Source organism: Simochromis diagramma, unplaced genomic scaffold, assembly GCF_900408965.1.
Source record: "Simochromis diagramma unplaced genomic scaffold, fSimDia1.1 OVJJ01000343.1, whole genome shotgun sequence".
In the NCBI taxonomy this organism is placed as follows: Eukaryota; Metazoa; Chordata; class Actinopteri; order Cichliformes; family Cichlidae; genus Simochromis; species Simochromis diagramma.
Genome location: NW_024386831.1, coordinates 3425396 through 3543095, shown reverse-complemented (window position 1 = coordinate 3543095; position 117700 = coordinate 3425396). Strand labels below are relative to the sequence as shown.

The following is a 117700-nucleotide window of genomic DNA, read 5'->3' as shown; positions in this document are numbered from 1 at the left end:
TTAATAATCAGTTTTCATATTTATTTATTTTTTTCAACACAAGATAACCATATAGCGGAAGCTGATTATAGGTTTACACAAAGTGTGTGTACAAAAAGATGAATGTAGACTCTAGATTTTGTTTTCCAACACTAAAAAAAACTGCATTCTCTTTGATGACCAGCAGGGGGCAGCGAGGTGCAAAAGAATTTAATTGCATGATTTCACAGATATACTTGCTTCTGATTTATGAACTCGGTGAACAATTTCCAGATGATTTTAGTTCTACAACATAATGTTATTTTTGAAAATCATGTTCCAGAGCAAAGAGACACTGAAGCAGGCTTTGCGTTAAGGCAGAGCTGCCTTGTGACTGACAGGTTGCTACCCCGTGAGAATGCAGTTTCCTCAGTTTCTCAGGTAGAGTTGAGCCACTCTTGTCATGTTCTAATTCAAAAACAAACATAGGCTCAAAATGATACTCCACAAACCCAGATATCCAGTTTTTATTCATATGTGAATGAGCATTCTGTTTTACATATTCTTTATGTTTAATGTATTTTTACATCTGTTAAAGTTATTTTTAAGTAAACATTAAAAGAAATGAGACAGGAAAGGCTAAGATAGTAATGTGTCCTTGCAGGTTCCTCCAGACATCTTCATCTAGTCAGAGTCACTGCTGCAGGAGCTGCTGGAGTCCTGGAGAAGAGACAGATAATATTTGGTGAATTCCTCATGCTGATTCTAAATTCTAAACTCTTTTTGACTCAGTGGTTAGGATGAGGGGTTTATTTTTCACTTATGACCTCAAATTATCCTTAAAATTGGCTTAAAGTGTATATTTGCTGACCTGCTATATGGTGATAACCTTTCAAACATATATTATAAATAACAGAGAATTTCAGTGATATTTTTCAGGATGTATTACACAAACATGTCACGCTTCACTTGCAGCTGAATAACATCTACTTCCTGTTGTGGATAAAATATTTACTGCTGCAGTATTCAGACTTACCCATGATATTCCCTCCCCTTCTTGTGGCAGAACAGGTGCCCGTGTCCTCCCCTGTGTCTGCACCTACGCTTCTAACATCCAGGACGATGGTGTCCATGGTGTCCATGGTATCCATGGTGCCCATAGTGTCCATGGTGTCCATGGAGCCCGTGGTACCCATGTCCCCAATATCCATTACCATATCCCCCACAGCCATTACCATATCCCATATAGCCACCACCAAATACCCCATGGTGACCACCAAATCCGGGAGGCCTGAGGCCGGGGTTGAGAAGTCCACTAAGAAAGCCACTACCATGTCCGTGGTGACCATGGTGCCCATGGGGGCCGTGGTGGCCGTGGTGACCATGGTGGCCATGTCCATGATGTCCGTGCCCTGGAATTAGTCATAAATTAAATCTTTAGGATATAAATTCTAAAAGAAAAATCAAATCTGCAAAGCACACATGATGAGCGCTGTGTATTTACCAAACATTTCAAAACTGCAAAATTCAGATCCTTGAGTTCACCAAAATCTGTTCAGAAAATAAAACACAATATATTCAAACATAAAAAAATTACATATATACATATTATCACGAGCAGAGATTCAGTGTTAAACTTACTGTTCACCGGAAAGTTGATCCACTGACTCGCCTGTCACCTGCCACTCTTTATATGTAAAGCCACACCTCAACCTAAATCATACTGAACACCCATTACACACGTGAGCCCACAGTTCAATGTAACACAAAACTACGCTTAGATTTGATGTTTAGTTACTTAGTGAACAGTGTGATTAACAGGGCTCTTTGTTCCTGCATTTTTCTCGTGCCAAACAGGTGTGATGATACCAGGAACAAAAACCCAGATCTGTTCAGAGAAAAGGAACTTCATAGAAAACTTTGTTTTTTTTCTTAGAGTTGTTTGTTTTGTTGATATGGCTACACAAACAAAACTGTTTTAAAGGCATTGCATCCATAAATAAAGGGACCTGGTCTAGCTGTTAACATTTTATGGTTGAAATTATGATGATTAGCCATTTTTGTTTGTCAATTCTTTCATTTACATTTGTGATGGAGAGCTCTACTATGAACGGTGTTAAACATCCCCTCGGTATTTTTCCATTATCTAGATTCACTTACTCTAATATTGTCAGCTGGGATACCCCAGTTGACCCCCTATATGTTCACATGATCATATGACTCTTCTTCCACAGAAAATGATCCCTATGAGTGTCACCATCTCGAGTCAAAGACGTCGTCAGATGATGGTGATTAAATGGAGATTTAAAAAATATATAAATATCACAAAAATATAAGAGTAAAATGCATTTAAAGGGTTTGAGGGTAAAGATTACATTCACAAACCAGAACTCGAACATGGACTTAGTCTACATTCATAATTCAGCAAATCAGTGTAGATGTCCTGTTTCAGGATCATATATAAATGCTTATAAAACACTAAGAACAAATAAAAAATACAGTTGCATCATTATTTATGACTGATGTTCATCAGTAATAAACACAAAGACCTGACACTCCTACTGTCCTCATAGAGGTCTGAGGTAGCTTCCAGGAATGATGATGCTGTTTCTGGAGAACTGATTGAACCTGCTCACTGAACAGATTAGGTTCTCATGTTACTAGGGTGATGCACCTTTTAGTACAGAAATCCCAGGTTAAACCTGAAGTTACCTGGGTAAGATGAATTCATGCTACCTGGTGCAGGCTTCAGGTTAGTTTTCACATATCAACAGATAAGAAATCACCACATGCAGAAGTCACAACAGTGACGCTATTGTCCGAGGATCTGATTGGTCAATCAGATCCTCGGACAATAGCGTCACTGTTCCTGGAAGACACCTGCTGGCACACAGAGCATACACCGAAATACAGTTTAATAAATCTAAAGTTTAAATGGATCCAGTTTAAAGTTTCAGAGCGCTAATGAGCAGCTGTCACCTTAGAAATAAACAGCTGCACTGAGAGCGCACTCAGAGGTAAAAGAAGTAACCTGAATTAAAACTTTCATTCTACTGTTTTATGTGCTGAATCACCATATTAGTAACTTTAATCTCTCATCTTATTTCTATAAATGTTTTACTGATATATTTTTATGTTCTTTATACATTTCGAATCACCATTTGCTTCCAAGAACGCTCTTTTTTAAAAAGCAGCACCCACTAAGCTACAGAGTCACAATACAAGGCTTTCAATTGTGCATTATGCGCCCAGTTATTAAAACACATTAATAAAACAAAACATTCGTCATGACCACACCAGCTACTGGACTGCAGCCTGAAAAAAACATGCACATAATGGAATAACAGGAATGGTTTTAATGACATGAGCTATGTGCTGTATTAGGTGAGGCAGGGCGTTGCTGCAGAAAGCAGTCGAACTCGTTGACTGTGACTGTGAATAAAGGATAAAACATCACGGGACGTCCGTGTCATGGTGGCTGTGCTTCATGTTACTGAGTCAAATTGTTAAAAACCAAAAACAAACATTTGGCCTTATCCGAGTAAGCAATGAGGAAAAATTGTTTATTTTAAAGTTCTCTGGTGGTGGTGTAATAACTGTAGGCTCATTTAGATTATGCTGGACATCCTCTGCTCTCTGCAAGAGTAGCTTTGTATAATTCAGAATTCAGAATAATCCTCATTTATCTTATACAGGGTCCTTGTACCACCCCTCAGTGTGTACCCAACGTTTTTTTTTTAGTTCCTCCCCCCTTGAGAAATCATTCTTCTGATTGGTTGCCTCTCATACACAGAAGCTTTCAACTGCTGGGTTTTCAGCCTGAACTGTGTGCTGACACAACTATATAACAGTATGCCCTATCTGTGACATCATACAGAGCCAAGAGAATATAAAAACTTGTACATACTGCCCTCCTGGTTTGATCCTTTTGGCATGCTCAGTGAACACCCACCACTTTAACAGGATGTATTTGACAGAAAATGAGTAAAAACCATAAAAAACTGTAAATTTTAATTGACTTCTGAATGAAAAACGACTGTATCCCTGAAGGTACAGTCTGAGTGCAAAGAGATGTTGCTGCTTAGTTTCTCTAAAAAAAAATTTATACAAAAGTGTCAGATGTCTATGGGCACGTCGCACCATAGTTTCTAGCCTGTTGTCTCACATTTGTCTGGATGAACACTTTTTAATCCAACACAAGGAAAGATCCGTGGTTTCTGTCAAAGGAAGCTCCTATAGCTCGAAGTGTGCTATGTATTCTATTCTATTCATTTCTGCTTTTTGCCATCCTGTCAACTTGTTTAGCATTACTCAGTTTCTCAGTGTAGTTCTGTTATCTTTGGGTCGCTTCCTGTTTTAGAATTGTTTCTTCTGTCTTCTCTTCTTCTTTTACTTCCTGCTTTTTGCCATCCATTGTGTTTTTCTTCCCAAAACGTATTAGTCTGTCCTGTGTTTGAGCACATCTTGTATTTTGTTTATTCATGCACTTTTCACCTGCAGAAATAAAAGAGTAGTTGCCATGGCCAGTCTTATCTTTGTCCTCCACCACACATCCTTACATTTCAAAAGGCAGAGGAGACTAGTGTGCAGGTTACCTGCAAGCATTTTTAATTGTAACTAAGTGTGAATCACCATAAAAGTTAAGGTGTCCAGATTTCAGCATGGACTTTTTGTCACGTTTTTAGTTTGCTGGGATCCTGAAACCCTCCTCACTTGATAGAACCTGTATAGAACCTGTTAATAAACAATCTCTCTCCCCTACTTTTTCTTCCTCCTCAACCTCATCTACAGATGTTTTGTCTACTTATAGGAAGAACCAAACTCTGTACTTCTTTTTTAATTATTAAAATTAAATGAAGAGTAAATGCATCAGGGTGTGGTTGGTGGCTCGACTGCAGGGGAGGAGTGGACCAGTGAGTTCAAAATGTTGGTTTGCTGGTTTTGCACAGCTGTTGAGCATTTTCTAATCATGCCTTCCCTATTTCAGTAGCGGCCGGGGCGGGAGAGGAAGCTGGTGCTGGAGGAGAGCACCGGAGCCAGGGCAGCGCACACTGGAATGTGCCCAAAAAGTGAAAAAGCAGATTGTGTGATGACAATACAAAATGCAAACCACAGCTACAGAGTCGTGTACGGTCCCTTTGAGATCACAGTAAACTACAAGTAAAAGGTGATATAAGGCAACATGGACAGTTTGTTTTTTGAGGATCAGACAGAGACAGCATTTTAAGCAGGAAATCTGCTGAAGTAACATCATTATGTAGATGGAAATTGCACTAAAGATGGCTCAAAGCACTAAAACAGTACTTCTGAAAACCTCAGCAGCTAGATCTATTTACAGAAAACACGACACAAGTACAAGAAGATGTACTCCAGCCCCTCTCTCAGAGTTGACCTGAATGCGTGCTCAAGATATTTTCAGAAAAACACAGTTTGATTTTATACTTATTTTGTTAGATTGGCTTAAGTTTAGTTCAAGCCGTACTAATACTTTGGACAATTACAGAAGAATCTCACACTGTGGACACATTTGCTGCACTAGGTTTACGAGAGGGAGCTAAAAGGGCAGCAAAGATGGCTAATGTAGCCTGTAATGTAGCTAATGTAATGTCCAGCCTTATGTTTCCTGTCACCTGGTTGTCTGTCAAGTGATGTGCACAAGACTTCACGTAAGAGATAAAAGAGAAAGACAGAGACGGCACATAGTAACAGTGTAAAACAAACATTTCACAACATGTTCTGCATCCTCATTTTCAATGGAAAATAAGGCGGTCTTTGACTTTTTCCTTTGCTACTTGAAAGGTTGTTGCCACATTTCAGTACGCAATGGAAAAAGGTTTCACTCTCCAAATGTCATGTTTATATTTAGTGCCTCCCTTTTTCATATCTATGTATTTACAGCTTGAGTCACTCAGACATTCCCAGCAGCAGCAAGGAACTCCTCCTCACATGAACCTTTGAAATCAATGGGTTTTTTTTACACAAAGAACATGTTTTTTTCAGTAAGATGTTTGCAACACACTCACCCAACACACCACAGAGGGGCTGAGCAGCTCCAGGAGACATTCACCTCTCTTAGTTTCATATATGGTAAATCCACTGTGCCTGGGTTTCTCATGCTCAGCAGCTATAAAAACAGAAAAATGATGAAGGGATGAAGAAGAAGATGATGAGGGGCTGGGTGTTCAGTTCAGTTTGCACTCTAATTGCTTTTAATTGGAAAAGGCAGCAAGAAGCCTTAGATATTCTCAATTTTTCAGAATGATCCACGTTTATTCCAATTACGTTTATTTCAAAGTGCTATACATAAAATATGACAGGCATTAGGGTCAATGGCATGGCCTGCATTTGTATAGCGCTTTACTCAGTCCCTAAGGACCCCAAAGCGCTTTACACTACATTCAGTCATTCACCCATTCACACACACATTCACACACTGGCGATGGCAAGCTACATTGTAGCCACAGCTGCCCTGGGGCGCACTGACAGAGGCGACGTAAGAAACTATTCAAAATTATAGTCCAGTTTAAGAGCTGAGTATTTATGGAAGTTAGGAAGAGGGAAGGAATTTTGTATAATTTAACTTTAGTCTCATTCTAACCACTGATGACTCTGTTGAATAAACTGGAAACCAGTCGTTAACCTGGAAAACCTTTTAAAACACAGGCCCACCTGTACAGCAGGTAACTCCTGATCACAATTATTCTGTATTTTTACTAACGCTGATATATTTACTAACATTATCATTATTAGTTAAATCGTCATTAAGAGCAAAGATGATCAGGTTTAAATACAGTAACAACAGGAGGTTCACTGTCTGTGAGTGGTTTTGTGCTGAACTTTAAGATGATGTCACGTCCACATACAGCCAGGTGAGGTAAGCCACAGCTGGGATGCAAAGTACAGCACTGAATATGTTTGGTCGTACTGTGTTAGAACATGGCGGCCTCTTGTGGTACAAGGCGGACTGCACACCTGTCTGAGGCTGAGAACCATGGCATCTTCCTCTGCAGTCAGTTGACGGTGTAACAGTAGCTCATCGGGAGGAAGACCTGCCGACAGTGACACACAGGGTGGAGGGGTGGGCGGGCTGTCGTGTTTTGTGTTAGTCTTTGTGTCTCAACTACTAACAACTTAAACCACCAAACCGAAACAAAAAGGGAACTAAATTAAAAAAGAATGACCAAAGAAGGAGAAACTGAAATATTGAGCTCAGCAGGACTGTTTTTTTTTTTCTTTTCCTGATGCTATCTTATTATTATTGTTATTGTTGAAATCTTGTTTTATTTTGACTTGTCAAAATAATAACCATTGTCGCTCATTTCCTGCCTCCAGACATTTAATTTCACATTCACCTCAGTTCCTATCCGGTTGTTCAGTCTGACGTCACTAGCCGTGTCTGGGCCTAAACTCCGCTGCAGGTCCATATATCAAATGATCGCTATGGCATTACTGAGAGTTGAAAAACTGTCTAAAGTCTTTCATCTTTAATAAAATGATCAGCGTTCTGCTCTACCAGGTGTAACAATTGAGTTTAACATCCAGGCATCCATGAAAACGGAATTTATGACATTTAACGGAGTTAGAAGTTAGCAGGGAGTTAGCTCGCTAGCTACTATCTAAATACAATATAGCATGTCCTGACTGCGGGGTTTTGGAAACAAATTAAAACGTACAGCTCTGCTATCACTTCCAGCATAAATGAAGACAGGAAACTAAAAAGCAGTGACGTTTGTAGGGTTACTGAAGTTGGGCTAGCTGGTATATAATGATGTGCTACGTGACCGCTAGCGACACAGCTATGTTAGCATAATATAAACAAGCTAACTTTTTTTCCACTCGATAAAAGTTAACGTGAGTGTTCTCGGTGGTCAGGAACAAATGTAATCGCATGGCAGGATGCTGTAAAAGGATCAAACTTCAGCCAGGAGAACAACTGAGATAATCCATCCACAATACGAGGTTAGTCATTCATATACTGCTGCATGGGCTGGGCTGTAGTTACATCCTAAGGTTTTAAAAACTGAGCTTAAATAAATGATTAGTGGTAATAAAAGCCGAGGGAGGTCAACAGTGATCACTGACTGTTTTAGGAGCTTTTTGAGATCAAATAGAAGAAAATACATAACATTAAACATGTTAACAACACAAAAGCCATATTAAACGCAGACTACTTTAGGCCCGGAAGTAGGATTCGTCGCGTCATCACTGAACAACCGGATTCTAATCCTCTCAAACCAGGCAACTAGTCTATACTTTTAGGTTGTCTTATTAGAGTCATGAGTTACACACAAGTAAGCCCATAGTCTGAGGGTGAAGTGCTCTAATGGAATGATACAGTACTATGAGGTTTTTAAGATAAGATGGGTACTGAGTATTCAGGAGCCCCCGTCAGTACTCCTGCTACAGGCTTCTGTATCACCATCAATGATGGCTCTGCTCACCCGTTACCTGTTAATATGAGAGAATAGTTTAACTAAAAGGAAAGATTCACTGTGAATAAGACAAAAAGTTTATTTGAATGTTTTTAAACAGGTCAAAATACCCTGCCTTTCGCCGTACCACAGCTGACAGCCTCCACCCGCTCCGCGACCCTCAAAAAGGATAAGCGGAAGCAAATGGATAAATGGACAATGTATACAAAAATATAAAAACATAAGAAAGCCACACCACAGTGTAATTACTATAAACTACTCATCAACTTCCTGTGTATTTTTTTCTCTATAACGGTGGAAAGTCCACACTGGTGACTGTGTAAACAGGTTTATGTCCATAAAACTAAAAAATAGCATGGACACATCGATACACACAGATTTCATAAAATACTTAACAAATAATTACCATGTCACTACTAATAAATCATGGTCTTTGTGTTTGTGATGTGTTATTATTGCTATGTCCAGTGTTGTTGCATAGACTATATGTAAAACATAGAGATAGTTTCCTGGTGCGCTGATGTAAAACTGTCTCAAACCTGCATTCTTTTCATGGCCAAAAAAAGTTTGGCTCTGTAGAAGGACTTTGGCACAAAAAAAATGACACAGACCAGAGAAGATTAATCAGTTTACATATTTATTATTTCAGAATTTTATTGGCACATTTTCAAAAATATACCTGCTTCTGACAAATGATCTCAATAAACACTTTCCAGGTGTCTTTATGGTGACTTTAGTTCTAAAACATATAGTTATTTTTGAAAATTATGTTCCAATTAAAAGCAAAAGTGACACTGAAGCAGGCTTTGCTTTAAGGCGCAGCTTTTCTAAATATGTGAATCAGCCTTCTGTTTTACACATTATTTATATTTAACTTATTTTTTCTTATATTTGTCAAACGATTTTTAAGTAAAGGATAAGATACTAATGTTTCCATGCAGGTCCCTCCAGAAATGTTCATCTAGTCAGAGTCACTGCTGCAGGAGCTGCTGAAGTCCTGGAGAAGAGACAGATGATACTTGGTGAATTCCTCACACTGATTCTAAATTCAGTTTTTTAACTCTTTTTGGCTCAGTGGTTAGGATGGGGGGTTTATTTTTCCACCTTTGACCTCAAAATATCCTTAAAATTGGCTTAAAGTTTGTATTTGCTGTCCTGCTACCTGCTGAATAACCTTTTGAAAACATCTTATGAATAACAGTATTTCAGTGATCTTTTTCAGGATGTATTATACAAACATGTCACACTTCACTTGCACCTGAATACTGAATATTTCCTGTTTTGGATAAAATCTGCACATTAGTAATATTCAGTCTCACCCCGTAACCATCCTTCCCTTCTTGTGGCATCTGATGTGCTTGTGTGTGCGCTTATACTCATGCTCACATTTCTTTTTATTTCCACCGCTGCCAACACCTTGTCCACCGCTGCCAACACCTTGTCCACAGCTGCCAACACCTTGTCCACCGCTGCCAACACCTTGTCCACAGCTGCCAACACCTTGTCCACCGCTACCAACACCTTCTCTGCCAAATCCACAATCGGCAAGGCTAATAGTGCAGCCAAATTCATGGCTGCTGTCACCACCTTTTCCGCCAAGGCCAGTACTGCAGCTAAAGTCACTGCCACCACCTTGTCCGCCACAGCCTTTTCCTTGCCCCCTTGAAGATGGTCCTCCTATAATTTGAGGTAGATAGACTGACTTTTCTGGGGGTATATAGGAAATATTAAAAAAAAAAAAGACAAATGATGGGAGCTGTGATATTTACCTTTTCCCTTATCAGCCATTTCCAAACTTTAAACCTCACACACTGTAAGTTCAGTGAAACCTGTTTAGAAAATAAAACACAACATATTCATACTATATCTGAACATACACATTTACGATCATCAGCAGAGATTAAGTGTTGAACTTACTGCGTGCTGGCAATTTGATCCACTGACTCACCTGTCACCTGCCACTTTTTATATGTAAAGCCACACCTCAACCTGAAGTATGCTGAACGCCCATTTAAAGGTCAAATATAGTGTTATAGTCTGCAACTGACCATGCACATACTGACAAAACCAGAATTACATGTTGATGTAAGAGCACACGGGTCAGAGTAACACACAAATGCACTTCAATTTCATGCTTAAGTACTTTGTGAGTGAACAGTGTGATTGACAGGGCTGTTTGTTCCTGCATTTTTCTCATGCAAAACAGGTGTGATTATATATGTTATATCATATCTGTACAGCCTTAGAAACAGGAACTTCAGAGAAAGTTTTTTTTATAATTTATTTTTTATAATAGTTGTTTGTTTCGTTTGCAGGGCTACATACTCAAGTCAAGACTGTTTTAAAGGTGTTGCATTCATAAGTTCAATCCTAACATTGGCAGTTGGAATTAAAGTGGTTATCACCTCACTAAGTTAATTTAGGTTTTTCCCCATGTGTTGACATGATCATATGATTATGATCCCTATGCGTGTCACCATCTCCAGTCAGACACATTGTCAGATGACGATGATGAAATGGTAATTAAAAATGTAGAAAGGCCATAAAAATATGACAGTGAAATGCTAAATATTCCCAGGTGAGTAAAGCAAACCATTCATCTCATTATTTGCACATTAAAATAAACATTTTAATTCCAGTTAATTATTTTATCACTGAGGTGATAAAATGGAGCCGGATGTTCTCTCAGCTGCAGACTTGGTGCTGTTTAAGGGTTTGACAGTAAACATTATGTTTAAACTTCAGAATTCAAGCATGCAAATTAGAGGTTGGAGGTTGGCACAGATTGGATGTCCAGTTTCAGGATCATATATAAATGCTAAAATGATTAAAATTGTAGCAAAAAATCTTATATTTTATGCTCATCAGAGAAACACACACTTGACGCTCCTACTCTCCTCGCAGAGGTCTGAAGCATCTTTCAGAAACAGTAATGCTATTTTAGGAGAATTGATTCAGGAGCCTGGTAAGAAGTGAACCACCTCTGTACATAAAGCCCGGGGTTACCCTGACGTTTCCTGGATAAGCTGAATTCATGTTACCTGGTTTGGGCTTCAGGTTAGTTTCCAGATTAGAGATCAGAAGGTATGAAATCACCATCTACTCAGATCATCAGAAAATACATCAGTACAGGCGTTAAATACCTCTAATGGAACACAGAGCATGCACCAAGAAGCGTGCACAGATCCTGAGGCAGAAACTTGATATATAAAGTTGATAACCATCATCAGAGTGGGTTTTTATCTTTGGCTTGTTTCAGCTGATTAATTATTACACAAAAATTATTTTTGAATTCACCAACTTGGCTTTTAGAGGATTTTTCACATTGTTATAAATACCTCCAAATATACTTGGTCCGTCCTTTCAGGTAACAAACAAAGGTTAACCTGAAACCTCGTTTGGCACTGATATTATATTTTTTACAGAGTTGAAGAAGATGCAGTGAAACCTGCTTTCTTAGCATGTTGTCACGCCTCCGACTCTGAACAAATATCAGAATACTTTATTAATCCCGAAGGAAATTAGGGAGTGTGATCAAGATGGATCACACTGGATTAACCAGTTGTGAAGCTTTGTTATGTTTGTTTCCAAGTGCACTTTTTTTTCCCCAAAAGTGACACTCCCACTAAGCCACCAAGCCACAACACAAGGCTTTTTTTTGTACACTTGACACACAGTTCTTCTAATAAATTAACTCTTTACCACACAAGCTGCTGGACTTCAGCCTAGAAAACATAATGGTAGGATTGGTATCAATAACCTCGGCTATGTGCTGCAGTAGGGGATGCAGGCGTTGTTGCAGAAAACAGTTGACTGTGAGCGTAAATAAATGTTAAAACATCATGAGATGTGATGGTGGCAGTGCTTTGTGTTACTGAGTTTTGCTGGGATCATGAAACCCTCCTGACTGCATAGAACCTGTTAATGAAAAATCTCATTTTTTCCTCTACAGTCTTTCCTCTACTGTTTCTTCCTCATCACCCTCGTCTGCCAATATGTTTTGTGTACTTCAGGAAGAGATGACGAAGCCAAACTCTGTATTTCTTTTTTAATTATTAAGATCAAATAAAAATTAAACTACAAGTAAAAGGGGATGTAAGGCAACATGGACAGGAGTCTGTTTTGTGTACATGAATGTTTAAGATCAGACTGAGAAAGGATTTTAAGGAGGAGCTCTGGCTGCGTGGACAGGAAGTAATTCAAAGAATGAAACGTGTTTGCAGCTGAAACACATCAATGGTGCATGTTCATTGAGTCATTTCAGGTGTGACTTAAAAACAGAGATTATGTGTTCCAGTAAATGTTGTTTTTCTATTTTTTGTTGGAGACATTGATGTTTTTTGGCATGCAGTCTGTTCAGAGCTTGACCTTCCCGGCCAGCCCACTGGTGGGATAAAGTCGTGAGAAGCGGCCGAGGGTCCAGATCGGGAAGACGTTTCTGTATGAGGTGTAGCTGATGGCACAGCTTTTATTGAACACACCTGCAATATTCTCCTGAAAAGGAAGAAGAAAAACAACACATTAACAATCCTGTTGTATTTCACATGGTCATCAATGCAGGGATTAAAGGGACACATGTCCAGTTTTGGAAATATCTGCTGTAGTAACGTCGTCATATAGATGGCACTCGCTGTGTTGGGCCAATAGCACTAAAACAATGCTTTTGAAAAACTAAGCAGCTAAGTCTCTTTACAGAGTGAAGACATTTGTGTTTGATTTTTAGGGTGCGCTGTCCCTTTAAAGGCAGAAAGTCACCTGTGGCCAGTCTCCGTTGGGCAACTGCTTGTCAATCAGCATCTGTACTCCCCTCTCAATGGACTTCCTGTCAGGATGCCTGGTTATGCAGACACACAACATGCATTACATAAACTAAACAACCCGATTAACACAATGCTCACATCACATCTTTATTCGGACTCTTTCTGATTGGTCAGTAGCCCAAAGGTGAGTTGCTCTTTATTACCTGACAGCCATCAGCCCTAACAGAGCCCAGCAGGTGTTGTGTATCTGAGCGGAGCCACTCTGGATGTAGCGACGCTGCTCACATGACTCAAAGTCCTCCCCCCACCCTCCCTCTGGCATCTGCCGGTCCAGCAGGAACTGACAGGCTTTCTGCACCTCTTCGCACACATGTCTGCTCACAAAGAATGTGACACAAAAAGAAATATGTAGGCTAGAGGTTTTGGAGAACAATGGGCGGTTTATACGTAGGAGAATGTGTATAAAAGTCAGTGATTACATCTTACCCGTTCTCGTACACGTGACCCATGCAAACAAAAGCTTCCAGGCCAAACCACATCCCATACGTGAAGCAGACTCCCCAGGAACTAAGCAATGAGACAGGAATGTAAAAGTCATCTTCACAGTATAGTTGGGGCTTTCCTTGCACACCTTTATATCATTTTACTTCCTGCCTTTGTCTGTTTTAACTTCATGTTCTACTCATCAGTTTCACCTGTTGTTCACAAGCATTAGCTGCACCGTTCTGTCACCTGATCAGCTTTGAAAGTTGGTGTAATAGTTTTTCTTTCACATTTCAATTAGGATTAGCCTGCTGCAGAAACAAAAATTATAAAGAATTCCTCAATTGTCAGAATTCCCCTTTTCAATTTTTTTTTTAAAAAAGTAAATTAAATGCACTTGCACCTGCATGCTACTGATTCATGTTAGTTGTTCATCATTTTCTCTTAGGAATATCAGGAAAGTCTGTGGCATCCGTCTGTCCAGGAGAATAAAGAGTTACATTAGTAACATTTTAGGCCCCTTTTCTATGGAACCAGCTTTCACTTTGGATTCGGGAGACATGCACTATCTCTACTTCTAAGATTAGGCTTAAAGGTTTCCTTTTTTGCTAAATCATATAGTTAGGGCTGGATCAGGTGACACTGAATCCTCCGTTGGTTATGCTGCAATAGGTGTAGGCTGCTGGGGGATTCCCATGATGCAATGAAAGTTTCTTCTTCAGTCGCCTTACTCAATATGTGTTAGTAGACCTCTCTACATTGAATCATACTTGTTATTAATCTCTGGCTCTCTTCCACAGCATGTCTTTTATCCTGTCTTCTTTCTCTCACCTCAACTGGTCACTGGAGATGGCCGCCGCTCCCTAAGCCTGGTTCTGCTAGAGGTTTCTTCCTGTTAAAAGGGAGTTCTTCCTTCCTACTGTCACCAAAGTGCTTTCTCATAGGGGCTCATATGATTGTAGGGTTTTTCTCTGTATGTATTATTGCAGGGTCTACCTTACAATATAAAGCACCTTGAGGTGTTGTTGTGATTTGGCGCTGTTTAAATAAAATTGTTGTCTTTCAGTGTACTTGGTGATTACTTGATGTGTTTTTAATTTTTTCTGTAACAATAGCACTGAAACTTTTTCTCTTCCAAAGTGTAATTTCTCAGTTCAATGCACGGTTACACCGAATAAATAAATCTCAGGTGATCTAATTCCTTTGTGGTTTTGAAGAACCACATAAATGACTTGAGCTTAGCTGATTTTACTAAACCTGACAAACTTCAATGTCTATGTTATTATTTCGTTTTTTTGTTTGTTTGTTTTTTTACAAATTTGTCTCTAATGTTCTGGATTTGGGTGCTCTCATATATAAAATCTACCAAGGAGATCCAGTAATAAATCTCTCATTTTGGCCTCACCCTTCCCAAGATCCATCAGGTCTCTGAACTTTCCTGCAGTACTCCAGCCCCTCTCTCAGAGTCGACCTGAAGAAGACACAGCAAACTCAGAGGATCCTCCTGAACTTAAGCGACAACTGAGAAAACACATATGCTCAAGATATTTTCAGAAAAAGACAGTTTGGTTTTATACTCATTTTATTAGGTCAGCTTTAGTTTAAGCCCTGCTAATACTTTGGACAATTACAGAAGAATCTCACACTATGGACACATTTGCTCCAATGGGTTTATGAGAGGGAGCAGAAAAGATGGCAGTAAGTGTAGCTAATGTCCAGCCTTTGCTGTCACCTGCCCGTCTGTCGAGTCATGTGCACAAGGGTTCAGGATTGCAGTGCATGTGTGAAAACAGTTTTAGGAGATAGTATACCTCTAAACAACGTGTTTATACCTTATCTCCTCGGCACGGTGATCAGGGTAGACCTTCTGGAAATGCCTCAGAGCCTGCATAACTGCTGAGGTGCACTCCACATATGTGTAATCAATCATGATGTCACCTGTTTGCGTATGAACGTAAGAGATAAAAGAAAAAGACAGACATGGCACAAAGTAACAGTGCATCCTCATTTTCAATGGAAAATAAGGCAGTCTTTGACTTTCTGCCCTTTGCTACTGGAAAGGTCATTGCCACATTTTGAGTACGCAATGGAAACAAAGGTTTCCACTCTCCAAATGTCATGTTTATATTTATTGCCTCCTTTTTTCATATCTACATATTTACAGTTTAAGGGACTCAGACATTCCCAGCAACAGCCGGGAACTCCTCCTCACATGACTCTTTGAAATCAAAGTTTCTTTTAGACAGAGACATTTTTTTCAGTAAGATGTTGGGAACACACTCACCGAAAACCTCAGAGGGGTTGAGCAGCTCCAGGAGTCTCCCTCCTCTCTTAGTTTCATATGTGGCAAATCCACCATCTGTGTTTTTCATGCTCAGCAGCTACAAAAACAGAAACATGGTGAAAAGATGAAGAAGAGGATGACGAGGGGCTGGGTCTTCAGTTCAGTTTGCACTCCAATCGCCTTTAAAATGAAAAGGCAGCAAGATTTCACAGGAAGCCTTAGATATTCTCAATTTTTCACAACGCTCCACATTTATTTCAACAATGTTTATTTTAGTTAGTGCTGTACATAAAATACGATAGGCATTAGGGGTCAAATGTGCAACATAAGGTAATATTAGAGTGTTAAACCTAGAAAATCAATTAGAAATTACAGTCAAGTTTAAGAGCTGAGTATTTATTTGGTTCATTTAAAATACGAGCAGAAGCCTGCTGCAGCAGACCTGCAGATCTCTGGGATGTGTGGGGCATAAAACACAAACAAGATGTGGAGAGTATGAACTGTAAAAAAAAAAAAAAAAAGGCTTAAGGCTCCTTTTTTTGTACTCACCACGTTGACGGCATCACACAGACGCTCAGAGGGGACGGGCTGCCTGATGGAGGGGCAGAGCTCCTGCAGCAGCATCAGTGACTTCAGGCCTTCTGCAGTGCAGTCGGCCACAATCCAACCACAGTCACGGGTACTGAAGGGAAAACCTCCCTGAAACAAATGCAGTGCATGCTTTACTTATGCACATAAGCTAAATTTAAGACGGTTTATGTTTCGTCAAAGCACATCCGAGTGATTTATTTAACAATGATAAATAAACTGGTTAAAAGCGACTGCAGGGTGATAATATCTGTACCTTATTCATCTGTCTGTAGTACTTCTGATATTGAGGAGGATTCTCCGGGATCTGTAAGAGCGAAAAACTGGTCATCCATTTAAAATAAACATTTTTTTAAAGTGTCAAAATAAAACCCATCGTGATGAAGTCTTGAAACTTGGGGCCATCTTAGAAGCTCATGCAGCATGTTTTTGGCCCGTTATCTTAAAACATACAATTACATTTCAATGGTCATCAGGACACAGAAACTGCATGTTTAAATCATCAGTCAAATCGGATTAAAATCACTTATCTGCAAACGTTTCTCCAAATAAAGTTTTAAAAAAACATTTTTCACTAAAAGGTATTACTTCTATCATCATCATTGCTGTTAGGGAATTCACCCATAGATTATAATTCAGGATTCTTTGATTTCTGGAAGAAAAACTAAAATATACTACTAAAACAATGTGTACTACTTTCTGGTTTCCAACTTTAATGTTTAGGTGAATTATCCCAATCAGAAGCTAGTTTTTCAGATTATTCAGACACCACATAAATATGCAAAGAACACAAAAAAATTTGTTTTCATTATGAAAGCCATTCGGTGGATAAAGTGCATCTCCTTGCTGTACCTGTGTGATAGTGAGAAACTGATGGGCGTCTCGAAGGCATTCAGCTAGTTTTGGGTCGTCCTGAGCTCCTGCCTGAAAAAAACAAAACAAAACTGCAACACACAGAAGTAGTTTTCCTGATGTGTTTTTATGTCAAACACAGCACTAAAACAGTTCTTGTCAAGGTCGTCTTGATCTCGGACTAAATTACACAGGTAACATTTCTGTTACCAGATAATATTTATTGACAAAGTTGATTGTGACGTCCCGTTTAGGACTATGTGTTGGCTTAGTGTTTGACTAGTTCGACTCTCATCAAAATTTACTCACTGATTTCATATGTGGAGTTTCTCAGGGCCCAATTCTGGGTACACAGCTGTGTCTGAGTACAATAACGTGCATTTTACCTAAATTTAGAAGCAAAAAGTTATCCAGGTCATCCAGGTTATATCTTTAAGACATTGCTGTCTGTTTTCTGGTTTCATGGATAGATAGAGCTGGGTGTCATCTGCATAGCAGTGAAAATGTATGCTGTGCCTTCTAATGATACTGGCTGAGGGAAGCATGTATAATGTAAACAGAATTGGTCCTAGCACTGAACCCTGTGGAACTCCATAACTAACCTTAGTGAGTGAAGAGGACTCTCCATTTACATTAACAAATTGGAGTCTAGTAGATAGATATGATAAAAACCACTGCAGTACCTGTAATACCTACAGTATGTTCTAATCGCTATAATAAGATATTATGGTCGACAGTATCGAACGCTGCACTGAGGTCTAACAGGACAAGCATAGAGACGAGTCCACTGTCAGAGGCCATAAGAAGATCATTTGTAACCTTCACTAAAGCTGTTTCTGTGCTGTGATGAGCTCTGAAACCTGACAGAAGCTCTTCAAATAAGCCATTCCTCTGCAGATGATCTGTTAGCTGTTTGACAACTACTCTTTCAAGGATTTGAATTCCATATGAAATTAAGGTTGGAGATTGGCCTATAATTAGCGAAGACATCTCGGTCAAGGGATGGATGATTAAGTAATGATTTAACTACTGCCAGCTTGAAGGCCTGTGGAACAGAGCTAATTATTAGAGATAGGCTGCTCATATTTAAGATTGAAACATTAATTAATGGCAGCACTTCTTTAAGCAGTCTTGTCAAATACAGATGGAGGGGTGTTGGAGGGGTTTTACATACGAGCATGAATGTGCTTTGGTTAAAATTACTGTAAGCATTAGAGGTCATCTTTGTCTTACCTCGAGGTAAGCCTGCACAGCAAAGCAGGTGTCCCAGAGCTGAGATCCATTCGTCCCCTGTGTCAGAGAAGAGATTGGATTAATCCCAAAGCAAGAAACAAACAAGTAAACTAAAATAATGTGTTTAGAAGGCAATAAGTTTATGTATTCAAGTAGATTTTGGGCTATTCTTTGGATTAATGCACCACCTGAACTTTAGCTGTCGCCGAAACTGATTCTATGGATTCTTCTTTCTACATCGGTGATGCACCATTCTCCTCTATATCTCACACTTAATGACATCTTTCTGCTGTGAGAATAATATGGATTTAATAAAGGCTCAGTAAAGAGTTTCTTCTTTCTTCTTTTGCAAGCTGGAGGTGCAGAGATCCTCACAAACACACCTTCAAATGTTAAAGAGGTAAAACAAAGACAGAACAAATTCTCACCTGCATTTTCATTCCATCCAGTCCCAACCTGGTACACAGAGAACTTACAGTAAGTTTATCAGTTTTACACCTTTTGTAAATGATTTTTTTCTGTATGTTGCATAGTTGAAGTTGTTCTTGAAGCTGGAGTTTGGTTTGTTTTATTACTGAACAAGATCGGCTGACTGACCAGAGGTAGTCCGGGATCCTGGACACGTGCTCCTGAAAGGCTGCAGAGGAGGGACCATCGACATACCAGCGAACCAGCATGTTGATAGTCTTGGAGATCTGAGGAGAACCATCAGCAGATATCTAACTGCACGTTGCTCTTTTTATTTTACACTGTTGGTTCAAAACATACTTAGAAAACAGGAAATACTTTGTATCAATAGGTAACTTCACATCTGAGCAGACAAGTATTACATGTGGAGTTCCCCAAGGTTCCATGTTGGGACCCCTTCTGTTTAACATTTACATGCTCCCACTGGCACAGATTATAAAGAACAACAAAATTAACTACCACAGCTATGCAGATGACACACAAATATATATCACAATGTCACCAGGAGCCCAAGGCCCTGTACAGGCTCTTGGTAAATGCATTGAGGAAATTAATGACTGGTTGTGCCACAATTTTCTCCAGCTAAACAAAAACAAAACTGAAGTAATAGTCTTTGGTGCCAAAGAACTTCAATCTATACACCTAAAAACCACCAACCAGGCGAGACATTTGGGTGTAGTGATGGATGCAGACCTAAACTTAGAAAAACACATTAAGACAATAACAAAGTCAGCTTACTATCACCTCAAGAATATATCAAGGATAAAAGATCTGATGTCTCAACAGGACCTGGAAAAACTAGTCCATGCATTCATCTTTAGTAGGCTTGACTACTGTAACAGCATCTTTACAGGTCTACCTTAAAAAAATCAGTCAGACAACTACAGCTCATTCAGAACTCTGCTGCTCGAGTCCTCACTAAGACCAAAAAAGTGGACCACATCAGTCCAGCTCTGAGGTCTTTACACTGGCTGCCTGTCCGTCAGAGGATAGACTTTAAAGTTCTGATGCTGGTCTATAAAGCTCTGAATGGTTTAGGACCAAAATAGATCAGTGACCTCCTGACCCAGTATGAACCTTCCAGATCCCTCAGGTCATCTGGATCCGGTTTTTTATCAGTTCCCAGAGTCAGAAGAACCAGACACGGAGAAGCTGCATTCAGCTTTTATGCTCCTTATATCTGGGACAAACTCCCAGAAAGCCTCAGATCAGCTGAAACACTCAGTTTATTTAAATCCAGGTTGAAGACTCACCTGTTCTCAGCTGCATTTGAATAAAGCACCAAATCCACACTTTTAAGCTTAAATTTCCAAACTTACATTTTAACTACTGATTTTATCTACTGTTCTGATTTTATATACTGTTTTTTTTTTGTTTTTTTAAACAATTTTAAATCATGCTTTTTATTTGTTTTTGTTTTTAATGTCTCTGTAAAGCACTTTGAATCACCTTGTTGTTGAATTGTGCTATATAAATAAACTTGCCTTGCATAAATAAGATGATTTAAATAAATTTTGCACCTAGAAACTCAAACTCCACAAATCTGTGTTCTTTGCTTCGAGTATCTGTGTATTAGTTACCGGGCCAATGCTGATGCATTTCGTGAAGCGATCGTCGGCCTCGATGTGATCATACAGCTCTTTGACTGCTTTTCCTCTCAGCGTGGTACTGTGGTGGGCTTCGTATACATTTAACACCACTGCAGGCCAGAAGGAACAAAGTCACAGGGTTAGAGAAGAGAGTGGAGGGGAATACCCACTGAAAACACTTATTACCATGCTCACTGTGTAAAACACCCTCCAGACAAAACTTTTCTATTAAAGTGAATTGTTAAATGTTGTCATTTTTATTCTTACCATCTCTACATTGTTTTAAACTGTGTGATCAAAGACATTCCTTTGTCTCTGACCACTTCTCCAGCCAATTTGGTGCTGGGGGAGGCTGACGTGGGTTTTATTAGGCACATCTTATCTGAAAGATCTGTACGACACACACACGTTCTTGCACATGCAAGCACATGCATACACGTGCACACACGTACACATAGTGCCTTGTCTTTTAGAACCATTGGGGGGTTTTACGGTGGGAGGTGCTTGTGTTGTGATGTGTATTGTAACAGTTTGTCAATAAATAGCTGTGAGGAGAGCTGCTCTTTGAAGGACTTGGTTTGGAGACAGGTGAGGAGCGTTTAGCTCCACAGCCTGGCTCTGACCAAGCCCTCCCTTATTAGCGAGTAAAAGACCGGTTGAAGATGTTCTGTCTTGTTTTCGTTCTCCATGAGGAATAAGTCTCTAAATTAGCGGAGCCTGTGGAAACACAGACTCAACAGTTTCTCTTTCCTTCATGTCTGCTGCTGAAAGCTTTGCTGTTGTGCAAAACATCTGTTAGTCCATTTTTTCTTAGCAGTCATTACAACCCAACTGTTTTAAATGTGCAGCTCTGGAGGCAGGTATTCACAGGTCAGACTTACTGTAAGCGACTGTGAGGAGTGTGCTGTGAGGTGTGTACATGTCACATGCTGCCACGTTGTTCCTCTGCGCCGGCCAGTTTATAAAAGCATAGTCCTGCACGTAAAGCTCCTATAGCACAAAGAACAAGGCCCATGTTATTGATATACATACAGACTACAGAGGAAGAGAACAATTAAAGGCAAAACACAGGCACAGGAACACACTCTATTCACATAATTCTCCTAGACTCCAACCTCAGCCTAAACAATAAGAACAAGGAAGAGACAGACAGACAGGTAGATATAAAAAAAAAAAAGGAAGAAAACAAACATAAAAAGCGAGAGCGAAACGAAAATAAGAAAAGGAAAGAAGGACTGAGAGGCAGGGCTCTAGAGTGCGACCAATTTGGTCGCAAATGCAACCAAATTTTTCAGTGATGCGACTAAAAAAAATATATATATATATCTTTGGTCACACCAGTGCGACCAACTGTTTGGGTAACAAAAAAAAAAAAAATCTCGTGTGGTCAACAACAGACACACATTATGCCCCTATCGTGGACTAAACCAATCAGAGATAGTCAGGGGCGGGACCTCTCTGATCGGCCGTGGTCCAGTTGAAAGTGCAGGTGGAAGAGGGAGGTGAGTAGCTTGAATAAAGCGATATCGACTCATTAAATCCTGAATTGACTTTTAAATATAACTGTGTTTTGCCAGAAATGCCAAATTCTCAGATTAAAGCTCACAAAACTATTTCAACAACCACCAAACAGCAAATGAGAGCAGGTACACGGATTCCACACAAAGACGTAAACACAGAACGGACCCGACGCATCAGAATCAGCTTTGTCTTTCTTGGCTTTCTCACCCGACGGTAGACGGACACGCCGTCGGAGCTCAGCGATTCTGATGCGTCTGGTCTGCTCTGTGTTTACATCTTTTTGCGTCGATTCTGAGCTGCAGGTTTAGTCTCTCTCCAACCAAAATTCACCGAGCCAGCAGCAAAAGAAGCAGCAAACTACGCTTCACATTTGATAAACATCGTCATGAATTCCCTCTGAGTTTTGCTGTTTTGCTTCCACCACAATAAAAATCACACTTCCTGCACAGCTCTCTCTCTCTCTCTCTCTCTGTACTTCAGGAACAGTTTCCCGTCTCAAATCTCTGTTTTCTGCATTATTCATTCGCTTATTACCCACCAGTCTACCGTTGTTTACAGCGCTGTCTTTTTCTTTTTTTCAGTTAAAGGACCTCGGACAAGAAAGCCTAATTTCTGCTGTTCAATACTGAAGAAATTAAAACTTTTTAAAATTATGCAAAATTACAGAATATTGCAGAATATTTTTTAAGGTTATCTGCTATAAAAAGCCGGGCCAGAAAAATCTCCTTCATGTTTTTCTGTTTTATTCTCAGTTACTTTCACACAAAAGGCATCTGCTGTGATGTTCACAATTCTGATGAAGTCTCACATGTATCAGTACTGATAAATGATCAGAATTATAATATTTCTGACTGTCTGAGGATAAATTGAATCAACCTAGAAAACCTTTTAAAACACAGGCCTACCTGTACAGCAGGTAACTCCACAGATGCTCACAGTCATTCTCTATTTTTACTAACGCTGATATATTTACTAATATTATCATTATTTTAATTATCATTAATGGCAAAGAGGATCAGGTTTAATTACAGTAACAGCAGGAATGTTTTTGTGCTGAACTTTAAGAGGATGTCATGTCCACATGACATCACCAGGTAAGCCACAGCTGGGATGCAAAGCACAACACTGAATATGTTTGGCCGTACTGTGTTGGAGCATGGCGCCCCCATGTGGAACACGGTGGACTGCACACCTGTCTGAGGCTGAGAACCAGGGGATCTTCGTCTGCGGCCAGTCTGACGGCATAACAGTAACTCATCGGGAGGTAGACCTGCCGACAGTGACACCACAGGGTGGAGGGGTGGGCCGGCATCCAGGTGGGGAAGAGCCTGGAAGAGACAGAAACACATCAGGAATCCTGGAACATTTATATTTGAGGGAAAATGATCAGTCTGACTTCCATTCTACTTAGAAACACCACAAGTCAGGGTCAGAGTCATGACCAACAACGCCGCAAAGGGTTAAACTCTTGTTTCATGTAACACACCTGTGAGAGGCCACAGAGCTGCACACGAGCCTGGAAATCATCTCTCACTCACCACATCTCAGGCAGGAGCGTGTTCATTCCCTCCCAGCTGTAGACGTTCAAAATGGCCAACCAGAATTTACCCCACGAGGGAATCCCAACTGCTCCACCTGTACCAGGTAAACACAGAGCGCTATGGTACACTGCAGCTCAAAACATGACACCATGGAGAAAAACGCACACTGAACATGACAGACCTTTGCTGTGCAGGTTGTTCCTGGCACGAACCATGTCTGGATCATCGGGATCCACTCCCAGGATCCGAAGTGAGGTGTAACTCAGCGCTGTGCCAAAGACGGTGGACTTGTCTTCAACATGTCTGCAGAAGTGACACACGCATGCTCACTGCTGCTGTGATCAGCGCTTGAGGGGTTGACTTTGGAAACGTGCTGTCCTGGGATCATTTTAGAGCAGTTTAGCAGCACTAAACTTGCCTCTCTGTTATATGTGCTGTTAAATGTGTTTGTTGTCTTTCTACTTCTCCTGCCATCGTGTTTTGTGTTAGTCTTTGTGTCTCAGTGCTTCTTATTCGTTTGTTTGTCTCTGTATTTGGTTCTTATTTAAATCTGGTAAGAGTTTTGATGTAATAACAGGTTGGAATCCAAGTTATTACTGATATCAGTTCCACATGAGTGATAAGGTTGGTATGGTGATATGAACATTAAAAGAATATTTAAAAAAAAAAAAAACATGTGTTGACTTACAGACCCCAGCCTCCATCAGGGAGCTGGACTGAGCGCAGGTACCTCACCATCTCCTTCTTCCAGGCCTCAGGCAGGGAGATCTTAGCTACATGGCAGGTGATCAGGAGACCTGTGGAAGCACCCGAACTAAGACATGAAATCCCTCACACCCTGTTTTATTTATATAGCATCAATTCACAACAACAGCCACCTCAAGCCGTTTTATATTTTAAATTGAAGACCCTAATACAGAGAAAACACCAACAATCAAAACAAAGGACAAACTCCATTTGAACAGGTAACCTGCAGAACCAGTCTCAGGGAGGGACAGTCATCTGTGTGAACGAGGAGGGAGATGGACAAAAGACAAACTATGGCACAGAGAGCCAGCGTTTAATAACTGCTAAAGATTCAGTGCTATAGTGGTGCATAAAGAGGTGAAGAAGAAACACTCAGTGCATCATAGGAATCCCCCAGCAGCTTTGGACCATTGCAGCGTAACTAAGGATGGATTCAGGGTTAACTGATCCAGCCTGAAGCATAAGCTTTATCATAAAGGAAAGTTTAAGCCTAATCTTAAATCTGAAAAGCAGAGTGGCTGTCTGTCTCCTGAATCCACAGAAGAGGGGCCTGAAAGCTGAAGGCTCTGCCTCCCATTCTACTCTTAACCATCCCAGGAACCACAAGTGAGCCCGCAGTCTGAGAGCTATGAGGTTTTTAAGATAAGATGGGTCCTGACTGTTCAGGGTCTTGTATGTAAAGAGCAGGATTTTAAACTAAATTCTGAATATAAGAGGGAGTCAATGGAGAGAAACCAATACAAGTGATGCTCTTTTTCTAGTCCCTGTCAGTACTCCTGCTGATTCATTCTGCATCACCGTCACTGATGGTGCAAAGGTTAAAACTGTTGCCTCACACACACACACACACACACACACAAAAATAAATAAATGGTGGGTTCAAACCTTCCTGGGTTTCACAATTAGTCTGCCATAAATACATTAATGTGTACTGAATTTTTATACCATTTCATTCAGAACTGGAGGTTGAAGACAAGACTCTGTTCCCTGTAAAGGCAGTGCTTTAAAGGGAACATCTCCAATGATGCAATGAGAAGCTTCACTTTATTTTGTGCGGTCACTACAGACATCAGGATAAGGAGGATGACTAGACTCACCTGGCAACAGGAAGAGAGGCCCTCCATAGTCTCCTGCCCAGTGACCATCCTCGGCCTGCAATTGACTGTAGAAGTGCATGCCTTTCACTGCGGCGTCCACAGCAGTGTGGGCGGCTGGAGAGTCGAACACAAACTTACTCTGTGGAGAGAATCAGTGATCTTACCACCCACCGCTGTCATCCACAAAGTTTAAAGATATTCAAGTTTACTGTGTCGCTCTGAGAAATCCAGTTTCCAGTAAGAGCCAAACAGTCAACTCAAAAGCTGTAAAAGATGGGAAACAACTGAGAGGAGCCCACCGTGTCCAAGCCGAGTGAATGGGCCTCCAGCATGCTCTGCTCTCTGTCTGCGGTCTCCTGATCTTCCAGGTACCGCCACGTCTGCCGGCCCTCCACATTGGTCAGCCTCCAGCGGCTTAGGTCTGTGGCTGGCTCCGTCTTATACGGCCCCCCTCGCCTCCGCAGGTGCCTGGCAGAAAGAGTATTTGAAGAAGGAAACACTTCTGTAGATTGCCTTTTACAGATGTGACTGAAGTGCAGACTTCCAGCTTGATTTCAAGAGATTTAACGAAATATTATTGTTTCATTTTTATAAATTAGAGCAATTTTACATACAGACCCCATTTTCAGATGCTCAAAGGTTATTAAACACTTGACTGTCAACCTGTTTCATGAGCAGGTAAGACCTGGCTCCGACCTCTCGCATCCCATCCCCAAATTTTAGCTTTCTAAAAACTCTTTATAATTCCTGAGCTCATTAACAAGTACATTTCACTAATGTTTTCTTAAACATTTCTTAGAGTTACGACAAAAACGTGCACTATGAATGATTTATTTATTATTATCGTCCTATTTATTCAGGTAAAATTCTCACTGAAATTAAAATCTCATAGTTGTTAAATGAAAGAAGCCAAAAACTCACGTTCCCTCAGTCATAGCTGCTGTCAGATCAGTCAAACCCTCCGCTCAAATACGTGAATGAATCTCATCTCAAGAGCTCCCGAAGCTCCGCCCCTTCCAGTGTTTCCACGGGAACTGTAGTCCTGAGAGGGCAGCGAGTGCAGCGAGTTTAGTACATCTTAGACTCCACTTCCCAGGAGGCCATGCGAGGCCCGTCCGAGGAGTTCTCCACATGGAGAGACATGAGCAGAGACTCTGCTTTCCAATCACAAACCGAGTGGGAGGGGAAATGGGCGGAGTTTACAGTGAGGTCGTGGAATCATAGAGCTGCTCAGATAAACATACACATGTGGCTCACAGCTGGACAGTGATAAAGCAATGATAACAATGACAAACGGTTTTACAAGAAAAATATTCCACTTTTATTCAACAATTATATATTCAATAATAATGTGGGATTAAAGGAGTTCAATCCCCAGCGTTTAATGTGCTAGTTACACAGAGACACTCTTAATAAACAACAATAAATCCGGAGTCAGTGTTACAAAGTTAATCCAGTGCTAAAAATATACATTTTCATGTTTAAAATAACAACAACAACAACAACAACAACAACAACAACAACAACAAAAAAACAAAAAAAAACCCACACTCCTATTTGTAGTCCGTGGACCCGACCACACTGAGATGAAAAGGTGATGATCATGTCACAGACAGGTATGTAGATGCAAACACTTCTGTTTTCTTCAAGTGCTGTCAGTCATCGACGATGCTCAGCATGCCGCTCAGCTTTAGCCTGCAGGCCAGTTCTTCCTCTTGGCTTGCCAAAATCTGGCGTTCCAGCTCCTTCAGTCGCCACGTCAAAGATTCAGGAGCAGTCTTACGCCGGGTCACTTTTTCCAAAGGATCATCAGGCTCCTGGAAAGATAAAATATTTTCTTTATCTGTAGCAGCTTAAACAGCGAACCTATTTCAGTGCCGGGAAACAGTCGTACCTGTGTGAAAGATGCCTCTCGAGTCCTGGCTGTGGGGGTGTGCCTTATGGTGGTGGGCATGGACAGAAGGGTGGAGGATGGGAGGAAGAGCGGGGTGGTCAATTGCTCCAAAGGGTCGCCATCCACCCAGCACTGAAGCTGCTCCATGCTCCTGCAGAAAGGCAGAGAGGGTGTGTTTACTGTCGGACTCCCCAGTCAATCAAACTTCAATTTAAAAATCACAATTTTGACTTGTGATGATTATGAGTTCATTCTGATTACAATGCTTTTGTTTCTTTCTTTCAGGCCCAAATTCAGTCGCTCTCAAGTTTAGCTCCACTAGAGATGGCTAAAAACAATCTTCAGTCAACAAGAACCTTTTGAACCTGCGCAAGGGTTTCAGGGACTTCTTAATTAATATTGAATCAAAAATGAAACGAACGCAGCAGAAAATGAATCAGCGTGTAATGGTTTGCTCCTGGATACCCAGCAGATGAAAAATTGCTCATAGGGGACACAAAAGAAGTGGAAAATTCTCATTATAATAAAATTGGGATGATTTTGCAAACTGCCATGAGGTTCACTGAGGTTCACTTGAACTGGTGGGTGTGGGATGGCCTTATGGTCATAAAAATCTAATCTGGGGCTAAAACTCCCTACCTGTGTGAGCCCCACCACCCTAATCCATGACCATCACATTTAAAAGCAGTGATGTAGGTATACCTCTTGCTTTCAGCTTTCTCCTCCTCTAAGCTCTGCAGGACTTTGTGGGCCAGCAGCTCCGGTGGCGTGGGCGTGTGGGTGATGTCCAGCGGGGCTGACGTAGCCTCGACGGGCTCCACCAGACTGTGGAACAACCTCTGCCTGAGGGTCGCCGTGGTGGGTGTGGCATAAGCAGCTGCACTCACCCTGAGGAGGGAGAAAACCGGAGGAATTAGGAACAAAGGAAGAGCAAAGGAGGCGCTCCAAGGATGCCACCATGACGCCGGCTTTAGAGCATTTAAGTAGGACTGTTTTTGGGGAGTCTGAGTTTTTGCTTCATGCACTGCACAATAGTGTTGCACATTCAGGTGCTGTCAGATTAAAAGAAAGATGCGCATGTCTCAGAGGCATTGACAACCTGTGGGGTTTTCCCGGGCCTCCTTACCCCTCCTTCTCTTGCTGCTTCTCTCTGTGAGTTTGCCTCATGGCCTCCGTCCACTCCTCGGGCGGCTGGAAGCCCTTCAGTGAGTATTTGGGGAAATAAACCAGGATCTCTCCATCCTCTGTCACAGCATCTTAAAACAAACAATAAATAGGAATTATGGGTCAAAAACATCAATAGCAAAGTGGAAAATAGGCATTTTTTTAAGATGATCTTCCACAGAAAATTAGACCAAACTGACAAAGACTAAAACTTAAGACATTGTCTTTACATTTTTATTGTATTTGGCAACTTTATTAAGTGCTCTATATGGTTTTAGTTAGTCTCAAATTTAGTTTTAATTAATTACAGCAGCATGGTCCTCACCTTGGCAGACAGGTGGTTTAGGTATCTGCCAGTCCTTCAGCTTGTGGTCAATGCAGATCACCAGCACGTCATCCCAAGGAATCAAACTGAAGTCCACACATACATCGTCTTCTCCAGCGTATCCAGGGGTTCGGGTGCGCCGACTCTTTAACTTGACTCTTTCCAGAAGGTTTTCGAGTCGAGACATGAGGAGGGGTTGATTGCGACGCGAGACCGGGATCTTAGCGGCGTAGCGAAAGATGGAGGAGCACAGCTCAGACCACGAGTCTAAAGAGAGAAATAAGATGATTAAATATATAAAATAGGATTATTAACCTCTGAATATCTTTGTGGAAAATAAATCTCTTTCTGTGTGAAACTGACCTGTTGCGGACAGCTGCTCCCACTCTGGCAGCTGCAGGCTGAGGATGATTTCCCGCAGCCAGGCCAGGTGCTGGTAGGAGTTCCAGGCCAGATGAGGCACAAAATCCCTCATGTCAGGCAGACAGAATTCGCCCGGAGGCCATGAGAGCCCGCAGAGCTCCTGAGATGCCGCTTTATCAGCAACGTGAGTCAGGACTGCGTTGTAAAGCTGAACGACAGGAGCTGGATCCTGGGATGGAAGATGTGCGGTAGCTCGCTCCAACCGGTGGGAGTAAACTCTGGGACTGAATTCATGACTTAAGGTGGACTCAATGAGCTCCACTAGGGTCTTACAGGTTAGACTGAAAGGTGGCAGAGTACGGAGAGCCAGCCAGCGCACGGCCTGGTTTATCTGAAGACAAACAACAGGACAGGACGGAGAGAAGATGGAGAAGGTCAGTAAAGGAAAAAAAGCAAGACCAAAAAAAAAACCTCCATGATGGCAAAGGAGCAAATGCGTACCTGTTTGGATCCCTGCAGATCATTAGTGGTCTCTGGTATGAAGAAGAACGTATACTCCGATATCAGGCCGTCCATCACCAGTGTGTGCAGCTTCAGAGCTAGAAGAGATGAAGCTTTTTTAAAAACACTCATTTACCAACTACTACAGAAATCTCTTCGTGCTGTCTTCACTACCATTTCTCACCTTCAACAAGTTTCTGTGTATCAGCAGCGCCCCCGTCTAGCCCTGGCACCAGGATGACGAGCGGCAGTGGGCAGTGCCAGGCGCTGGCTTGCTGTAGCTGTTTGAGCTGAAGCAAGGCGGACAACAGCGGGACGTCCTGCTCGTCCTGATCAGGCTCCACGGTGGGCAGGGCGGGCAGCAGCATGATGAGGGCGCTCGTCCCCTGGAGCTCACAACTCTCCTCCATTTTTGACAGGCCGTCTTCGTTTAGCGGACCTCGAGACACCTGCGGGGTGGGGAAAGAAATATTAAAATATAATTCCTAACCGTTTTGTTTTTCTGATCATTAACGGACTTCTGGTACTTTTAATCTCAGCAAAACATGATTTATGTCCCTGAAAAAGCTGCTTCTTCTTTACCCTTTAAGCCTATTCTAGTTATTTTTCTTCACACAAGCCTTTCAGCTTCAGCCTTAAAACATTTAACCTAACGTGAAGCTCCTGTCTATTGTGATTCTAGCACAGCTCTGCTCTGAATAATCATATTTCTATTTCTGCATGCCCTGCGTGATCTGACCTTGATGCTAATGTGGACTTTGTGAGTGCGCTGTCCGCTCTCCTGCAGCGTGTTGGTGACAGTCAGTGTCTGCAGGGTGCCCTCTGGCTGCTCCTCCCTGCCCTCTGACTCCTTATGCCCACCGAGCTTCACCTCCAGCCAGTCAGAGAGGATCCTGAAATCACAACAGACAGGACACAATCAGTGAAATGTTCATAGAAAACCGGGCCTAGAATATCTTTAGGGCATTAGAGCACCTGTCTGCCAGGCTGGCAACGCTCTCATGGTTGCTGGGTAAAAGAACGACGGCCTTCCAGAAGATTCGCTCGGGTGCGTTGGGGATGCTTTCCGTCACCAGCGCCGGCAGGTCGAGAGGCGCCCAAACTGTTTCGCTGAGGGCGACGCCAGAAACAGGTCAAAATGACACTTTGTGACACGGACTGCTGACTGAACAAACACAGGAACAGGACTTACTCAAGCAGCTGCTGAAAGTAGTAGTGTACTCTCATCTGGTGGATTGCTCCTCGTTTCATATTGTACAACCTGGACAGACAGAAAACATGTTACAGCAAAGGAACTGTGCTCATCGTCCAACACTGACAGGAGACAGGAGAGGACAGGAGATACACACACCTGGTGCTGGAGAGCGCCAACATGCCAGCATTTCCCAGATTGACCAAACCACGAGCCAGATCTGCTATGGAGGGCTGAGCAGGGGCGCTGGGAGCCAGAGCTTTCAGTTTGAAGCGAGGGTCAACGCAGCAAGGGGCTGCAGGAAAGCCTCGCATCTGTCGCTTCAGCTGACGGCGAACAGCCACCACGTCACGCCACCTGGTAGATGAGGAAGAGGAATATTTAAAAACTGCAGAAAGACGTTTCTGGGATTCTTGGTGCCGTTTTGTTTTGCTCGTGCGCCTTCATTATCCAGGTTTTTACCTTTTGATGTACTTGTGGATACGCTGCAGCTCTGCTTCAAGCAGGTTTTCAACCAACACAGCGATGTCTGCATTCAGAGTCTCCTCAACTAGACTCACACACACCTGCTCTGTGCATTTAGCCACCCGCTCTGCTTTCTCATTCAATGCCTCTCTGAAAAACAATTTTTTTAAGTTAATGTCTGCCACTCGAAGAGCTCCAACGTCACGACATTCCTCTTTTTGTTTTGCATGTCCACTCGTCCTCATCCTCAGTCACATGCATACTGTTAAGTTAGTGGATGCTCATAATAAATATGAAACAAGTCTTAAATAATGAGGTTGGTGTGCGTGTGTAAGTAATTCTTCAAACATTCAGTGTCGGGCTGGTTTTTCTATTCTCCACAATCTGCAACAGAAGCCCCGCCCACCTCCTTTGTGGGTCAGCCAATCAGAAGACAGTTGGCTTAAAAGGCAGGAGCTAAAAGAGCTTGTCTGAGACATAGGATGAACTGAAAATTGTGCCAAAGCCCGAAAAAGACAAATAAGGATCATTTTGAACCGTGTATCGTGGAAAGCGACTGTATTCAGGTCAAAAATTAACATAACAGATTTTGCTTAGTTACACATTTGGTCAGATCTGTTTGTCTTACTGGATCTCAGATGCGGCGGTCTCCTTTATGGTCTCATCTAGCACTTCGTGCATCACCTCTGTGCAGAGAGAGAAGCTGAACTGAGTTAGGAAAGCCTCGTGCTCCTGACGCCTCCTGATACAGACAGAAAAGGAAAAACAAACCAGGGTTAGTCGTGGCAAAAACGGCCCAAAATATTTAAGACGGAGTCACAATTGCGGCTTAGGAAAACACGAGTCTGTTGTTAGAGTGGAAGATATTTTCCCTTTTTCCTAACTGAACCCAGGGCGGTGATACGCCTGTTATAAACCAGCTGCTGGCAGACCAACCTGGCTTCTTCAAGCTTGCGTTTTTCTTCAGCGATGCGCTCATGCTCCAGCTTGATCTCGGCGGCAGACACCTCCTGTAGCATCTGCCTCAGGACCTCGCTCACCATCATCTCCACCTGCACGCTGCTCTCCCTGCACAAAACAAAAATAAACAAAAAAACCCAGCCAGTTATCAGTCATGTTAACCGGAGGACTTCCTCCCACACACTGCAATCACAGGTTTTCATGATAAGCTTACTTGAGCGCTGCTGAAGCGTAGCTGGCGCCGGCCTCAGCCATCTCCCTCACTGCTGCATCAACCACCTCTTCTACCACACCATCCAGCTCAGCCATGATGTCCTGCAGCGAGCGACAGACAAGATGTTTTAATGAGTTCTTATCATCTTTTAAGAGAAGGAAGGAAAATATTAATTCTTTATCTTTACTGTTAAAGGTACACTAAGTGATTTTAAGTGAGCAATCCTAAATTTAATTGCAAAAATATCTACATTGCTTATAAAAACACAGAGTTACTAGAGAACGGTCCTGTACTGAAAATGAGAATTGGTAATGTCTATGAAGAGCTGGGAACTCTTCCCCACCTCATCACTGAACACCAGCTGAGGTTTGGGTGGAGGTGACGGGGGTCTGACAGGCTGGAATAGCAGCTGGGGCTCAGCTGGGTGGGTCGAGAGCTCTCCCGTCTCATCTATAATAGCTGCAGCTGGCCCAAAGGCAGCGGGAACATCGGGAGCTTTGACTGGTACGACCTGAGACGGCAGCTCGCCACTGGGTGGCGCCTTCAGCTCCATTCTGTCACCAACAACTGAAACGGCAAAACAGACATCAAAGAATTCACTTCCTCGCCTCCTGAATGTGATCAAATGATCATTCTTAGTTGAGTTTTACAGAAATAGAATAACCTAACGTGTGTGCAACAACTGGAGAAAATAAAACATGTTGACCTTTAAACTGGGATGGCGTGGCCTCGATCAAGCCTCCTTCTCCTCTGTATTTGTTCTGGGAGTCAAAGCTGCAGACGGGGGTGTGCTGGGGAGGGTTCGGGAGGGGCCCTCCGTTTACCACCTCCCCAATCAAGACCGTTCTCTTAGCGAGAATCACCTCAGACTTCTTCTGGGATAGCGGCAGCTCTGGCTCCTGATAGGCTATTCGACTCAGCTCGACCATGCTGCAGACAAAACGTAAAACACAAAAACGAGATCAAATCAAAGGCTATTTAAGGTGGTCTTGCCGATGCAATAAGTCTGCAATACGACCTTAGAAACACAGCATTCCACTGAAAGGAGCTGAGAGAGAAACCAGTGGCGTGGACGCTCACCCGTCGTTGACGTTGAGGCCGTACTGCTGGACGAAGTCAGTCGCTTCTGCAGTGGTGCGGAACATCAGCATCCGCACGACGTCATTAACAGGAAACAAAGTTGAGCGGGGACCCACAGTGTGAGCCATGTTCAGGGTCTTCAGCGCCTTAGCTCTGACCTGCACACAGACATGAAGTTTAGGAGTTTTCAACACCCGCACAAAAAACTGTATTTTAATGAGCACCAAATCTTTTTCCAACACATCAATATTTGTTCTGACCTTTTCAACCAACAAAAAAACTAAAATATTGTCCCTTTAATTAATATCCTGCCAGATCTAAATTCATCTCCATGCTGAAGTTAAGTATCATATTTTTTTAAGGATTGTTTAAGACATAAGCTACAGCTGCTAACAACCATTATGCCATCATACAGTTCCAGGAATAATATTTACATTGACAGGAAGTTGGTTAACTGGGATTTGGTGGTCGTCAGCTGGTTGACGTGCGCTCCAGATACAGCACGAGCTTACAACACAAGTGTTACTGCAATCCTCTGTTTTAACCTTCTCTCACTCATTTAAAAAAAAGAGTCATTAAAAAGTCCATCAGGCTTGATGACTACAGTATATCAGGAAATAAAAATATTATCTGGTATGGCACATTCATTTTGTGCTGAATAAAAGATCAAATAATTAAATTGTTTCCTGGCACAGTGCAGGAGATGAATAACAACACAAACAAAATAAAATAATAACAAGAGCAACAAAAATGTATTCAGCAAATTTAGGTTGTGATCCAAAAGTGTCACAATTGAAGCATCCCTGAAAAAAGTGCGTAAACAAACTCATTGAGAAACATTCAGACATGATTTCCAGGCAGTTTCTGACCTGGTTGAAGTATCTGTGCAGGAGGCAGCTGGCGAGGTACGAGGCTCCTTTCACCAGCTTGAAGAAGCGAACAAAGTTGTTGCTGTTGACGGCAGCAAACGCCTGCACCGCAAACTTCACCTCGGTGGAGTTTCGCACCTCATCGCGAAACTGCTGCACCTCACTGCGTGGAGATTAAGGGTCAGGTGTGAGATGCAGCTACAAATTACAGAGGAAATGCTCGCTGGAGCACCGAATGGGTATATTCTGTATATGTTTCCGTGACTGACCGCAGGATGTCCCCGTCGTTGAGCTTCAGCAGAACGCTGTACTGACGGAACTCCGGCTCACGGGGGCAGAAGATGTGACGCGTAGCCAGGTCCTGGTACATTTCTTTCAGGCTCTGCAGGCACTTGGTCATGTTCTCGTTGTTTATCTTGGGGTCGAACGATGACATGTGCTCCTCGCAGAGGTGGTGGGCACAGTGCACGTGGAAGCGGGTGCACTTTTCAATCAGTGACACCGTTTGTGGGCAGCAGAGGTGCTGCTGGATGATGTCCTGTGAGTGAGAGATGGAGACGAGGATCAGTCTCTCCAGAGCAATGACTAAATCACACCAATCACCCACCTAAACCTCCAGAAACAAAACAGCTTTTTTGAAGTTGTAATTAAGTATAGCTGGAGCAGCTCATCTGAAGCACTACCTTGCGGATGCCGCGGGTTCTGTTCCAGACAAAGTCGTACCAGTCCCGGTAGTTGTCGTGGCCCAGATCCATGATCTGCGTCACCAGATAGTCCATAGTCATGCTGAGCACCGGCAAAGGACGCAACTCGTGGGGCAGGGGCTCCTCCTGGTCGGCTGATGAGCGGCTGTACTCCTTGATGGCGGCTTTGTGATCCACCTGGTCAGAGACGGAAGGAGAAAAAAAAAAATTGTTTACAGCAAGAAAGAATCTCATTTCCTTGCATGACCAGGTTACAGCCTGCTACAAAAAACACTGAAAACCATTTCATCCATCTATCCAGGGCAGCAGTCTAAGCAGAGAAGCCAAGACTTCCCTCACCACAGCCACCTCTTTAATCTCATCGGAAGGGGACAAAACGTCATTCCCAAGCCAGCCAAGAGGTATAACCTTTCCAGTGAGTCCTGGGGCTGCCCTGGGCCAATACATTTTCATTCTGTACTACCCATTGAGGTAATGTTAACATCACCTCAATTTTTGTTTAAATTAAAAGAAAAGTTTTAAACATTTAGTTGTTTGACTGTCGGGCATCATACGAGGCTTTCTTTGGCCCACAAACTTAAGTGAGTTGGACATTTCTAGTCTGCAGTGTCTCTCCAGTGTATACATATTTTTTTATTATTTATCACTAAGCCTAAACAGATATTTACACATTCATTATTTATGAATAGCAGATATGTTTACAATGTTGTGCACCCAAACGTCCAATTAGTGCAATCAGATGAAGTGAATAAAGAGTTTAAATCTAAATGTGCTCCAGAGAATCTTCTGAATACTAAACATGGAGTTCTAGGTCAAATTTAATATTTTAAATAATATTAATATTGATATTAAAGACATTACCGTCTCTGTGCTTGGAATGACTTCGAATGCGCTGAGCTGGTTCCGAGTTTCTCTCATGTACCTCTCCTTCTCAGGACACATGTCAGGACACGTCCCCACAAATACCTTGGAAAGGTGGAGGTCTGTCCGCTTTGGCCGGCCTGTAAAGACATCAGCACTAAATGTCTCACACCTTTTTATTTTAATTTTTGTAGCTCTGTTAATAATGGCTGATGTGAGAGGTGGCTTTGCCTTGACGCAGGATCTTGTCTCTCTGCTCGAGGAGGCGGTATTTGTCCTCTGCGGTCTCAGCCACCTGCCCGATGAGGGGGAGGAGAGAGGATGGGACCGGGCGCTCGGAGCTCTGGCTCTGGCTGGTGCTGCTCTCTTTTTGAGGTTCAGTGTCAAACTGCAGAGCCTTTACGGGGGAAGGTTTCTTCACCGGGGAGCTGACACATGTGAGAGAGCCATGATGTTGTGGAAACTTTTCATACTACATGACAGCTTTATTGGTGAAGTAAAAATTAGGTGCTGTGTTACCTGCGGCTGAAGGTCACCGTGCTGCTGAGTGTGGGAGGTCTGAGGGTGGGTCTCCGTAGTGGTGAAGAAGAACCCGCTTTTGACTCCATGTCCTCCTGGCCTTCTCCTTCTGACGTCTCCTTTCCAGTTCCAGGTCTACCCGCTTTCTCCCCTGGACCTGCTCCATAACATTACACATTAATACAGAAGAACCATCACTCTGTGTTAGAGGATATTTTTGCCAAAATAAACTAGCTTTTAAAGAAATGTTTGCATTTACTCTGCTTCTTTCTCTGCCACAGGAGGAGAAGCTCTTTTCCTTGCAGGATTTTGCCTTTTTTCTTTGCTTTTGCCGCTGATGCCTGGAAGAGATGATGGGAAAAGACAAAAAAAATCTACATTACACTCTATAAAGTAGAATAGGAAACTCCAAAATACCTGCAATAAAAGAGTAGAAGCTTGAGAGAGAAAAGTTAAACTGAATGCCAGTTTTGTTGATACCCTCTAACTTAGGATGTTGAGGGTACAAAGAGGTGACTCACGTGGTCATTGAAGTACACTATGGTGAGGTTCTTGGCGGGCCGGCAGATAATCTTGTGAACTTTCCCAAACCGAGCAAAGTGCTTCTCGATCGTGTCTCTTCTGTTGAGTGATGAAGGGACGTTCTTGCACATGAGTGAGGTGCAGTCGGTGGGAGACATGCCGCTCAGGCTGTCCATGCTCTCAGTGCGTGAGCCACGTTTATTTGGGGTCGTGGTTGCGACCTTTGATTCTGAAGGTTTTGCTGAATCTGTAGAGAAAAAAAATCACAACAGTCATTGTAAGCACTGACGAGTAAACTGGTCTTCAATTGTTTAGAAGTACTTTACATGATGAAGGATTTTTGCCATGACCCTTCGAACATTTATTACTAATGCATAGTATATATGACTTTTATGTCTCACCTGATTCTTCGGCTTTATCCTGCACATCTTTGGTCAGTGTCTGGGCAGCAGGTGGAGTTACAAAGAGGTCACCACTCTGAATTTGGACATCCTCCCTCTCCGGTTCGTTTGCAGCCTCCCGCCTCACTGGTTTAGCACCATCCTTACGAAGACTGCTCAATGCTCGGCTGATTAATCCTCTTGGTGGGCCACGCGACCTCATCAGCGGCCTCTTTGGGGGATGTCTCGGTGACTCTCCTTCAGGTGGAACATCCTCCTCAGGGACAGCTGATTTCTCAAGGCCGGTGCTGGAGATTGGTGGATCGTCTTTCCGCTTGGTGCCTTTGCCAAGCCGTGCAAATATGTTGATGTCCCCTTGGGTAGTATGGACTTTAACATCTGTACTAGCCTCTTCTTTGGTTTTGGTTTCACTAAAAGCTGAGGGCTGACCAAAAGTTGTTCCTCCAAAAAGCTGCGATGCCTGAGGCTGGAGGGTTTTGGGTGTAAAGCTGAAAGACGACGGGGTGGTGGGCTCTGTGGTGGCAGCCTTAGTGCTGGAGCTGGTGAGTGTGGCTGGTTGGGAGAAGGTGAACTGAAGAGTGGTAGCTGGACCACTACTGCTGTCAGTTGTTAGTGGGTTACTTTGAGAGGAGATAGAGGGGGCTGAGGCTGGTTCAGAGAAGCTGAAACCTAAAGACCCAGGCTTAGGCAACAGAGAAAAACCAGCCGTGGTGGTGGTGCTGGAGGTTGTCTGGGACCCACCAAAAGCTGAGTTGGACAGTGAAGTGGTTGGGGGGTTGGTTGGCTCGGGACTGGCACTAAAGATGGGTTTGAAAAGTGCCTCATTGGCTGGCCTGAAACTAAATTCAGATGGTGCGAAGCTCCTGCTCTGACCTGGCCCAAGCAGACTGGCGTTGGTGGTGGCAGTGGTGGATGATGATGATGGCTGTCCAAACCCGAGAGGCTGAGGCTGACTCACTGTGGGTCTCAGTGGGCTCCCAAACCCAGAGGGCTGCTGGCCGATTGCTGGTGGCTGTTTGCCAAATCCCGAAGCCTGCCCAAAAGCAGGCGTTTGCCCAAACATTGAACTCTGACCAGGCCCTCCAGTCTGTCCAAAAGCCGGTGTTGTGCCACCCCCAAAACCCGTGCTGCTTACTCCTGATGACGGCTGTCCAAACGCTGAAGCCTGGGCAGATGGCTGTCCAAACGCTGAAGCCTGGGCAGATGGCTGTCCAAACGCTGAAGCCTGCGCAGATGGCTGTCCAAACGCTGAAGCCTGCGTAGATGGCTGTCCAAACGCTGAAGCCTGCGTAGATGGCTGTCCAAACGCTGAAGCCTGGGCAGACTGCTGTGGCAAACGCTGAAGCCTGGCGTAGATGGCTGTCCAAACGCTGTAGCCTGGGCGGACTGCTGTGGAAACGCTGAAGCCTGCGCAGATGGCTGTCCAAACGCTGAAGCCTGCGCAGATGGCTGTCCAAACGCTGAAGCCTGGGCAGACTGCTGTGGAAACGCTGAAGTCTGCGCAGATGGCTGTCCAAAGGCCGGGGCTTGTCCAAACATATTGCTTCCTTGAGGGGGCGGCTGACCGAAAAATCCCACACTCTGCGGGGCCTGTGTGCTGGAGCTCTGCTGCCCAAATGATGAGAACAAGCTGGGCTTCACGCTGCTGCTCGGGACTTGGAAAGCTCCTCCATGGGCACTACCGAACGGATTGGGTGTATTCATGGCTCAAATAACGTTTTATGTTAACGTTTTTAAGCATTCGAATAGCAACAAGCAGTAAGGCAGTTCCGGCCTGAGGAGAATTTAAGCTTAAAAGCTGATAAAAAAAAAAGAGACGAAAACAGACTCGTAGCTACACTGCTAGCACAGGCTAACACCATGAAAGTATTACTTAGTAAAGTTTGTTTGGCTGCTCATAAAGTTCCCCCAGTTAACAGAATTATAGGAATACCCGAAGAAGTGCGTCAAAAAAGATCCCACCTTTTACTGTTTTGTGTTGCTTTTTTGGCTCACGTTTTTCTAAATCCGGTTCCGGTCCGACAAACTTACAGTCCTCCTTCTGCTAGTAATGCTAAACCATTCGTTCCGCTATGGCCAATTAGGCGGTTGTTAACAGATAAGCGACCATATCTCTTAAAAGAAAGAATATATTTCATGAATGTAAATTAGGTTATCAGAGCTGTATAAACCAGAAAAGAACTACACTATCTACTTCCCGGGGACTGCATTCGTGTCACCTCGGAGACTACAGTTTGCTCGTGGCTAACGGCGAAGCTCACCAACCGACAATAACGTGCCGCCAGGTAGGAGATAGGTTAGTGGGTAACCTTCACCTATGTACCGAGATCTTTCCGTAGCTGTGTTCTCTTCTCGTGTCGGCTGTTTAAAATGGGAGTAGTTTTGAGGAACCTCCAGAAGGTGGTGCCTCTTCGGCGCGCCAGGCTGCGCAGGGACGTGGTCACGCTGAGACACATACTGGGCATCCAGAAGTTCGACCTGGGTATCATCTGCGTGGACAACCAGAAGATGCAGCAGATCAATCACATCTACAGGAAGAAGAACACCCCCACGGATGTCCTGTCTTTCCCATTCTACGAGGTAAACATGGCAGCTAAACGTTTTGAATGAACACACTTCTGTTAGTGGAGATCTGGTGGTGGTGGGCGTGTGTTCTGGACGTCTTCTTCTGTTTTTGATTTATTACACTGCTTTGTGTGCAATAAAAGATTCATAAAGTTTCAAAGGCCAAATGGAGCTTCAGAAAAAGCCTCCTTTGTCGTCCAGCTGCTTCTTCTGTGACTCATCAACGTCACCATCTAACAGCATGGGCAAGCAGAGCCTTTGAATGGACTTATCAAGAGCTGTAGGGCAAACTACAGTCAGGGGGTCACAGGCAGCTGTGAACCATCTTAATCTGGCCCTCCACATCCTGAAAGGGAAATAAAACAACCCCAATTAGAAAGCCGAAGGCTGATTTGATTTCATTGTAACTGTCAGCCATGTGTCAGTATCAGTTTTCCACTGTGTAAAGCTTGGCTGAAAAAAATGGCATTGGTACAGTAAAATTATGCCTTTGGTGTGAATGGCTACATTAGGCATAGATGAGTCTGAAGAGTATTTTTTAAGCTCAAAATATTTCTACAGATCTTACACGTATGCTGTGTAAAAGGCTTTCAGTCAAAACTGTTGCCCAATGCTTGCATCATGGCTAATAGTGTCCTTTTCTAATCATCCATATTATCTTCTATGGAAAGCGGCATGAGGTGAATAAGAGTTTTGAAAGAGAGATAGTGTATGCACATTATTTTACTGTTTGGGCATCTATTTGTATTTAGTAGCTCCTTTAATATTAATGTTATTTAATATTCACTCAGGGACGGAAATTGGTGGCTTTCCATCTATTTTAAACCAAAACTCTGAACCTTACTGGTCTGCACCAGGTTACCTGTTTGGCATATATTACCATGGTGATATAGCCAGGTAAAAAAAATAAAATAAAAGAGAGCAACCTTCATGGCACTAAAAACTTTGACTCTAGGCTCAGCATAGTAGTACAACTCTCTGATCACTTCACTCAGTTTGGAAAGCTTCCTTAAAGGTCCTCTTTTTATTTACCCTCTACAGAATTTAACTAACACTTTCACCACTAGGGTGCAGCATTACTCAAGACTTAACTAGTTAAAATTGAGGTTAAGTTGACCTACTGTGCTATCTTGTGGGAAAGACATGAACACAATCTGCAGGGTTGGGGTAACTTCTCCACTCAAATATCTGTGTGTTTTGTGGGGGTTTATTTAAGGACCTGAGGCCCGGGAAGTTGCCCTGCCCCCTTCACAGAGACGAGCTGAACCTTGGAGATATCTTCCTTGGGGTGGAGTTTGTGATGAAGCAGTGTCAGGAGGAATCCCTGGATCTGCACGGAGCGCTGACTGTATGAAACAGTAACTTAAGTTATCCTGTTTCTCATGCGTGTAATCCGTCAATGCTTCCAAATGAAGCACAGCAGTACCATTTTCTGTGATTAACGGTTTCATTGTTCCTGTTTCAGGTTGTCACTGCGCACGGGATCTGCCACCTGCTGGGCTACAGGCACGAGACAGAGGAAGAATGGACTGAGGTTTGTAAGGAGACAGTGGTTTTGTGTCCATATTCATTCCTCCACTCAGACTATAGCTCAAATGGAAATACACTTTGTGCTCAAGTCACAAGATCACGACCCATTAGAAGTCCTTAGAAGATGCCTCCATCATCACATCTACAAAGACTCAGTTTTTTCCTTTAATCTGTCATCCATAGGTAGATCTATATGAGCTGAGGCTTTTTTTTTATTTTTTTTTTATACCAAATTTATGAACTTCAAACTGTGTGATGTCTGGATGTTCGATGTTGATTAAAGGTGTAACATGTTTGCAGATGCAGCAGAGAGAAAACTACATCCTGAGCGAGTACAGCAGACTCACAGGCCAACACCTAGACCCCCTGATGAAGAGGTGCAGTCAGGATAGGTGACCCTGACTGCTGCCTGCAGGCCTGAGATTAAATATTGCACTATGTGATGGTGGAAACTGCTTCTATACTGTTGTGGTTCTTATATTTATTTGAAGACACCCACTACAGTCTGTATTATAAAATGACTTGTCACTAAACAGTCTGACCTCTTGAAAAAACACTTGATGTGAGCTCTGCTGAAGAGTTTCAAACACCAAAAAACGTCTCAGTTCTTTCATTGGAATATTTTATTAAAATCTGCTTTAGGAAGAGTCTGTTGTGTATGAAGGGTAGAAAAAGCTGTTCATTCTCACTTCACTAATACATGTTATGCTCTTTACACTGCGTGTAGGACAGCATGTTCAGGAGAGGCATTTAAGAAACGTCAATCAATGCAGACATTAAAACACCTGGAGAATTAACACAGCGTGGTGCAACAGGAAGTCGGCTAATCAGTGCACACTTCCTAAAATCCCCAAATATAAAGACAGAAGTTGTGTCAAATTTGGTCTGCAGTGATTTAATTTTTAGAAATTAATGCCATGTTGTGCTAATTTGAGGGAATAATCTGCTGTACAGATTAAGTCTATAATAGCATGTTTACGAGTGAGCTTTTTTTTTTCCTTTCACAGAATAAAAGTTACACAGCCGGTGCCCAGTAATAAACAGAATATTCCACATATTTCATGCCTGACAGGAACTGGTTCATAAAGTGCCCCTTTTATGCTTTTTTTAAAAAAAAAAAAAAATTAAAATCTCCCTACAGTTATAGACCAGAAGACAAACAGAAGTGAAAATATCCAGCATCTCCAACACTCACTACTGTTTATTTATTCCATCATTGAATAAATACTTGTAGGGTGAAACTGCTTTAAAACAAAAACACAGAGCTGCTAAAAGGCATTGTTTGTAGTCCGTAACGAATCTACATCACGATGTACTGCCCTACTAGCAGTGAGTTTGGCACATTTTGAAATAAAGAATCAACAGGTGATTCCGACTGTATTTACAGGTAAAAACGTCTTCCAAACATGGCTACAGCTTTAACAGTCAGTCTGAGAATATTAATGTTATCAACTGACCAATCAGAGCAGAAGACAGGTGCCTTGAAGGGACAGGCACTAAAACGGAGCAGATAACGGGTTCCTTCCCTGAACAATAAGGCGTTTAATCCCACAGTTACACTTTAACCATGTAAATGAGCATAACAGGGGCACTTTAAATGCTTAACACTTGTTCTAAAGGTGTTGAAATAAAAGATATTATGCAACAGGTACTGTATCTTCTCTGGTTATAAAGTAGTAATGACTTCCATTTGCCTTGGCTCATATTTTGGGCTAATTAAGAGAAACCAACCCCCTTCTATATGCAATAAATATAAAAATCTGTTGGCTTTATAGAAGAAACTCTGACTTGCACACTGTTTCAGATTTGACAAACATTCAAAAACAACAAGGTTGTGCGACTTTCCAAAGTAAAGCTTGTATACACATATTTATAAAACTTTTCTTAGGAGGCACAAGGTCAAAACCCCAAACAAACAACAAAGTGTGATCAACTGAGAAAAGCTCAGTTAAATATTAATGAATGCACGTTCTTTCACACCTCTAAAATATGGAAATAATCACACAAAAAAATATCAGGTTGCACATGAAGTACAAAAAGCAACTGGGAAGACATCCACACTGTGGGACAGAAAGCTGTTTTGAATGGACCAGTTTGTGCCAGTAACAAATATTGCACCAAATGTACCCGCTAAATACAACAACCCTCTAAATTCTATAATAGCTTATACTCCAACATAGAATATATCTTTATTTTGCTTATATGGGAAATAAAGGGGTCTGCAAACATACAATCTACAAAGCACCAGGAGCGCCCAGTGTTTGATAGTTTGAAGTAAAAGTCTGAAGAAAAGTCTTTAAGAAAGAAACAACAAAATTAAACCTTACAAAACAGTTGATAAAATTATAGCAAAGAAAGACTCCAGCCCCAAAAACACGGAGGCAAAAATTGATCCACGGAACATTTTAACTGCATTTCTGGTATCTGAAAGAGTCTTGACAGGTCAGCCCCTGTGTCGGCATCATCAGGTGTTATTTTTATCCTGGCCTTTAGTGATCTGTAGAGGAAAAAGGAAATGCCCGAAGGCTACCTAAAAGGGACGGCAATCAGTAGTATAGGAGGATTCACAGGGCAGCTTTATCTAACAGGATCAGCTGTGGTTGAGTGTGGGTGGGCGTCCAAAGACGTTGCGCTCAGAGGGGCTGCAGGACATTCCTTCCTGCCTCTGAGGTGCTTCCGGCTCCAGATCTCTCCATCTCAGATAGCTGCTCGAACACATCCCTGAGAGATCACAAGGTAGCAGCGTGTTATTAGCAGGGCATCTCACATCATTACAGTGACATCTATAACCAGCTGACAGGAGGACTTGCACACTCACTTGTGCATGTAGAAGAAGATGTATCCGCTACGGTCACGGTCTCGCTGGACAGCTGCTTCCTGCGTGCGAGACACGTCCAGGTCATTGTAGGTCAGCCACGAATGTTTCTTCATGTCGTACACGTCACTGATGTAATGGCCTACAGGGAAGATAAAGACGGGGAACAATCTATCAATATTTGTTCACAGAGCAAGCATTTGGTTCTTGAAGTCTATAGTCACGACAGCGACAGACACAGAGGGCACACCTACACCATCCACGTATAGACAAGGATGATGTCACCGGCATTTATCCAAAGTTATTGGACAAATATAACCTCTGCCTGACACATGAGCTAACTTTATGGTTCTAGCTTTAGTATACAGTCAGGTAAATAAGTGTTTGGACAATGATACTTTTTTTTTTTGTAAATTCCACTGTGTTGGTGGCCTGAAAGATTAAAAAAAAACAAAAAACATTTTTATAGCCACATTATCAGTGGCTCCTCCTAAAACCTACAACCATTAAGTTAGCTAATGTCTTAGATTTCAATACTGTTTTACCTGTTCAGCTAATATTCATCATCTAATATCAGATCAGGACAGGCTAGATCATGTTTTTGCTGAAAGGTGCTGACCATTATTTGAGGCTCTCACAAAATTTACTGCTGAAGACAAAACTAAAGGCAAGAGACCCACAAACCCACACCAAGTAAAGACCACACAGTTTCATCCAGCAATGTTTTCCCTGATAATTTAAAGATTCTTAATATAAATAAACTTTATTTCTGGCTGCCAATTTCTTCATTGACATTTGAGATAATGAGGGATATAAATAAAGCAGCGTAAACATCAAAGCAGTTCCTTAAAGTGTTCATACACAGTTTGGACTTAAAGCTCATCTTCATTGTTCCTGAATAATTTGTCACTGTCAAAACACATGAGGACCTAAACTCGGAGGCACAAACAAACACAAGTGCTCACCAGAGGAGGAGCTGCTCCCGATGTGACTGACCACACTGATGAGTCTGAACGAGTTGGCCAACTCCCCACTCTGTGGATTACAGGATGCATAGGCAGGTTAATGCAGGCCAACAACCAATAAGTTATCATCAGTCTGCTGCTTTATTTAATTTATTCTGCAGTTTCTTAATCAGTGCGTGTATTTCACCATGTTCTGATTCATAATCAACTCAGTGTCCTGCAGATTATCTAAGACTTTATCTGTGGTGTGAATTATTTAAACTGACCCTTTATTAAGGTTTACATTTGTAAAACACTGTTTTTATTTTTGCATAGTGATTATACATCCGTTGTATTTAAGGTGAATAAACTATTTGCTGTTTTTTGTGCTCTGCAGCATTTTACACTGTGTGCCAGCTGGATATACCTCCGCGTTTCTCTTCAGGTTCTCGGCTTCTGCTTCAGTGTACTCCATGTCCAGCACGTCCTCGTTGCCAGAGTCATCATCCGAGCAGAGCAGATCGGGCAGGGAGTTGTTAAACTCTGTTGAATGAGGAGGAGATGATGACGCCGGTGCAGTATTTTCACATTGCTCAGAGTCTGATTAAAGAACACTTTAAACATTTGTTTGTGCTGACTAAACAGATCTGCAAATATCCAGTCAAATTTCTTTGTTTAGTGGCTGCGTTCAGTCTTATTTACATCGCCACACTGCTGCCAGCTGAGCGGGATCAACAGCAACCATCACAATACAAAAATCAGCTGAACACAGTTGGTCAAAGAAGCGTGTGCTGACGATTCCTGGGAGTAAATTGTATTTCTTACCTTGCAAGCTGAGCTCAGTGGCTCTCTTCAAATCATCGTCCTCTCTCATCTCCTGAGCTTCCTGTAGAGATGATGTCATAAGTTTTATTTTCCTGCATCAGGTCTGTTAGTTGGTGAAAGACTTCAGAGTAGTCAATGATATTTAAGGATAATGAGAGATCTACTGTAATCTAACAGCAAATGGAAGGTCACCATTACTGGAAGCTAGAAAAAAAAATTGTTGTGAGCATCTAACACTGGTAGAACTGGTGCACCAAACTCAGGTGTTACATTGCATTATACAAAGGTCCATTTGGGTCAGAGGGATGTAAATGTAGCCATCCCTTCTGATGGGCTCCAACCATTCTCTCTTCAGCAGCTGAAAGTAAGCACTTTTTCCATTTAGGTGCACCAAAGTGTCTCCACTGTGTTGAAATATGAAAACAATTGAGCTGCAGATGTGTTAAATGCTACACAGTCTCTCTCTGGTCTTACATGCTCCTGGAGGCTCTGTGCCAAAGCCTGCTGCAGCTCCTGTTCTTCTCTCTCCTGATCCAGATTGTACTGTTGGACCCAGTCCAGCTCCCCCTGCTGCTGACCACTCTCTGGAGTTTGGTTCTCCTTGTTTTCATCCATGGTCAGGTCCAAGGAGTCCAGCACATCTACAAGAGTTCAGCAAATACTCGAGTCAGCAAACCTGATACGTGAAGTTGGGTTTTTTTGTTGGATTTGTTGGTAACCCAGGGTTTATGTGAATGTAGAAACCCACAATCAATTTAAGCAGCATGTACTTTCAAGAGAATATGGAACGAAACATTAATGAGCCTTTCTTAGAAATGTCACATATAATAAAAACCTGATGCAGATCCCGTATTAAAAAAACAACAAAAAAAAAAAGTCTATTGCAAGTTTAAGTACTCCAAGAAGTGAGTCTGATCACTTGGCAGCCTTCCCGAAATACCTCTGGCCATTTATATGCAGCATGATCTTAATTAATTTTAACTTTAGTGGTCAGCAGAACAAAACAAACAAACAAAAAATAAATAAATAAATAAATAAATAAACACATCTGCATTTAAGTCCCAAAACTCCAATCTAACCGCTTAAAATTTGCAAATGTTTTTCTAAAATAAAAACTTTGTTTCCCCTGAAAGCTGTACATCTACCATCATCTTTGCTGTTAAGAAATCTTGCAATAGATTTGAAACTCATACTGTCTCTGCTTAAATATCCCGTTAGAGTACCTGCGGGCTGTTTGCTATCTGCTTCTAGCAGATCTGCATGATAGGCCAAGTCATGTGCATCTGTGTCCCCAAACCCGGTGTCCGGGCTGCTTGTCGGCTCATCATCCAGAGAAGGAGGTGCAGAGAGCCCGGCCTCTTGGCGACTAATCTCCAGCACAGCCGCCAGCATTTCATCATCATTGATGCCACTGAAGTCTGTTGAATCGATTGCTGCCCCCCTCTGAAAACACATTAAACTGTGTCACAACAGAAGACGCCAGAGGAGGCTGGATTCTGTTTGTTAAAGTGTAAAAGCAGATGCTCACCTCTTCAGCGCGATCATCGTCGTCAGGCAGACAGATACTCAGGCGTCGCTTGCGGCTCGCGCTCACCTTCCTGTTAGGCCCCTCTTCGCAGTCAGAGTCCACAAGGATGGAGGTACAGTTGGAGTTGGAAGTTTTCCCTACGATCCTACTACACAAAGTCACATGTTCAGCAAATAAATTCATAAGCCCAAACAGAAAACCCTTCAGTCAGATAACACATTGTTTAAAGAGGTTGTTAAAGCACAAAAGTCATTTTTCCTCTGCAAGTGTTGCAGAACTTACCGAAGAGGCGCTGTGGACGAGTTGACCAACTGTGACGTTTTAAGTGTTCTGGACCTTTGAGAAAAACAAAGGCAAATAAAACTCTTGCTGCTGTTGGAGCTCTACTTCTAGGCTGATTGTTAAGTTTTACTTAAAGGAGCAATATTTGCATGTTTTTCCTTTAAATTGCAAACTAAATGCTGACTTTATTACATGTAGTCCTCTCTGGGGTATTAAACCAACATGAAAAATCATGGCTGCAGGAGATGTCAAAACATTGCCAATTGGCCTTTTAAAACTGAAATCACTCCAGCCATCTAATGTATTTACACAGAATTAAATTTGTATGCATATTAAAATGTTTTCTCCCATCTTACAAGGCAGCTTGAGGGCTCCAGCCAAGGCTGATGGGGGGTCTTGTAGATTCGGTGCAGTGGGGGAGCAGGGTCAGGTATCGGGGGATCAAGACCTGCTGACCCAGCTTGCTGTTTAGAGACAGCTGAGCGTTAAAGCTGTACCGTTTCAGGTGTAGGATAAGCACTCTGTGAAGACAAAGGTTTTTAGGCACTTAAATTCTTTTTATTCCATAAGCTGGTTATGCTTTCAATGTTTTCCATATGTGCTGCATCTTTAGTGTTTATTGCGTGTCTTTACTGTGTGTGTTTAAACAGACTGTAGATACCTGGGTAGTTTACTGAATTTATGCGTAACAGTCGCTGATTTCCCGTTGCACTTTTCACACGAATACTCAATTTCCTCCATCTGTAAAAAGAAAAAGTAACTAATTATATATGAAATTACATCCAGCTGATGCTTGTCTCGAAAGAAATTCTATTTTTTGTGTCTCCTCACAAAGGCTCTCTCAGTTTGTAAACTGCAAACTAAAATGCTACAGTGTTTTTTCTGCTTGAGCCTCATTGCGCATACTAAGCTAATAAGTGCACTCCTCTGACCCTGTTGGTCATTTTTGATCCAACATGGGGGGCATCAGGATGACGGGACCAGTGACTCACCCTAAAAAACAGATCCAGGGAGTCCTGGATGGAGCGAAGCGGCAGTGTCTTCTTTCTTCGCGGCAAGTCGATGGACAAGTCATTGAATTGTTCTCGCTTGTTCACCACCTCGCCACAGCTGCAACACAACAAAGAGGGAATCAAACACCTTTCACCTTCATCGAGAGTTTTGAATGATAGGCAGGAGACCAGCCTCACCCTTTGCACGTGATGGTGTGCTGCACCTCAAACTCCATGTTGACCGCCACGGGGCAGGTGTAGATCCGCGAGGTGTCTGCCTCATCACCAGGCTCTGCTTTGACTGCCGATGATGTTCCCTCCAGACCATTCTCACCCACCACAGAAGACGATGAGGAGGCGGCCTCGTTCGTTAAGCTCTTATTCATCTTCTCCACGTCGTCCTTCAGCTGGTCCAAGCACTGACTCAAGAATTCATGAGCATCCTGAAAAACAAGAAACATGTAGGGGTTTAAAACAGGATTTTATTCACAGCCACTTTAAACCATAAGCCTGAAAGATTTAACTTTTGTGTGTTTTTGTTTGTTTGGGGGGGGTTTTGCCTCTCCTGGTTGGTACTTTAGCAATCAGAATTGTTGTCTGAAGAAAGATGCTCAACGGATTTATTTTTTTAAGTGGAGAAAGTATGGCAATGCCATGTTGGTCCACTTGATTGATCTATATTATTATTAGACAAAAAGAAAGAAAGGGAGAGAGAAAGACAGAAAAACAGAGGGGAAGGGGGGGGCAGTAAGAGACACTGAGAAAATTTGTTAGATCAGCTATTAAAAGAAGAAGAAAATAAAACAAACAACAATAGAACAACACAATACAGAGATCAAAGCAACAACCTAGATAAGTGTAAATAACAGTAAATACTAAATATTGAATGTTATAAACAAAAACAACAACAACACAGAGTTGTGATGATGCACATCTATCACAAAACTATGAGCAGGCAGCCTCAAACAGAAATGGATGGGAAGGGGAAAAAAAGATAATCGCTTTATCGTTTTATCCTCCTTTGAAAGCCAAAAATCATAATTTGAACCAGCGTGCCATCTCATATTTCCTTTACTTTCGCTTTGAATTTGAGACATTTTACTTTCTAAAGTCACTTTATTGGATTATAGTCAGCTTTTATTTAATTACATTATTATTGAATTGCTGAGCTCTGTACTGTATCACATGTTTCTACACGTTCTACTGTGTTAGATTTTTACTTATTTATCACTTTTAAAACACTTTCCTTTTTGTTTTTAGCCTCTTTCACATAATTTTACCTCGCTGGACACTTGTTGTGTCGTATTGTATTTTACTGTGCTACATACTACTGTATATATACACACACACACACACCTTTTTTTTGGTATTGTCGTCTGTGTTCAATTTTTAGCTGTGGCACCAGAGAAATTTTTGAGCAAATACATTATATCTTCAGAGTCTTCAGTCCAAACACACAGAGTAATAATTAGATAATTATTACTAATTAGATAATAATTAGAATTGCAGATTGTCCTTCAGCAGGTATTCTGAGCCCAAAATGAGCTCAACATTAATAATAAACAGTCTTACTGTAATTTGGGACTAGAGGAAGAGGAAGAAGTTCGAGAAAACACTGGGAAAAGCAAACCTATATTACCTGTTTAATTTCTAAACTGTGCTCTTTAAACATAAACCTTCTACTACTAAGAGTTATTCTCTACACTATTATTCTTAAATTTTCAAAGGTGCAATTTAAAGATTTGTTTTGCTGTCCCTTTTCATATGTGGGCACACAATCTCAACTGAAAAGCATACCTGGTCATATACATGAGTTTAAGTGGGAAACTTACATTCTGCATGTTTCCAGAGAAACGCTCCGCTGTGGAGGAGATGGCACTCTTTACTTTCCTCAAAAGGTCTTTCTTCGTCTCTGGACAGGCCACATCCTTCTTCACCATGAGGTGAGCAAATCGCCTGCACAGAGTGAAGACAGGACACAAAGGACATAACAAAGTTCATTTAAACCTGCTTCCTGTGTCATTTAACACCTATGTTGAAAATGACAACAATCCAGAGTATTGTTAACAAACAACAGTTACTATCAACCTATAATAATATAATACAGTACCTGAGCAAGGCATTGATGGGCAACTTCTTCCATGGGATGCTCTGCCTCAGCATGTCATTAGAGAAGGAGGGGAGACTGAAGAGGGACTGCAGGATGGCATTCATGTAGCAGGTGTTGCCCAGGTTGGAAAATCTTAAATGAATAACAGAAGTTTCAAAAACTGCTTGTTGTTTTGATTTTTCCCTTGTTATTTGGTGTCATGGATCAAATGAATTTCATATCAAGTGGAGCTGGCTTATCTTTACCCTTGCAGTGGAGCCTGAGGCTGTGCCAGGGTAGAGGGCCTCTGCTTGTTCCAGCCACCGTAGTCCAAGGAGGGTCGTACCTTCTTAAAGGGAGTGGAGTGGTTCGGTAGCATGAGGCTCCTTTTGGCTGTGGAGGTCTGTGCAGTACTGGATGGCCTGAGGAGATTTAAAAATCAATCACTGGATGAATAGAAATGTTCTCCCCTGTTATCACCTGTGCCAAGGAGATGACTGGTTCCTTTCATCTGATTTTAACTAATCAAAACCTACCCAGGTTTGAAGCTAGCACTCTAAGCACCCACCATCAGTCTAGCAGGAAGCTTGGAAAAGTCTGCAGGCAGGTGGGAAAGCTTGGCTCAACCTTGTGAAAGTAATTCACTTTTGAAATTAGATCTGGAACAGAATCTTTAGACCTGATTTTTTCTTATCTAAGATTTCATTTCGGATCTTCATTAATATATATCTAAGTCAATCGAGACAAATTGGGACACATATTTTTAATTCTAGGTTTAGATTTCTTTCTAATTACAGGAACACAACTCACAAGTATTCTAATGATCTTGAAATTATCTAAAAATTATTAACTAAAATACAGACAGTTAAGATCTTTAAAAAAAATAATCATAGTTTATGTGACTATATTTTATGTCAAAATATTCACTTTCCCTTGCCTGGTAGGATATAATGCACTATCACATAGTGGCGATAATGCAGTTAGAAGCTGTTTGTAACCTTGAAACAAAACACATGATGGCTACTAGCTACCAGGTATCAGCAAAGTGGGAGATAATCTATAAATAGAAGAATCACAGAAAGCCAAAGCTAGCATGGAGGGCGGGTACTGTAGAAGTCATCTTCAAAGAACAATCAAAAGGTTCCCTTTAAATAAGTATCAAATAGTACTGTTTTTAAATTCTTGATCCTAGGTTCAAACTGCTCCTGCTTTGCATTTTAATTGAGCCATGAAGCAACTCACCTGTCCAGAAAAGAGTGGCTCTGGCTGTAGTCTTTAGTCACAGATCGGCTGCCGTAGAAAGATGATGGCTGAAGGGGAGTTGACCCAAGAGGAGCTACAGTTAAGGAGGCACATGAGTGTATCAGTGTCTGGGAAAAATTTGCAGAGAATGCTGTGCAACTAGATTACAAAAAGGTGGTGCTGCTGGGTTTACCTGAGCTCCTGTTCTCCTCTGACTGCTTCAGCTTTTCTTTGCAGCTCAGAAGAAACTTCCTGGAGGAGGGGTCAGAAGTCGCCTTGTTGTTGCTGAAAAATGTTACTCAAATTCAGTAAAATAAAGTCTATCAATCAAGGTTCGTATTTTGCCGATGAAAGTAGCGACCTACTGATTACCAGTTACAGTTTTAATTATCTCGCCACAAGATTTGCAAAAAACAAACAGGCAGTGGTTCAGACAAAAGGCTGCAGAGATAAGGTCATCCTATGAGTCACCAACAGCACTGCAATTCAGTGCTGATTATACCTCGAGGAGTCGTTTTCCTTTGGGTAATCCTCACTGAGGTCGTTATCAGGAGTGAGGAGTCGCTTTCTCTTCTCGCTCCTGAGAAACAGAAACATCGAATAATTCACATGCCAAAATGGGGCAGGATTAAACATTCCTAAATGAATTTAATTTATTCTGTGTAATACAGTCTAAAAATTCCCAGCCTGCCTGTTTTCAGACAGTCCTGTGCGAGTGGGAGTGGAAGCCGCTCTGCTCGGGCTGCCGAGAGGTTTTCTCGGTGTCGTGTCCTCCCGGCCTTCTGCGCTCTGCCGCCTCGGTGTCGTCTGAACACACCAGGAGGAATTAAGTTAAACACATGTACGTTTGTCCACATGTGTTTAAGTTAAGATTGTTATTGCATTCTTGATCACCTGTCTCTCCCCGGACGGGTTAGCCTCATTTTTCACAGATCTGTTCCCGAGCACACTGAAGTTGGCACTTCCGAGGGATGATTTTAAAACTGCAGCATAAACAAAAAGTTCAGGGGGGTAAAAAAAAAAAAAAAAAAAAAAAAAAAAGCATAAAAATGATCCCGTTACACTGTAGAGTCAGAATCACTTCAAGTTAATCTATGTGCTTGAACTGAAAATAATAAAAAATAATAATAATAAATAAATAACACTGCTGCATTGCCATGATGCATAAAGCATTCAGATCATAGATTTAAAAGCAGACTAACACACACCTTACTTCACAACAACCTGTTGCATAAGTTTTCATGACAGCTACAGATGTTTTGTTTATTTAATAGGATACAAATGAATCCTGTTCTTCAAGCAAACTGATGACATGCAGAGGTGCAAGGCAGCCCAGGTGGAGAAATTTTGTTTTTACACTTAGAGAAATAAAATTTGTTTCTCTATCTGATAAGAAAACTATTCAATCAGATAGTTATTTGTGGTGAATGAAATACATTTACAATTTGAAGCACTTTTAAGCACAACATCTGAAATTCAAGTACCTTTCAAACCTTGAAAAGACAAAATAAAATTCAAGCATTTATAAGGATAAGGATTTCAAGCACCTGTACAAACCCTGTTACTGACATTGGGTATCAATTAAATGTAAACCAAATAGATTAAATGACTAGTACATCTGTTATCAACTAGTGACAATAGCAACAACTAGTCGACTGGTCAGCCAGACGAGCACATCCCTACTTGAAACTCTGCATCAACTTAAGAAATATTAATATATTAACATGAAGCTGCAGAGAAAAAGTGACCATTCTCTGCAGGAAGAGCATACAAGGATTAATTCCCAAAAAAATAAAAAATAAAAAATCTTTTCAGTTATGTTTTTTTTGTTTGTTTTGTTGTTGTTTTTTAATGTGCAGGGGTGTCATTACCTGGCTTTCCTTGCTTCAGCTTTTCAAGGTATTCTTTAGTCTTCTGAACCAAAGGTGGAGGCATCTTGTCCAGCGTGATGACACTGTTATCCTTCAGAGTCAGGACGATGCGGTTGGCACTCTGGCTAATATTTTTCACGTTCTGGTTCAGCTGAGAGCAAAGAACAGCAAATATTCAGATTCATGATTATTACTATTACATACAATAGTAATATATACATTATCATCGTCATCATCCTTCTCCTCACATCATACTTGTTGATAAAGTATACCTTTGAACAAACTAGTTCTATATGACAAACCTCACTCTATCAGCTATTACTTTCTTCAATGGGTCTTATATCATGCTATCTGAGGAGTGAGGTTCTTCGTGACAAGAGACTCAGAACACTTGACTGTGATGACAAAGTTTGTTTTTGGTTTACTTCTCTTGCTCCAGACTATTATAGAAAAGCTCTTATATGTCTGTTTGGAAATTATAACAGTCGTGGGGGTTCGATTTTTTTGACTTTCCTAGCAATGGAGCAAGACAGATTCATTACAGTGTTAGCGCCTCCAAGTTTTCCAGACTTTCCTACAAACTTCAGTTATATTGTGTTGGTAGGAGGGGATCGAGAGAAGGCACACACACTTTATTAAAGAAAATAATAACAAACTTCGTGTGAATGGGTTAGTTAGAGTTTCTGATCTCTTAGACAAACTCCAGCCTCTCTGTCTTAATGCTTTCCCCATCAAAACAACATTTGACAACCTCCCCTGCGCCCATAAAGATGGGTTTTGACACCTGAGTATTTGAATAAAGATGTGGTTTGCATAGGCAGAGACCACCCTCAATAACTTCCAATTTACACCCAGGCATTTTGTTCCATAAGCAGGCCTGAAATATTACAGAAACGGCTAATCTAAAAAAAGAGTATCCAAGGTTACTCCTAGTAGGGGAGAGTTAAACAGCAGCAGATGCTGTGGTCCTTGTCCTGCATGGCCTACTAGCCATGAACCAGTTTATCTCCTGATGCAGGTTTGGGTCAGAGTGACCCACCAGGTCACAGCAGATCAGCAGAGCAGAATAAGGACTAAGATAGGAGTGGTTAAGTTGAACTGCAAAAACAAGAGGTTTACTAGTAGGGAAAAAGAGGACAGGAAGCTAGCTGTTTTAGCAGCAACTGAACTTTCAAAATAAGAGGAAGGGTAATATTAATTATTCTTTTCAGACCCAATCACATCAGTCAGTCTGAAATATTTTAGTTCTGGAATATGGGATCATCTAAAAGAAGTACAGGCATGGATTAAAAACACTTGACCCGAGGGCTGAACAAACCCTGGCATGTGCCATGGGTGAGATTATGTTTCTAATCCGGTTCATTCATGGCTTCAGTGCAGAGTTACTGCTCATTCATTGCATAATGCCTCAAAGCTGACAGCTTAGATTCTTCTAGTACTGACATGTAAGACTGATTTATGGGGTGCCATTTAACAAGTTTGTTCCTATACTGCTTTAACAAGAAATACCATCATTTATTTTCCTCATATAGAGATTGACAGACCATGTGACTTTCGCGCATTGCATGCCGGGAACTCGTGGCAAAACAATCCAAGTACCTGCATCAAATGCAAGCATTTGCAGCACCGCAAAACGTTCATTCTTCGGTTCCAATAAATTCTTGCTTTTTCTTTGCCCCCCAAAAGGGTATGTACAAAACGAAGGAGAACAATGCCGGTCCGTACAAAGACAGACTTGATGAAAAGTCAAAGAAAAGATACGAGGAAAAAAATCAAACCAGTGAAAGGGTTAGACCCTTACGAGCACACAGAGGGACAAAATACGTTAGCGTGCTGCCCAACTTTCACCACGCTCAGATTTATAATTATACGCTTCTTGGACTGAGTGCATACACTCGTGAAGTTTAGTAACTTCCGGTCACTGCAACAAGCCCAGGTACAGTTTACCGACGGATGGGTGCAGGACCTTGAAATGCACCGTGTAGAAAGTAAAGACCATCGTACATATCATAAGTTTACCAGTCTCACAAATCGTCTTCATAAATACACATTCGTTAACCGTTTATTAATAGGACCTTTGAGCTCAATGGTAATTAATTAGTAGTGGAAATAATTTCTGGTACGCATCACAGAAATGTAGCAGTGACAATAATATTGTATGCTGTAATCGTACTGGGCAATTAGTGATACAAAACAACTGTTTTATCCTGTGAATAAAAGTATATGTTTTTGTCAATGTACCATGGTAATAACACAAGCGAAACACAATATTGTGTCAGGACAATTTACTATTTATGCACAATAAACAAAGGAGCATAGCGCGACAATTTCTGTTCAGCGCCAGACTTGCTTGTAACCTATATCACCAATTAAGTTAAGAAAAATGACGCATTAACTACAACAGCAGACTGACCTTTGTGGAAATGCTTGGAGCAGACTAACCTGTGAGCTGGAGTGGGACGTTATATTTTGTCTTTGAATGGCTGCAATCCAGTCGCCTCTTTGTTACTTCGGAAACATGGCTTGAACAATTTCTCTTCAACGACGTAATCCGATAACAACCGATCTCTTTACCCGTCGGCTTTCCGTGGCTGTCATGCGACCGGCTATTGCAGTTAATAATACAACGGCTTCTTGCCATTTTTTGTGTTTCTTTTTATCGCTGTATAACTGATTTCAATTGAAAGCCTGCGTGCGCTATTACCTCTTGCCACGAGTTCCCAGAATTCTTTGCAGTTTTACCCCTGAGTGACGTCACATTTTCAATCTCTATAGCCATCCATTAGTAGGAGTCTTTTCAACCAAGAAAGCAACTCAAAATAATAATTATTTATATGGGGTGCAACGATACACAAAATTCACGGTTCGATATTTTTTCGACACAAAAAAAATGTTCATGCTTTTTTAATTTGTCATTTATTAAAATTATAAATATATATTTTAACTCAAAAGTACAGTTTTTAAATTTAATGTTGCTGAAACAACAAAGTAATAAAAAAATAAACCTATCTGATCGAGAAATCACTCATCTTTGGAAAAGAGAGTTTATTACAGAGAAATGTCTCTTTCCAAAATAAAAACTATACTATACGCTTCTTCTGGGGTATACTCTCAGCAGCATATTAAACATATAAGGTCTCCATAAGGAGTCTAAATGACTCGGGTAAAGTTTGTAACATGCGTGCTTGTGGTTTTTGTCTGCTTCCACTTGTCTTTGCACTAGGATGATGTCGGCGTAAATGTGCAGTCATATTCGTTGTGTTCCCACTAGTGCTGTCAGCGTTAATCTGAAATGACGTTAACGCCACAACACGGCAAATCTCCGTTAACGAGCTACCGCGGATCGCCCCGTGCGTGGGGCTGGACGGCGTCAACACGTTAACGAGCAAACTGCGCTAACGCAGTAGTTCCCACCCATGTAATTGAGCATTGCGTGGCACATCTGACATACTGTTTTACTTTTGTCCATGACGCGCTTACCTTCAGGGTCATACTTCACGTGAAGACCAAAATAGTTCCAAAGGCCAGATCTAAATGAGGGTGGGGGAGGTTCAATTTGCCATGTTGCAACGAGCTTAGCTTCCATCTTGCTAGCTTGTGCTGCGCTCAGTGGATCTGCGCTCGACAGAGCAGCCTAGGCGGAGTAGTCGAACGCAGATCCACTGAGCTCTCAACACAGACAGCATCATCAGAAGAAAAGTTGATAAAATAAATTAAAAATTTTGTATTGTTCGATACATATGCGTACCGAACCGAAAGCACTGTATCGAACGGTTCAATATCGATACGAGTATCGTTGCACCCCTAATATTTTTGTATTGTTCGATACATATGCGTACCGAACCGAAAGCACTGTATCGAACGGTTCAATATCGAAACGAGTATCGTTACACCCCTAATATTTTTGTGTGTGTGTGGTTTCTTGCAGGATTATGAGGGTTCAGTGTCTTTTTCTCTGTTTTTAAATCAGCTGTTTAATTTGCAAGTCTGGTGCATTCTTACATTTTTTTTTTTTTTTTTTTAATATAAACGTTCCTCTCATCTAACTCATTCACTCTTACACACCAAAATAAGGCGGTGGCATGACTCACCCCAAGGAATCTTATTTTGACATGTGAATTTACCCAACAATCCCAAGAATAACAGGCAACCCACAGTACCTTCGGAGCCAGCTGACCCAGATAAAACAATACTCTATCTGGATGCAGTCCAAAAGGTTGCTAGATCATAATCAAAAGGACCACTAAAATCGAAATCAGTATCTCTTAGGACATTAACAAAAAAAATAACAATAATAAAGACCAATGTGAAAGTAAGACATTATTTGGGGTCTTATAAACAACAGTAAACACACTAAAACACAAAAAAAAAAACCAGTAAAATACCTGGAAAGTTTTGGAAGCTCCTCCACAGTTGAATCTCAGGCAGAGGTTAACTTTATTGTCCTTTTCCAAAATCTCAAACGTCCCTTCTTTCCACCTGGTGGTGCCCAGGTCCAGACTGGTGAAACGGATCTTCACAGCCCCAGCGCTGGAGAGTTTGGGCACTACAGTTGCCATGGCTTGCTATCCCGTTGGTGCACTTAGGAGACTGGGACTCAAACTAATCCTAAAAAAGACAAATTGGATCCGCTGTCACACAATCTGAGCACATTATATTTATAACAACTGAATGTGTTCAGCAGGAGCAGTTTAAACCAATGGTCAGGTAGTTCTGAATTTGATTACTCTAGTTAAATACTGCAGAAAAATAATGAGCTTAACGAACAGAAGCAGCCACTAAAATGAACATAGCACCTCTTTTTGTAATAACACTAATATCACCTGTAGTCGTCTCGGTGAAAGCAACTTCAAAGTTTCCGATGCTGAGCTCAGATAACGAGAGCAGGCAACCCACGTTGTCAAAGTCACAAGAAAGTACAAACCATCCAAAACAAGCTGACAGGAGTCAGCGCAGCATCTCGCAGCAGAAAAGCGGACAGCACGCTCGCAATGCATTTCTGACAAATAAAACAGCTTGTTTGGCTGCGTGTGGCAGCTCGTGCCTTGTGAATTTCTTTGCTAGCAGCTTCAATAAAAGCCCATGTTTGCATCTGCCATCAAACTAGCCAAACTAACGGCCACTCTGAGTCGCGGCAGCCAACGACTGGTACGTGCACAACAACACGGGATTTTCCCCCTCAGCTCAAGGCATCGATGCTCCCACAGAATTACCTGTCCAAACCGGCAACGCCAAGAAAAGGTGCTAGCCAAAAGTAAAAAAAGCCCCTTTGGATGCGGATAATGTCGTATGCCCGTCCGCAGCCCCTGAATGGGATGGAGGAGGCCGATGTTAGCACCTCGGCTAACAAGCTAACGGACGCTAGCTAACTGGCTAATTTGCTAGTCTGTAATTTGGTGATGAAAAGCGTATCGCGTTGCGATTACACCGAGCAGGTACTTACCTATCGATGACGAGAGCTTGTCTTCAAACTTCTAAAAGTCCGGTGTCGCTTCTGTAGCTGCTGAGCAGGCAGAAAGTTTGTTTTGCCGGCATTCACCTGCTCTCCGGTGCTGTTGACAGCAGAGCAGCACACGACGCGTCGCTGAGCTGCGCGATGATGGCGGGAATGTGAAAATTTACAACGGAAGTAATGACCGAGGATCTTCATCTCGCGATATTTCAGTTATTTGTATCAAGGCTGTCCACGGGTCTGCCAAGCTAAGCCTCGCTTTAGTTTTAGTATGAATTACGTTTAGTTTTGAGCTAATTAGTGTGGTTTAAAGCGCACAAATTAGACTGCTAGTGTTCCCTTTCCCCTTATTTCGGCGAATTTGAAGTTATGTTAATGTACACGGGTACTTGTCTTCATAGGCCAGGACATTTAGCAGCCAGCTCGGGCTAGCTTTGTGCTAGTTACGCCAACTTACTTGAATTGCAACCACGTTCACCACACTTAATCAAATTTAGTTGTTTATAACGACATAAAGACGCCACAAAGAGCTTCGGAGAATGCTTGCAACGGGAGCGGTGAGTGTAATTTCACCTTACTTTGCTTTGAAGTCTCGAACCGTCTTAACATGGAGCTTCCTCATCCTTTTGTTTGATTTACATTAAACATCGACCACCCATTCTCAAACACAGACCCAAGACGACATGCTTTTTAAACTCATTTTGCCTTTTGCAGGCTGTATCTAATGTCACAGCCCTGGCTCAGGTAGACCGGGAAAAGATCTACCAGTGGATCAATGAGTTGTCCAGCCCAGAGACCAGAGAGAATGCCCTGCTGGAGCTCAGCAAGAAACGCGAATCTGTGCCAGACCTGGCACCGATGCTTTGGCATTCCTGTGGCACTATCGCTGCTCTCCTGCAGGTAAGATCTGTTGCCTCTCTCTACCAGTTGGAAATCAGGATCTTTTTTTTTTTTTTTATGCTTCAAATCTACATCGGAACCACAAACCTGAATCTTTAACCCTATGGCATAACTGGACATGCACCCCTTCTAGAAATTTAATACACACAGCATCCACAGCACGTACTGTGATTGGCCTACCCAGTACTATAGATTTCCCCCTGTTAATTTCATTTTAGTTTTTGAATTTCTCAGTGACAGAATAACGATCATCTCCTCAATATAAGGAATCTCCTCAATATAAGGATTCACAAATGTCAACAAATTACTGGAGAAAGATATAGAGGTAATAAAGTACCAGCATTTTATTTGTTCCTGTTGGCTGGCTCCACATATAAAACACCAGAAGACACACTAATTAACACAATGCACAAACACATAAATGATGTTGACAACATGGCTACTTACATAAGCTACGCCATAGGCTTTACAAAGATTCAGCACAACCATTAGTGTCAGGGACTACAAGTCATGCCATGTTTGCATGGCAGCTAGGCCTTACAGACCACTCGCATGAAGTGAGCTACTAAACCTACCTTCATTACTCTGAATTGTTTTGCTATATTTATTTTTATTTATATAATATGTTGCATTGGTACTTGTTGTTAAGAGCTCTTAGTATATTTTAAAACTTGACCTGAATTATAAGACTTCCAGGGCACTAGGTCTTGAAATGGTTGGAAGCATTTTTTTATCTCTACCTACCATTAGAGTTTATACCACTTGTTGAGTTAATACCTGTGAGTTAATACCACAGAGATGACTGAGTAATCCATCATCTCTATAGTTCTGTTTGCCCAGTGTCATTTGCTGTGCACCATTGATGCATTCCTTTCTCTTTGTAGGAAATAGTGAACATCTATCCATCCATTAACCCACCGACACTCACAGCACATCAGTCTAACAGAGTGTGCAACGCCTTGGCACTCCTGCAGTGTGTTGCCTCACACCCAGAGACACGGTAAGGGGACAATTAGAAGCTTTAATTGTGTAATACTAAAGAAAAACCTTTACTACAGAGCAGATTGAGTTTTATCCACTTTGCCTTCATTTGTTCTGTTTCAATCAGGAATTTCAGAAAACTAAACTCAAATCATGCTTCTTTTTTTGTTTTACCTCATCTTTTCTTTTCACTGATACAAACAAGGCTTTTAAGCCTTAAATGAAAGTATCTAATTTTCTGCACTATAAGGTGCACTTAAAATGCTTTAATTTTCTCAAATATCAGCAGTGCACCTTATAATCTGGTGCACCTAATGTATGAATTTTGGTTGTGCTTACTGAACCGATTTTATGTGGTACACGGCGCTCAAAAATCTGTCAAAATGTTTTAGTACGACTTTATTAAGTTACGAAGCCGCACCGCTTGATGGATTGTCAGAGCATTACAGCTACCGTAGTCAGGAGCCTCGCAGACTCGGAGTATCTGGATCCAAAACTCCGTCCCTTTCAGGTCACACAGTCAAACGAACACTGCGTTATCACTGAGAGTTAAAAACTGTCTAAATTCTTTCATCTTTAATAAAAATAATCAGTGTTGCTGCTTTACCAGGTGTAACAATTAAGTTTAACATCGAGGCATCCATGAAAACAGAATTTATTAAATTTAACAGAGTTAGATGTTAGCAGGAAATTAGCTCGCTAGTTTCCATCTAAACATGATATAGGATGTTCTGACTGAGAGATTTCTGAAAGAATTAAAACGTACAGCTCTGCTATCACTTCCATACCGAGCCCTGCAAGGGACATGGGAGAAAAAAAAATTAAGATGAAGTTTTGTGAGATCCCACAAACGTTTTGCAAGATCTCACAAAATAGACTGGTATCCTTCGCAGGTCACATTTGAAGGCCGAGTCAGTGTATCCTTCGTTACCCAACCTATCCCAGAATTCATAGCGTGGCCCAGCCAATTCGTTTCTAACAATGGCGCCAGCTAGTTAGTTTTAATATTACTTTTTCCGGGTCACAAAATAAACTCTTACGATATTTTCAGGCGTGAATGTAGCTGTGTAAACATCAAATATCTGCTCGGTTTATCAAGACATCACATATTTGCAAAAGTGCTCCGACGTTTTCAGAGACGTCTGTTACCCACCATCTCGAAGCTAACAGGAGGTCGAGGCCCACTACAACCGGGGGGAACAAGGCACATCGTGCCTTAACCTCCCGGTCGGCTTCGAGCTGTGCACATCACTAAATACCAGCTTGTCCAACTTCAGTAAACCAACGAACATCACTGCTGTGATCGTTAGCGACACAGCTATGTTAGCATAACAAAAACACAGTGAAGCTGGAGGATGAACGCTAACTTTTTTCCACTCAATAAAAGTTAACATGAGGGTTAAGAACAAATGCAATCGTGTGGCAGGATGCTGTAAACAGACCAAACTTCAGTCAGGAGAACATCTGAGATAATCCATCCACAATATGAGGTTAGTCACTAATATACTGCAACAACATGGGAAAGAGCAGCTGTGAGAGAATTAAACATTAATGGATCAATGGTACGGAAGTGGAGGAAACAAGAAGAAAGAGTTGAGTAAAGTTTGACTTGTATGACTGTTTTGTTTCGCTTGATGCACCGTATAATCTGGTGTGCCTTATGTATGAAAACAGACCCGTTAATCGACAGTGCGCCTTATGGTCCGAAAAATATGGTATATGTGTTTGATATGAGTGTGGTTACACTGATTTAAAAGTATTTTTCTTTTAATTTTTAATATCTTGCCAGGTCGGCTTTCCTCGCAGCCCACATTCCCCTTTTCCTTTATCCCTTTTTGCACACTGTGAGCAAAACGCGCCCATTCGAGTACCTGCGCCTCACCAGCCTTGGAGTCATAGGTATGCTCTCCTCTCATTGTATTATGAAAAGAGTTTTTATCATTCAAAGTGTGTGTGTACAGGTATTAAGATGTCTTTTTGTACTTAATGTAGGTGCCTTGGTCAAAACAGATGAACAAGAAGTGATTAACTTTCTTCTCACAACTGAAATCATCCCGCTTTGTCTCCGCATTATGGAATCAGGAAGTGAGCTCTCTAAGACGGTACGGAGCTATTCTGTTTTTAAAATAGTCTGAACCTTTACAGATAGCCCGCAGCATAATATTGACACCTACTAGTGAGAAATCTTTATACGCATGTTTGTTTTTTCAGGTTGCTACCTTCATACTGCAGAAGATACTGCTTGATGACACAGGGCTGGCTTACATATGCCAGACTTATGAGCGTTTCTCCCATGTGGCAATGATCCTTGTAAGTGTTTGCTGTAAAGATATGCATGGACATGATCAGATAGACTTTCTGTGCCACGTTGACACATCATCGATTACAAGAAGATGGTTTAGTCTCACTGATTTCTGTTTGTAATTTTTTGAAAAGTCCAGACAGAATTAAAAACTTTTGATAACCGTTCGGAATAAACAGGCACAGACTGATGTTTAAAAACCAGTTGTCTGTTCAAAGCTTTTTACAAACTGACCAGAAGAAAATCTGCATCAAGTCATATCTTTACTTCGCTGTCAATTATGTCCAAGCAGAAATGGTCCACAGTTAAATTTTGTTTAACAATTAACTTTCTGTCATTATCAGCAAATGAAATACTTCAGAACGTAAACTTCATATTAAAACTAAACTTGATTTTTCAAAAGGAATCAGTTCGTTGCACTGCAGTTCGAACCCTAGAGTCTCTTGTTTATGTTTCTTTTTGGTGTTTTTAAAAACCCAACTGGGCACGGACATCACAAATTAGCCCAGGCTGCGGTGGCATGCAGCATGGTTCATGTCACATGATTGAGCCTATAAAATAAATTTTAAAAAATAAACCCTTGAGAAGTTGAGAGCAGCATAGTAACAATATTTACTGCACTCCACTGATTTGATTTATGTAATCCATCTACAGGGAGCTGATCAAATAAATGTACCAAGGACAGAAGAAAATGCCCCCATGTCACATTCATTACCTTTGATGTGTAAACAGCACGCTGTAAAATCTTGTCACGTGTTCACAGCTGAACTTTAATCTTCAGTCAGAATAAAAATATTGATCCAGTTCGGTGGTTCTCAAACTGTGAGGTGTGGGCAACCTGGTGAAATCATTAGGAGGGGAAAAAAGTCAAATAAATCGAGACATTAACAAGAGTTTCCTGAGGCTTTCACACTGACCTTTAACTCAAATGTAGTTTGGGTGCTTTCTTTAAATAATAATTTGTTGATTTGTGGCGTGTGGGTCGGGATCTTTGTTTGCTGGATGTAACTGTAGCTGTTGTCTCCATCATGTTTGCATCTTCAGGGTAAAATGGTGCTGCAGCTCTCCAAAGAACCATCAGCTCGGCTGCTGAAGCACGTCGTCCGCTGCTACCTTCGCCTTTCAGATAATCTCAGGTACAGCATCTTTACTCTGTTGCAGTTTATTGTGTGCTTGCGAGTTCTGTATAACAGCGGTCCCCAACCTTTTTTGCGCCACGGACCGGTTTATGCCCGACAATATTTTCACGGACCGGCCTTTAAGATGTCACGGATAAATACAACAAAATAAAACTAGTACCGGTACCGAAAAAAAGAAAATTTATTCATAACACACGTGAAAAGACCAAGGAAAACCGAGTAAACGATAAAAACGATAACAAAATAACGCTGAAAACCAATAAAAACCCTGAAAACTATACATTTCACACCTGAGCCTCAACTCTCGCGGCCCGGTACCAAACGACTCACGGACCGGTACCGGTCCGAGGCCCGGGGGTTGGGGACCGCTGCTGTATAACACTGGCTTCGCTGTTTGAAGACTTCAATCAGCTTGCCACTAGGAGAAGCTATTGCAAAAATACACTGGTAGTTTTTACACCATGAGATGTTTATGTGTGTAAAAACAGTTCATGGTAACAGGTTGTATTAGATGTAATAGCTGCAGCTTTGCTTGAAACACTTGGGAATAACTACATAGACAGAAAAATGCACTACATGTTGAAGCTGTTCATCATTTAGGAATATTATATTTTTGTTTATTCTGATGATTTTTTGTTTTTGCCTTACTCTTCTTTCTAACCTGACATTAATTATTTGGAAAAATATATCTGCACTTTCATTGAGTGTTTTCATCAAGTTTGAAGTTCAATTTCATTTGAAGTGATATTAAAAGGAGGTTTTGTGTTGTTCCTTCCTCAGAGCCAGAGAGGCACTCCGTCAGTGTCTACCCGACCAGCTGAAGGACAGCACCTTCGCCCAGGTGCTGAAGGATGACACCACCACCAAACGCTGGCTGGCTCAGCTGGTCAAAAACCTGCAGGAGGGCCAAGTGACCGACGCCCGGGGCATCCCGCTGGCCCCGCAGTGAAGAATTCACAGGAGACACAAACGGACTTGAATTTGTATTCTGTCACATGTGGTGCTAAGACTGAAAAGTAAACAACATGATGGAAGAAGATATTTTTGCTCTTGGGTCATTTATTTTTCCACATCTTCTTTATAGGAACCCAGACTGTATGATTTCCAAGACTTTTGTGAATATTTGAAAATCCAATAATGATACATAGGCTGATGTTTTCCTTGAAACAGCTTGATAAAGAAATGTTTAGGTAGGAGATTTTGCGGTTGAAAAAAGGAAAACAGTAACACTCCTGCATTTCTGTTAACAGCGAAATTAACTGACGTTTACTTTTTAGAAAGTAAATAAATATGCATTAAAATGCATTCCTTTTATACGAAACAACAGACAAACTAATAATAAAATGTGTATTGCTGCAGTAACTACAAATACATTTTGCCATAATTATCACCACAGATTACTGGTAAATTAAAATAAGATGGTACTGGCTGTAAATATCCTCCTGCTATCACTGGATCCTACAGTTACATCCCACATTACATACATACATACTCTTGTTTGTTGTGTTTCTAATGGGACTACTTCCAGATGTGCACACTGGTATGTGCAGCAGTTTAGTAATACAGTGATATTCTGTACATTTGCTGGCACATTTGTGTAAAGAAAAAAAAAAAGGTTTCTGTTCTGAATAAATCTCTGAGCTAGACTGCACTTGTTGGCAATATTTCACAAATAAACAATTTTACACCGAACTCCTGCCCCTGGCAGTGCTCTTTATGTGTGATTAGACTATGTATGGAATTTGACTGTCAATCTATAGCTCAATAATATGACTGCAAGCACTTTTTATTGAGTTTTTTAATTGAAGTGGTTCCATTATTTGCGGCTTTGTTGTTTAACAGCTAAAATCCTACAAATCTTTATTTACAGTGAAATTCCTCGGAGAATTACTTTTAATTTAGAAAGTAGCAACTGGAAGCGATGGTCTCCGTGTTTGAGGAGACAGTATGGATCCACCATGGAGGTTAAGGCGATAAGAAGAAAGTATATTTCACTTCCTCTTTCCCCTAAAGTAAGAGGTTAACTTTAAAATCATAAATGAGGTTTATCCAACCAATGAATTCTTAAAATGGAAATTTAACTTAGATGTGAACGCCTTCACATTTTGTGACAGTGATATTGAAAGTCTGGATCACTTGTTTTTCTACTGTGAATCAGTGCACCCCTTCTGGATTGACATGTGGAGCTGGCTACAGTTCAGGAGAATTCAGTTACCACATTTGATGGTGACAGTAATAAAATTTGGAATACTTGCTGAGAATGCAGATTTTGACTTGTCGATTAGGATGTTTTTGTTACTGGGAAAAAATTTTATTCACAAATGCAGATATTTTAAAGCTAAACCACGTATAAACAGATGGCTGAATGACTTTAAACTCTGGGCTAAATCGCTGAAACTTGTGAATAACAAGAAAGCTCATAAACTTATTGTATTATTTAACAAGTTTAATCTATGTTAAAAAAGAAACCTCCCTATTTAATGATCATGATTGCCCTTTTTTGTTCATATACATTTTTTCCTTTGGTTTTAAATCATTCAATGACTGTTCTTTCTTTTTGTGCTAACTCTTTTTGGCTTTGTGTTTATTGTTTTTTTTTTTTTTTTTTTTCTTCCTCTTTTGTCGTTGTAACGCTCAACCGAGGATATTACATATTCGGATTAATGATGGTGCCTTGTATGTTATACTGTTGATTATAAATAAAGTTCTTTAAAAAAAAAACTAGCGTCCTGCCATTAGTTGGACGCTAACCTCGCGAGAATATTCAGAAGTTGATCTATGGGCCGTTATCAAACTTTGCTCTCTCGGTTTATACCCGCTAATGTGCCGTTGAGTTTCCCCGTAAAGCACCTGACAGCTCGCCGGGAGCCCTTCGGATTACAGAGTTCAAATGAAAGCCGTGATTCTCGCCGCCGGGTACGGAACCAGGCTCCAGAGAGATGTGTTGGCGGACACCACCGGAAGGTTCGCCCACCTGGCGCACGTAGCTAAGCCGCTGCTGCCCGTCGGTCGGTGCCCTTTGAGCTCACGCTGGATCCACGCGCTGACAGTGTCCGGCTCCGTGGACACCATCTATGTCGTGGTAAATAACCAGTAACTAGGTCCAATAACTGACTCCATTTCACAGGAATCTGATCCGACTCTGCGTAACTGTTAAAATGATAAACCAGGTTTGAATATGTGTGGACAACAGTGTTGGGGAGTAACGGAATACATGTACCGCCGTTACGTATTTAAAATACAAAATATGAGTAGGGATGGGTATTGATAAGATTTTCACCATTCCGATTCCATTTTCGATTCTGTTTAACGATTCGATTCTTTATCGATTCTCTTATCGATTCTTTTTTTTTTTTTTTTAAAAAGGAGAACACTAAGGTCGATTAGCTTAGAACTTTGTTTTATAGCTTCTCTTTGAACAAGATAGAAATTTAGGAGTAACATGGCCTTACAAACCCAACAGTGAGATCTTAAGAGATCCAGCCTATGGCTCTTTAATGGGGTGTCACAGGGTCCCCAGGAAAAAAAATTGTAAATGTAAAATAATAAAATAAATATTCTTCTGTAGCAATAACAAAGTATAACATAAATTATTCAGTAGCAATTACACAAGAATATCCAGTAATGTCCCTGCCTACAATTAAACACATTCACTTACCGTAAATCGGGGGCATCTGCTGTGGTAAATGGGTGCAAGCCTTTTACCTCAAACTTAGTCACTGCTCGGTGACATTCGTCTATCCTGGCCTGAAAGGAGACGCTAACAGTAGACTGCAGCGAGAACTGCCAGCATCTGAGCCAGACTCTGTCTGTCTCTCTCATCATGGTCACCTAAATGCACAGTAATGGCAGGTTTTGTAATAAGGCAGATCGCGCTAACATAATATGCACTGTTAGTTGATTTTTTACCTGCCGCATTAACGGGAGAGGACGTGCAAACGTTACCTCTGCTGCTGGGTTGAGATTCACGAGTCCGGAGCGGAATTAAAAACACGACATTCATTTGAGGTTATCGCGTGTTTTGTGAGCAAATGCTTTTGCATATTCGTAGTGTTTCCTCCCGTAGTGCTGCAGGGAGAATGGACTGCCATACCCGTTATGTGTCTGTGAGTGCCAGGGAGGGAGAAAAAGGAGAGACAAAAAGTATGAGCTGTCACCGAGCAGAAACGGGAGCTGGAAGCATGTAAATATAATAATAACCACTGCAGCTAAAAAGAGTGCCTGACGAGCCCAGTTGTAAGTAAGCTATTAAGACTCGGCATTTTTCGTGTTTTCCTCCGACACAATAAGTTCCGTTGGAGCAGCCTTTCAACTCCTCTCTCTGTTGACCCAGACAACAAAGTAAAGTTAGTTTTCGGCTACGAGCCCGACACGAACCCGACATATTAGCCAGAGGTCCCTTTACTGCGGTTCGGAGCCGCGGACCTGTTATAAATACGCGCGGAATAGTTTTCAATACGAGATCGCTGCGAAAAGTGCAGCCTTACCTAATGTCCTCCTTACTGTTACTCATTTTATATTAAGATTTAAATATCTAGTTGGTATTGGTATGGCAAGTAACCTTCAGTAATACTAATAAATCACACAGTAATAGTACATTCATGTAGTTGTAAAAAAGCATGATAATATGTTAAGTAATCCAAAGTATTCAGAATACGTTACTCTCATTGAGTAACGTAACGGAATACGTTACAAAATACATTTTGGGGCATGTATTCTGTAATCTGTAGTGGAATACATTTTAAAAGTAACCTTCCCAACACTGGTGGACAAACACATCAAAGATAGTTCCCTGATTCACTTTACATGTTAGTTAGATAGATAGAGATAAAATGTTAGGCACAGCTCAGATAGCAAGGAGACATTGAACTGATGTTGATTTTTCATCTGATCCATCAGAATCGTCAGGATTGAAATGTCAATGAAATATCAATGTTGAAACAACATTAAAATACTGATGAAACCTGACATTGACATTGAAATAACATTGATTCACTGTTGTTCTGTTATCGTTGATTGTTGATCTATTTATAGTTGACAATGTGACAACAATCACGTAGTGAGTACCTTCTCTTCTGATGTAATGATTAAAGTTTGCTTATAATGCTTTGGTCTTGTCCTTGTTTCAAATGTTCTGTTTACAGTTAAGATATTTTCTACCTTCATCAGTAACGTGCAGGTCTGTGACCCACTCTTATCCTCTGCTGATCTCCACAGACCAACGCTCTGTACCTCAGGGCGTTTGAAGAATGGGCGACAAATTTCACAAATGTCCAGATCCTCAGCGACCAGACGACAAGCAATGATGTAATCCTTTACACTCCGCTTCCATACCGTCCTCTGACCTGTAATCTAAAGATTTTTTTATACACATGCCCTGCAGTGCTGAGCAGTGTTGGTCAAGTTACTTGAAAAAAGTAATCCTGCTACTTTACTGATTACTTATTTTCAAAAGTAATTAGTTACTTTTTAAAACATGATTTATCCCCTAAATACGTAATAAAGCGATAGATCTTTCAGCCCAGTTCTACTTTTTCTGCATAATCCATCATATAAAATGTAATCAAATGAAAAAGTCTCTTTTTAAAACTTGTTTTATTAGTTTTAATCTTTTAATTTTATGCATCAAGCAAGCATTAAATTATATGCAACGTTCTCTGACTGGAAGAAATTTGTTTAACATTTAAACCTATTTTCTGCATATTCCAGCATATAAAATAAAATAGTTTTTTGTTTACACTCACTCTTTCAAATAAATGCACGTAAAATGCAGCAGAAAATAAATAAAATCAAAGACTCAGTGATCCTGTTGCTCTATTTTCACCTGTATAGCAGGAGTGGGGCAGGCGGAGGTTTGCCCTGGTGCAGGTGTGCCGCAGCGGTCAGTGGAAGAATTTGGCAGTTTCTCTGTAAATTTCACATTCCAGCGGCAGCGTATTTGGTGCTTGCTCGGACGTTTGGGGGTTTTCTTCCCACGCAGTGAGCAGCGAACGATAATGTTTTTGACACTTTTTACGGAATCAAACTCAAAGTAAGGTCCGTTCTTCCACGCTTTAAACGCTGCGCGGTCATACTCTCTCCTGCACACAGCTGTTGCCACGAACGTCGCACTCGCTTACGTCATTGTCATGAGACACTCTCGCAAAAAAAATCACGGTTTTAGTAACGCAGTAATGCAGCGTGCTTACGGGAAAGTAACAGTAATCTAATGAAGGTAAACTTTTGCATAGTTTCATTAAATATGCTGAAGCTCTTGTACATTAAGTAAGCTGTTGATTCCGATGTCAGGCAGGGATTTTCTTCTCAGATCTGGTTGATTACCTGGACTGATTTGTCCTTCACCAGGAACGACTGGGCGCCGTGGCCTGCCTGCAGCTCGCTGTGAAGCACTTTAACATAGAAGATCATGTCATAGTTATCGGAGGGTAAGTTTGTGTTCCTTAGCTCATGGTAAACTGTAGTTTTGAGTGTGTAAACAGCTCTGAGATGTAGCTCTCTCCCTGTCCATTCTGAACAGTGACACCCTCTTCAAAGAAGATTTCAGCCTCAGGAAAGTTAAAGAGAGGTTCTCTGATGTCCAGTCGAAGTGTGAAGACAGCTGCCTTGTGCTGTCGTATCAGTGCAGAGACGAGGGTGAGGTTAATAAAGCTGTTCACGTGTCCAACATCAGCCGTGGCTTTGCGTCTTCTTCCCAGTTAGTTCTGTATTTTATGTTTGTGTGTTCAGAAACCCAGAAATATGGAATCCTGGAGGCAGACACTGATCTTCGTGTCCTCTGTATGAAGGAGAAGCCTCTTCCCTCAGAGACAAAGTCCAGGAGAGCAGTAAGTTCAACACAAATGGTCAGAATGTGGTAAAATATACACTCAGGGAGCTTAGGGTTAAAGACTGTAAATGAAAGATGGAACTTTACTACCCGGACTCAGAACACAGAGCTGACTATTTTTGGTTTTCAGTGCCCTTGTTTCTACGTGTTTTCAAAAAGAAGTCTTCCTCTGTTGGACACTTTCCTCGAGGAAAAGAAGGTAAATGAAATAAGCAGACACTCCACAATTAAGTTATGTTTTTATTATTAACGAGAAGCTTAATATTTCCACAGGATGCTCCAATCACAGAGAAAGACGCTCCCGGAAACTTTGTGTCTTGGCTCATCCCGAGGTAATTTCAGCTGGGAGAAATCTGAGTTTTACTCCAAATAAATAACTTCCGCTTTTTGTGTATTTCAGAAGGAATCAGGGTTTCATTTTGAATCTGTTCTTGTATTTTTCATATACTTAAATGACACTCAAGCTTAGTTGATGGCAGACTGTTGTATTCTTTTTTTTTCAGGAAACCTGTTTACATTCAGGAAATTTCTGGGCGTTTTGATGTTGGAAACTTGCCATCATATGTTGAATGTGATCTGTACTTCAAAGAAAAACTTCAGGACGTTGAGTCGTACATGGTGTAAAAGGACGTTTATTTTTTTTAAACTGATCCAAGAAGAAAATTATCGTGTGTGACTGTAAATACACCTTTAAGTTTATGATGAATCTTTTCTATAAATGTTATTTTATTAATCTAAACAATGTGGAGTCTTGTGCATTTGTCCGAGGCCTTCTCACGGCTGTTCTCCATCTTTGCGATGCGGGAGCCAAACTGCATGGCTCTCTTGGGCAGGACGGCCGATTGACCGAGGCCCAGTCGCCTTGCCGTCATCCTCAGGAGGAGTTTCTCGCCGACTCCTCGAGGAAGCGACAGATCGGCTTTCTGCCACACGGGAAGCGAATTCAAGTAGCTCACCACGTCTTCGTCCAAGTACGGAAACCTGCAGAGTCCACAGAGGAGAGCGCCTTTAATCTGCGGTGCTCAAAATAAATTCTACACTGAGCTGCAGTTTCAACCAGTACACCAGTCATGATTTCATACGTGACATGAATTTTTTAAGAATAACAAGAGATAAAACACCCACTGTGATTTTTTTTTTTTAGCCACCTTACACAGTGCTGTGGAGGGGAGCTGTATTAACTGTTCATGCCTCTCAGTTCAATTATGTGATTAAATGAAAAAATTAATCATAATTTGGCAAAAATGTTTATTTACACTAAAAATTCCCAAAGAGCACAATTTGTTGTGCTCTTTGCACTTATTGACAAATAAAACTTATACCAGCTGATCTGTAAATAATAGGACATTATTTCCACTTCGGGTATTTAAAGAGCTCAAACTTAGAGAAAAAAAAAAGCTGAGACTTTATCATAATAAATCTTTTTTTTTTTTTTAAATAGAATTTGCGTATCGGCCAGAATTTCAAAACCCATTCCAGTTTACAACCTTATATTAAAGCTATGAAAGTGTGCTATTTAGCTTCATTATCAGTGTACAGACACCTCAGTTTAAAATCTCCGCCTGTAGAAAATTCACAGAAACGGACGGCACATCCTTCAAACAGAAACGGCATGCTGCTTAAATTTTAACCAGACATGAACAAAAATATTATTTTACGTTGTTTTCATTTCAGTTTTTCCCTGAGTGGTTCCGCTTACTGACAGCAGGTGGCAGTAAAATGTTTTAAAAAAACATGATAAAAATTAGTAAAAGCCATGCTCTTTTTTTTTCTTTTTTCTTTTTTTAAACATCAGGAAGGAAAACTCCACCTATCTGTTAGGCATCAAGGATACACATGGGATGTTATAAAGGCCCCAGATTCATTAAAATAAACATCTTACCAACCACACAGACAAAACAAGCTTCACTTGCAGACCTACCGAGCTTCCTTTCCATGATCCCCGATCACTCTGTCGTCTCTGCCCAAATTCCTGGAGGAGATCCGGCCCAGCTCCATGGCCAGCTCCTGGATCAAGCCTTCGTGTCCAGAGGTCTTAAACCGGACTCGGTGCCTGGAGTAACCAGCCAGCTGCTCATCTGCTCCGATTCCGGTCAAAATGACCTGCACAAATCAGAAACGTCTCTGATAACAAGTTTTTAAAGTTAAATGTGGAATAATTCTGCTTTCCACCAGCTCTGTATTTTTCTAGCTCACAATAATCCTAATCTATCTTAAACTGGCCTTTAACACCATTTATGACCCAAACTCTTTTATTCCTGAGAATCCTCCTCAAACAACAGTTTCATCAAATAAAAAAAAAGTTATACTGAGCTCTCACACCCTCCTTCCTACAAAAGAAACTCCGCTCTTTGTCACCTTTGCCGACGACGTGAATGGCCTCTGGTGGTTTCCCTCCGCGATGAATCCCACTCCTCTTGCAGCGAACCAAACAGCACAGCCGATGCTGTCGTCCAGCACCGTGTCCAGCGGATGCACCAGGTGACAGACGCGCTCCAGGCGCTTTTCCTGCAGCTCCTCCTGCGTTACGTTAATCTCCACAAAGTTCCACTTCCTCTCAGGGTTCAGTTCTTGTAGTTCCCTGAGCCCAGCTCTTCCAGTGATTCTGTCAGGAACGTCAAAGGGGCTCAACACTTGGGAATTTCCCTGATCAGCTTTTAAATCTATGGGCTTATTTTTGGGCTTTCTCGAGGACTTGTTCTGCTTTTTGGGCTCCTGTAGTTTAAAGGCCACATTCAACAGGTCTACAGGCTCGTGTGCAGGTACGTGACGGTCAGCTAAAGCAGCCAGGATCATTGAATCAATGCCTCCTGAGAAAAGTATGGCAACACGAGCACAGTCAATAGCAGGAGGAGAGAGGTTTAGAGCCCTGAAAGGTAGAGACTGAACGCGTCTCCTCACTGCCTCGCTGAGAACGTCGATGAGATGATTCACCTCATCAGTTTTCTCCTCACTGCCCAGCAGCTTCTCCAGATCCTCCACAGACAGACATGAGTTTGAGTGAATTTCTGTATCATTTAATGTTTCTGGAAGAGACACATTCATAGGTGGAACAGGTGAAGAGAGTTCAAGACCCGACTGGTTCATCACAGCACTGCAACCTCTCGGGATGGACTCCAACACCTGAGGTATGGTGTCATTACTGACATCACTTTCTGCATGAGCCCAAGGATAAACCTCAAATGCCACACAGCCAGCTTCTGCTGCCGCCTTGAGGTTAACCCTGAACACACCAGCTGCCGGGACTTCCTGCCACACGCACTGTTTGGGACCAGAAGTGTGAGCAGCCACAGAAGTTAGAGTCAGTTCGCCGGCCTCTGCGTCAAATGTCCATAATAAGCTCCGCCTACCAAAGAAATCTCGGCCAAACCACAGGTAGTCTCCTGCCTTCTGGTAGTAAACAAACCCCCATGGTCCACGAATAGCAGAAAGGACAGTGAGAATCTCTGAAGGGGCATTGCAGGATGATAGCCGCTGAGCTAAAACCGTGGTGTCATTCTCCTCTGGCGTCACCGGCAGGCCACTGAAAATCTCTCCATTCCACAGCAGGATGTTTCCGGCGGCGTCTTGAAGCGGCTGAGCAGTGAGGAGACCTCTCATGTGAAGAACGTGAGCAGAGAATAAACAGCAATAGCTGAGATCTGAGCCTGTGATGGCGAGGTCCCGGCTCGAATTGGGCCCTCTCCTTTTTAAATGTTCATAAACTCTTTGATTCCACTGAGAGTGAGCGGACGCCAGACTCAGCGCACAGAAGATCCCACACATCGCGGTGTTGCTGTGGCCTCAGATATCCTGAAGTTCCTTTTTCATATAATCAAGCTCCTCTGGAAACAGAACAATGCACTAGTTACATGATGCCATAACATTGTGCCTTCACTGTAGGCCTATTATGGCATAAAACACGCTGCTGAGTGTTTAATTATTTAACAAAAAAAAAAAAAAAAAAAAGGGGGACCCTGTTCCCAACTTTACTGGCATCAAATTCAAAATGAGCAAATACAGGAAAAGCCAGCAAAGACAGAACACACAAAAACAGCCAAGCACTGACACAACCAAGAATAACAAGACTTTCCAACATTTCCAGTGTTTGTTTTTACCTCACTGCAAATATTTCTCAAACCTACGTCTGAAAAAAGTCCTTTATTGAGCAGTTTCTCATGCATAAACTTAAAATAAACAATGCAGCTCAGAAACAATCCCACAGTGATGCCGGTGACTTTTCAATCTTTAGCTTGTCTTGATAACGACGCCTGAAGTTTGATCGACATATTCTTGAAAATCTAATGGAGTTTTGTTCAGAAGAACTCTGGACTGGACGAGATGTTCTGGGCATGTACTAAAAGAGGAGGCCCTGGGATAGATACAGGACAGACTGGAGATATCACATCTCTCAGCTGGCCTGGAAACACCTTGGTCTTCCTCCAAATTAGCAGGTGGAGGTGTTTAGGGAAGGGAGGTCTGGCCTTCTCTGCTTAGATTACTGCCCCCAGTCCCCCACTATCCTGGATAGCAGCAGAAAACGATTGGATGGATGGATGGATGGATGGATGGATGTTAAAAAATAAACAAAGCAGGATAAATCTGTTTTTTGCTTCTACCCTGTTTGACACATAATGTATCACATTTTTCAAAAATAATAAACTCTCAGTCATTTTTTTTTTTTTTAGAATTTTTGTTAATCTTTACTTCCAAGTTTTCACCTCTCAACCAGAGACATTTCCATCATCTTACTTTTGCACGAAGTGAGTGTCTGACTTCTCTCTCCCACGAAGAAGATGTTACTGTTCCTCTGCTGGATGTAGACTTTCTGCGGGGGAAACAATCTGCATTAATCCACATTTACACTTTCAAAACACATGACTGCACCAGCCTAACAACATAGTAACCCATGTGATTTGCGTGTTTCCCATTATAACTGCACAGATAATGATGTGATCTAATAAATTTTGAGACTTTTCCACTTCCTCCACTTACCCTGTTTTTCTTCAGATTGCAGAGCTCGTCCACAAGAACCTTCTGCTCTTTAATCTGTAACACGGAAAGTTTCACCGATAAAAACTACACTATCTGAATCTGTTAAGACATATAAAGCTAACAGAAGCGGCAGAATAATTATATATAACGAAAATAACCAAAAGTCTATGTATTTGGGAGACATCCGGTGGTCTGTAACAGCCACACTAGCCGTATTAGCATGTTTGGGCTAACGCTACCTTCTTGTTCAGTTCTTCTTTTACTGCGGCCTGTCCTTCAAACTGCTCGTCACTGCTGCAGCTTTTTGAAGACATGATGGTGCGAAGAAACGTAGAAAAAACTGTCCAGAGTTTTTATTAATAAAACCAAACCCGGTTCATACAGAGTAAGCTCATGCGTCTAACCAGAATGAAGCTTTTCCGGGTGCTGAATGTTCACACAGTTTGAACTCTACTGCCTCCTGCTGGTGGGCGGTGATATAGCCATTCAACTGAATCATTCATCTGTATCAAAAAATACAGATATTAATTTGTGCATGGTCTAATTTTTTTTTTTTACTTTTTCTTTTTGTTTTCTTTTTTTTTTTTACAAGAGCAAACCACTTAAGTTTAAGACTTTCTTCAACCTCCAAAGGTAGCCAGCCTGAAACCCCTGGCATTTGTTTTGGCACTTACCTTGAAGCATTATCTAATTAACATTATTTTAATGTGCACCAAAACCAGTCAGTTTCAAAATAAGCCAAAGTCCATTCACTTAAACATGGCTGTCTATCTATGTTCATCTCACTAGGCTTTTATCAAAGTCAGCCTTGTTTGGAGCCTACTGAGGTGGTTCAGGTGATGTATGTCCAGGATGCCTCCTGGATTCCTCCTAGGTGAGATGTTTTAGGCATTTTTTTTTTTACTGGTAGGAGACCCTTCAATAGACCCGGGTCATGAAGGAGCGTTTATGTCTCTCAGCAGGCTTGGACCGTCCTAAAAGACCTGGAGAATGTGCCCGGGGAAAGTGAGGTCTAGGTATGACTGTCACTTTTCTCTCAATTAGAACCACAGATGTCAACCTGCCCCACACAGCAGACACACTTGGGTCTAATCTGGACGTCTTCAGTTAGCAAATATGCAGATCACACATCACAAGCTCTGGGTTACTGCAGATGTCGGGTGGGCTAGATGCCACAGCACACCTGACATTCGGTCTATAAAGGTGAACTTGTGGCTCTGCTGAGCTAGCTAGACTCATCCTAATGACATTTAGGCCAAGTATTCATTACTGTCGTTACGGACCATCAAAGCCATTAGGAATCTCCAGTCCAATCTGAAATCAAACCAAAGCAGTGGGCCGACCTTCCTTAGAGCTACGGAGAGCTGCTGTAACATCCTGAGCTCATGCATAAGTCCACTGCTGATATAAACAAAATCAGTGTTGATTTTTGCTCCAGCAGCCGGTCAAGCACCTTTTAAACTTGACAAACACACCTGCCTGAAGCCTCACGTTGCTTCGCTGTCCACTCAGCTGCAATGCCTTATTGATCGGAAACAGCTGTCAGATGTTTGCAGTCTCATTCCCTGAAAGCTAGGGCTGTCATTTCAGGAACAGCGGCCACAGGTTGCCACAGCCGGCCAGACTGTGACCCTTGATGTTTATTTTTCTGTGGTGGAGTTGTCAGGCACATATAAAACTCATTGGCCTTATATCCACAAAAACTAAACCGACCGCAGCCCTGTTGTGCTCCCAAAACGGTGATTACGACCATTGTTTCTTTGGTCACTCAGATGGTTGGTCATCTTTCTGTATCAGGTGTTGTGACCTTGATACCTCAAGAGCCATGCCTCGGGTATTTGGATTTTATCAGATTTTATTGAAATACCACTGAGCTGTTCTTTAACACCTTCATTGCAACAGAGCACAAAAAAGAGGAGAAGCATAAAGAATAGATGAATAAGAGATTTCCCATCTTGCACCTGGATCCCTTCTTTAGCTGCGGCTGGTAAATGTGAGACAACTTTGAGCCACAAGAGGCAGGTCATCCAAATATTTTTATCCAGGAGTACAAATTTAGCTGATGTAAACACAGCTTGTTGTTGCACATCCCGGGATCCCTTCAGGGACAGACGTACCTGCAGGTCACATGACCGCAAAATGACAGAGCAGCCGCCTGACCGCTGATGACAGCTACCTGACACAGCGGCCCACTAATAGTGGAGCTGGTAATCTGTTTGTAGCGGCTCAGTGTGTGCAGGCTTTGAGACGGTTGGGCGCTCTGTAAAAGATCACAAAGGAACTGAAGCTCCTATTGTCATCACCCGGCTCAAAATACGTGCTTATGTTACCTGTCGCTGTCAGTTTTGCTCCCTCATGCAATGAGACAGCACAGTATGCATATGGACTGCATTTGTTTTCATGTGCATTCACAGAGCTTCGTCCTAAAATAACTCAACCTCCAACCTGCTTGGATCACACATTAAGAGTTAAATTTAGAGCTGGATTAATCCACTGGAAGGAACCTGGGCTAAAAGAAGCTGCACTGATTCTCTTTGTGTCTGTAAATTAGTGGATTTGTTAGTAATTACCAGTTATCATGGTAAAACTCAACATCAAAACCACCAAGTATTCTTAAACACAGGACCTCCCGGGGGGTGGCGTCTTCAGGGGGATCCCCTTTGGGTCTTCTGGAATGCAGGGTGGTGCTCTAGGGCCAAAAACTGTAGTTCCTTTAGTGGCCACTTGAGACTTCCTCCATAAATGAGTCAAGTCCCATAGACTCCCAACTCTACAGCAGAAATAAACAAGTTTACAACCTGCTACAAAAAACAGTTTTGGTCTATCTGATTAGTTTCACCCTCCATAATAAGCTTTTAGTAGGTTAATAATTTTCAAAGTCATCCAGCTAGATTCCGATAAGGCTCAAAGTTAGAGCTGTGTCCAGTTTGATTGAGGAATGTGCTGAGACAAGGAGCCGTAGCCAACTGCTTTATCTTCTCTGAGTTACTGAAATATACCTCTCCATCATGGCCTGTTTGCAGTTTATTAATTGCATCAATATCAAAGCCCTCTCACTCTTTGACTTGTCTTTGCAAGGGTTCGTTTCACCCCCTTGTCTATATTCAGTCTTTATTTTTATACAATTAAAGTTCATTGAGCTGCAGCAGCTTTGTGCAATACTGTACTAGTGTTATCTGATACCTTAGGTCTCCATAGACTTCCAACTCAAGAAAACAAACATGGAGAAGGAAAAAATGCAAACATGAATGCTGAGTCCAAAACTAAAGTGTGGCGTCAGAGTGGCTGCTGGTGACACTGGTGGTAGGTACGACGTTTTTATGTTCCTCGAGCTGTTTTAAGGTGCAGGCGGACACATTGTCCTGTGGGAGGAGACCACAGACATGCAGCGGTGCTATTTCCATACAAGTGCAGAGTTAGTCTGAAACAAATTTTAGGTGGACAGTGCTTGTCTAAGTAATATCCAAATGAAAGTCAGGTGTCTTGTCAGGATCATGACAAGAAGATCAATGTCAATGGTTTTAATGAAGCATACAAAAAATGTATAAAACCTTTAACCTCTTATCAGATGCTAAGTAAGCACATTTTCAGGAACTGGAAATTGTGATGTTTATTATTTTAGTGCTACCGTTCATCTATTATTAACTTTTCCATTGGGTGTTCCAAAAAGGTGGAAAGTCCAGTGAGAGCATTGTATTTATATAATCCTAAGCAGGACACCGATAACCCGGTAAATTAATATCTTATTCACATTTCTTCTAAGTGGAAGGTGCTCGTATTAACAAGGATAAGATAATAAAATTATTAACAAATTACACAGCTTGCAGAAAGTAAAAAAAAACCCATCCACTTCTAGTTAGCAACTTTTAAAACCACGAATTAACATTTTGCATCACAGACAACTCAAATATTAGATTTAAAGAGGTTATGAACCAGATTACATCTTAGCTTGGTACAGTAGATTTCTGGTTTTATATTTCTGCTCAGGTTAAGCTGTATCATTGAATGTAGAATTGTGGTTTGGAGCAGTTTTGCAACCTTTGGACAGATCCAACTCAGGCATCTGCTCTTTGATTTCTCTTGGAAATCCAGCCTTGAATAAACTTTTCTCATGCCTATAAATAAGCAGGAAATGAGTGACCATCTCCTGCTTATACTACTTTACCCAGTGCAATAATATTTATGAAAGGAAGAAGATGAAGATCATTAAAACACATCGCAAGCATTTTGGACATCGTAAACAATACTTTAGTGCCAAATTAGACGTGAATGCTCACCTATAAAGAATTCTGGAGATGCATTTGTTTTTATGCATCACAAAGCTGCAGTTTTTCTTTCTACACTCCAGAATGTGATGCAACCGGTCGTCAGATTTTAGAGTAATTTTGCAACAAGGATTTAAGTAACCAACAGAACTGCAATGAGATCCTCCCACAAAGAGCAAAGAGGCTCTGCTTTGTCACATGTCATTTTGATGGACTGCGCTCAGTGTGTTTGTGGGTGTTTTTGACCTTGAGACAGATTAGGAGCTTCACAGAGTCCATTTTTGTTTTCATACTTAAGCTTTCGTAACACCGCAGGGCTGAGGTGGTAAAACTGGAAGGTTTAGTTGAGTTTGTGCAAAGTTTTGTGTTGCAAATGGATAAAAACAACAGCTCTAAATTTGCATCAAACCCAACAAAAGTAAAGCACTTGATCTTTGTGGTATAATATGAAAGCCACATAGAACCTGCCCCCACAGGACCGAGCACAATACAGGGCTGTATGTGTGGGTATTATTCACTGGAGTGTGCTAAAAAAACCTCAAAAAACCTAAACTGTGTCACTGGAGAGCAGTCATGATGTTTCAGTGAGGGTCTCACTCAGCTGATCAGAGTTCATACAATGTGCAGTTAAAAGAGACATACATGCAGGTGTTCACTGAGTGTTTATTGCGGCCCGAGGAGGCTTCATCCATGCAAGCTGTAATTACAGCTGTAATACTGTTCTGTTGACAAAGTGCACGAATGCAAGTCATCCGAATGTGCACTATGTACACAAGTTTTACCTCCAAACTCACCTGCAACAGCAAGCAGGAGGTAAACAGCCTCACTAGGTCAGCGCAATAACCAAAAGTTTCTTTTGTATGTGGTATCACGTGGGCAGAAAACGCTCCATTAATCTTTAACCTTTGATATAACTCTGCTCTCCCTTGGTCTCTGGCTTTTCTCTGATTCAATTTAAAAGAAAGAATGGCATGCAAAAGAATCATACTAGATCTAAAAATTTTAACATATTTTCACAAAAGAATACTTATACTTCAATGAAGCACTAATAATATTTGGAAACAGTACAAATGTGTAGGTCACACATGCGTCATGGTGTTTTAATGCATCAGTTAAAATTTATGTAAGTGTTTTAAAGCATTTAAATGCCTTGTATATACAATATGTAACTTTAAATACCATAGACTGCATATCAAAGATGGCCAAAGAAATTGTGACATCATAATGTTGAGCAAAGTCCAGGGTGAACATTTTCACCTTCACTATGTTCCCGTTTTGAAACCAGATGTCACAAGCTACATGCGTGCAGAGAATTGTTAATCACATGCTGAAGCAAACTGTGGTTTATGCTTCTTTCAGACTCCAATAAAAAACACAATTTACAAAGTGAACTTCATGTTCCACTTCATGTGGGACTGCTGAACTATACAACCAGAGGAGTCGCCCTCTGCTGGCCATTAACAGAAAATCATGTTTAAGGGACTTCCACATTGGATTCTGGATCTGTGAACAACTTATAAAATCTGTGTTGTAGAAGCAAGTCTTGCCACTCATTCAGTTATCTAAATTAACTTTATTGTTGTCACCAGAACATAAAATTGTTATAATGACATATATGTCATATAAAAAAACACATGCTTAAACAGTTTGTTGACTTTTACGCTTTCACCACCATCTTTGCTGATGCAGAACTCTCCAGTATGTTTTATTTCTAATCCTTTCAACTATATTTTAACTGTATTTTAATATCTATTAAAATATGCTTTGGGGTTGTCTACCATATCAGATCAGAAGCTGGCAAGTGGTTGCTGGTGGTTGTTGGTACTATCAGTCACACAGAAGGTGCTGCTCCAAAAACATCCTTATGATTGCAGATTGTTGCTGTTCGTTGTACTTTGAATGGAAGATGCAGAATTGTCTACAACACCCTCCAACTAATAGTAAAATTGAAATAAAACTTTTAAAAGTGCAAAAAACATTCACCTTCAAAGTAAAAGTTGTGCCTCTGTGTTCCAGACATGTTTCAAAAGGTGGTGCTTTTATTTTGAAGACGAATTTTCTCTGTTTGTGCTTTTGTTGCATTTTTCACAGTTTCATAGATGCTTGGAGAGACTTTGGTGAGTGTTTGCAGTCGGTGTCTTCCATGCAAATTGCGGTCGACTGCTGCAATCTGCTAGAGAAGAAAGCGATTGCAAAGATTTTTGTGGTGCAGCAATTTGCACTTCTTTGTGACTAATTTCAGCAGCCTCAAGCAACCACAGAGAAACTGGTTGAGGAATACAGATTTTTCCCTGGCAACCAGTTTTGGCAAATGGTCACAGCAAAAATGGCAGATAATTGGTTAGTGGTCACTTCAATCTAAAACTTCAACAGGCCTTGATATTCTCCTGATTTTCTTTCGGCTGTTCTCTTTAGGGGTCACCACAGCGGATCATCTCCCTCCATCTTAACCTATCCCTAGCACCTTCCTCTGTGACACAACCCCCCTGCATCTTTGAACCTCCTCTGTGGTCTTCCTCTTCCTTGCTTGGCAGTTCTATATTCAATGTAATCCATTTTCAATAAATTCAATTGAGTTTAATTTATATAGCACCAATTTAGAACAACAGTGGCCTCAATCTGCTTTATAATCTAAAGACCCTACAATATTAGAAAGAAACCCCAACAATCAGACGACCCCCTATGGTCAGACAGTTGGCGACAGTGGGAAGGAAAAACTCCTTTTTAACAGGAAGAAACCTGCAGAACCCCCGCAAGGAGGGAAAGCCATATATTCAACACATTTATTACTATTCACATTTTTTTTAATTGTCTATCAAAATATTTAAGCTAAAAACATTGTTAATGTATTTTTTAGCTAACAATTTTAACTGTCATGCATGCTATTAGCTAATAATTTCAATTTCGTGTCCATTATAGTTACCCAACAGTTTAATTTTCTTATTTATATCTTTATTATTTTTCTTAAATGTCTGTATAAAACTTGAATTTCTTTTCAATAATAATAATAATAATAATAATAATAATAATAATAATAATAATAACAAGAATAACAATAATAGTAAATAATCATGCATGTTGCTAGGAGGTAAACAAGTGGAGGAGGGGAGCATTTAAAACCGAAGCTCACCTTTGTGAGAGGAACCGGAGGGTTTAACTGTAACAAGGTAACAATGACACCATTTTCTGCTCCTATAGTGCATTTTTTTTTCTTTTTCTTCTTTTTTTTTCTTTAAGTAGGCAGGACCGCGTCTGTTTTTGACACAGGGGTAAAGAAAGGGCAGTCACGTGACCGCGCGGGGTATATTCGAGGCGGGTCGTAAACAGAGCAGCAGCAGCTGCGGAGAGCAGAGCCGAGCAGACAGTCCACAGGAGCCCAGCTGACAGGAGCTCGTCTCCCGGTTTCGTGTCCCTGCGACCCACCCGGCCTTTCGGGCTATAAAATCATTTCTTTCCAACTTCAGCTACAGTGATAGCTAAGTTTGGAGAGGAGAAAAAGGGAGAAACGCCGTGTCTTCTTTTGTTTTTTCCGGTTATTGTGTCAGTTAGGTGCAGAGGTAGTCGGAGTCGACCTCCTTTTGCATTACAAAAGGGGATCTAGCAGAAAAGAGAGAATATATATTAGACATATCAAGCCGGTTGTTTCTATCTGAAGAGCTTTAAAATGGATAACTCTGGAACTAAAAAGACGTGCATGGGTGAGTTGTTTTTCTGTTGCAGGAGAAATTACTGAATATTTCCCAGGAGAGGAGCCTGAGTGTCACAGATGGGTATCGAACACCAGCTGTAACATGTTTTCTCCACAGAATCCACCCGAGACTTCTTCACCTCGGCCAAATTTCTCATCTACATGGGCCACGCTCTGTCAACATGGGTGAGCACACACTGTTTATAACCAGCATTGTATTATAACCATGCTCATGTCCATCTAACTGACATCACACAGTAAATGTATGCATGTTCACCTTGATGACTATATTTATTTTTGTTGCCATCCAGTGTTAAATCAAACCTAATGCGTTATTAGTTTTGTTATTGCTGTTTTATATGTCATTACAACTGTGCAAACTCACTTATTTTTCCACCTGCAACTAGCCACACAGTACTCTATTTACAAATAGCTTTAAATATCTGAATATCTGAATTTAAATTCCTCAGGGTGACCGGATGTGGAACTTCGCTGTGGCAGTTTTCCTGGTGGAGCTGTACGGGAACAGCCTGCTGCTCACTGCCGTGTATGGGCTGGTGGTGGCTGGCTCGGTGCTCCTGCTGGGAGCCATCATCGGGGACTGGGTGGACAAAAACCCCAGGCTTAAAGGTAAGTTTAATCTGGGTTATGTGTGGCACTTTTTGGCTCAGTTTGGTGGGCTTGAATTGGGTTTCTGGCAGTTCTTTTTGCTGGTCAGATGTCACAACACCTCTGACATTTGGCCCATATAAGGGCCAGGACCTGTAGCTTGCCCTGAGTCAACACCGTCAGCCAAGGACAAAGAAAACTGTAAATAGTTACTGCAGTCTGGGATGTAAAACCAGGTGTTTGACTGTGAACATGAATTCCCTTGAACACAGACATTTAACAGTTAAACTGGAAAATAATTACACAGAGGAATTTGGCAAAGACATGAAATGAGCTTCTTTGCACCATAATGAATGTGTTGTGTCTGATCAGATCTCTGTCCCTAATGCCTGTCGTGGTCTTTCCACAGTGGCCCAGACTTCGCTGCTGGTCCAGAACAGTTGTGTCATCGCGTGCGGGGTCCTCCTCATGCTTGTTTTCCAGTTCAAAGACCAGCTCACGGAGCTCTACAATGGATGGATTCTGGTAAGATCCCCTGTCCTGTTTCAACCTGTTTTGGTGGGGATTTGCACTGAAAGCATTTTTACCTCCTTTCTTTAAGCTGAGGTTGAAACGTTCCTACTTTCACTCACTGATGCGAGTTCCCCTGTCAGTGTGATTTATGGAGTGAGCACAGCTTATCCACAGAGGATTGCAACAGCTCCACTAGAATTTTTTAATGTTCATTTGAACTCAAGTTAATCATCTTGAAATCATAAACTTATTATAAGCAAATCGATGAACAAAATCTGTAGAATTTACACTTGAGTATTTAATGCTTTAGTGGTTTTTTTTAAAGCAGCAGAAAGAGCCTGTTTCTAAAATATTTGTGGGTGTAACCTGTCTTATCAAGCGACTATCAGGACACAGCCTGAAGTGGACTCCCACAGATACTCACTGAAGCATCAAAAATAGTAAAAAAAAAAAAAAAGAATTAAATAGAAAATTAAAAAATAAAAGGCCTATCAGATAATTTATTCTAATGCAAACTAAAAGCACCCATTCACTTCAATATATCAAATAATTCAAATACAGTTAACAGCAGAAAAACAGTAAAATGTGAAAGTGAAAATGAGTAATACACATAATTAGTTTGTAGTACAGCAATCAATTATTTAGATATTTAAACAAAATTTCTTTCAAATCTAATCCGGTGTACACATGACTGCTGATGAGTACAAATTTCTCTCTAACAGACTGAACTTCTGTTTTTATAATAAATAAGAAATCAATAATTCCTCATTTAAGTTTCCTCTTTCTCTCTGCTCATGATTTCAAGGGAAAGACCCAACAGTTAACACCAAAGCAAGTTAAAATTTCAAGACATAGCAGTATTCATATTTGCAAAACCCTCTCTACTGTCATCAGTTCCCCCTTAAATTAAATAACGCCGCTCTTGAGGCAGTTGGACAAAACATGGCACTTGAACTGAGTTTACATGAAGTTTATTCTGAATAAAATCAGTCAAATCTGAGAAAGGTTCCCATAGTTCAGTGAACCTTGGGAACCTTACATTCATACGTTCATACTATGAATATTTTCTAGGCCCTCAGAGTACACAGGAGTGGGCCTGTTTTCACTCTGTTAAATGAGTTTTATCCCAAATTTCTAATCCCTCATAACTCTTATAAGTACCAATGATATTCACATTAAAGTTCTGTTAAAAACTGTAGCTGGATCAGGTAGCACTACTCATGTCCGTTAAACCATTGGTGCTCGTGTAAGGGAACAAGGTAGGTTTGAAAAATTAATTAAGGCCTTTATTTTACACAACTGAAGTACTTGTAAATTACACCATCACGTAGCAGCTTTTGTCTTCTTCAGGATGTAACTTGAAGAAGCGAAAGCTGATAAGCGTTGGTGATAAGCTGCACGTGTTTCATAGCAAATCCAGCACCTTGTACTACGAAAGAGTTTATCATACAAAGCTGGTTATCACCTCAGACCTGCACGTTCACATGATCATATGACTCGTCCAGAGAAAGCAATCCCTATGAGTGTCACCTACTCCAGCCAGAGACATTATCACATTATGATCAAATGGTGATCACAAATCTCTAAAAAACTAAAAAATATAACAGCAAAACGCAACATTGTTGTTAAAAAGAAACAGTTAATGCAGAAAACCATTATTCTGATCTTTAGTGTACAGAGCAGTAAAATAAAAATTTTAATTACACTTAATTATTTTCTGGCTGAGGCTGAGGGTTTTTTTCCCTGCTGTGGAGTCTTTACTATTTAAGGGTTTGAGAGTAAAGATTAAATACAAAATCAGTATTCAAATGTAGTTTACACATTAGATATGATGTCAGCAATTAAAGTGGAGGTGTCCTGGTTAGGATCAAATGTTAACGATTAAAGTAAAATAAAATTGTTGTAGAGTTTTGATTGCCAACAGGTAAAAAAAACAAAATGAAATAAAGTTGCGTCAAACGATCTATATTTATCAGGGAAACACAAAGACATTAAAATGCTCCTATTCTCCTTGTAATGAAATCTTTTAGGACTGGTGATGCTGTTTTCTGAAGATTGGTCAGTAGGAGTTAATTTCATACCGGTTGGTTTCCATCTGAAACTTAACATGCTCTGGAGCAGGTTACCATGGCACGTTAAGAAGTAAATCACCTTCATATTACAGAAAACCCAGGGTTAACCCTTAAGTTACCTAGACAAGACCAAGTCATGCTTCATAGTACAAGTCTCAAGTGTCACAAGTGTTGCAATCTAAAGATGTGTGTAATTTTGAACATCAGCGTCATGCTCGAGGGATCAGATGATGGAAAGTTTAAATTTGAAATTTGCTGTTGTAAATTATCAGGAAACAGATCAAACTTCCAGGGAACAAAAACATTTGTTCCTGTTGCTGTCGATCCTAATATACTGATAGTCAGGATGGTTACTGAAAAAGTTGTACTGTACAAAAATAAGATTTTTTCCTTAGATTGTGACACTTGGAGTGGCTGTGAAGTTGACTTATTTTTAGTTTTAACAGAGTTTTTCAGACCTGAAAATTTCAGATGTATATCTCGTTTGATTATGAAGGTATGAGGGCTCAAAATATTGGAAAAATCCAAAAATTTGAATACAGGTTCAGCAACTCTGAAAACATTCAAAGTGTGCCGGTAAAGGTTTGCTTTGGATCAATTAAATAAACTAAGATTGAAATAATTAGCTGATTCTGAAGGAGTCATGTGGAGGATTACTCAGATTTATTTATTTATTAATGCACTGATCCAAGAGTGTCCACATAAACTTCTCTGTAGCTAAATCTGTACCTGACTTCAGTTTTTCTCCCTGAATGCAGATGTGAAGCATTACAGTTAAAAAGTGAAACACTTCCAGGAGAAAGTCAGCAATGACTTTCTCTAAAGTTTGACTTCACTTCAAGACGAATCTTTAATCTTGAGTAAAGGGGGTTAGAAAACAAGTAGATTCTCAAGCCTGCAGTAGATTTAACATACGAGTACATACATACTACGACAGGAAAGCTACTGGGGACCAGGAAAGTGTTTCAGTTATTTCTTTTTTACACTTGTTGAGCTATGTGACTAAACGGGAGCTCCCTCACTGTCAGTATTTTGATCTCCGCGATCCAGAACTGCAAACTGTTTGAGTTTCCGTTCATCACAGGAGACGGGTTTGGGTGTCGGGTTGAAACACAGAAGGCCTCCAGCGTTGTTCTTTTGTGTTTGCAGTATCCGTGGGAAAATGGGGCTATTTCTCTAGCGGTCAGAGAGTTCAGAGGGCTGGCTGTTGTCGGAGTGCTGGTGGAGGTGGTGAGAGACTGGTGAAACAGGAGATTTAGTGTCTTGCTGAACGCTGTGCAGTCAGCAGGTTGTTCAAGGCCAGTCACATGACACAGAGAGAAATGTGGCTGGGCCTGCTGAAGCATTTCTGTTTTTTTATTGTTTCTATACTGACCAGAGCAGCTGTGTGAAAATGCATGCACAGACCCACAAACAGAGTCTGCTTCAGAAAAAATGTGCAGTTTCTGCTGAAATTTTTAATTTTAACTAATGATATAGATTTTTTTTTTCAACAGGAAGTTATTGATTTGACACGTAGTGGGAACGGTTGGCCTTTGATTTCATTCTTAAAGAGTTTTGCCATTGTTATCAGCTAATCAGGTCGGAGTTAGAAAAAGTTGAGAAACTCATGTTCCCTTTACCCTTGACACCTTCTGTTGAGGGATCTGGTCCATGCTTTGCAGCCAGTTAAAATGACCCACTTTTTGAAGACAAGTTCCTGAAGATGTTCGTCACTGTGACAGATTCCATCTGAGCTTGTTGGGCTTCATACTCTCAATTGACACTCAGCTCACACTGCCGTCTCTCTGTTATCCACTGTGGTGTAGCCAACATTGACATTTTTCTAGTGTTTGTTTTTGTAAGTTTTGGCATTTACTGCAGATTGTAGCGGAGTGCACAACCTTACGTAATTTATGTTTAGCCTCATCGTATCTTTAATAATTACTCTGGTGGTGTTTCCCCTTGGTAGACTGCTTAGTGGGTCCGGGTGATGCCCCCCCCCAGGTTAGTCAGGACTAGCTTCCCTGTCATCAGACTTAGACATTTGGGGTCAGTTGGTGTCTATTCAGTATGTTTTTAGATGATTGAACACTTGCTGGGAAGCTTTTTCTGCCCTTCAGTCAGCTCTAGCCTCTATCTTTTGTTCTCCCGTCTCATATTTCCTACTGCCCCTCCCCCCTTAAACCGTCACAGCAGAAACAAACATGACCATAAATGACTGCAAAATGGAGAGTATAACCCTGTGATAAAATTTCACAAAGGCACAAAAATTAGGCAAGCTAGATAAATAGAAATATGCATATTGAATCTTTTTTAAAAATATATTTATCTGTTCCCTTGGCTAAACTGTGCAGCTGTACTGGAACAGGAATGACTACTTTGGACCCCTCCTCCACCCTAGAAACAACTCCTTTTTAAGTCAAAGGTCAAATCAGTATGGATCAATACAGATCCATCAGTGATGAAACATAAATGTCTCTTCCAATGGGAGATTTTGTCCCAGTATTTTAAATGGGAAACATGGAAAAGGGGACCATAGCCCAGAAAAAAATCTGTGAAACTCAGTGACTTAAAGGGATGACAGGTAAAATAAAGCTTAAGACAGCGCTGTCCAACAGATCGAGAAATTAAGTTAATGGTGTTAATTCTTTCATTGGAACTCAAAGAGTTGGAGAAACAGTGCTAAAGCTGGCTCTAGCTATCCTCTAAAAAGCAACAGTGGACTCATGTGTACTTTCTCTGACACTCCAACCAAACCCCGTATTGGATTTAGATTCAACCACATGCTAAATAGGCAGATTTTCATAAACCAGAACATGCCACGAGGTACGCATCAAGCTTGGGACTGCAGGCTTTTCTTTTTGGGTGTTCCAAAAAAGATGTTAACCTGAACTCGAACCTGAATTCTTGATGGGTTTATGGATGACCTTGTAAATGTTAAACGTTAAATAAAAATCATAATCTAAAATAATAATATATTATTTTAGAATATATAAAATAATCATGCTTTAGTCGAAGGCAGCTGGACTCCTTTTAGGTGTTTCATGTCATCTGAAAGGCTGAGGAGTTGCAGGTGTTTTTCTTCTTATAGGGCTGTGATCTTGGAAATTGTCAAGACACGCCCAGACGTGTGAGGACGTTTGTGAGTTATTAAGGTCACAGTGGTGGAGGTGTGAATGGCAGCTCAGTTGCCTAGGAAGGGATCTCAAGATTGTTTTACAGGTAACTGATAGCTGGTGACATAGGCCACCAGTTCGGTTCAAGGATAGCCGCTCCAGTTGAACCTAAATGGTCTCCTTTTTTCCTCTGAGTTTGTTGGTCTTGAGGAGATTGTGTAAATCAACATAACTCAAATATGTGTTCATCGAAAAGGACTGAACTGTGTAGCTTTGTGGCTTAATACTGAGGTTTTTGGACTACAATGGAATTCGATGACATGAGGGAGTTAGATCTATCCGATTCTTGGTTTTTCATGTTTCATGGGAGTATTTGGGGAACAGCCTTGTCATTTTATCACACAAAGTCAGTCCAAATATAAAACTACTGTTACATTTTTTTTTTTATCATTTTCAGACAACTTGCTACATCCTGGTCATCACCATCGCCAACATTGCCAACCTTGCCAGCACGGCCATGTCCATTACCATCCAGAGAGACTGGGTGGTTGTTGTAGCAGGTCAGGACAGCAGCAAGTTGGCAGGTAGGTGTTTGCTATCGACTGGTGGCTTATCTTCAGATGTAGGCCTCATATGATCTGTTATCAGGTCATATGTTCAGCTGGGAGGACTTTGAACCCCGGATGCTGACTCGCTCACATTTCTTTTTCTTTTTTTTTATGTCACTGCAGTTTTCCATTGATTGTGACAAGCTGCTAGAAAGATTTGGTCACATGGTGCACAACACTTTGAACTGGTTGACCCTTATCAATCCGCTTGTGCTAGTTCTTAGTTTATATTACTGTAAACACGAATTTTAAGACCATAATCAGCTTTTTTATATCAATGTGTTAAATTAGCTGTTAAACTAACTAGCTCCTACTTCCACTCCCTTGTCAAACAGATATGAATGCCACAGTGCGGATTATTGACCAGCTGACCAACATCCTGGCTCCCATGTTAGTGGGCCAGATTATGGCCTTTGGCTCTCATTTCGTTGGCTGTGGCTTCATCTCTGGCTGGAACCTGTGCTCCATGTGTGTGGAGTACGCACTGCTGTGGAAGGTCTACCAGAAGACGCCCGCGCTGGCTGTGAAAGCCGGACAGAAGGAGCAGCAGCAGGAGCTCAAACAGCTCAGCCCTACAAAAGGTAAGTGCAGCATTATCTGTTTGTATCGTTGGGGAATAAAACTGACTGTGTTTTAGATTTGGTAATCGAGAACCTCCATTATTCTGCCCTTTGACAGATTTGGAGAATGGCCAGAGTCCCGAGGAGTCGTCTCAGCCACTTATGAACGAAACCTCCGTTGTTGCCAAGTCTGACTCTCCCAAACAGCGCGGCTGTTGCTACCAGATGGCTGAACCCGTGCGCACCTTCAAGGCCGGCTGGGTGGCCTACTACAACCAGAACATCTTCTTCGCCGGCATGTCACTGGCCTTTCTCTACATGACGGTGCTGGGCTTTGACTGCATCACCACAGGCTACGCCTACACACAGGGCCTCAATGGCTCGGTGCTCAGTCTGCTGATGGGAGCCTCGGCCATCTCGGGCATCTGCGGCACCGTCGCCTTCACTTGGGTTCGCAAGAAGTGTGGCCTGATCCGCACTGGCTTCATCTCCGGCATGGCCCAGCTCTCCTGCCTCATACTGTGTGTCATCTCAGTCTTCGCTCCTGGAAGCCCCTTCGACCTCAGCGTGTCACCCTTCCAGGACCTCTACACCCATCTGATTGGAGAGAAGACCCTGCCTGAAGCTGTCCACAGCCTGACCGGTGGAAACATCACTATGCCTACTACTGCTGCACCAACCCAAGAGCTGCCACCTATGCAGTCCTACATGTCTGTTAGTCTGCTGTTTGCTGGCGTAATTGCTGCTAGAGTTGGTGAGTGAAGTAGTTTATTTTTTTTCCCAATCTGGGAATACTTGCTGTATTTTAGATGCGGTGCAGAGATTTACCAAAATGGATTAGTACGCCAGCTATTAGTGGCCGAGTCCAGATGGAGAAGAATACGTCTGAAATCAGCAGTCAGTGGACGGTTGGAGAATTTTAAAGGCTTAAAAAACATTGTTAGTTTTGACTTGCATCTCTCTCTTATTTCGACTGTACTTTTATGCTACACTATTGTATTTCAAGTCGTGCAACAACAGGGTCGGTCATACTGTTGTTTGATAGGTCTTCCAAACAAAATTTCTATAAAAACACCTGCTGGAGATGATCAGTGTAGGGCCAGAGGCGGTTATTAAGTGGACTCCAGGGAAGGTCTCACTGCACATTATAGTCATAACACTGGTAATAAAAAAGGTCCACGCACCCCAAAGTGCTGATGTCCATTTTCTTAGGTGTGTTTATTTTATTCGTTAGGAAATTGGAGTGTTCAGGAACTGCTCCTCATGCTTTATTGGCATGTTCATTTCCTCTGACCAGATAGCAAATTTTCGAAATTATCACTTCCAGACAGGCGACTCAAGCAGCTTGACAAGTTGGACTGTTATATAACTTGTAAGAATGTCCCACAGGACCTCTGCAGTATCTGCAACCTTTGATGCCAGTAATATTGCCTCATTATTCCTAGTAGAGCTACTGTTGCGTACTGAAGCTGTTTTATTATGGATATAAAAAGATTATTAGAGCTGCCTGTTGATCTTTGCCTCTGCCCTGCAGGTCTGTGGTCTTTTGACCTGACAGTGACCCAGCTCATCCAGGAGAATGTGATCGAGTCAGAGCGAGGTGTGATCAACGGCGTCCAGAATTCCATGAATTACCTCTTAGACCTTCTGCACTTCATCATGGTGATTCTGGCCCCAAACCCAGAGGCCTTTGGCCTCCTGGTCATCATCTCTGTCTCCTTTGTGGCCATGGGCCATATGATGTACTTTCGGTTTGCCTTCAGGAGCCTGGGCAACCGCCTCTTCCTCTGCTGCTCGCCGGAGCAGAAGGTGGAGGCGGTTGACAATCCTTCACTTCCTACCACCGTCTAATCCCATTAAAGAGACTCTGTCCTGGGTACATACATCTCAAACCTTACACTAGCCCTGCATCTTATTTATCTCACTAACATCTTAGCTTGTAGCTGGCAGAGTGCTAACGTAAAGCGTAGACAACATGCTATCGGTAGCCATTAACCATTAGCAGTAGCAGAAGAGTAGAAAGTGTTAGAAAGTAGTGAAAGTTTAGATAATGCAGGGGTTTCTGTAGCGTTTTCAGTCTGGGAGTCAGGTGAGCGCCTCAGCCATACACCTATGGATCCACGCTCCTTAACACATGCATGCGCTGTCCAACAGGGGTCCATCGCTTCTGGGTGCTGTTGGAGAAATCATGGACAGTGCAGTGTAAAATCCTCTCCACCTAACAGCCCTCATGTAGCTGTAAAGATTTCTAAAAGGTGCTTCAGCAAAAAAAAAGGGCAGAATGAGAGAGAAATCTCATAGAGGAAGCTGAGATCCTGACAGTCAGGACGCCACTCGGGTTGCCTCTCAGTTTGGGTTCGTTGGTGCTGTCGCTGCATCCGCTCACTGTTCTCTCATAGACTTCTTTCTGTGCTGGCTTACATATATATATACGTGTGTGTGATGAGCAGGTTGTGGATACTTTTTATTTAACCAAACAGAAAACTGGGATCTTGTCTCTTTAATGTGTGGTGTTGAGCATTTAGCTGTGTTTATTCAGGAAATGCAGGCGGTGGTTTTTGTAATGACTGTATCATCAGTATTGTGTTGTGTGCTTGCAGTTGTGCCATATGAAACACAAACATCCTATGCACCCTTATCAATAGCTCGCAGTTACCAAAGTTAAAGTCCATACATGGCTTAAAAGGAAGTGAGGGAAACCAGTTTTGGCTGTCTAAGCATTCCAGATATACACAATATTTTGCATCCAGTGAAAATCTTACTGTATCTGAACCCACTTGTAGATTGTATCTAATCTTTTTTTTCTGGTAGTTTACAATTATATGAAGATGTGTTAGGGCCGTTCTAGGATTGTGGTGAATTTTTGTGGAAAGAAACTCCAAGACTAAAAAGCTGTAAAATCACACTAAAACAAATATGAATATACAAAAACACAAAAGTGCCAGAAAACGGACATCATTTACGAGGAAAAGAGAGAAAAAAAAAAGTTGTAAATTTATGGGAAATACAGTTTTTGAGAAAGTTGTCTAGAAAAAAAGAGGTCATAAATATATGTGAAAAAATTACAACTGCATAATAATCTTCTGCATAATCACAAATGCAGAAGAAAAGTCAAGATTTCCTGAGATTAAGTAATAAATTAGTCAAAGAAATTTAGGTATTCTTTGAGATTACAAAACTACCTCTTTAGTCTCTAAAATTTACATTTTAAATTTGTGAGAAGAAACTCTTAAAATTGCAAATTTATCAGAAAAAAAAAAAACAGTATTTTGACATTAAAGAAAAAATACTTTATATTCTCTAAAATAAAAATAAATTTATTGTGTGTACTAGAAAAATATATTTTTTGAGAATTTAGTCATACATTTATGAAGATTACAATTGGACTCGAATGTGTTTAGTTTAGTTCTCTTAAAGAAGTTGTAAATTTATGATAGAAAAAAAAATCTGGAAAAAGTCGTAATGATTCTGATTATAATGTTTTTGAGCTAAAATTAATGAGAAATTAAAACTCTTACAGAATATTAAGATATACAGTGTTGTATAGATTTACAACTTTAATAAAAAGAAGATATATCCAAGTTTCTTTTACATTTATTTTATTTCATTTTTACCTCCACAAGTTGTTTTTGTAAACCTTGAACGGCTCTAGCATGGATTCATATGAACATCTTAGTCTTTTGAGTTCTCTGGAGTGATTTTTTTCCAGTGATTGTCTATAACTCAGGCACTTTACGTGATTGACTTCTGTCTTTACACCTAATGCGTGATCAGGCATTAGTTCAATATGATTTTGCACAAATCTGAAGTCCCGACTTCACCCAAAACCCTCCGCACCATGCACAGTAATGCGTTCTCTCTTCAGATGTCGTTGTTTGGCGGGAGGGTACTACGGCACATATTGCAACACCCAGCACTACTACCACATGGTCATGAGGGAAAAATAACCTACCCGAGTTCCTGTGAAAAACAGCCTCGGTTTACCTCAGGCGCTCCCACGTTTCCTCAAAAAGCTACTCAGGGATCTGAGTCAGCAGGTCTTATCTGAAATCACTTTATGGCACTAAAACCCTCAACTTTTATTCAGCCGGGGTTGAAAACGTACCCATTTAGGGATTTTTGGCGCTTCTGCATGCCGTTTTTGCCATGAAGTGATTAAACAAATTTAAAAAGTTTAATTTTTAAATGAATGTTTCCAGACCTTTACAGAATCACTATAATACAGAAATATCTATATAAAGAGCGTAGCATTGAAAGCCCCAAAGGTCTATTTTGTTCCCCGTAGAGTCAACCCTTCAGTTGTAAGTGGAATAACATGTTGTCTGCTTAACTTGCATTTTTACCTGTATCCTTTCCACCTCTGAACCTCCGAAATTTCACACGCCTTAATGGAAACCAGACTCGCCACACTGGCCGGTGCTCGCAGCTGAAAAGGTTAACCACAATTCCAGCTGCGGAGGGTAGACGTGTTTGGGTTGGAAGGCGAGTTAACCGCACCAGGTGTGGGAGAACAGAGGGCCATTTTGTAGGGCCCGTGAAACAGGATGGAGGAGCTTTATTTTCATGTTCCACCTGCTTCACATTCAGTCTGCGCACGGGAACAAAAGCAGCTCTCAGAACAGGTCTGCTGATTCAGGAATATCCCACATGGTCATGAATGCTATATTTTCTAATGTAAATATATTTAGCTGTGAGTCGATACAAACTTAATTGGAAAACAGAAAATCAGAGTGTATACTGTTGTTGTGCTGTTTGAAAACTTTTTTTTTTTTTACATTTTTATATATGTAGTGTCAACACTTTGTGATTCTTTTTTCTGTAAGCTGTAGTTCCTTTTCATTTGAGCACATCTGTATTTTATTGCTTTCATCTCTTTCTACAAACATATACATATAAATAAAACTCTATATATCAGTGTTATTGTAGTTTGATAGAATAAAAGCATCAAATCATTAAGAAATCCTTTTTGTGTAATAATCACACTCCACTGAATATCAGGAGGTTTGTATTTGTTGTAGTGCATGATATGTCTTAAATAAAGAAAACCTTTACAATCACTTCTCTGTAAAGTTGTGTTTGTGTGTGTGCCAGTCTTGGCCTTGGCTGCCACTGCGTGAGGTCACATACCACAGCAGAGTTAGCAGCTAATTTCCTTTTTCTCCAGGCAGCCGGTGCTGAATTGAGCCAGGTGACCTGAACTTCAACACAAAAGAGTGAGCTGGATTTGCACAACATGAGCAACAAATGAGCATTTGAGGCTCAGGCACATTAGCGAGCTTCAACTTTAATGAGGGTGGCCTCATGACTCAGCGTCCTGTAGCGCGTCCTGTCCTCGCTGCTCGGCACTGTGCAGCCTGAAACCCATTTGCCATATCATACCAGAACTGGCAGGTCCACCACTGACACCCTGTGCTTTTCATGATGATGAGGTGAGAGCAGATTTTCTAGAATTATGCAGAGCTGCAGTTGTCATTCGACCACTAAAGCAGCATGGATCATCTTTGAGTTATCCAAGCTCTCTGATTTTACTTGAAACAAAGCTACGAAAAAGTTGTAAATTAGACACTCCTCAATTCCCTTGAAATGTATCCTTTGATTCAAATTCTCTAATGAACAATTGTCTGATGCCTCCTAAGACTGAAACAATGGCTACATTGGTAAATTTTTACATTTTGAAAATATAAGTAGCTAATGGCTCCAGACAAATCCAGAAATGTTTTGGAATTTTTGAGAGACAGTCAATGATATGCTACATGAAACAACAAAAGTAGTCTGATCCAGTTTAACATGGGTTTATGTTAATAGATTTGAACATGAGGAGTCATGTTAGTGCAGGATCCTATCTGACAGGGCGTTCAGTGAGTTGAGAACCAGCCTAAACTGTATTATGTGAACATGTTTTGTTTAGTTTTTTATCTTTACTGTCAAATTACTTTGTCTATTCACTATTCGGTACCATTATACCTAATCACTGTACAATTAGGAGAGAACCGGCCTCTGACCTTAGTGAAAGTCCAATGTCTACAGACAAGAACTAGGTCTCCAGATAAGTGTGCACAGCATAAATATTATCTCCTTGAAAACACCTTAAACAACAGGTGTGTTTTATTCAAACCCTGTGTTCACCTATTTGAATAAAGTTTTCAGGAAAGAAATGAAACTTTTTATTCTATCTGCAAAGAAATCATCAGTGCCTGCTCCTACAGCTGATAAAAAAAGGCAAGTGTTAGAGGTTCACATTGCTCAATTTTACAAGTCAGTAATCAGGTGTTTAACTCTATATCCACCTATACACTGAACACCTTTATTACAGTTACAGCTTCATTTCCAGAATAGCTGGTACACAACGAAACGGAATAGGTTTCAATAATTTTAAGTGTATATTTATATACAAAAAACTATATATACAAAAACTAAATTTGTCAAATATTAAACTCTCATTTCTTCCATGATCACCTGGATTCATCAATGATTAGATTATATAATTTGATTCTAGGTAATGTTATTACTTCCTTTTAATAATCACTACCTGTGCAAGAACAATTTCCTACTCTCAAAATATTTCGCTTTACAGCTGTCAGCAGTTAGCATTCCAAATGTGGATACTTTTGTAACTGGCAGAGACATCAGAGGGAACGTTTTCTCACCAGAAAGCTATCTTGTTTTATGGGGGGAAAGCTGACGGCAGTTGCTATGCCAACTACTTGTAATTAGCAAACAGACATGGAAGTGATACCAGGTCTCTCATGTTAATGGGTTGAAAAGAAAAACATTTTCCCCCAAGAATCACTGTATCTGTGCAGGAAGTTTTGCAGGAAAATTTTCCCACCCAAACCTTTTTTGATGTTATGCTAACTATTGATAGCTTTGAGATTAGCAAACAGCCATTAGGGTAATATCAAGTATCTTGTATTACCTTTTGCAAGACAGAAAGTTTTATTTCCTAAAGCATTAAAAAAAAAAAAAAATCTGTTAAGCTAAAACAAAAATATATTTTTTTAAGCTCAGAAAAACAAAAAGTCATAATTTGATTCCAGGTAATGTCCCATGATTTCCTCCTAACGGTCACTATACCTGCACAGGAACTATTCCAGGAAATGTTATTTATGAATCACAATTGTCTCCTCATGGCACTTTATACTGTCAAGGTAAAGATTCTCCAGTACTGTAAAACGAATGAGCTCATTTTGTTTTTAAATAGTACATTTTACCAGTTTAGATTTGTATAATTCTTTTCTGTATTTTATTATGAATCACTCCAGGAGATTTATGAGATTTGCAAATCATTTCATTCTATTTTTAAATTATATTTCACTTATATTTTACACAGCCTTCATGGGATTTTCTGGATTTGGTTTATACTGTAAAAGTATTAATATTACACTGAATTTGTACTGGAGTTTAGGTCAAATTTATAATGACACGGTCACAGCGGCCAAAGTGTTTTTACAGATACCAGCTCAGCTTTACAATCCCTCAATTATAATGAGTCAATAAAGGTGACGGATAAAGCTTACGACTAGATGAGAATGACCCGGTTTGATCAGTTACTGTGAAAAGAAACAGATGATTTTTCAGCAGCACCTGATCAGGAAAGGAACTGAAAGATGCTGATGTGAAACTGCACCGTCATCCCTAATCCTGGGGAAAAAAAACCCCCAAAAAACACCAGCAGCTCTGCCTGAAATCAGCTTACTCAAGACTTCAGGACTCAAGAGTGCGAACAAACCTTATAGCAGCAGTAATCAGACATTTCAAGGTTGGAGGTCACACAAAAATATGGGCATTGATCAAAAACAGCAGCAGTGCCCATGCGTCAGCTATTCAACCTTTACATCACTAAAAGGGTCACAATAACTTGTGACCCTTTGTGAAAGCAGAACTGAATGTGGTTCACAAGCATATACAACCAAAGTCACATATATGACCTTTACCCTTCATTATACTGATAATGGAAAACAGCTTGAACTCTGAAGATACTGAAAGTCATGCAAACTTGGAAACTATATTAAAAAACAAAACAAACCAAAACAAAAAAAACCCAAATCCATCATTTACTTGAGGAGTGTAGCCAAGGTTATAACTGTAGCTACAATTTCCAGATTCCCCAGAAAGAAAAGTGTTTTCCAAAATAAAATGGAGTTAAAACAAAGCAAAAAAAAAAAAAAAACCTACTTCCTGATGAAATGACCCGTCTGGATTAGTGTGTTAGATAATGAAGACGATAAACCATGTTATAACGAGACGACTTCTAAAACACTAGAAGTTAAAAAAACAAAAGAAAAGCTCTACTATAACTTTGGACGTAAACGGAGAGCGAAAACTAAAACAGCAGCGACGTTAAAGAGAAGTCGGGATTCTCAGCAACTTCATTATATTTAATGGAGCCAAAACTTTCCTTTCATACTGTGAATATTTTCATAGTTATGGGTCTTTGAAGCACACAAACGTGGGTCAAAATCCTGTGCTTTTTTGATGCCTTGTCGCTTCATAAGTTCAGGAGAATCAGATCAACTCAACACCTATTCATAGTGTCACTTATGGAGTACTTAAGCTGTGAAACCACCATGCTGAGCATGGCGGGGATGCTTCTCTGCAGCTGGAACATCAACAGTGGAAATGTCACATTTCTCAAAAACAGCAGATACTGCAGCTTTTTGTATACATGAAAACATGCTGAGAGAACAGATAAGAGGAAATATTTTTATGCTTTAGTGAAAAAAAACCTAGAAGCAGCAGAACTCTGGTTTGGTACAAATATTTATTTTCCAAAAAAGAAAAAAAAAAGAATAAGACAAAACAATTGAGGATTGAAAAGAATCCAGACCAAAAATTCAGTCCAGAGTTTTGGCAAGAAAACTGGTGGAAACTCGCGCTCGCTGTACAACAGCGGAGGAAAAGCTGGGAGGGGTTCCATTGTTTGGATGTCATAAACTTGTCCAATAATGACTTGAGGATTGTGTAATCAAATATGTGCTTTGTGTTTGCACAGAGATTTGTTTCCAGTCAGGGAGACAAAGTGGAAGAAGCCCACTTTGACTTAATGGTATAAAACAGAAAACGTCCGAGCTGCTGGTGGAAACCTCGTACAGGCTCTGGTTAGGAGTCCAGGAGGCCTGCGAGCCAGCTGTGATCCAGCTTCCTCACCCTCCTCAGTTCTCTCGCCTGAGCCTTCGTTAGAGCGGGGGTGTCCGACTCTGTCGCCGCTGCCGCCGCCAGCTCCGGTTTGGACCTGCTGGATTCCATTTCCTCCTCAGAGTCCTCTTCCTCTTTCTCGCTCTCCATTTCCTCTTCTGCATGTGCCTTTTCCTCCCTGAGGCCACGAGAACACCAAAATCCCCCCCAAAAAAATTATCAACACCAATGTGACTCAGCATATTTTTAGAGATAAACAGACCTCAGTTTCACATGTGCTGCTGGATCATGTGAAGCCTCAGTTTCAATTATATTTTCTTAATCCACACTGAGATCATCAGACCAAACGAGGCTTAAAAGAGTCTGAAAATCTAAAACTTTAATTTGAAAAATCTTTTATCATCTTCTCTTAATGCTAATATTGCCCAGAGTCTCTCGCCTTTTAAGACCGAGCCCTGGCATCTCATTTTAAAGTTTCTCCAGGAAAAAATGTTCATTTTTTTTCCTCAGGTTTTCATTATGAATCTTTCTTATAAATATTTACACTTTTACATCATGTCTATTATAGCCTGCATTCCAGTCTGGGTGCTGCACTAAAGTCTGATGTTGATTTATTTTAAACTGATGTGTGGATCGTTTTTAAAACCTTTTCCCTGCTTGCTGAATGCATTTTTTGTGTTTTCTGTTTCACTGAGAGATCTACAAATAGCAGCCACGCCAGAAGCTGTCTGCAGATACCTGGGAAGATGATCTTGAGCGAAAAATTGGACAAATTTAAACCAGTTATGGATTCTGACTCACACCTTGTGTATACGCTCAGTAGGAAACAAACAACTGCAGCGGCTTCAACAATTATTCAGGAAAAGCTGGATTACTGACCTGGCGTCTGAGACAGAGATGAGCAGAGACTGAACAAACATGGAGCACAGGTATGAGGTGGAGGGCAGCACGTGAGCTGGGGTCTGCAGGAGCTGGGAAAAAAAAAAAGGGAAAAAACAGCAACAACAATGAAGTCTTAAAACGCCATCATTTGTAGTTACGTACAGCACAAAAGGGACGGGATCCCTGGAGGGACAAACAACCAACCTCTTTCATGGAGGCAGAGGTCTGCGGCAGCGCCGTTCTCTCCACCCACAGGCTGCTGTCGGAGTCCTGATGCTCCTGTTGCTGCTGTCTGTGTTTCCCCAACAGCAGATAGAAAGGCGTCATGGCTACGCTGTCATCAATCACAAGCTTGAGAGGAGAAAGCAAGAAACATGTGTTATTAATGAGAAACTGAGAGCAGAGGAGCATTTCTCAGATCTGAGGCTGGGAACGGAGCTGGATCAACAGATGGCTTTTTCACTGGAGGGTTTTGTAACTTCAGATAAGAGCAATGGACTTCTTTCACCCTCCGGGTTCCTTCCCGAAGAAAACAAATGGAACAAATCCTCAGTCCAGCTCACAGTTTGACTTTCATTTGATATGTTTTACTTCACTTTTCGCTCTCAGGTATCAACTCTGGTCTCTCTACAGCTCAAAAACACTAAACATTCCCAGTATGCAGCATCCTGGGTAATTTAACCTCTACCAGGTGGCCAGTGACCAGATTAGGGTTAATCTCCATCATGTTTAGGCTTTGTGAGGCCAGGTGTCCCGCTTTATGTGGAACTACTCAGCATATTCATCTTCTGTCCTCCTCAACAACTTTTAAACCTTATTAGGATGAAAAGAGAAAACATTAAGAAGACACAAGACTGAACTTTGGCTTCCTCTTACAATATTTACTCAGCGAGGGAGTTGTAACGGTCATATTTAAACCGAACACTTGCTTCACGTCTTACGAACATACCCCACACATGTTGGGATCTGGTCGCCCCATGGTAAACCGTGGAGATTAATGTAGAGGCTGCACGGGCCTCTTTATTAGCGGTTTCCCACAGATTTAGATCCTACCCCACACACTTTTAGCATTGTTTAATCCTACCGAGTCCTCCACCTCAGTAGGAGCTCGCAGGAGCTCCTCACAGCAAAAGGAGGACTGTCATCGCTGGTGGTTAAAATAGGAGACAGTAAGAGCAACTGAACTTTCAACAGCAAGAGGTCAGACCTCTCTTCTCTAGTGTCTACTTAAATAATAAATGCTGAAATTAGCCCCAGCGGCCCACCAAAGTAAAATGTGTGCGTGGGAAACTGCACACAAACCACAAATTTCAGACACGGCTCATTTCAGAATCTCAAGATCTTCCTCTGTGCCCCAACCAAGCATTTAAACCCAGCTGCACACAGGCTGAAGACGAAGTATTTCCTTCCTTGTGTTTTCACTGATTCTTCTGAGCTTTTCTCCAAACAGAAAATTAAGAATAACTCTGATTAATATTGCACCTTGGTTCAGTTTCTTGTTTTATAAGAAAATATTTCAGGTAAACTTTACCTAAATAATATATTTACTGTAAAAACCTTCTCAGACCCTCTGCAGTACCTTTCCAGCCCATTGCTGTTTTATAAACACCACCCAGCACTTGGAACAGGAAGTTCTGAACAGCAAGTCTATTATTGTGGTTGCACTGACCCCTAATTCACACAAGCTCTGAACATAAAAACAATCAGATCAAAGTGTGTGGGCAGGTCCTTACTTTAAAGTGAAAAATGTGTTACAAGGTCAAATAAAAGTCCAAATGTTTGGTGCAAAACCAATGGGAGGAGCTCACCTGTTTGCTGGATGCCAGCAGCCTGTCCTCCTCGGCTTTGGTGGTGAATGTCATAAGATCCTGCAGGGAAGAGTCCACAGTCAGCATAAAGTACTTATTTCTATCACGATGAAAGCGTTTCATAAACTATTTATCAAATAATTTTCCTTTGGCTTGACTGCATAAACTAATTCTTCACTGCAGACACTTTGAGTTTAGATAAGGATGTTTACAAAAACTATCAGTTACGAGGTCATCTGCAACCCGGGAGGGATAAACGGCCAGTATCTTATCTCTCCACTAAGTCCAGAGTGATTCTCAGTGCTGTGGAAACTAGTTCAGGTTCAGTCCCGCAGGGACGAAGCTTTTACACAGATACATTACAGATTGTCAGTCAGTTTGGAAAGTGAAAAAAAACAACAAAAAACAGCTGTTTGAGCAGACACCAAAACTCAGGACGGTAAAGCTGGGACTCATTCTGGAGCCATTTTTGTCCTTTAACTTTCAAACAAACACCTGTGCCTGCCACATTCATTATTCCCCCTTGGAAATACTGGAAGCACCTCTAAAGCACCTTCAGAGGACTGTAAAGCTGAATTTTTCACATCTACAGCCGCTCCTGTACCTTCAGTCAGATGGAGGTGTAGGAATGTCACATATGTAAAGGTCTCATCTTTTGTCCTAAAATTAGAAGAGAGACTCTTCAGGCTTCGGGGGGATGGGGGGCTCTAAAAGAGCTGAGCTATGACATTCCTGCAAGACACGCCATGCCTTTAGTGACCTGACTGACCTTATAATTAGCAACAAAGCAAGGCGCCAAACATCCTGTAGGTGCAGTGCTCGCTTTAGAGCACTCACAACTCTCACGAGTCTTTCTTTCAGACTCAAATCCAACAGAGTTCCTTAAATATACTTGCATATTTTATATTATAATAATAAAAAGCAGTGTTTATGATTTAAACGGACTCTCCCTGCCAATAAAAAACAGGCCGACCCGGCACATAAGCAGCATTTAAGTCGACTTCGCGGTCTGTTTTTCTTCAGCAGAAGTTGAAATGTTGTTTACCATCTGCTGAGTGAGGAAGTAAAGCTGAGAGCGGTTCAGCCACTGGCTGCTCTCCTCGCAGCTCTCCAGCATCTCCTCCCTGGGAGCGAAGACGGCCTGAGTCACCTTCCCCGAGCACACAGCCTTATGGGAAAACAGTGGCCGAGGCTCGCTGGGCTTGAACACAAACACTGAAAGCAGGAAAGAGAGAAACAGCGATATAAAACAATTCAAAAAGTCACAAAAGAAATTGTGTGTGGACAGCACCTTTATCTTCCACATTATTGGATAAGTTACCAATTAGGTTTATGTATTAACCTGTCATTAAATACATCAAAAATAACATAAAAATCACATTTAGTCTTTTTATTTATTAAATGTGGGCTAAAATTTTATTTTGCCTGTGCATTTATTTAAGACTGTATAAATACAGCTAATTATTAACTTGCTAATTAAGTTTCCCATTGTTAATTGGTGAATAAATACATAATTAAATTAATGAACTTCCAAATAAATGAGTAAAAATGAATCAGGGATTAATTAATTAAAAATGAAATAAAACCCTCAGTTTAATATATGTTTAAGTCACATTTTACATAAACATTTAGTTTTTAATATCAATTCTTGATTAATTTGGTGGCAGAATAATTTACTAATCAAGCCAAACATATCTGATTTTTTATTTTTTTTCATTGGTGGGATTATTGAAAAGTAAGTACTACTACAATTTTATTTTTATTTTGGCACTTTCGGTCCTCCATATTGACTTGCTGCTGTGAGTAAACACAGTTTGGTTCTTTTCTGCGAGATTTCTTAATTTCCATGCTTACATCTGCAGGTAGATAGTATGCATTCTAATTTTGTGTGTGTGTGTGTCTGTCTGTTGTGAGGGAAATGCATACACTATATATACTTTAAATACCAATCTATACGACTGTTTTTTGAACAACGACTCAAAGACAAATTCCTCATTCGTGTCTAAACTCTGCATTAAAAGGCCACTCTGATTCTGAGGAACCAGAGTGGCCTTTTTATTTGAGTCAAATTAAACTGGATTTCGTTGTTGGGTCCAATCTTGAGGTTACAGCACCACTATGAGCCAATCAGGTTAGAGTTCTCAGATGCCTTTTGTGCAGTTTTAACGTGGACGGTCTGAAGCTTACGGTCAGTGGATCCGCTCTGATAGCAAAAGGCAGCCATGTTCTCGGAGAGGGGGTCGGCCAGCAGCCGCCTGACATCCATGGAAGTGCTCCACTCCACTGCCAAATCGGACACAGAGGAAGACATGGAGGGGAAAAACAGATGGAGACATGCAATTTTTTTTAACCAGTCAACAGACCTCTCATATCTGAGAGCCTAAGTTTTAAGGATATGTTAGAATCTGTTCAGACTTTTGGGATAAAAATAGTTTTTTAAGTTGCACAGAGCATGTCTGTACATAGGGCGAAGTCTTACAAGAGCAGGTGAGGAGGTTCCAGCAGAGCAGATTGCTGGCGGTGGTTCCCAGCAGATACTTGGAACAGCTCAGTCGCCCAAAACAAAGATCACTGATGGAGGGGAAAAAAGGTCCTTTTTTATTTATCTCGTGGTTAAACAATCTGAAGTGCAATTCCCAACCAACCAGCTCCTCACACCACGCATACTTCTCAGGATTAGCTTTTGCACTTAGGAACTTGAAATGAGAACATGCAAAGACCCACTCAGAGCTAAGAGCACAGAAAATCACAAACAGACATTCCTATTATAAAAACAAATGTTTTCCTTTTAAAGTAACTCAGATGAGGTAAAGTGTTGTAATTATAATTATCCCTCAGCAGGCGAGGGCAAACATTATTAATGACTGAGATCTGGTGACTCAGCTCTGGACATCTATAGGTGGTGGTTATGTAAGGGGTAGCAACGGGCAGCTGTCTAAACATCTGTCCGTCTCTTCACATCTGAATTTGAAATTACACAGAAACTGTGTGCTTATTTAAAGAAAGCTGTCAGAGGGTGACTGACTTTTTGGCCAGAGAGGCTTTTACGCACTTTAAGTTCAGACAAACTGAGATTCATGTGAGAGGAAACAAAAATAAATGTCCAGTAATGAATATTCAAGTGATTTTAACATTCTGTTTCCTTCATTTTAATGCAAGTCATCTCTTTTTGTTTTTCCTACAAACGTGCTAAAAGCTGACTCTGTTTTTCGGGGGATTATTTCAAAAAAGTGGTACAGAAACCAGCAGCAGTAGTTTCACGTCCTCAGTGACCTCTGTGGGCCTCTTGTCAGCTGAGGGGAAACGTGCCAACATTTTTGGAGACTTGAGCAGTGTTACGAAACGACAGCGCTCGTTTTTGCACAGAAGGTTAAAAATCCTTCGGTGCTCTGAGAAACAAAGCTCTGAACTTCTGTCGGGAAAACCTGCTTAACTCATTCAGAACAGCTGCTGGCAGTGAACGATGGAGCACATCCCCCGTTTTAGCCAAATGTCCACTGTTGCTCGAGTTGCGCAGGTTTTACTATCAAGCGGTAAACACTGTGAATAACATGTATAGTGACAATAAAGAGCTATTCTATTCTAAAACAAAAACTCTACACTACGTACTCACCTGGACTGTATATAAAAGATGGACACAGCCAAAGCGCTGATGCATACTAATTTGTGAAGCCCTGATTTTGAAGCCTTGACCTAAGTGTCATCACCGTGGTTACAAGCACACATGGTGCAATTATTTCTAAAACCGCTTTCAGAGAAAGTCATTTAATGGTTGAACTGAAAATAAAGCACCACGACACAAATCCTTGTCCAGCAAACCTCTCAGCTACGAGGATAAAGCCCCCTGCTCTCGCCCGAGGGCGCGACCACAGCTGGTCAGCCAGTGAAATTTGCCCCGCCAGTGATGCTGACCACTTTTCCATCTTTAACGTGTGGTTATAACACCACATGGAGTGTGACTGATCTTGGTGAATCGTTACTAAACAACACACATTCAATTTGACATTTTTTAACTTAAAATTAATGGAAAATAATGAGAGCGTGATGTCACTGCTTGTGAAGTTTGAGGTTTTGACATTTTAGGAAACATTTTTGGACTTTAACTTGGTTATCTCATTTCTTCAGTTAATTTTTCTAAATACTTTATTAAACCCTCTATGACACCACGACACATTATTTAACGGCTTAATCTATAATAATGCAAAAAAATCTGAAAAAAAATTCAAATTTTGGCAAATTCAACAACCGGTCTGTCAGCCTACAGCTCTAACTTTAGCGCGGCTGTTTGAAACACCTGTCTGACTGATGGCAGCAGCTGAAGAGATGCATCTTCACCAGTTAAACCTGATAAACAGGTTTACACAGATGTGTCGGGGAATTCCTCTTATTGGCTTTTTACTTGTGCAAGTTTTGATAATAACTTGTAACAAACTTAAGCCAGTCACCATGACGGTGCTGATATTTGACCCGTTCTCTGTGTGTCTACGCTCTTTGAAGAGGAATGAGGAAACTTGACGGGGTTAACTAACGCTACAAGCTTAAACCGGTCACCGCGACGGTGCTGATATTTGTCCCGTTCTGTATGAGTCTACGCGCTGACCTGACAGCTCCCGGCGGCTGCGACAGGGTTGTCAGGAGCTCCCAGGTGGAGGGGCTCCACACGGTCACCACCTCCTGAAAGGCGACGGCTAGCAGAGAGCCGTCAGCCGAGAAGCTGCAGCATTCGGGCACCAGGCCGTGATAAGCACTGACGAAATCACATAACCAGGAAGGACCTTCATCTGCAAGTCAGAGGAAACAAAGAGAGAGAGACAGACATAAGCTGAATTACTGTGTGAAGGGGAAAGAAAAGCAAGCCTAATTTGGTTTAAACCTCATGTTCAACGTGATGTTCTGAAAAGCACACTGGTAGAAACTTAAAAACCTCCATTAAACAGTTAATATTATGAGAATTTAGGTGGTTGGCTTTTTCGGTTGACTGCTTACCGTCTGTACCATCTGTGTGGGCCGGAGCAGCGAGCTGCCAGGCTTTGAAGTGTCCGTCTTTGCTGGTGGAGACCAGCAGGGTGGTCTGGCTGTCGGCGGGCTGGCAAAAGCACATGGCGGTAATCTGGGCGTCGTGGGGGGCCGAGATGGTCGTGTTCAGCACAAAACTGCATGTGACAGGGGTGTGGTTGGTTATTGTTACACTATTTTCATCACATGAAAGAGAAACCTTGACTGACCCTGCAGCCCACAGACAAACAGCTGTAACATCTGTACCTCTGCGTCTGTTCATCGAAAGCCCACAGCTTCAGGTTCAGCTCCAGCTCAGCAGCTTTCTGATGTCTTTCCTCCACCGTCGCCAACCACGAGCCAGAGGCGTCAAACGCCGCTTTGACCACCTCGAACTGCTGCAGGCCCGATTCATGAATGTACTCCTGCTGCACGATGTCCAGCTGTGGGAGAAACAGACAATGTTAACCTAGTTTCCACACTTTCAAATCCACCCGTGTGTGAGACCTGCTGAGAGCTTACATTGTACAGCAGTTTGTCTCTTTGGAGCGAGTAAAACTGCAGATGTCCGGGTTTCCCGTTTAGCACCAGAGCTTTGCTGCGAGGATCCATCATCAAGTCTGTCCTGATGCTGTCGCCTGAAGAAGAAAACAGGTTTAAGGAGGATTAACCCCACATACTCAGACATTATTTTATTTCTTTCTGATACAAACTTATGATATCATTAATTGTGAAAACACATTATTGGCAGGTGATGAATGCATAAAGAAATTCAAAAGGTACATTTTTTTTTTAAACTACATTTCCTCCAGTCTCACATCACCAGTCAATAACAGTTACTTGTTTTCCCTGCTTGGTGCATTTGTTCAAATGGGTTTTTTTGGTGCTTCTTTTGTTTTAAACACCTTTATCATGGTAACAAAGTAAATTTCTATTTCTTTTTGCGTTTTATGTGAAGATAAAGTTAGTTGGTTTGCACTTTGTTTTTCAAATCTACTTGTGGTTTTTCTTCAAAGTGTGGTGGTTTCTCATGTGACATCATGCGCACATTACCTGACTGCTGTCCACCACATTGAGTGTGTGACCGTTCCAGCGATCATTGTGAGAAATGTGAAATAATAGCTTAATGAGTTTAGTGACCTTATTTATGACCGTCGGGAACACCGATGTCCGTGCTTAGCTTCCGGACTTTTCCAGCAGACAATGAGATGTTAAACTGAGAGAAAATTTGGGATTGCACTAGCTGTGGTGAAGGAATGTTTTTGTGTTTTGCTCACAGATGATCGTGTGTTGATCCTATGTTCAGCGTTGCTAACTGTCATCTCCACTGTCTGCTGGTTGTGCTGTTGTGCCATGTTTTCTCTGCATGGTGAACTCAGCTTTCCTGTTCCAACCACTCCACCTACACGCAGCGTCATCCACTTTGAGATTCATGCTGCTGGTTTAGTGGAGGATGTCTGTGTAGGCTGTGTACCCATAATCCTCCACTCTGTGTGGGAATACACCTATGCAAATGGACTCGAATGTGGTATCGTTTCGTCACAGCCCTTTTCAATTTGAATCACACTGTTTGGATTCCTCCGTTAGCTGACGCAGTTATTGTGGTAACCGCATGTCGATCCCGAGCGATGCAGAAATCTTTTCCACTTCACACCTGAATTTATTTTATATTTAAACTCCTTACGGCATCATTCTGAAACTGTCATTCGCTGAGCTCTTTCACTTAATTTCCAGCACTATGGTGACAATTCTTTATTTTGCTTCAATTTTTGTGACAAATCCCAACAATGGCATTTCAAAGTCGTGCTCATGTTCATGCAGGTTCAAAAACATGTTGCAAACGCACATTTTAGGATCACTTTTAGCGTCACATACACCTCAGCAGTGTTACTGATGCTAAAAATTTGTGTTGTGTTGGAAAATAAGCAAAGAATTACTGTCTCACTGCCTTCCTTTCTTTTACATTCTATAATGAAGTCTATGGTGCAGATCATGACCTATTTTCTATTTAAATGAGCTCCTTTGGTATATTTTTTTTAAACTTTTATTTTTATTATTTTGTTTTACGATATTGCATTTATTTTTGTTTTTCATGTGTTGGCTTCTGTACTTTAGGGATCAATAAAGCACATCTTAAATTAACACTAGTGCATTAAAGGCTTCATGTTTTCCTAGAACTGCACAGATCATTTACATGATATCTTTATTATTTATACATACATCATGCTCAAAAGTCACCTTACAGTATGTACTCACCTTTGACCAGGCCCTGAATGACAGCAGACACTTTAACGCAACTCTGGATGATGGCGATCTCTATAAGGAAGGGAAACAAAACCTTCAATAAACAAGGAAATCGCTGAAGCAGAAAATGAGTTTGGAACCTGAGCCGTTTAACTGCATTTTATTTGAGTGACTCAAATGCTCTGAAATCAATCTAGTGAAATCTGAGAGGTGCACGACTTGATTTGAAAGAATGGACCAAGTTCACCGAATTTCACTGACAATAATTTGTGTGTATCTGCATTGAAATCCTGCAGGCTGAGACTCCTTACTGTTGTCACTGTGTGAGGTACAGAATAGCGATCCATCAGGTGAGACGGTGATGTGAGTGATGGCGCCACCCAGGCGGGGCAGGAAGTCCCGCTCGCTCTCTTGGTTGTACCTCCACTGGACGAGCACAGACTCCACACCTCCACTCAGCAGGTTGGTCCCTGACAATACAAAATAAATACATAACTAAAACCGTAACACACAGAGGAGTGATTTCTGTTTGTTTCCTTGTTCCTTGGAAGAATATATACATGTGGAACTTGCTGTGTTAGTAAGTTGGTTTACACTTTCTGTAAAAAAACTGTAGCAAAAATGGATGATTTCAAGAAAATTACAATATTTTTACTTTTAGAAAGTCCTTTTTTTAGAGTTTAGTTGATGTGTTTTCCTTTTCTTATTGTGCTTTTGATAATTTGATTAAAAATAAATAAATCTAAATATCACCCCTACTGTTTTGATCCAAGTTACTAAAAAAATAAAGGAGCACAAAAGAAAGTTAAGCAAACAACTTTAAAATTATTCTACTGACTCTCACAACTTCTGCAAATTTAATACCCACAAAAAGGTATAATATAAGATATTTTGATGCCATTTTAATTGTTATTTCAATTTCAGATTATTAAGGACTTCCTAACGATCGTGGGAACCAGGTAATAACTATAATACAGCTATGAATACCTTCTGGAGTGAAGCAGAGCGAGTTGACGGCGCTGTGGTGCCAGTGCAGAGTGGAGTACGTGTACTCCTTCTTGTGGTTAAAGTTTCTCCTAAAAGGATGAGCAGGAATGTCAGTTTTACAACGCAAAACCAGCGACCAGCAGAAGTTTAAGATCTGGATCATCGATAATCTGCGTTTGTTTCAGTCGAGGTCCCTCACCACAGGCGGATCTTCCCGTCTTCGTGTCCCGTGGCGATGCAGTCATCTTTCGGGTGACAGGCGACGCATGTGAATGTGTTCCAGCCGCCCTTTTTGTTGTCTTCTTTCAGGAAAAACCTAAAAACCAGCACCAGGACAGATGTTTGGTGTTACTGAACATCAGCCAACACAACATGGCCTTTGTCATGTGTGACAGCAGCACTGCTTCTCTCCATGACAAAAATAAATAAATAAAACTAACACGATAACCTTTTTAAAATTAACATCTAGCCCACCAGCTGTAAAAGTTTAAATAATATACAATCTCTGACACTTGAAGTACTTTCGCCTGATTGGCTCTACCTCTCAAACAGAACACAACTGATATGACCACATAAGAGACGTTTTTCTCCTGTGTGAAACTGAGCATTCAGAGCGGCCTGAAGCCTTAAACAAAACTCTAAAATAATCATTCAGCGTTGGAACAGGAGAAATAAATAATAGGAGCCTGAATTTTAAAAATCTAAGTCACCTCCAGTGACCATCTTCACTCTCACCTGTACGACTTCTGCTTCTTGAAGAAATAGACCTCCAGCTGCAAGTCGTTCACTGAAGCAATAAATTCTCCCTGTGAAGATTAAAGCAGGCGATAAGCATCAGACACATTTGGATTTAAAACACTTCAGTCTGAAGTAACGTTTGAACTGTTGTCTGCTAAACACAGTGAAGTACAATGATAAAGAGTTTTGGACTTAAAACACCCTGAAGTGTGCACAAGCTCCACATTTCTGCTTCCTCAGGCAGACTTCTTTGGCACATTCATGTCACCAAAGTCTGGTCCTTTAATAATTTGTATTTTCTCTGACAACATTGACTAGTGGACAATCCCTGGCTCTTATTTTGAAAGTTGCAGCGCTGCTAGCCTGTTACCTCAACCTCCACTCCTCACTGCCTTGTTCTTTCCCTGCCAGCCTCAGTACCACCCAGCACCTTTCCCCCCAAAAAATCCTGCAGTCAGACCGACTCCAACATCATTCTACACTTTGGGATGCAGCTCGCAACAGTTGTCCTTGTTTTTATAGTTCTGTGATTAGCTGTAGAGTCACTCCAATCAGAGCCTGTAGCAGAGGAAGAACTGGTTCATGTGGTGCTGGGCTAGCAAAGAACACCGGCTGCAGTCCAAGACGAAGGAGCTGAAAGCTAATGGAGGACGAGGGACTCACTGGGAACAGCTGATCATTGATTCACTAAAATAATCTGCAGCGAAGAAGCATTAGCTTTCTCTCATATACTCCCCTCTAAAATACCGTTTCCTCGAGAAACTTCAGTTGTCAAACTAAAGTTCCTGACAGATTAAGTCGAAGTAGTCAGTTCTTGGTATCAGCTGTGGCGGCATGTACGTACCCCTCTGCCAAAGGCGATGGCTGCTGGGTTGGGGTTGACGCCACTGAGTACGGCAGAAAGTTCTTGAGCCTCCACCATTTGATCTCCACTCTGTGGCAGATGGACCGCAACCAGCTGGAAACGCTCTGCAAACACAAATCAGCCTTTTTCACACATTCCCATTCAGTGACCTCTAAAAAAAACCTCCTTCTTCCCACATATTAAAGCTGGTTCGAGGACGACCTGGTGACTCCAACACATTAAAACTATTCCAAAACAAGCAATAACATTCAACATGAAGAGGCTATGACACATACAGGCATCTGCCTGGCTAGTTTTTTCTTAATATTTGACTTCTTGCCCTGAGAAGCATCACTCTGCTATTTTCCCCCTTGGGTCACCCTGCAGTAGCCTGCGATTAAATAAATATCACACTTTATTAATAAACCTTGTTTGGGGACTCTTCCTTTACCCCTCAGACGGTGGTGTAACAGATTCACACTGAGTTCTAGAAACTTTACTTCACAAATGGAGTCTGAATGGCGCTCTGATGTCACACTTACCCGCTCTTTTGTCACTCGGCATGGATGCAACAATAAAGATGACGTTTTCATGTTTGGCAGAGGCGTAGAAGGAGTAGATTGGGTATCCAATGACACAAGTCTAGAAGAGACCGCACAGCTGTCATGCATCTTGGAAACATGGGCTCTTAAACTGGACCCACAAACCTCATCATAAACACCTCTACTCCTTTTTCTGCTGAATTTCCATGTTTTGTAGCTAATTTAAGGTGAAACAATTCATTTATATGAGAGTTCATTTACAAAAAATATATATAATTAGTTAAATTATTCACCCACAAGGACATCGAGAGGAAATGTTTCAGAACTAATGCAAAAAACTTCTGTTAGCTCAAGAAAATTCAGTTATGCAGTCAAAGCACAGAAGATAGAACACATTTCCTTTATTATCATGAACAGGATCTGCATCATCTGCATGTTCGCAGACTGATCACAGGTGCCCTGCTCACTCTAACTGTTTGAGGGCTGCCTAATAATAAATAAACCCTTCATTTCACTTTTATAAACAGAGATAAAATAGGAAAGTGTGTGTTGCAGCTGGAGTTTGATGATCCACAGTGACAGAAAAGACTGGAGAGAAACAACAAGACTCAACGTCCAACCTTAATAAGAATCCCGTCTGTGAAGTCCCAGAGTCTGAGAGTGCCATCTAGCGATGAAGAGTAAACCTGCAGCACAACACAAGCACAGTGTGAGACATAACAATGAACTGTATTTATATAGAAATATATATATATAAAAAAAAAACAACAACCCAAAAACAATAATAATAAAAAGAAAAATACAGAGAATAAAAACAATTAAAAAATAAGTGAGGGAAAAAAATAGGGTCCTGCTGAAAAGGAGGTTTAACAAACTCAAAGTCTAAAAGCCAACTTTTTGGACCCAGAAACATTGATCAGCATTAGCTCAGTAAACCCAGCGTTATCCCTGAGGGGTGTGGTGGAACAGGCCATTTCCATCATGGATGTGCAAGAGACACATCTGTATGTTATCGTGTCAACATGGACCAAAATCTCTGAGGCATGTTTCCAGCAGCTTTTTGAATCTGTGCCTTGAAGTAAGGTAGCTCTGAAGACAAAAGGTGGTCCAAAGGTGTACCTAATAAAGCAGCAGGTGAGTGTATGAGGAGCAGGAGGGAAGGAGTCAGGTACCAGGAATGGTTCCCAGGCTCCATTTCCATGGTAACTAGTGGTGCAACGGATCACCGTTGATTCGTAATCTGGACCGATCCCACTCCACGGTTCGGCACACACGTGATCCGAAGATTCGAAAAAGAAGAAAAAAAAGTATGTGCATGGTACGCGTGGTCAGTCTGTCAAGCCATAGTTATGGCCAGTGCTAGCAGTCCAGGAGGAGCAGAGGAGTTTGCGCCATTTGCTGCCCAATCCATCCGGGCTAAAGCTATTACAAAAGCTATTGGAGTGTTTAGCTGCAGACGTGAGGCCGTATTCCGTTGTGTAAAACAAGGGGGTTTAAACTATGATGAACGTGCTTGAGCCACGCTATGATATCCCGTTGCGCGTCCACTTCAGCGATCAGATCGTTCCAAGCATGTATGAGCACGAAAAGTCTAAAGTTATGCCTGAACTGTCCCAGGCATCTTCTGTTGCCCTAATGGGTGGACCTCCAGGGCAACAGAAAGCGTTGTGACCGCTCATTATATTACCACGGAGTGGTAGATACAAAGACCTGTACTGCCCTATATTGCACCTTAATTTGTTTTTATATAACTGCGAGGAATGAGTCTTGAGTTGAATGTTTTTTAATAGGCAAAAAATACCTAAATAAGTAAATGGCGAGTTAAATTTTTGTCTTTTTTTGCTGAGCCGAAAATTGATCCCATCCGTGACTTAAAACCGTGATCCGATCCGAACCGTGAGATTTTGGATCCGTTGCACCACTAATCGTAACTGACTCAGAGTTTAAGTTAGGGCTCTTTCAGGAACAGAGAATCAAGAGTTTACTTACTTTGCCTCTGGCCTGAACCAACACAGTGAGTAATGAGGATAATGAGTAAGTAAATAAATAAAAATAAAAAGAGATCTGATTCTTGTTTGATCAGAGCTGGGGGATTGAACTAAACTTAATAAATAATAAATAATTACACGTAAAGAAAAAGTGGCTTCAGCAGCTATTCTGCTGTTTCCTGTATTTTCTAACATTAAATGAATATCAGCGAGTTTCTGGATAAAGACGTCTTGAAAAAAGTCGTTTTTCTAGGTGGAGAGGTGACTGTACCTGTAAGTGGTTTGAGGGTCTGAGCAGCACACCTGTCACCAGCCCGGTGTGACCCCGCAGCTCGTGGATACACTCCTCTGTGGAGGTGCTGAACACCTTCACAGCCTCTCCGGAGGCGCACAGAAGGAACCTGCAGCGATACAAATATGAGGAAACAAACATCAAACAAACATGTAGGGACCGGGACACAGCTCAGTCTTGGTCTGTGGCTCAGTCAGAGTCACGGAGCTGAGACGAGCTGCTGATACTATGCTGTAAACAGCAGCAGGAACATCCAGCAGCTTCTCAAGCTAATGCTAACAGCCTCAGCTCTGAGGCTAACACAAACGACACGAACCGCGCGAGACCTTTCCACTAAATATGAAACATCGGCAGGTTAAAACACTCGCTCACCTGGAGTCGTGGGTTATCACAGGATCCCTGAAGTTTATTTTACTGCCGCCGCGGTGAACCACGCGGATATCCCCGTGCTCAACCATGTTTTTACCGGAGTGAACTCTCACCTCTGAGCGCTGCTCCTCACTCGGTCAGCACCACTCCGTTTAACACGCGCCCCCTGCTGGATAGGAGGGCTACAGTAAGAACTACACGGTACACTTTTATGACTTCAAATTAATAAATAATAAATAATGAGGAGTTTTAATTGTATTTAAAAGTTCCCCACCCTCTGCCATTTTGTTACATATGCAGAAAGTCTCATACCACAAAATGTTTATTTAATGGTAAGAGTTTTTATTTGCTCTTTATTGTATTACATTGATATTTTTATTCAGCAAGAATTTTATTAAACTTTTCTATTTAAATGTGCCACTTCTTTTGTATAGTTCTGTCCTAATCAGTCATTCTACGTTTCATAAGCTTTTTTGTTATAAGGTAAGATTAGATGTACTTTATTTATCAGGGAAGAATTTGGAAAATTAAAAACAGAATCAGAATCAGAAGACTTTATTTATCCCCAAGGGGCAATTAACAAACAACAAGGCACCATAACGATGAAGATAAGGACAAT

The 117700-nt window shown here is 41.3% G+C and overlaps 10 protein-coding genes across 13 annotated transcripts; 4 read left to right on the top strand and 6 right to left on the bottom strand.

The window, feature by feature from the left end:
- Window positions 1-12424: 12424 nt before the first annotated feature.
- On the bottom strand, window positions 12425-26737 carry lss (lanosterol synthase (2,3-oxidosqualene-lanosterol cyclase)). The gene is made up of 22 exons (XM_040027536.1): window positions 26475-26737; window positions 25853-26021; window positions 25554-25692; window positions 24398-24506; window positions 23891-24012; window positions 23707-23803; window positions 23361-23496; window positions 21529-21637; window positions 20639-20757; window positions 19188-19285; window positions 19019-19046; window positions 18591-18647; window positions 17358-17429; window positions 16762-16812; window positions 16467-16616; window positions 15918-16014; window positions 15466-15571; window positions 15039-15104; window positions 13637-13717; window positions 13354-13524; window positions 13146-13224; window positions 12425-12884 (listed from the first exon to the last, which is right to left on the bottom strand). Exons 1-22 carry the CDS (start codon window positions 26486-26488, stop codon window positions 12747-12749), a joined length of 2208 nt encoding a protein of 735 aa, XP_039883470.1. The 5' UTR covers window positions 26489-26737; the 3' UTR covers window positions 12425-12746.
- Window positions 26738-26850: 113 nt separating this feature from the next.
- LOC120730923 (minichromosome maintenance complex component 3 associated protein) lies at window positions 26851-39263 on the bottom strand. The gene is made up of 29 exons (XM_040027533.1): window positions 39055-39263; window positions 37588-39024; window positions 37186-37433; window positions 36924-37005; window positions 36665-36821; window positions 36377-36573; window positions 36146-36285; window positions 35264-35461; window positions 34850-35118; window positions 34581-34743; window positions 33712-33869; window positions 33338-33561; window positions 32975-33198; window positions 32632-32732; window positions 32394-32525; window positions 32086-32199; window positions 31455-31607; window positions 31152-31349; window positions 30993-31061; window positions 30776-30910; window positions 30540-30693; window positions 29985-30249; window positions 29801-29898; window positions 29300-29690; window positions 28937-29203; window positions 28574-28703; window positions 28150-28335; window positions 27448-27598; window positions 26851-27370 (listed from the first exon to the last, which is right to left on the bottom strand). The coding sequence occupies exons 2-29, from the start codon at window positions 38648-38650 to the stop codon at window positions 27209-27211; spliced, it is 5829 nt and encodes a 1942-aa protein (XP_039883467.1). The 5' UTR covers window positions 38651-39024; window positions 39055-39263; the 3' UTR covers window positions 26851-27208.
- Window positions 39264-39924: 661 nt separating this feature from the next.
- ybey (ybeY metalloendoribonuclease) lies at window positions 39925-42796 on the top strand. Its single transcript, XM_040027543.1, has 4 exons — window positions 39925-40167; window positions 41369-41500; window positions 41618-41686; window positions 41983-42796. The coding sequence occupies exons 1-4, from the start codon at window positions 39958-39960 to the stop codon at window positions 42076-42078; spliced, it is 507 nt and encodes a 168-aa protein (XP_039883477.1). The 5' UTR covers window positions 39925-39957; the 3' UTR covers window positions 42079-42796.
- On the bottom strand, window positions 42309-59855 carry usp37 (ubiquitin specific peptidase 37). 2 transcript variants are annotated; one of them, XM_040027535.1, is made up of 24 exons: window positions 59714-59855; window positions 58656-58878; window positions 54271-54421; window positions 53294-53382; window positions 53091-53206; window positions 52902-52979; window positions 52593-52684; window positions 52400-52493; window positions 51424-51579; window positions 51179-51310; window positions 50901-51024; window positions 49267-49511; window positions 49069-49186; window positions 48738-48817; window positions 48433-48597; window positions 48077-48130; window positions 47795-47939; window positions 47490-47709; window positions 46741-46907; window positions 46267-46327; window positions 45869-45984; window positions 45463-45532; window positions 44501-44639; window positions 42309-44403 (listed from the first exon to the last, which is right to left on the bottom strand). In XM_040027535.1, the coding sequence occupies exons 2-24, from the start codon at window positions 58827-58829 to the stop codon at window positions 44316-44318; spliced, it is 2874 nt and encodes a 957-aa protein (XP_039883469.1). In that variant the 5' UTR covers window positions 58830-58878; window positions 59714-59855; the 3' UTR covers window positions 42309-44315. The 2 variants fall into 2 exon arrangements, with proteins under 2 accessions (XP_039883469.1, XP_039883468.1); XM_040027534.1 differs by having other exon boundaries at window positions 47795-47942; window positions 59714-59854.
- A 91-nt stretch (window positions 59856-59946) lies between these two features.
- Window positions 59947-66651, top strand: cnot9 (CCR4-NOT transcription complex subunit 9). Of its 2 annotated transcripts, XM_040027540.1 has the most exons (8): window positions 59951-60279; window positions 60437-60622; window positions 61507-61622; window positions 63393-63502; window positions 63596-63705; window positions 63815-63913; window positions 64950-65041; window positions 65825-66651. In XM_040027540.1, exons 1-8 carry the CDS (start codon window positions 60262-60264, stop codon window positions 65991-65993), a joined length of 900 nt encoding a protein of 299 aa, XP_039883474.1. In that variant the 5' UTR covers window positions 59951-60261; the 3' UTR covers window positions 65994-66651. The 2 variants fall into 2 exon arrangements, with proteins under 2 accessions (XP_039883472.1, XP_039883474.1); XM_040027538.1 differs by having other exon boundaries at window positions 59947-60279; window positions 63393-63705.
- Window positions 66652-67788: 1137 nt separating this feature from the next.
- zgc:136439 (uncharacterized protein LOC678627 homolog) lies at window positions 67789-73104 on the top strand. 2 transcript variants are annotated; one of them, XM_040027541.1, is made up of 8 exons: window positions 67790-68126; window positions 70262-70351; window positions 71390-71469; window positions 71562-71677; window positions 71771-71868; window positions 72001-72069; window positions 72144-72202; window positions 72374-73104. In XM_040027541.1, the coding sequence occupies exons 1-8, from the start codon at window positions 67935-67937 to the stop codon at window positions 72492-72494; spliced, it is 825 nt and encodes a 274-aa protein (XP_039883475.1). In that variant the 5' UTR covers window positions 67790-67934; the 3' UTR covers window positions 72495-73104. The 2 variants fall into 2 exon arrangements, with proteins under 2 accessions (XP_039883476.1, XP_039883475.1); XM_040027542.1 differs by lacking the exon at window positions 70262-70351 and having other exon boundaries at window positions 67789-68126.
- Window positions 72485-75658, bottom strand: asnsd1 (asparagine synthetase domain containing 1). The gene is made up of 3 exons (XM_040027537.1): window positions 74229-75658; window positions 73792-73973; window positions 72485-72851 (listed from the first exon to the last, which is right to left on the bottom strand). The coding sequence occupies exons 1-3, from the start codon at window positions 75633-75635 to the stop codon at window positions 72605-72607; spliced, it is 1836 nt and encodes a 611-aa protein (XP_039883471.1). The 5' UTR covers window positions 75636-75658; the 3' UTR covers window positions 72485-72604.
- Window positions 75579-77308, bottom strand: LOC120730930 (ASNSD1 upstream open reading frame protein-like). The gene is made up of 4 exons (XM_040027544.1): window positions 77084-77308; window positions 76845-76898; window positions 76602-76677; window positions 75579-75694 (listed from the first exon to the last, which is right to left on the bottom strand). Exons 1-4 carry the CDS (start codon window positions 77156-77158, stop codon window positions 75654-75656), a joined length of 246 nt encoding a protein of 81 aa, XP_039883478.1. The 5' UTR covers window positions 77159-77308; the 3' UTR covers window positions 75579-75653.
- Window positions 77309-84430: 7122 nt separating this feature from the next.
- On the top strand, window positions 84431-97314 carry slc40a1 (solute carrier family 40 member 1). The gene is made up of 8 exons (XM_040027532.1): window positions 84431-84807; window positions 84916-84983; window positions 85268-85427; window positions 85816-85931; window positions 91547-91673; window positions 92033-92278; window positions 92376-93011; window positions 93792-97314. Exons 1-8 carry the CDS (start codon window positions 84774-84776, stop codon window positions 94106-94108), a joined length of 1704 nt encoding a protein of 567 aa, XP_039883466.1. The 5' UTR covers window positions 84431-84773; the 3' UTR covers window positions 94109-97314.
- A 3419-nt stretch (window positions 97315-100733) lies between these two features.
- On the bottom strand, window positions 100734-117242 carry wdr75 (WD repeat domain 75). Its single transcript, XM_040027530.1, has 21 exons — window positions 117085-117242; window positions 116692-116821; window positions 115053-115118; window positions 114433-114532; window positions 113891-114015; window positions 113044-113114; window positions 112508-112624; window positions 112309-112397; window positions 111633-111791; window positions 111334-111393; window positions 109600-109715; window positions 109345-109520; window positions 109069-109235; window positions 108683-108863; window positions 106562-106653; window positions 106270-106365; window positions 105128-105297; window positions 104083-104142; window positions 102479-102625; window positions 102272-102363; window positions 100734-101570 (listed from the first exon to the last, which is right to left on the bottom strand). Exons 1-21 carry the CDS (start codon window positions 117168-117170, stop codon window positions 101357-101359), a joined length of 2514 nt encoding a protein of 837 aa, XP_039883464.1. The 5' UTR covers window positions 117171-117242; the 3' UTR covers window positions 100734-101356.
- Between the last annotated feature and the right edge of the window lie 458 nt (window positions 117243-117700).

Excerpts from the sequence above, each read along its gene's own strand:
- lss (XM_040027536.1), bottom strand. Across the intron at positions 21,638-23,360 it reads TGGTTCTCAGCCTCAGACAG|GAGCTTTACGTGCAGGACTA; the intron begins GTGTGCAGTCCA and ends TTTGTGCTATAG. Across the intron at positions 16,015-16,466 it reads TGTGTGATGCCGTCAACGTG|CTGCTGAGCATGAAAAACAC; the intron begins GTGAGTACAAAA and ends CTGTTTTTGTAG.
- LOC120730923 (XM_040027533.1), bottom strand. The coding sequence starts at position 38,650 with ATGTTTGGGCAAACGCCTGCTTTTGGGCAGGCTTCGGGATTTGGCAAA. Across the intron at positions 37,434-37,587 it reads GGATAAAGCCGAAGAATCAG|ATTCAGCAAAACCTTCAGAA; the intron begins GTGAGACATAAA and ends TTTTCTCTACAG. Across the intron at positions 36,574-36,664 it reads ACGGTGACCTTCAGCCGCAG|CTCCCCGGTGAAGAAACCTT; the intron begins GTAACACAGCAC and ends CACATGTGTCAG.
- ybey (XM_040027543.1), top strand. The coding sequence starts at position 39,958 with ATGGGAGTAGTTTTGAGGAACCTCCAGAAGGTGGTGCCTCTTCGGCGC. Across the intron at positions 40,168-41,368 it reads TGTCTTTCCCATTCTACGAG|GACCTGAGGCCCGGGAAGTT; the intron begins GTAAACATGGCA and ends GGTTTATTTAAG. Across the intron at positions 41,687-41,982 it reads CAGAGGAAGAATGGACTGAG|ATGCAGCAGAGAGAAAACTA; the intron begins GTTTGTAAGGAG and ends ACATGTTTGCAG.
- usp37 (XM_040027534.1), bottom strand. The coding sequence starts at position 58,829 with ATGGCAACTGTAGTGCCCAAACTCTCCAGCGCTGGGGCTGTGAAGATC. Across the intron at positions 51,580-52,399 it reads AGCCACTCTTTTCTGGACAG|GCCATCCAGTACTGCACAGA; the intron begins GTGAGTTGCTTC and ends AAATCTCCTCAG. Across the intron at positions 45,533-45,868 it reads ACCTGAAGAGAAACGCGGAG|AGTGGGGAGTTGGCCAACTC; the intron begins GTATATCCAGCT and ends TGTAATCCACAG.
- cnot9 (XM_040027538.1), top strand. Across the intron at positions 61,623-63,392 it reads GCCTCACACCCAGAGACACG|GTCGGCTTTCCTCGCAGCCC; the intron begins GTAAGGGGACAA and ends ATATCTTGCCAG. Across the intron at positions 63,706-63,814 it reads GAAGTGAGCTCTCTAAGACG|GTTGCTACCTTCATACTGCA; the intron begins GTACGGAGCTAT and ends TTGTTTTTTCAG.
- zgc:136439 (XM_040027541.1), top strand. The coding sequence starts at position 67,935 with ATGAAAGCCGTGATTCTCGCCGCCGGGTACGGAACCAGGCTCCAGAGA. Across the intron at positions 70,352-71,389 it reads ACCAGACGACAAGCAATGAT|GAACGACTGGGCGCCGTGGC; the intron begins GTAATCCTTTAC and ends GTCCTTCACCAG. Across the intron at positions 71,869-72,000 it reads AGACAAAGTCCAGGAGAGCA|TGCCCTTGTTTCTACGTGTT; the intron begins GTAAGTTCAACA and ends TTTGGTTTTCAG.
- asnsd1 (XM_040027537.1), bottom strand. The coding sequence starts at position 75,635 with ATGTGTGGGATCTTCTGTGCGCTGAGTCTGGCGTCCGCTCACTCTCAG. Across the intron at positions 73,974-74,228 it reads CATTCACGTCGTCGGCAAAG|GTCATTTTGACCGGAATCGG; the intron begins GTGACAAAGAGC and ends TGATTTGTGCAG. Across the intron at positions 72,852-73,791 it reads GATCATGGAAAGGAAGCTCG|GTTTCCGTACTTGGACGAAG; the intron begins GTAGGTCTGCAA and ends TGGACTCTGCAG.
- LOC120730930 (XM_040027544.1), bottom strand. The coding sequence starts at position 77,158 with ATGTCTTCAAAAAGCTGCAGCAGTGACGAGCAGTTTGAAGGACAGGCC. Across the intron at positions 76,899-77,083 it reads AAGAAGAACTGAACAAGAAG|ATTAAAGAGCAGAAGGTTCT; the intron begins GTAGCGTTAGCC and ends TCCGTGTTACAG. Across the intron at positions 76,678-76,844 it reads GCAATCTGAAGAAAAACAGG|AAAGTCTACATCCAGCAGAG; the intron begins GTAAGTGGAGGA and ends TTTCCCCCGCAG.
- slc40a1 (XM_040027532.1), top strand. The coding sequence starts at position 84,774 with ATGGATAACTCTGGAACTAAAAAGACGTGCATGG. Across the intron at positions 85,932-91,546 it reads TCTACAATGGATGGATTCTG|ACAACTTGCTACATCCTGGT; the intron begins GTAAGATCCCCT and ends TATCATTTTCAG. Across the intron at positions 93,012-93,791 it reads CGTAATTGCTGCTAGAGTTG|GTCTGTGGTCTTTTGACCTG; the intron begins GTGAGTGAAGTA and ends TCTGCCCTGCAG.
- wdr75 (XM_040027530.1), bottom strand. The coding sequence starts at position 117,170 with ATGGTTGAGCACGGGGATATCCGCGTGGTTCACCGCGGCGGCAGTAAA. Across the intron at positions 112,625-113,043 it reads AAGAAGCAGAAGTCGTACAG|GTTTTTCCTGAAAGAAGACA; the intron begins GTGAGAGTGAAG and ends GCTGGTTTTTAG. Across the intron at positions 104,143-105,127 it reads ACTTCCTCACTCAGCAGATG|GATCTTATGACATTCACCAC; the intron begins GTAAACAACATT and ends TCTTCCCTGCAG.